This window comes from Oncorhynchus kisutch, linkage group LG17, assembly GCF_002021735.2.
Source record: "Oncorhynchus kisutch isolate 150728-3 linkage group LG17, Okis_V2, whole genome shotgun sequence".
In the NCBI taxonomy this organism is placed as follows: domain Eukaryota; kingdom Metazoa; phylum Chordata; class Actinopteri; order Salmoniformes; family Salmonidae; genus Oncorhynchus; species Oncorhynchus kisutch.
Window position 1 is genome coordinate 74,476,983 of NC_034190.2, and position 144,179 is coordinate 74,621,161.

The following is a 144,179-nucleotide window of genomic DNA, read 5'->3' on the forward strand; positions in this document are numbered from 1 at the left end:
AACCAGGTGCGAGGCTTAGGCTGGAGCGAGAGGTGTTGGGACAGGGTAAGCAGGTCCGGAGGGGAATCCAAGGGAGTAGTAGAATGGGGAATCCAGGACAGAGTAGCAGGACTGACGAGAAGTCGGTCTGGAGACAGGGACCAGAGTCAGAGCGGGCAGAACTGTAGTGGAGAGGAAAACTGCGTCAGGCAAGGGAAAACAGGCCAACAGGATCTAAACAGGAACAAACAGCTAGAAACATGGACTGAGCAGAGATTACGATCTGGCAGAGAGAAGAGGCAGGACTGAGTATATGTAGAGGTCTTGATTATGGAACAGGTTGCAGCTGGTGGGGATCTGCTCTGACTCCAGCACACCTGTCTCTGCCCACAAATCACACACACACACAAACACACACGCACACACACAGAGAGAGAGAGATAGAGAGAGACAGAGAGAGAGAGAGAGAGAGAGAGAGAGAGAGAGAGAAAGAGAGGGAGAGGGGGAGAGCATTGGGGGAGTGGCAGCAGGTCAAGGAGACACAGGATGAGCACTAGTGGGTGTGGCAGGAGCAGATGTAACATGTACATTGAAGTCTATCAATGTACAAATGACCTGTCATCAAGGCAAAGGGTGGCAACTTTGAAGCTACTCAAATATAAAATATATTTTGATTTATTTAACACTTTTGTGGTTACTACATAATTCCATGTGTCATTTCATAGTTTTGAAGTCTTCACTACTTTTCTACAATGTAGAAAATGGTAAAGATAAAGAAAAACCCTGAATGAGTAGGTGTGTCCAAACTTTTGACTGGTACTGTATGTGTACATCAATTCAATTTGTGAGAGAGACTGAAATGTCACAATCATTTGTACATTGGAGTCTATCAATGTACAAATGACCTGTTCCAGTCATGAATTTGGTCACACTTGCGTTGGTCAAACAAAAACACCCTAATGATGGGTTGACAATACAGGCTCCCACAATGCAGCTGCTGTCTGCAACATGAAGTTGATGATGAGCAACTGCAGAAACTTGCAGTCAAAACTTCATGATCTTTGATCGCATTGTTTTTGTAAAGTCATGCAGTTGTCATGTAGGCACAAGTAAGACCATTTTGATCCTCATAATGCAACACACTTTGGAAGGCTTGACATAAGTGATCCTCTTGAACTCACCCAAACACTTCAGAAAAATGAATGTGTGGAGAATTGAGGCTACAAAGATGGGTTTGCTGGCGTTGTAGCGCTCTCTAGTGACAAGATAATGAACTGCAATTGAATGTTACTGAGGGGACGTGAATAATCCTGCCACGGTAAAATACTGTATGCTGCAGAGACAGCCTACATTTCCTCCACAAACACAAACACTCACAGTTAGGACAACATGTGTCACTTGTTTGTGTGTTTGTTCCTAAGACACATGTTCTGAATGTCGGCCATCAACTTCAAGCGGCAGTCCGCTACTAAAAACTTCCGGACCAGTCACGGTGTGCGCCGCCCATTGTGCATGTGCCTCATCCGCCCACTTCTCGTTATCGCACGCTCGGCATTATGGTATGTATAAAATGTACAGTATGTCAGTAGGGCGGCGCACGCCCAGGCACATGCAGAGCGCACATGCACCGTGGATTTACTAAACGCGTAGCACCGTCACATAAGCGCATCAAATCTCCCCTCAGCTCTAGATACCGGCCAATGAGAACGCATTATAGAGTAAAGGGTGAAAGGAGAGTTCAAATGGGACATATAGTGAGATGAGATATACAAACAGACACAACAGAAGTTGAGTGAGGACGCAGAAGCGAGTCACCTGAAAACGTGATTGATGTGGAAGTGAGTGCGTGTATTATTTGATCTAGTTTACAGTTCAGTTCATCCTCGGAGATGCTGATGGAGCTGTGAATTATTGGGATTTTAAAAATTTGAATCACTTGTTCTCTGCTCGCGACACTCCCTTCCGCTGAACCAAGCAACTCACTAGCACAGTGCAGAACGGATCCAGGTAGCATGCAATAATAATATATCCTGCACACCCGAGACAGTTGGACATAACTGTTCTGCATAGAATACAGCTGGACATCACCGTGCTTACAGAATACTACAGAGTGTTCTGTTGACAGATCAATACTATTGTCTTCAACTGTGCGCTCGTTCCATGGGTCAGGTATTTTACGCACAGGTAGTTCTCGACTATCACCTGTCTGTAGTTTAGTATTGATCCTGCATATTGACATTCAGAAGCAGCTGTATATTGACAAGTCGAGCTTCATTCATCACAGCAAACAAGACACATCAAGAAACATGGACAATCCCGGTGGTAAGTGCTATGATTGCGATTATATGTTTCGTTATTTCCATTGATTGCTAATTTTCTAATCATATTTTGTTATTGCATACATGTTATATATCAGTCGCATAGCAATACTATTTTTTGTAGCTCAATATTGAATTTGGTATTGGAGTTATACATTTTGAGTTGAGTATGGTGATGATTTTTTAAAGAATTTAAAGAGTATTTACCACGTTTTATTGTGTTTGTTTCTCTTTGCAGTCGTGCGTATTTGTGTGTAAAATACGTTCCCAAATGTCCTGCATGATGAGGTTTTACATTGAAGGTGTCTCTTCATCGGCATGTTAGAAAGGGGTCGACTTAATACGATGTTAAAGCATTTTATAACATCATAAGACTAGTACTGTATGTTCAATTCTATATGTTTAGAAAGTTGCGACATGGAGATGAGAACAATTCAACTTTATAACAGGACCATCATGCTTATTGTGCATTATCCTCCCATGCTTGAACTTGGAAAATGCAATGAATACTGATTGATATAAGTTCTGAAACAGGTGTAATATCCAACAAGTGGATGTTTTCTTTTTGCATACAAAGGTGCGCATGAAAAACTGCTAAAAGATTGACGATGATATGTGACAGTGCTTGAAGTTCACCAACTTCCCACATAAAAAAATGACTACAGTTTACTATAGAATGCTACAATACTTACTATAGAATTCTGTAGTAAACTGCAGTATATTGTAGAATTGTTCACACTGTAGCATCCCTCGATCATGTGTATTACTTACTATATAATTTTGTAGTATACTGTACTACAGTATACTACAGATCGCAAAAACACTACAGTAAATACTACAGTAATGTCAGCCAAAACACTACAGTAAATACTACAGTAATGTCAGCCAAAACACTACAGTAAATACTACAGTAATGTCATCAAAAACACTACAGTAAATACTACAGTAATGTCATCAAAAACACTACAGTAAAAACTACAGTAATGTCGGCAAAAACACTACAGTAAATACTACAGTAATGTCTGCAAAACCACTACAGTAATTACTATAGTATGTTATACTACAGTATTTATTTGCATATAGCCTGCCCATTTTCCTCCCCATACCCAGTTTGTACTACCCAAAAGTGTGAAACCTACATGCCAAGTATATATACAGTACCAGTCCAAAGTTTGGACACACCTACTCATTGAAGGGGTTTTCTTTCATTTGAACTTTTTTTCCACATTGTAGAATAATAGTGAAGACATCAAAATTATGGAATCATGTAGTAACCAAAAAAGTGCTAAACAAATCTAAAATGTATTTTATATTTGAGATCCTTCAAAGTTGCTGCCCTTTGCCTTGATGATAGTGTAACAGTATAACTTTAGACCGTCCCCTCGCCCATACCCGGGCGCGAACCAGGGACCCTCTGCACACATCAACAACAGTCACCCACGAAGCATCGTTACCCATCGCTCCACAAAAGCCGCGGCCCTTGCAGAGCAAGGGGAACTACTGCTTCAAGGTCTCAGAGCAAGTGACGTCACCGATTGAAACGCTATTTAGCGCGCACCACCGATAACTAAGCTAGCCATTTCACATCTGTTACAATAGCTTTGCACACTCTTGGCCGTCTCTCAACTAGCTTCATGAGGTCGTCACATGGAATGCATTTCAATTAACAGGTGTGCCTTGTTAATTTGTGGAATTTCTTTCTTTCTTAATGCATTTGAGACTATCATTTGGGTTGTGACAAGGTAGGGGTTATATACCCTATTTGGTAAAAGACCAAAGACCATCATTACTTTAAGAAATGAAGGTCAGTCAATCTGGAAAATGTCAAGAACTTTGAACGTTTCTTCAAGTGCAGTTGCAAAAACCACCAAGCGCTATGATGAAACTGGCTCTCATGAGGACTGCCACAAGAAAGGAAGACCCAGAGTTACCTCTGCTGCAGAGGATAAGTTCAATAGAGTTAACTGCACCTCAGAGTTCAAGTAACAGACACATCTCAACATCAACTGTTCAGAGGAGACTGAGTGAATCAGGCCTTCTTGATCGAATTGCTGCAAAGAAACCACTACTAAAGGACACCAATAAGAAGAATAGACTTGCTTGGACCAAGAAACACGAGCAATGGACATTAGACCGGTGGAAATCTGTCTTTTGGTCTGATGAGTCTAAATTTGAGACATTTGGTTCCAACCGCCGTGTCTTTGTGAGATGCAGAGTAGGTGAACGGATGATCTCCGCATTTGTGGTTCCTACCTTGAAGCATGGAGGAGAAGGTGTGGGGGTGCTTTACTGGTGACACTGTCAGTGATTTATTTCAAAGTCAAGGCACACTTAACCAGCATGGCTACCACAGCATTCTGCAGCGATACGCCATCCCATCTGGTTTGCGCTTAGTGGGACTTTCATTTGTTTTTCTACAGGGCAATGACCCAACACACCTCCAGGCTGTGTAAGGGCTATTTGACCAAGACGGAGAGTGATAGTAGTGCTGCATCAGATGACCTGGCCTCCACAATCACCCGACCTCAACCCAATTGAGATGTAAGGGCTATTTGACCAAGAAGGAGAGTGATAGTAGTGCTGCATCAGATGACCTGGCCTCCACAATCACCCGACCTCAACCCAATTGAGATGGTTTGGGATGAGTTAGACCGCAGAGTGAAGGAAAAGCAGCCAACAATCAAGTAATCAGCATTATGTGGGAACTCCTTCAAGACTGTTGGAAAAGCATTCCTCATGAAGCTGGTTGAGAGAATGCCAAGAGTGTGCAAAGCTGTCATCAAGGCAAAGGATGGCTACTTTGAAGAATATAAAATCTACAATATATTTAGATTTATTTGACACTTTTTTGGTTAGTACATGATTCCATATGTGCTATTTAATAGTTTTGATGTCTAAACTATTATTCTATAATGTAGAAAATATCAAAAATAAAGAAAAACCCTTGAATGAGTAGTATACTAAAGTACGCAAAAACACTACGTAATTACTATAGTAATTATTATGATGGTGATGGAAACGGTCTGGGTCAAGGCGCCCTTCTGCATGTTCCATGTGTTCCGCGGGTTCCATGTCAGTTATTATCTGGAGGACAAAACTTGGAGCTTTTCATACCTCTGCATCCAACACTAAACTTACTTTGTCATTTATTTGTTTGAATGTTATATATAAAAAATGTTTTTATTAACTTATTTATTATCTACTTTATTGGCCTTAGATATTTTGTATGGGCTATTCGGGTAGGCTAAATACTGTATACAATTTGTGGATGTTTGCATGATGTCAATACGGAGGTTAAAAGGTCACTACTGGTGCAGTAATGTGGGATATCTGAGCCCCATGCCGCAGCGTTTTTTACTCCTGCCATCTGCCTGCAACTTGGAGGCGGTTTTGAATGGTGGCTCTCTCTCTTTTCTTCATTGAGAATGTCATCCAACTTGACTCTATGATTGGCTCAGTTAACCTACAGCTAGTGCCCCTGTTTGACCTTGATATGTAATGGTCTTAGAGGGAGAGATACAGTACATGCATTCTTGATTTATCTTATCAAACCAAGCAGATGTAATCCATATACATCCTAATCTAAATAACACAAGATAGTTCAACTGACTGCATAATATTGAGAGTGAGGCTACTGCTGGTTTAACCCAGATCCCCATATTCACCTGCTGCCCAATTAGGTAAGCCTCACAGAGCAATGCAATGAGGTGATGGCATTTAACTGAGAAGCCCGGATACACACACACACACACACACACACACACACACACACACACACACACACACACACACACACACACTTTGGAACCATGCCAGTCAGGTCAGGCGTTGGTACAATCTGGGTGCTGTGAACTACATCTAAACGTGTCCACTACCCACAGGATGTCTAATCAGATCATCCAACCTGTTGTCGGAACTGTAATCCAGTGTTTCTATGTGGTCAATTTTGGCCACTGGCTCTATGAATGATCGCGTGCGGTGTGTGTGGGGGGGAGGGGGGGGGGGGGGGGGGGGGATTCTAGCGCCCATTCAGAACATCCCCAACACCATGCTCTATTTGAGTTTCCTCGACAATTATAACAGAGGCTATAAAGCGCGGGTGGTGATTATCATTTCTGACTGCTGGTGATAGCTTCATGCAGCGCGAGTCTTCCCACTGAATGCACTCCTCTCATTCTCGAATCGTCCTCACGTGGATGCATTTGCTAAACCGCGTGCGGCGCGTGATTTTACAGACGGATACAGTTCTCTCTCCTCATTTAATTTTTCTCTTCGCTCTCTCTCTCCCGGCACTTCTGTAGTGATGGTGCCTCCGGTGGTGGAAAGGGGGAGGTTAGGTTGGAAAGTGTGTCAGAGATTTCATGCATTAACTTTATCTCTCGTCACGTTTTCCCGCATTATGCGCGATTTAATGCATTAGTCCTGGATCCTATATCACAAGTCCCTTGCATCACCATCAGTGGCGTCAGTTAATCTAAAACTAGGGTATGGCAAAGTGGGGTGTGGTGGGTTGGGGGATTTGATTGACCCCAAGGCATTAATTATCACCGCAATATTATGTTTAAGGTGTGTGGAACAATGTGTGGACAATGTCAAACACTACTCAACCTCATCATAAATTTACTCATTTACTTGTGGAACGGCGCATACAGAGCAACATGAAATAGATATCAAGTCACAACAAGGCCGGTTTCAAATACCGACACCAATGTGAAAGTAACCGGTGCATAAAACAGCTGACCGCAAATGCAAACTATGCCAAATAAATGAATAGAAATAAAAAGCACAGCCTACATCAAAGACTACAATGTCAACATTGCTTCGTGCACTTCCCGCACAGGTATACATTTGCCTGTCTGCATTTTTCGCCAGGGAAGGTAAACATTTTGCGAGTATTGAAGCAATGTATCAACATGGTTGCTCTGAGAATATTGAAACATTGTATCAACGAACGATGCCGCTTGGAGAATATTGAAAAATGTTGTATCAACAAGGCACGAGAATAGTGCCAACGAGGGGGCGCCTCGCGCATTTCCCCGGGCCAGTTTGTCTGTCTGATATTATTGTGTTGTTTACGCATCTGGGTGATAATTATATATATATATTTTAAACAGCCCTACATCCACACTATAGTTACATAACATTAATGACGTTTTAGCAACAAGATTGATCTGTAAGAATATCGCATTTTAATTGAGGAAGATGGACAAGAAAGACTGATAGTGTGGAAATGCATTATACCAGAGGGAAGTAGGCTACAAGTAGGGATTAGGGATGCAGAATTGGGATGATGAAAAAGTAGGCCTACAACAAGAAGGGAAAAAAAGTTATCCTATCTAAGTAACAATTAATGATTTGCATTATCTCAATTATCATTCTGTCACTGCATGACCATGTACATTTGTTATTGCCTACAATTGTTATTGTCTTTGAAGTCAAAATCATGACATCCATTTGGGGGAAATGCTCCAAATAGCAAGTTCAGTTGTGTTTATTTTCATACTACTACATGAAACCAACATTGCACTAGTCTACTGGTCAAATTCATTTAAATATCAATCAGGCCTACAGCTATCACAGCCTGTATTTTAACAGCAATAAAATAGCTTTTGTTTCGAATGGTCACCTCCCAATTCCGAATTGACATCATTGATAACACATACAGTATATATCTATCAGATAACAACAAGGCTTAGAAGGCCGAGTTCAAATGTCGACGTCAAATTCAAAGCAATTGGCGCACTGCCTAAACGGCTGACTGCCAAAGCAAACTGGCACTGTCTGCGCTCTGCTCTCTAAAAGTGAAAGAAAGGGTTGCAGGCTGGCAGCTGCTCTCTGCATGGTCCTAAAACCAGCTAAACATCACCGTTTAGTTAGAATCGGGATTGGAACGATTTTAGTGTACATTGTTTTAGCCTACTTACCATTTTTGGTCTTGAGCTAGGGTATGGCGATACCCAACTAACGCCGCTGATCAACATCTCTCCCAAATTGAAGGTTCAGCACACACATCCGCTAGGCTAGACTAAGTGTGCTATGTACAGTTGGAACGTGACAGCCCTCTCTGACAGTAGGCTATTTGTAGCCTGCAAAGTCATTTGATCCGCTGTAGTCCTCAGAGTGATGCTAAAACTGCTATAGGGCAATCCGTGACATCCTGCATTCTTGGTAATGCAGTGTGATGGAGATAATCTATTATAATCCTCAAATTATGCATAATGCAATTAGTCTACATGGATATTTGGTGGCTGCCAAATAGTCCCATTGGTGTCATTCTTCTTTATAATGCAACCTAAATACCTGAATAGAGTAGACTTTTGAATATACTTGCAATATAAATATACATAAATGCAATCCATTATATAAATTCACCTCCTTCTATTCAGGCCCCTCCAATTCATCCAATAAATGGTATTTGTCACGTCATGAACAAGATGTGTAGACTAACAGTAAAAAGGTTACTTAATCATTTTCCAACCATGCATAGTCAAAGATTTAAAAAATATACACTGTGACTAACGAATAACAATAACGAGTAAAAAATAAAATAGCTATATACAGGAAGTTCCAGTACCGAGTCGAAGTGCAGAGGTACGAGATAATAACATGGCTATATACAGGAAGTACCAGTACCGAGTCAATGTGCTGGGGTACGAGGTAATAATATGGCTGTATACAGGAAGTACCAGTACCGAGTCAATGTGCTGGGGTACGAGATAATAACATGGCTATATACAGGAAGTACCAGTACCGAGTCGATGTGCTGGGGCACGAGATAATAACATGGCTGTATACAGGAAGTACCAGTACCGAGTCGATGTGCTGGGGTACGAGATAATAACATGGCTGTATACAGGAAGTACCAGTACCGAGTCAATGTGCTGGGGTACGAGATAATAACATGGCTGTATACAGGGAGTACCAGTACCGAGTCGATGTGCTGGGGTATGAGGTAATTGAGGTAACTATTGAGGTAATAACTATGTACATATACATATGTACGTAGAGGTGACTAGGCAACAGGATAGATAATAGACAGTAGCAGCAGTGTATGTGGTGAGTGTTAAAGTGTGTGAGTGTTTTTGTGGCATCAGTATGCGTGTGTGCACGTGTTGTGTGTGTGTGGTTATAGGCCTGCTGCAGTATCTATGTTAGCCACGGAGTGCAAATCCAAATACCATTGCACCTTGTTACTGAGACAGTGGCCTACTCTTCTCCTAGCTGGATTAATGCAGTCTTTTAGAGACATAGTAACATGTTCCTCATTGTTTACTGTAATGTATTTACTTAGGATGCTTTGGCAGCTGTCAGTTTGGATCCTGGCTTCAGCCACATACTGTACATCAATAATTCACAAACTTTTATGATCTAGCTATATATTAGAGTGGAGCCAAATGGGTGAACTTCTCTACCTCCACCCTACCCTCTTCCTCCACCATACCCTCTTCCTCCACCATACCCTCTTCCTCCACCATACCCTCTTTCTCCACCCTACCCTCTACCTCCACCCTACCCTCTTCCTCCACCATGCCCTCTTCCTCCACCATACCCTCTTCCTCCACCATACCCTCTTCCTCCACCATACCCTCTTTCTCCACCATACCCTCTACCTCCACCCTACCCTCTTCCTCCACCATACCCTCTTTCTCCACCCTACCCTCTTCCTCCACCCTACCCTCTACCTCCACCCTACCCTCTTCCTCCACCATGCCCTCTTCCTCCACCATACCCTCTTCCTCCACCATACCCTCTTCCTCCACCATACCCTCTTTCTCCACCATACCCTCTACCTCCACCCTACCCTCTTCCTCCACCATACCCTCTTCCTCCACCCTACCCTCTTCCTCCACCCTACCCTCTACCTCCACCCTACCCTCTTCCTCCACCATGCCCTCTTCCTCCACCCTACCCTCTTCCTCCACCCTACCCTCTACCTCCACCCTACCCTCTACCTCCACCCTGCCCTCTACCTCCACCCTGCCCACTACCTTTACCCTACCCTCTACCTCAACCGTAACCTCTAACTCAACCCTACTTTCTACCCTAACCTCTACCTCCACCCTACCTCAATCCTACCCTCTACCTCAACTGTACTTTCTCCTCTCTTCCTCCACCCTACCCTCTTTCTCCACCCTACCCTTTACCTCACCTCTATCCTCTACCTCCACCCTACCCTCTACCTTCACCCTACCCTCTACCTCCACCCTATCCTACCCTCTACCTCAAACCTAACCTCTACCTCAACCCTACTTTCTACCCTCTACCTCAACCTTACCCTCTACCTCAACCCTACTCTCTTCCTCCACCCTACCCTCTACCTCCACCCTACCCTCTACCTCCACCCTACTCTCTACCGCCACCCTACCCTCTTCCTCCACCCTACCCTCTTTCTCCACCCTACTCTCTACCTCCACCCTACCCTCTTCCTCCACCCTACCCTCTTCCTCCACCCTAAACTCTACCTCCACCCTACCCTCTACCTCAACCCTACTTTCTACCCTCTACCCTAACCTCTACCTCCACCCTACCTCAATCCTACCCTCTACCTCAACTCTACTTTCTACTCTCTTCCTCCACCCTACCCTCTTTCTCCACCCTACCCTCTACCGCAACTCTATCCTCTACCTCCACCCTCCCCTCTACCTCAAACCTAACCTCTACCTCAACCCTACTTTCTGCCCTCTACCTCCACCCTAACCTCTACCTTCACCCTACCCTCTACCTCAAACCTACCCTCTTCCTCCACCCTACCCTCTACCTCCGCCCTATCCTCTTCCTCCACCCTACCTCAACCCTACTCTCTACCTCCACCCTATTCTCTACCTCAACCCTATCCTTCATGACATTGCAAAGGCAAAACAAGCTAGGAAAACACTAGCAGCCTTGCCAGGCTTACAGCTGTAGCATAGCATAGCTCAGAGAACAAACCAGGGGAAGGCTATAATAAGGGAGGGGGAGGAGGGGAGGAGGATGTGGGCAAGGATTGTTGTGCCTGTTAAGTGCTCAGCGCTCACGTTTCCCCGCCTGACAGCCTGCCTGACAGCCTCAGCCTGCATGACAGCCTGCCTGACAGCCTGCCTGACAGCCTGCCTGACAGCCTCAGCCTGCCTGACAGCCTGCCTGACAGCCTGTCTGGCTCTACACCTCGACTCAGGCACATAGATTAGTGGCAGAACGGGTTGGTTAAGGTCACGATGGGAAGCTGCTCTCCTCACTTCCCAACCTGCTGCTGTTTCCACAATTAACAGTAGTGTCTGTCTGCACTGATGTGCATTTTAACTAGCTTGTGCTAGTGAGTGTATGGCTCCTCTTCTGTCTCTTCCCTGGGTTACATTGGGCATCCTCTGGTGCGCGCTATAGGCTATGTGCTATCCTTCTGGCTGAACATCAAAGCCAATTTACATTCCTAAAGTCCTATAGCCCCCTATGGTTTTCTATACTCTTATGAGGGCCATGTTCTCTGAATTTGAGTTCGTTGACTTGACACAAAGGCCATATACTTTACTTAGCTGCTGGTCAAGTAGATTACATATTACTGCAGTACAGTATATAGCAGTATAGTCAAGCGTTGCCTTGGGGAGACTGTAAAACCTGATAATTGACCACATTTATGGCACCAGTTTTGAGGGACCCTCACACACACAAACGAACATAAAAGTAGCTCACGTGAGTATTCAGGTGGACATGCCAAAGTCTTTGTGTGCGGGTGGAGGTGGGACAAGTCCTGGCTGGGTCAGCAGCAGGCTGTCTGTTTCCAGTCTCAGGAAGTGGCAGGCCAGGGCAGGACCAGGAGGTCCCTGTCAAAAGACCAGCACTAGCTCTGCTGTGTTAACAATCAAGGGAAAGACAAGGAAGACAACAAGAGGAAGGAAAAGGACAGATGGTCATGTTTCCCATATAAAATGTAAGGTTACATGACAAGTGCATGCTATTTGGGAATATAGTTCTATGGGAGAATGTGACTCACTCTTTTCATACCTAGGGCAGCGTGCTAGTTTAATGTACAGTAGGCTACACCCTCTGTGCTGAATGACTACCGCCCTGTAGCCTTGATATCCTTAGTAATGAAATGCCTTGAGAAACTTGTGAAAAGTCATATTTTCAGCGTCACCCAGAAGCTTCTCAACCCATTTCAGTTTGTCTATCAGCCTAGCAGAGGAGTTGATGATGCTATTCTTACCCTCCTTAACATGGTCTATAGACATCTAGAGGGTGTACCCTCCTTAACATGGTCTATAGACATCTAGAGGGTGTACCCTCCTTAACATGGTCTATAGACATCTAGAGGGTGTACCCTCCTTAACATGGTCTATAGACATCTAGAGGGTGTACCCTCCTTAACATGGTCTATAGACATCTAGAGGGTGTACCCTCCTTAACATGGTCTATAGACATCTAGAGGGTGTACCCTCCTTAACATGGTCTATAGACATCTAGAGGGTGTACCCTCCTTAACATGGTCTATAGACATCTAGAGGGTGTACCCTCCTTAACATGGTCTATAGACATCTAGAGGGTGTACCCTCCTTAACATGGTCTATAGACATCTAGAGGGTGTACCCTCCTTAACATGGTCTATAGACATCTAGAGGGTGTACCCTCCTTAACATGGTCTATAGACATCTAGAGGGTGTACCCTCCTTAACATGGTCTATAGACATCTAGAGGGTGTACCCTCCTTAACATGGTCTATAGACATCTAGAGGGTGTACCCTCCTTAACATGGTCTATAGACATCTAGAGGGTGTACCCTCCTTAACATGGTCTATAGACATCTAGAGGGTGTACCCTCCTTAACATGGTCTATAGACATCTAGAGGGTGTACCCTCCTTAACATGGTCTATAGACATCTAGAGGGTGTACCCTCCTTAACATGGTCTATAGACATCTAGAGGGTGTACCCTCCTTAACATGGTCTATAGACATCTAGAGGGTGTACCCTCCTTAACATGGTCTATAGACATCTAGAGGGTGTACCCTCCTTAACATGGTCTATAGACATCTAGAGGGTGTACCCTCCTTAACATGGTCTATAGACATCTAGAGGGTGTACCCTCCTTAACATGGTCTATAGACATCTAGAGGGTGTACCCTCCTTAACATGGTCTATAGACATCTAGAGGGTGTACCCTCCTTAACATGGTCTATAGACATCTAGAGGGTGTACCCTCCTTAACATGGTCTATAGACATCTAGAGGGTGTACCCTCCTTAACATGGTCTATAGACATCTAGAGGGTGTACCCTCCTTAACATGGTCTATAGACATCTAGAGGGTGTACCCTCCTTAACATGGTCTATAGACATCTAGAGGGTGTACCCTCCTTAACATGGTCTATAGACATCTAGAGGGTGTACCCTCCTTAACATGGTCTATAGACATCTAGAGGGTGTACCCTCCTTAACATGGTCTATAGACATCTAGAGGGTGTACCCTCCTTAACATGGTCTATAGACATCTAGAGGGTGTACCCTCCTTAACATGGTCTATAGACATCTAGAGGGTGTACCCTCCTTAACATGGTCTATAGACATCTAGAGGGTGTACCCTCCTTAACATGGTCTATAGACATCTAGAGGGTGTACCCTCCTTAACATGGTCTATAGACATCTAGAGGGTGTACCCTCCTTAACATGGTCTATAGACATCTAGAGGGTGTACCCTCCTTAACATGGTCTATAGACATCTAGAGGGTGTACCCTCCTTAACATGGTCTATAGACATCTAGAGGGTGTACCCTCCTTAACATGGTCTATAGACATCTAGAGGGTGTACCCTCCTTAACATGGTCTATAGACATCTAGAGGGTGTACCCTCCTTAACATGGTCTATAGACATCTAGAGGGTGTACCCTCCTTAACATGGTCTATAGACATCTAGAGGGTGTACCCTCCTTAACATGGTCTATAGACATCTAGAGGGTGTACCCTCCTTAACATGGTCTATAGACATCTAGAGGGTGTACCCTCCTTAACATGGTCTATAGACATCTAGAGGGTGTACCCTCCTTAACATGGTCTATAGACATCTAGAGGGTGTACCCTCCTTAACATGGTCTATAGACATCTAGAGGGTGTACCCTCCTTAACATGGTCTATAGACATCTAGAGGGTGTACCCTCCTTAACATGGTCTATAGACATCTAGAGGGTGTACCCTCCTTAACATGGTCTATAGACATCTAGAGGGTGTATTAACATGGTCTATAGACATCTAGAGGGTGTATTAACATGGTCTATAGACATCTAGAGGGGGTATTAACATGGTCTATAGACATCTAGAGGGTGCCAAATCCCATGTTAGGGTTCTATTTGTTGACTTTTCTTCTGCCTTCAACACAATCCAGCCCTACATTCTGGCACAGTGACTCATTCAGGACTTCTCCTTAGATGGGGGGCTGGTTTCGTGGCTGTTGGACTTCCTGAGCCAACGCTCACAGAGAGTCAAAATAGGTCCCCATGTGTCAGACATACGCAATACCAACACAGGCTCTCCTCAGGGATGTGTTTTGTCCCCACTCCTGTATATCTTGTACACTAATAGTTGTACTAGTTCCCATCCTGACAGACACCTCGTTACATTCGCTGATGACACTGCCTTGATTGGCCCTAGATTACTTTGTAGAGTGGTGTGAGGAATCACACTTGGTCCACAATACCAACAAGACCGAAGAGATGTGCATAGACTTCAGGAAGTGTACAATACCTACCTCTGCAACATCTATCAGAGGTCAAAATATAGAGATTGTAGAGGAATACAAATACATGGGTGTCCTCTTAGACAATAAGCTTCAGTGGAGAAAATGTACAGACCAAAAAGAGCCAACAGAGACTGTATTTTCTCAAAAAGCTGGGATCTTTTAATGTAGACTGTACTATACTGACTCTGTTATACAAATCTTTCATTGAGAGTATTTAAAAATGTTGTATTGTTTGTTGGTTTGGCAATGCCACTGTCAGCCAGAGAAATAAATTGAGAAGGATTATCACCACAGTAAGCAAGGTACTTGGAGTCAAACAGACAGGCCTGGATGAGATCTTTAAGGTCAGTGCCCTCCCCAAGGCTCACAAAATAATTTTAGACCCAAGCCACCCCCTGTACCCGGACTTTGAACTACTCCCCTCTGGTTCGCAGGTATAGAGCACCCCTCAGCAGGAAAAACAGAACTAGACAATCATTTGTGCCAGGTATGATATCACTCCTAAATAGTTCAGGCTAATGTTCCCATCGACTCAGTAAGGCCAGCAGGCTAATGTTCCCATCGACTCAGTAAGGCCAGCAGGCTAATGTTCCCATCGACTCAGTAAGGCCAGCAGGCTAATGTTCCCATCGACTCAGTAAGGCCAGCAGGCTAATGTTCCCATCGACTCAGTAAGGCCAGCAGGCTAATGTTCCCATCGACTCAGTAAGGCCAGCAGGCTAATGTTCCCATCGACTCAGTAAGGCCAGCAGGCTAATGTTCCCATCGACTCAGTAAGGCCAGCAGGCTAATGTTCCCATCGACTCAGTAAGGCCAGCAGGCTAATGTTCCCATCGACTCAGTAAGGCCAGCAGGCTAATGTTCCCATCGACTCAGTAAGGCCAGCAGGCTAATGTTCCCATCGACTCAGTAAGGCCAGCAGGCTAATGTTCCCATCGACTCAGTAAGGCCAGCAGGCTAATGTTCCCATCGACTCAGTAAGGCCAGCAGGCTAATGTTCCCATCGACTCAGTAAGGCCAGCAGGCTAATGTTCCCATCGACTCAGTAAGGCCAGCAGGCTAGTGTTCCCATCGACTCAGTAAGGCCAGCAGGCTAGTGTTCCCATCGACTCAGTAAGGCCAGCAGGCTAGTCTTTTTGTTTTGTTTTATTGATATATAACTGTTATGAAAGTTGTATTGTCAATTTAGTTTTGTATTTAAACGCCACTTCAAACGTGTACATGACACTGCAACAACATTTCCCCATGGGGACAATAAAGTTGGTAAGTAAGTACCTCTCTATACCATTCCCGGGGCGCTCCCCCACCAGACCTATATTTCTAAAATCATGGACCCATTTTTACATTTTAGCATACGGTCTCGAACATAGCGATTTACAGTAGTGTGTGCATTTATTTTCATAATTTTCCCCCGTACTGGTCCCCAGTGGATCCAACTGAGCCACACAGAACCGGGTGGTGATTGTTTTAACTATAGTGTAGGCAGTATACCTCGCGCACACATGTCAGCGCGCGCAGTGGTGTCTCAGCTCGTGGACAGCTCATGATAACCAGAGATACGAGGAGAGGATGCGAAGGCAGCTGAGGGGCCTGTTAGCCTATTTATAACGACCGCAAATAAATACTGTGGTTTGCCTGACGCCAAAAATGTTTCAATTACCACGTTTCCATCCACAGTTTTTATGCGAGTAGCCTAACGTCATATTTTATCAAACTAAATAATGACAGCTGTGATGAAAATGCAGACAGATATTTTGTTCGTTCGACATGGTGTGAAGATTTTGTGTGGGTAAAATACATACGTTTTCGCTCTTAAAATAATCTCATCAAGTAGATTAGTCAACACACACAGCCTACCCTTCACTGTATCTGCGAGCTATTGGCTACAGCGCGCAGTAGTCACGTTTTATATTTAATGCAAATTTGTTTGAAAATTTGAAAATGTGACGAAACACATTGAATATTAGATTTTTATTCGGTAGGCCTACATGAAAACGTAAGCGGAAAAAGTACATCATCATACACTGATTTTAATTCTTGATCGAGTCAGTTTGTTGGAAACACACCACTGTTGGGAAAATGTGCATATTTAGAATTTGGTGTTTCCCACATGTTTTACCTTGCTCCACTCCCTGCATGTGCTTGAATGCACAATTATACCTATTAAATTCATATCATATGATGAGGCAGGACGCTTGCAGCACATTCTCAGAGCTGACCTCATTTGCAGGGTCAGAGGGATGTGCAACATGACATCACATAAAACTTGCTGTTCCAAAACATGTTACACACTATTTATCGACACCAAAATGAATTCCCTTTCAAATGAAGGTTTTTGCTTGTTGAAAATGGCATCCTACAGCATATGCACTTTGATACTTTAAACTCCTTTTCAGAGCAAACTTATCAGCTATTTTGTGTCAGCTACCTGACTAACTCCCCGCTCTGTCTCTGTTTTGTGAACAGGTGGTGTTATTCTGTATGCGGGCTCCTCTGGCAGTGCCAGCCCAGGCAGCCCATCCAGTGGGTACCACTTATCAGCTATTTTGTGTCAGCTACCTGACTAACTCCCCGCTCTGTCTCTGTTTTGTGAACAGGTGGTGTTATTCTGTATGCGGGCTCCTCTGGCAGTGCCAGCCCAGGCAGCCCGTCCAGTGGGTACCAGACCGAGTCCCCCCCCTCCTCCCACTCCCAGCCCTCCTCCCCAGAGGAGATCACTTTCACAGAGCTCGGGCACCTGGGGTCCCTGAAGGGCCAGAGGGGAGGAAGATGTACCCCTCCATCTTCCAAACTGGTGTTCCAGTTCCCAGAAGTCTACAATGTGGCTACATCAACATCCACCCACCAGGACACCTACCAGCACCCCAGCGCTGGGACAAGACCATGTGGATTCACAGGAACTTTCACCAGTGAGTTGTTTACCAATGTGTTATTTTCCCTCTTTACTTCCTGAACCTGAATATCCACCTTATCCATGACCCATGTCCCCTGCATCTTTTAGTTGACTGTACACATCTTTTGTTGCTTGTACAATTGGTTGGTATTCACCCTCGTAGGCTCACTGATCTGATCACATTTCTGATTATCTGTGCCTCTCTCTTGCTATGTCTACAGAGGCTGGTGGGATGGTGCTTCTGTGCAAAGTGTGTGGAGACATTGCATCTGGGTTCCACTACGGAGTGCACGCTTGTGAGGGTTGCAAGGTAAAGACCCTGACAAATAAACACAAACGGTATATGATATGATTACATTACACAGTCTATATTACCATAAAAACCAACCAGGATGCAAACTAACTGTACATCTGCTTGTATTTCCTGTCTAGGGTTTCTTCCGTCGCAGCATCCAGCAGAATATCAACTACAAGATGTGTGTGAAAAATGAGAACTGCCTCATCATGAGAATGAACCGCAACCGTTGCCAACACTGTCGCTTCAAGAAATGCCTCTTCGTTGGCATGTCCAGAGATGGTAATAGTTATAGTGAAATCTTAATGGTAGTGCAGGCTCAAAATGGGTCAGAGAGTCTTTTGAGGCCATCCAATGAGTGTTTATCAGTTACAAGTTCCATCAGCACTGCACCTTATCTTTTTATCGGCAGGTAGTCTAGTGATTAGAGTGTTGGGCCAGTAACCGAAAGGTTGCTAGATCGAATCCCAGAGCTGACAAGGTAAAAGTATGTCGTTCTGCGCCTGAACAAGGCAGATAACCCACTGTTCATAGGCCGTCATAGTAAATAGGAATTTGTTCTTAACTGACTTGCCTAGTTAAATAAAGGTAAAATAAAACAATACATCTTTCACCTGAGACATTGCACTGGCCTACTGTTGAAGGGCAGACTTAGGAAAATACCCTATATCCACACAGCCTCTTGGTCATTCAAAGGTTTCAAAGTCAGTCTGTCTTTTTCTTGTTCAGATTCCTCCTCTCTCTCTTGTCCCTGCTCCTCTCCATGTTCCTCTCCTCCATGTTCCATGAGCTCTCCTCCTGTGCTCTTCCTCCATCCCACTCACCTCTCCCTCTCCCCATCCCACTCTCCTCTCCTCCATCCCACTCTCCTCTCCTCCATCCCACTCTCCTCTCCCTCCCTCCATCCCACTCTCCTCTCCCTCCCTCCATCCCACTCTCCTCTCCCATCCCACTCTCCTCTCCTCCAACCCACTCTCCTCTCCCTCCATCCCACTCTCCTCTCCCTCCATCCCACTCTCCTCTCCTCCATCCCACTGTCCTCTCCCTCCATCCCACTCTCGTCTCCCTCCATCCCACTCTCCTCTCCTCCATCCCACTCTCCTCCATCCCACTCTCCTTTCCCTCCATCCCACTCTCCTCTCCCTCCATCTCACTCTCCTCTCCTCCATCCCACTCTCGTCTCCCTCCATCCCACTCTCCTCTCCTCCATCCCACTCTCCTCCATCCCACTCTCCTCTCCCTCCATCCCACTCTCCTCTGCCTCCATCACACTCTCCTCTGCCTCCATCATTCTCTCCTCTGCCTCCATCCCACTCTCCTCTCCCTCCCACTCTCCTCTCCCTCCATCCCACTCTCCTCTCCCTCCATCCCACTCTCCTCTCCCTCCATCTCACTCTCCTCCATCCCACTCTCCTCTCCTCCCTCCCACTCTCCTCCATCCCACTCTCCTCTCCCTCCATCCCACTCTCCTCTGCCTCCATCACACTCTCCTCTGCCTCCATCCCACTCTCCTCCATCCCACTCTCCTCTCCATCCCACTCTCCTCCCCATGCCACTCTCCTCCCCATCCCACTCTCTTCTCCTCCATCCCACTCTCCTCTCCCTCCATCCCACTCTCCTCTCCTCCATCCCACTCTCCTCTCCATCCATCCCACTCTCCTCTCCTCCATCCCACTCTCCTCTCCCTCCATCCCACTCTCCCCTCCCTCTATCCCACTCACCCCTCCTCCATCCCACTCTCCTCTCCCTCCATCCCACTCTCCTCTCCATCCCACTTTCTTCTCCTCGCACTCTCCTCCATCCCACTCTCCTCTCCTCCATCCCACTCTCCTCTCCCTCTATCCCACTCTCGTCTCCCTCCATCCCACTCTCCTCTCCCTCCATCCCACTCTCGTCTCCTCCATCCCACTCTCCCTCATCCCAATCTCCTCTCCCTCCATCCCACTCTCCTCTCCCTCCATCCCACTCTCCCCTCCCTCCATCCCACTCTCCCCTCCCTCTATCCCACTCTCCCGCATCCCACTCTCCTCTTCCCCCATCACACTCTCCCCTCGCTCCATCACACTCTCCTCTGCCTACATCACACTCTCCTCTCCTCCATCCCACTCTCCTCTGCCTACATCACACTCCTCTCTCCTCCATCCCACTTTCATCCTGTGCTCTTCCTCCATCCCACTCTCCTCACCCCCATCCCACTCTCCTCTCCGACAGTGATTTATGAGAACAGGAGCCTTGAAGTCCCAAAAGCTATCTGTCATCCAGAAAACTGCAGCAAACAGGAATTATTTTGGGAAATTGGAACAGGGGCAACTTGATTACCTTGTGTACTGTTTGCCCTTATAACATCTTGTGGAATTAATTAGGGATACAGCAAACAATTAAGCTTGAGAGGCAGGAACAAAACAGCCTGTCCTTGACACGCAATTAATCAATCGTATCCTACGCTTTTAGTCTTAATAAGCAAAATATTGATAAATTGCCCCATCATAGCAGATTACGAGAATACGTTTCCGTTTATCTAAAAAAAGCATAGCAAAAATAGTGGTTCCTCGTGACTTCGTTCGAATAGTTTGGCTGTCTCCTACTCTTCTTCCTGTCAGTATTGTTGTAGTTATCTCTAGTTCTCTATATTGCTTAATCTATGAGAGAACCAAGCGTGATTTATGCATGCGGTCGACAGTTTGGTTGCTCAAAGGTTGAGTACAAGAAACGAGGGTAGTGTAGAGTTTTTTTAAGGGAACAAACACTCATATTGACCCTATTAAAAAATACGTTCTCGCAATTGTCAAGAACCGCAACCTAGAAACCTCTTTCCTTCTGCTGCAACTGTTGCGAAAACAGGAAAACCTCAGTCAACTGCCTGCAGTCCACATGAAAGAATACGCCCTAAATTCTCAGGAGCCTGATGATGTGTGATTCTGTGTCTTATGATACCGTATTGGCAAGGCAAATATTTCAGTCAGTTGGCACAGTAGTGGCATACTTTCCCTCCCTGAAACCAGTCCATACTGTAATGACTAGACGCTACAGACTCATTTCTTGACATATAATAGTAAATCCATATAAACTAACATAGCAGATCTCCTCTAACCTCATGCCACTGTGTATAGCCCTTTAGCTCGATCTAGGTCGATGATCTTTAGGGACAGTGCAGAGACCCAACCATACATGTAATGATGCCAGATATATTAAAGGCCCAGTGCAGTAAAAAACATGAATATCCTGTGTTTATTATATACAGTTGAAGTTGGAAGTTTACATACAACTTAGCCAAATACATTTAAACTCAGTTTTTCACAATTCCTGACATTTAATCCTAGTAAAAATTCCCTGTCTTAGGTCAGTTAGGATCACCACTTTATTTTAAGAATGTGAAATGTCAGAATAATAGTAGAGAGAATGATTTATTTCAGCTTTTATTTCTTTCATCACATTCCCAGTGGGTCAGAAGTTTACATACACTCAATTAGTATTTGGTAGCATTGCCTTTAAATTGATTAACTTGGGTCAAACGTGTCCGGTAGCCTTCCACAAGCTTCCCACAATAAGTTGGGTGAATTTTGGCCTATTCCTCCTGACAGAGCTGATGTAACTGAGTCAGGTTTGTCGGCCTCCTTGCTCGCACACACTTTTTCAGTTCTGCCCACAAATGTTCTATAGTATTGAGGTCAGGGCTTTGTGATGGCCACTCCAATACCTTGACTTTGTTGTCGTTAAGCCATTTTGCCACAACTTTGGAAGTATGCTTGGGGTCATTGTCCATTTGGAAGACCCATTTGCGACCAAGCTTTAACTTCCTGACTGATATCTTGAGGTGTTGTTATAATATATCCGCATAATTTTCCTCCCTCATGATGCCATCTATTTTGTGAAGTGCACCAGTCCCTCCTGCAGCAAAGCACCCCCAGAAGCAATTTTTTTCTTATTTTTGTCAATTTTAATTGAAAACAATCACAGTAAGTAAGGTACTTAATTGTTCCCCAGAAATGATTTGATATTGAGATTTTAAAAAGGCTGCATTGGATCTTTACCACAGATGTTCACATCTGTAACTAAAGCAACACACAAATAACTCCTCCAATGTCATAGCTTAGTGCAGTATCTTATTTTGCCCTCAAACAGTATATATTTTAGATTGTTTCTACAACATACGTTCATGATTGCACTTTTATTAATCATTCTTATAGATTATTTACATTTTGCCTCATGCATTGTGCTGGCTTGGTTGGAGAACTCTCATGAGGCAGGACTGCCGTATGAAGTCTACTTCTTATCTCACACTCCGCCTTGTGGCGTCTCACTCTCCTCACTCACCACTTTCTCTCTGTAATCCTCTACTTCACTCCTCCTCTTCACTGTCACTTACCCCCTCCTTCACTGTAACCTCTCCTTCCTCCATCCCTCATTGTCTGCAACCTCTCCTTCCTGCGTGCGGAGAGCCTATCTCTATTTTTCTCTGTCCACCACAGTAGCAGCGACATCACATTCATGATGACCCACTGCCCTACTTACAGAGCAGAGAGGGAGGGAGGGAAGGAAGGAGAGACGGAGAGAGAGAAGGAGAGGAGGAGAGGGGGGGGGGGGGGTCTGTCAATTACATCTCCAGCAGATGGATATTTTTAGAGAGGGGAATAAGGAGAAGATGGGGTACGGAGAAGGAGAGGGGATAGGGAGGAGGAGAGGGGGTAGGGAGGAGGAGAGGGGATAGGGAGGAGGAGAGGGAGTAGGGAGGAGGAGAGAGGATAGGGAGGAGGAGGGGAATAAGGAGAAGAGGGGGTACGGAGAAGGAGAGGGGATAGGGAGGAGGGTAGGGAGGAGGAGAGGGAGGAAGAGAGGGGATAGGGAGGAGGAGAGGAGGAGGGGAATAGGGAGGAGAGGGGGTATAGGGAATAGAGGGGGTATGAAGGAGGAGAGGGAATAGGGAGGAGGAGAGGAGGAGGGGAATAGGGAGGAGAGGGGGTATGAAGGAGGAGAGAGGATAGGGAAGAGGAGAGGGGATAGGGAGGAGGGTAGGGAGGAAGAGAGGGAGGAGGAGATGGGATAGGGAGGAGGAGAGGGGATCGGGAGGAGGAGATGGAGTTGTGGGGTCCATTACAAGACTAACACAATCTGCTCAGATCCATCCATATTGAAGAGACAGCCAGATACAATTAACACATTTTAGTATTCAAGGATATGTGTGAATATTTTGGTTTCTGTACAGACCATTTAAACACATTACTCCAAGTCCATTTCCTTCTGTTTGTCTTCCTCAGCTGTGCGTTTTGGCCGTATCCCTAAGAGGGAGAAGCAGAGGCTTCTGGAGGAGATGCAAAGCTACATGAACAGCCTGAACGAGTCTAACACCACCATGGACGTAGACTCCTCCCCTATCTCCGAAGCCCCTCCCAGCCCAGCAGAGGTTCCCTCTAAAGAGGCAATCAGAGCCATCTCACGGTCCTATCAGGACATCTTCGCCAGCAGCCAAGGCAGGGCAGCCAAGTTGGGCATCAACATCAATAACAACAATAACAACCTCCCAACATCCTGCCCCTTCAAGAGTTACGCATATCAGGAGACCTCCCATGGCTCCCCCCACTCCGGCTCTACCCAAGGGTATCAGTCCTGTCCTGCAGGCCCCGCCCCGTGCTGCTCAGTAACCAATGACAACCACCATACATTCCCTTCTGTGGACAACTGTTGCTATAGTTACCCTGCGACATCCAATCAGAATCATGGACAGTCCAATATCGACATGCCTCAACGGGGCAGCTCGACCAATCACAACTGTTTCCCCATTAAGGAAGAGACCCAAGAGACCCAAACTCAGACTTCCTGTCCATGGAGGTTAGCAACGGGCACCAAAGTGCTGGTGAGTAAATGGAGAGTTCTTATAAATTGGTCTTAAACTTGACTTTTGTTAAGCTGCAAAACAAATAGTATAGTGTGATTATGATCTATCTGTATCTAACGCTCAATTAAATTCAATTAAATTCAAGGGGCTTTATTGGCATGGGAAACATATGTTAACATTGCCAAAGCAAGTGACGTAGATAACTTTACCAACTTTCCCTCTCTATCTAACCCTCTCTTAACTCTCTCAGGCTTGTCCTCTCAATGCGTGTCCTGTCTCTGCGGCCAGTCGTTCCGGCCAGCAGGTATGGGAGTCTTTCTCCCAGTGTTTTACCCCAGCAGTGAGGGAAGTGGTGGAGTTCGCTAAGGGCATCCCTGGCTTCCAGGAGCTCAGCCAGCACGACCAGGTCATGCTGCTCAAATCAGGCACCTTCCAGGTAATAACTGCTTGGTTAGTCCAGGACTAGGCTTTATCTGGGAAACTGGCCCTAAATCAGATGTTTGTAACTGCAGCTGAAATTAAGTAAAAAATACCTCTTAATTTTCTCTCCCAATACATTTAATCCCACTCCATGTTGGCTAACCTTCCATTGTGTCTTATGTCTCGGTCAGGTGTTGATGGTGAGGTACTGCACCCTGTTCAACCCTGAGGAGAGGACGGTGACTTTCCTGAACGGCCAGACGTACACTCTGTCCTCCCTGCGGGCGCTGGGCATGGGGGCGCTGCTCAACTCCATGTTTGACTTCAGTGAGAAGCTGGGAACTCTAAGGCTGGAGCCTGAAGAGATGGCTCTGTTCATGGCCGTCGTGCTGGTCTCTGCAGGTGAGACAAAGAGCTGTTTAATTCCTTATAGTATTGCATTTGCACCTTGACCAGTATGGAGATAGGCTTACATTTGTAACTTGAATGGTGTCATTTTTTTTAGAATATATTTTTGTATTTAATCATCAGCATAACGATACACTAACCAACCACAAAGCTGTGCCAACATCCATAAATAGATATTGGTGTTTCTCAAACAAACTCTCACCCTGTCTCCTCTCGTCTTCTCAGACCGTTCAGGCATCGCTGACATGGGTGCAGTGGAACAACTCCAGGAAGAGTTGATCGGCGCCATGCGTTCTCTCATCCACCGCCGTCGTCCTGAAGAGAGCGCTGCCATATTCTCCAAGCTGCTCCTGCGCCTGCCCGACCTGCACACCCTCAACAACCTGCACTCAGACAAGCTGCTGGCCTTCCGCATTGACCCCTGAACAGCCCTGAACACACACACACAGCCAATCACAACTTGCCCACCACCACTTTCTAGGGCAGGACTTTCCAGAGACTTTCCATGAGAAGAACAATGAGGACTTGGGCAAATCAAAATATATATATTCAAGAAGCATGTTTGAAAAAATACAATATTGAACAGATTTTGATCGTCATCCTGTTTTCATGCACACTTACACACACACACACACACACACACAAATAACCTCAAGATCTCCACTTGTTGAAAGATGGTGTTAGAACGTAGTGTTTTACGCTCACCGTTACCCTCCTGGACAGATTCATGTGTATTGCTGTTTACCCAGAGACCAAAAGACTGTTTGTTCACTTACTTGTTTAACTCATTCTTAATCTACTGACCATCGCCAAACCACAGTTGAGAGAGAATCAGAGAAGATGTTGTTTGTGGACAATGATGTGTCAGGGACCATTATTGGTGGCTGAATGTGTGCAGGTTTAATGTGTGAATAAGAGAAAGAGATCCTGTATATATAATAATACATAGATCAACTTTACACTTAAGATTATATGACTCCCATTTCACTTACAAACACGTTTGGGGTTTAAATATGCAATTAAGTCTATATATTCAACAGCCTTGGATTTCATATAGAAATGCTATTTTCTGTTTATTGTTACATCTGCATCAGGTTTAATGGAGACAGAGACAGCAGTGTCTCCAAGCTTGTTGGCTTTTCTACTCCATTTTGTTCAGATTATTTTGTTGTTGTAAATAATACATTGTCTTATTCAAATAATAACAATATATGGTGGAACTGCTGGGCAAAATCACAGTACATAAGACAAGTTTATGGATTAGAGCCTATAGAAATGTTATTGACTCTCTAAAGGGTGGGGATTGGCAATGAAGAAGTGGACTATGCACTGGAGAAAGTCATGTTTTGAGAGGGCTCTGTATTGTATTGGTGAGAGGGATGTGCCATTAGCAGACACTTATCCAGAGTAGAGTAGTGAGTGCATGCATTTTCATAACTCACAAAGGTGTCAGATCAGATCGCATATTGAATCAAACCAGCAGAATCCCTGAATTCACCATCTCTCCTTACTCCACAACATGCACATTCTCCCCTATCCCCATCCCCAAGGTTTGTCATACAAACTGAAAAAGAGACTCAGGGTGAATAAGGATCTTACCTGATTGCTCCAGATCTGAGCACATCTATTGTTTGTAAATGTTGTTTCTTCTTGTTCTTCCACAGAAATTATATAAAGATGAAATGATGTACCTATTGAATCCTGCCTTGTGTTTCTTCTTGTTCTTCCACAGAAATGATATAAAGATTAAATGATGTACCTATTGAATCCTGCCTTGTGTTTCTTCTTTGGTGTCCCAGAATAATCTAACATAACAAATCTAAAAGCCTTCCATGATATGCAAGTTTCCACAAAAATGCTGCTTCACTAATGCTGTACAACACACTGACCCAATTTAGTACTTCATCTATGAAAATACCGCAGTAAAAATCAAGTCCTAAATAAGACTGACTAGTGCCTATACCGCTTACTGCCTTTCAAATTGTTAAAGAGAGACAAACTGATTCTCAGTAGTAGGTTACAATTATACATACGTGCATGCATTTCAGATTTTTGGAATAAACAATAATGTTATGCATGAATCATCTCGGCATAATCATTTCTGAATAGATTATTATGCAAAAAAATATATTCTGGATGTTCTGCAAGTGTAGCTCCTGGTCTTGACTCAGTTCCATTATATTACACATAAGAGTCATTGAAGGAAGGCCTCTTCTGTAGGGGGGAGTTTTGTTAAGAGCCGTGACATTCGGTCTGAAAATGAACATGCATCACTTGCAGTACGGTTTTGGAAGCATAAGGACATAGCCACGAGAAGTAGTTTGGGGGTAGGGGTGCTGTGATTTTTTTGCGGACATAAAAAATGCCTCACAAGTCCTCAACTGGAAGCTTCATTAAATAGGACCTGCAAACACCAGTCTCAATGTCAACAGTGAAGAGGCGACTCTGGATGCCGGCCTTCTAGACAGAGTTCCTCTGTCCGGTGTCTGTGTTATTTTGCCCACCTTAATCTTTTCTTTTTATTGGTCAGTCTGAAATATGGCTATTTCCTTGCAACTCTGACTAGAAGGCCAGCATCCCGGAGTCGCCTCTTCACTGTTGATGTTGAGACTGGTGTTTTGAGGGTACTATTTAAAGAAGCTGCCAGTTGAGGACTTGTGAGGCGTCTGTTCCTCAAACTAGACACTCTAATGTACTTGTGCTCTTGCTCAGTTGTGCACCGGGGCCTCCCACTCCTCTTTCTAGTCTGGTTAGTGCCAGTTTGCACTGTTCTGTGAAGGGAGTAGTACACAGCATTGTACGAGATCTTCAGTTACTTGGCAATTTCTCACATGGAAAAGCCTTCATTTCTCAGAACAAGAATAGACTGATGAGTTTCAGCAGAAAGTTCTTTGTTTCTGTCCATTTTGAGCCTGTAATCGAACCCACAACTGCTGATGATCCAGATACTCCAGATACTAGTCTAAAGAAGGCCAGTCTTATTGCTTCTTTAATCCGAACAACCGTTTTCACCTGTGCTAACATAATTGCAAAAGGTTTTTCTAATGACCAATTAGCCTTTTAAAAGTATAAACTTGGATTAGCTAACAGGAGTGATGGTTGCTGATAATGGGCCTCTGTGCGCCTATGTAGATATTCCATTAAAAATGAGCCATTTCCAGCTACAATAGTAATTTACAACATTAACAGCATTAACAATGTCTACACTGTATTTCTCATCAATTTTATGTTTTTTTAATGGACAATAAATTTGCCTTTCTTTCAAAAACAAGGACATTTCTAAGTGACCCCAAACTTTAGAATGGTAGTGTATGTTTACCAGTTTCTTCAAGTACTTTGAAAATGCAAGTTATTTCTATGTGAAAATGTAAATAGTCTATTCATTCCTTTTCCAATTTAGTAGACACTCTTATCTAGAGCAACTTACAGTTGTGAGTCCATACATTTCCATACTTTTTTGTACTGGTCCACCGTGGGAATCAAACCCACAACCTTAGAATTGCAAGCACCATGCTTTACCACAGCACATCATCACATCACATCATCACAAACCACTTGATGTCTCAATGTACTCAATTACTGTAGTGGTCATTGTTTTTCTTCATGGTGATCTACAGGTATAAACCTAGATGACCAGCCTATGTACAGTACAGTAATGTACATTAAGTGGTTTGTAAGGATGGTAAATTAATGCTGCATGAAAAGTGGTTGTTTTCTATGTTATTTGATCAAGAACAATTTTTAATTTGATGTGGTTGTTTTGTGTCTTTGCCCATAACTTTGCACCTTTTGATGTAAATGTTTGAGGACAGGGTTTTGTTCTTTCTGGATTCCATTAGAATGACATCACAGAGAAAGAGACAGGGTTTGGTTCTTTCTGAATTCCATTAGAATGACATCACAGAGAAAGAGACAGGGTTTGGTTCTTTCTGGATTCCATTAGAATGATGATCACAGAGAAAGAGACAGGGTTTGGTTCTTTCTGGATTCCATTAGAATGATGATCACAGAGAAAGAGACAGGGTTTCTTCTTTCTGGATTCCATTAGAATGACATCACAGAGAAAGAGACAGGGTTTGGTTCTTTCTGGATTCCATTAGAATGATGATCACAGAGAAAGTGACAGGGTTTTGTTCTTTCTGGATTCCATTAGAATGACATCACAGAGAAAGAGACAGGGTTTTGTTCTATCTGGATTCCATTAGAATGACATCACAGAGAAAGTGACAGGGTTTGGTTCTTTCTGGATTCCATTAGAATGATGATCACAGAGAAAGTGACAGGGTTTGGTTCTTTCTGGATTCCATTAGAATGATGATCACAGAGAAAGTGACAGGGTTTGGTTCTTTCTGGATTCCATTAGAATGATGATCACAGAGAAAGAGACAGGGTTTTGTTCTATCTGGATTCCATTAGAATGATGATCACAGAGAAAGAGACAGGGTTTGGTTCTTTCTGGATTCCATTAGAATGATGATCACAGAGAAAGAGACAGGGTTTCTTCTTTCTGAATTCCATTAGAATGACATCACAGAGAAAGAGACAGGGTTTGGTTCTTTCTGGATTCCATTAGAATGATGATCACAGAGAAAGTGACAGGGTTTGGTTCTTTCTGGATTCCATTAGAATGACATCACAGAGAAAGAGACAGGGTTTGGTTCTTTCTGGATTCCATTAGAATGATGATCACAGAGAAAGAGACAGGGTTTGGTTCTTTCTGGATTCCATTAGAATGATGATCACAGAGAAAGAGACAGGGTTTGGTTCTTTCTGGATTCCATTAGAATGATGATCACAGAGAAAGTGACAGGGTTTTGTTCTTTCTGGATTCCATTAGAATGATGATCACAGAGAAAGTGACAGGGTTTGGTTCTTTCTGGATTCCGTTAGAATGATGATCACAGAGAAAGGAACAGGGTTTTGTTCTTTCTGGATTCCATTAGAATGACATCACAGAGAAAGAGACAGGGTTTTGTTCTTTCTGAATTCCATTAGAATGATGATCACAGAGAAAGAGACAGGGACAACAACTCTTACAATTCCAACTATTGAATCCTGCAAGATACTGTTCTTAATTATACTACTAACTTTTTTTTAGCAAAAGCAGAGATGCTGCAACAAAATGGTCCCTGCTACAGAAGTCTATATCGGTCTGCTAATACGAATAAAGACCCAGTGTTACACCTATATATTTTTTGTAATCTGATTTTTCAGGGGGTGCTACAGCACCCTCAGCACCCCTACATTCCGCAGTTATGCATAAGGACCTTGTATTTCATATCAGCAAGAAATAATTGATTTGTTTTATTGATACACAACTTTATAGGGTTCCCACACAGCCATATGTCCATGTTACAGAGCTTGTTCACGGAAAACAGACAGAATGCAGAGTAGACTACCTATGCGAATTAGCTATCTGCTTCTCTGAACACTGACAGATGCCACAAACTTTATGTCACTGAAAAATACCATTGGCTGCAACTGTGGTAAAACCAGTTAAAAGTGTCCAGTAAAATTGTATTTTGCATTTGTGAAAAGATTGTGATTTGATATGAAAGTAAAGGGATTTATGTTTTTATAACTGTACTGCAATTGATAATCGAGTCATGTTTAGATGGAGTATTTGGCTGTTTTGGCTTCCAGAGACAATTCACCCTTTAAACAGAACATATAAGAAAGTCCTTGGAAGGTGTAACGTTAGGCTCCTTAAATCCAATATTGGGAAACTGCAAGGTTTCCAGTAGTTACCACAGCCATGAAGTCAAAATTGCTCGTAAAAATTCATGAAAAGAAATGTGCTTTTAACACTTAATTTAAGGATAGGGGGTTAGCCATAAGGTTAGTAGTGTGGTTAAGATTAGGTTTAAATATCACATTTTAAGAAGATAAATTGTATAAAGGTTTATGACTTTGTGACTGTGGTAACTAATGACGACCCAACTGCAAGTGCAGAGATGGAAGTCATGCACAATCGGGCTAGAAAAAGAAAGGCTGCCCCCAAGTGGTGAAACTGAAATCAGAACCCGGAAATAGGTGGGGAAATTAGGACGTTGTAGGACACTGTTTATCGGAGCTATCTCCTCTTCTTACTCGTAGTTAAATAACTTTTAAACCCTACTTTAATTTTAAAGTGGCATGGAGCATGTATCAAACAAGATGGTAAGCATATCAGTGAGGTTGTTTGACAAGTTTCGGTAGCTAGCATAATACAAAAATAATGATGGTGAGCGAGATAGCTAGCTGTGTATCTTGCTCTGGTCCATTGAGTTACGTGCGGCTTGAGCTTCCTTCATCGCCCTACATGCAAATATATTTTTTAGAATTACCCAAATATAGACCACAGCATTTCGTTTCCAATGGGAACTAGTGGTGGAGAGTCGACTCCAAAAGATTCGATTCCTCGACTTCTATTTCTGTGTGTCAAGCTTCTATTCAGACTTCTAAGATTCTGTATTTTTGCAACGGATTCAACTATTTTCCGGAGACTACTTCGAGAACACAAACTCTCGAATCTTTCACAGCAAAGCAAGGGCGAGGGAGAGAGATGGGAGGGACACAGCCTAGCCTGTCTGCCACCTGGCAGAACCGTGCATCGGTTATCAAAAGATGTACGGTAGGCTATCGCAATTTACTGGCTTTGTAATGTCTCGCGCAAATTCACTAAAGTAGGGGTTATCAATGAAAAGGCTGAGATATTCTACACGCAATTAGACTAAAGACACACTAGCGTTTTTCATGGAGAAGAGAAAGGGGAGCAGGCGAGGGAAAGAGGATTGGAGCAGGTAGAAAGTCAGAACCGTGCTCATAGTCTGTATCTTGGTCATCTATCAATCAATGCCTTCTAAATTCACCAAAAGTATATCCAAAAGTACATTCAAGTAGGCTATATATTAGGCTATAAATGAGTATGGCTAAGCTATTCTTAATAGTGCCAGCGAAGGGGAACAGGTGAATTGAAGTTAGCCAAACATAGCCAAATGCATCAGTTGAATTGGGCCTAAATTATCTTATTTAATGAAACCCTGTCCAGCTATTGATGTCCTAGGTCAAGGCTCTCCAACCCTGTTCCTTTCTGTAGGCTTCTCCTCCAACGCCAGTTGTAACTACCCCGATTAAGTTTATAAACCAGCTAATTATTAAATCAGATGCGCTAGATTCGTTTTGAAGTGAAACCCTACATGATGGTAGCTCTCTACGAACAGGGTTGGAGAGCTCTGTCCTACCTAGGCAGTAGATCGCAAAATATCATCCCCGCTAAACATTTTGGAAATGGCAAATTCACTTTCTCATCCGTAAACACAGTCAAGTGGAAATACGGTTCAGTAGCTCAAATCAGCAGGATGTGGTACATTGTTATTGGGAATAACGTCTAACATGGATGGATCGCTAAAATCATGTTTATGATAACACTTTATACATTTAAATATTATGGGGAGACCTATACATTTAGCAGCCAAGCACGAGTTATCAGTGTAGCGTATTATCGTGTGGACATGACGTTGAAATTAACGAAATTTCTGCAGGTCTACAATAAAAGCCTCCAGGCTCCCGTCATAAGAGTCCATTTGAAATAATAATAATAACAATTACAGGGGGCAGTTTGGAAATATTAATCCTGTGTGAATTGGCCTCTGGAATAACGCACATGCTTGGATAATAGTTACAAAACCAATGCCTAGTAGTAATATCCATCCAATAGGGCTGTAACATGGCAAAGAATAGGTTTATCAGAATAGTGTGTGCCGCATCACATGGGATCCGTCAAGGCTGCACACAGCGGAAATATTCCAGTTTCTACACATCACCTTATATATTCAAACAAAATGGGCAGCCTCGTGCTCATATCAGTCCTCTAGAATGCAAATGTAGGCTTCCTAATAGGATTGCAATAATGAGATGGTGTGTATGTTTGTGCGCATCCGTTTGTGTGTTTTGGGAGTCGACTCCAATCACAGGAGTCGGATTTCGAGTCGATTCCAAAAATCCTGGAGTCTTGCACCACAAATGAGTCATAGTGGGCAGGACAAGGGTACTGGTACAGTGTCAATGTGCGGGGGGCACCGGTTAGTTGAGGTAATATGTACATGTGGATAGAGTTATTAAAGTGACTTTGCATAGATGATAACAACAGAGTAGCAGTGGTGTAAAGGGAGGGGGGCATGCAGTTAGTCTGGGTAGCCATTTGATTAGGTGTTCAGTCTTATGGCTTTGGGGTAGAAGCTGTTTAGAAGCCTCTTGGACCTAGACTTTGCACTTCTATACCACTTGCCGTGCGATAGCAGAGAGAACAGTTTATGACTAGGGTGGCTGGAGTCTTTGGCAATTTTTTGGGGCCTTCCTCTGACACTGCCTAGTATAGAGGTCCTGGATGGCAGGAAGCTTGGCCCCAGTGATGTACTGGGCTGTTCGCACTACTCTCTGTAGTGCCTTGCGGTCGGAGGCATAGCAGTTGCCATACCAGCAGTGATGCAACTGTAGAACCGTTTGAACATATTCTGATCCTCAGTCTCCTTTGTATTTCCCTCTTCACGACTGTCTTGGTGTGCTTGGACCATGTTAGTTTGTTGGTGATGTGGACATCAAGGAACTTGAAGCTCTCAACCTGTTCCACTGCAGCCCCATCGATGAGAATGGGGGTGTGCTCGGTCCTCTTTTTCCTGTAGTCCACAATCATCTCCTTTGTCAGTGATCATGTTGGGGGAGAGGTTGTTGTCCTGGCACCACACGGCCAGATCTCTGACCTCCTCCCTATAGGCTGTCTCTTCGTTGTCGGTGATCAGGACTACCACTGTTGTGTCATCGGCAAACTTAATGATGATGTTGGAGTTGTGCCTGGCTGTGCAGTCATGAGTGAACAGGGAGTGCAGGAGGGGACTGAGCACGCACCCCTGAGGGGCCCCTGTGTTGAGGATCAGTGTGATGGATGTGTTGTTTCCTACCATTACCACCTGGGGGAGGCCCATCAGGGAGTCCAGGATCCAGTTGCAGAGGGAGGTGTTTAGTCTCAGGGTCCTAAGCTTAGTGAGGAGCTTTGAGGGCACTATGGTGTTGAACGATGATCTGTGGTCAATGAATAGCATTCTGACATAGGTGTTCCTTTTGTCCAGGTGGGAAAGGACATTGTGGAGTGCAATAGAGATTGCATCATCTGTTGGGGCGGTATGCAAATTGGAGTGGGTCTAGGGTTTCTGGGATAATGGTGTTGATTTGAGCCATGACCAGCCTTTCAAAGCACTTCATGGCTACAGATGTGAGTGCTACGGGGTAGTCATTTAGACAGGTTACCTTAGTGTTCTTGGAGATAGATATCTATCTATCTGACTCATTGTTCGATGACAATGAGTCAGTTACTCCATACTCGTGAAGGTGACAAACTGACATGTTTTCATTTTAGTCAAAAACAACTTTATATTGAAGGAGTGTCTTTGATTTGACCGCCTGCACATGCGCAGTTCAGCGCGAGACGACGTGTTTCTACACATGAGCTTAGCTAGCCAACGTCACCATATTGGAGAAGCAGTTTTAGCTTATCTTCAAACCACAGGAGGTTGGTGGTACCTTAATTGGGGAGGATGGGCTTGTGGTAATGGCTGCAGCAGAATCAGTGGGATGGTATCAAACACATGGTTTGATGCGGTTCCAGACATTATGATGAGCCGTGCTTCATACTGTACTGAAATAATCATATTTCAGATGTGTATCTTACTTAGTTTTTATTTGATGACTTTATTATTTTGAATTCCTTATTAAAGTCATCATCTCTGCTCAGGCAGTCGAAGCCAGACAACGTTCTGTGTTTTCCATACTGTACCGTCTTTAGTCATTCTATTTAGCTAGGCCTGCCTGCCCAAGCATGCTGCAAAGACGTCTGACGAAATAATAATAATAATCTAAGTCTACTTTCACCAACAGTCTCTATCCCTCTCTCTTGTCATTGTAAACATGTCTATCTTATGTGGTCTGTGTGTATCTCACCATCCATCTCAGTCTGAGCCTGGAAAAACGGGTGCAATGGATTATGGTCATTGTAGTTAATTACTACGTTTCTGTGCTGAACTAGGTTGAATATTTGCTTAATGAAACCTACAACTCCCTTCAGCCCAGAGTCCCACATAGTTATTGACTTGATTTCTGTCAATTATTAGATTTCTCTCTAGAGAAATGGCACGTTGGGCTCACAAAAAAAAAACCAAACTAAATGAAGTACTTGAACTGATGTCGGTCAATTAGTTGTTTAATAACAAAAAACAACAACTAAATGTTGGTTAATCACTCAGCACTTCATACTGATGTCTGAACGAACCAGAGGTAACTCATTTGGGGGTTTTAAGACTACAAGCTGGCGAGCTCTATTCACCCTCCATATAGGACTTTTTTTCTCCACCATTTTGTTTAGTTAACAGGCTTCAATATACTTTTGTTACTCGCCAAAGTAAAGATGTTGCTGGAGTGCTGACTAACTTTTCTCTGTATGTCGCTAGAATAGCTGTAGTTCACACATGCGTCAGATGCTAAATGCACGTGGATGCATCCAGAATGGAATAGACATTCATTGCGGCATCTCGTGGTGCAGATCCAACGCTCAACTCTATTCTTTTTTCTTTTGGAGAAACAACAGTTTGCGCAGACAGAGAAATGTTCTAGCCGATTTCATGGTCAATCCAACATCTAGCATTTACAGCGACGCGGTCGCCGCAGATGTGAGAGCGTTCAAACTTCTTGCACTTCAGGGCGCTGTCATAGTGATTCAGGGCCAGTGGTGTCAAGTACTTCAGTAAAAAATACTTTAACGTACTACTTAAGTAGTATTTATGGGTATCTGTACTTTATTATTTCTATTTTTCAGAACTTTTACTTTTACATTCCTAAAGAAAATAATGTACTTTTTACTCAACATTTTCCGTGACACCCAAAAGTACTCGTTACATTGTGAATTCTTAGCAAGACAGGAAAAGTGTCCAATTCACACACTTCTCAAGAGAACATCCCTGGTCACCCCTACTGCCTCTGATTTGGTGGACTCACTAAACACGCATGCTTCATTTGTAAATGATGTTGTGGTGTGCCCCTGGCTATCCGAGTACGCCCCTAGCTCCGCAATTGTGTCACACCCTAGGAGCCTCTGGACCACATTTCGCGGAACAAGCATAAATCGGCTTTTAGTCAGCACTCTAGTAACAAATTCCTCCGTGGGATGAATGGAAAGATGCAGGCTGTTGAAGAAAATCATCCGGACATATTGGCCTGGATCAGAGCTTCTAATGTTATCTGCCAAGCTTATGCTAGCTGTTTAGCTATCTTTTGGAAGCAAACTTACAAAATGTACATTGGTGTCCAAGAAGGTTGCTACCTGGCAGATATTTAGTTTAATTTGAAGCTTTTGAAACTATCAAACAAGGGAAGTATTTTGCTGCCTCGTTCACGTCATGTCGGAAACTCTGACATCTCTGACTTGCTAAGCTTGGTGGGAGAGTGGTATCAGAATCAACCAATGGGAAGCTCTACGCAAATAACTTACAGTAATTTGAACTCAGAGGTCCCGAGTTTCCGACATTACTTAATGGTGGCATAACACCTGTGTACACAACCAATAAACTGATTTGATTTGTAGTCCTCTCATGCAGCAGTATCCAGATGAGATGACAACCCTAAGCAAACATCTTCTTTAGATAGCTAGTATGGACGCCACGTTTACATAACTTGGCTTTAAGTTATTTTTGTTGGTAGATATTCACAATAACTGTTGTTATGGTGCCGTTAGTAATAGAGTCTCTGTCTCCACAGCCTTTGACTGAGCCACAACGGATAAGACAGGAGTGAAGAGACCTACGCGCCCCTAACAGTCACACTTGGACAAACCCATTATGTTGGTGACAGCCTACCTGGCCATGGTGGTCCTACTGGTGCTATGTGTTGGTCTGGAGCTAACGGCACGTCGCCTCACCCCACCTCAACCCACCCCCTCTGCCATGGGCACCAACCCTGCCTTCCGTAGGTTCCAGACCGTGTTCCTCCGAGGCTACCTCTTAGCCTTGTCGGCTGACTGGCTGCAGGGGCCATACCTCTACAAGCTCTACCGCCATTACAGCTTCCTGGAGTCCCAGATAGCCATCCTATATGTCGTTGGCCTGGCCTCCTGTGTGCTGTTTGCCCCCGTGGCTAGCTGGCTTCCTCAGGTAACAATAACCAGGACCACAATGTAAATAAATCAAATTAAAATGATCTAAGTTTATTCATCAAGTACACCGTTTACTGCAGGTATAAATGATGCATGGTAATGCCTACTTGCAAGCTCCCTCAACAGTGCAGTATCAATATAATCCAAATTAAAATTTAAAAAAAATAACAAGTAGTAAAAGAAAGTGGTATGCATTTTAGTAATAAAACTGATACAGTATAAATTATGAATGTGCTATGTCAAGTGTGACTATTTAGAAATATGAAGTCAATGGTGTCTTGGGTGGGCAATTGAGTAAAACAGTATATAAATAAGACAGCAGAGTTGACTGTGTGTGTGCTTGTGTGTCAGGGTTGACTGTGTGTGTGCTTGTGTGTCAGGGTTGACTGTGTGTGTGCTTGTGTGTCAGGGTTGACTGTGTGTGTGCTTGTGTGTCAGGGTTGACTGTGTGTGTGCTTGTGTGTCAGGGTTGACTGTGTGTGTGCTTGTGTGTCAGGGTTGACTGTGTGTGCGCTTGTGCGTCAGGGTTGACTGTGTGTGTGCTTGTGTGTCAGGGTTGACTGTGTGTGTGCTTGTGTGTCAGGGTTGACTGTGTGTGCGCTTGTGCGTCAGGGTTGACTGTGTGTGTGCTTGTGTGTCAGGGTTGACTGTGTGCGCTTGTGTGTCAGGGTTGACTGTGTGTGTGCTTGTGTGTCAGGGTTGACTGTGTGTGCGCTTGTGTGTCAGGGTTGACTTGGTGTGTGCTTGTGTGTCAGGGTTGACTGTGTGTGTGCTTGTGTGTCAGGGTTGACTGTGTGTGTGCTTGTGTGTCAGGGTTGACTGTGTGTGTGCTTGTGTGTCAGGGTTGACTGTGTGTGTGCTTGTGTGTCAGGGTTGACTGTGTGTGCTTGTGTGTCAGGGTTGACTGTGTGTGTGCTTGTGTGTCAGGGTTGACTGTGTGTGTGCTTGTGTGTCAGGGTTGACTGTGTGTGTGCTTGTGTGTCAGGGTTGACTGTGTGTGTGCTTGTGTGTCAGGGTTGACTGTGTGCGCTTGTGTGTCAGGGTTGACTGTGTGTGTGCTTGTGTGTCAGGGTTGACTTTGTGTGTCAGGGTTGACTGTGTGTGCTTGTGTGTCAGGGTTGACTGTGTGTGTGCTTGTGTGTCAGGGTTGACTGTGTGTGTGCTTGTGTGTCAGGGTTGACTGTGTGTGCGCTTGTGTGTCAGGGTTGACTTGGTGTGTGCTTGTGTGTCAGGGTTGACTGTGTGTGTGCTTGTGTGTCAGGGTTGACTGTGTGTGTGCTTGTGTGTCAGGGTTGACTGTGTGTGTGCTTGTGTGTCAGGGTTGACTGTGTGTGTGCTTGTGTGTCAGGGTTGACTGTGTGTGCTTGTGTGTCAGGGTTGACTGTGTGTGTGCTTGTGTGTCAGGGTTGACTGTGTGTGTGCTTGTGTGTCAGGGTTGACTGTGTGTGCTTGTGTGTCAGGGTTGACTGTGTGTGTGCTTGTGTGTCAGGGTTGACTGTGTGCGCTTGTGTGTCAGGGTTGACTGTGTGTGTGCTTGTGTGTCAGGGTTGACTTTGTGTGTCAGGGTTGACTGTGTGTGCTTGTGTGTCAGGGTTGACTGTGTGTGTGCTTGTGTGTCAGGGTTGACTGTGTGTGTGCTTGTGTCAGGGTTGACTGTGTGCGCTTGTGTGTCAGGGTTGACTGTGTGTGTGCTTGTGTGTCAGGGTTGACTGTGTGTGTGCTTGTGTGTCAGGGTTGACTGTGTGTGTGCTTGTGTGTCAGGGTTGACTGTGTGCGCTTGTGTGTCAGGGTTGACTGTGTGTGTGCTTGTGTGTCAGGGTTGACTTTGTGTGTCAGGGTTGACTGTGTGTGCTTGTGTGTCAGGGTTGACTGTGTGTGTGCTTGTGTGTCAGGGTTGACTGTGTGTGCTTGTGTGTCAGGGTTGACTGTGTGCGCTTGTGTGTCAGGGTTGACTGTGTGTGTGCTTGTGTGTCAGGGTTGACTGTGTGTGTGCTTGTGTGTCAGGGTTGACTGTGTGTGTGCTTGTGTGTCAGGGTTGACTTTGTGTGTGCTTGTGTGTCAGGGTTGACTTTGTGTGTCAGGGTTGACTTTGTGTGTCAGGGTTGACTGTGTGTGTGCTTGTGTGTCAGGGTTGACTTGGTGTGTCAGGGTTGACTGTGTGTGCGCTTGTGTGTCAGGGTTGACTGTGTGTGCGCTTGTGTGTCAGGGTTGACTGTGTGTGCGCTTGTGTGTCAGGGTTGACTGTGTGCGCTTGTGTGTCAGGGTTGACTGTGTGTGTGCTTGTGTGTCAGGGTTGACTGTGTGTGTGCTTGTGTGTCAGGGTTGACTTGGTGTGTCAGGGTTGACTGTGTGTGCGCTTGTGTGTCAGGGTTGACTGTGTGTGCGCTTGTGTGTCAGGGTTGACTGTGTGTGCGCTTGTGTGTCAGGGTTGACTGTGCGCTTGTGTGTCAGGGTTGACTGTGTGTGTGCTTGTGTGTCAGGGTTGACTGTGTGCGCTTGTGTGTCAGGGTTGACTGTGTGTGCGCTTGTGTGTCAGGGTTGACTGTGTGTGCGCTTGTGTGTCAGGGTTGACTGTGTGTGCGCTTGTGTGTCAGGGTTGACTGTGTGCGCTTGTGTGTCAGGGTTGACTGTGTGTGCGCTTGTGTGTCAGGGTTGACTGTGTGTGCGCTTGTGTGTCAGGGTTGACTGTGTGTGCGCTTGTGTGTCAGGGTTGACTGTGTGTGTGCTTGTGTGTCAGGGTTGACTGTGTGTGTGCTTGTGCGTCAGGGTTGACTGTGTGTGCGCTTGTGTGTCAGGGTTGACTGTGTGTGTGCTTGTGTGTCAGGGTTGACTGTGTGTGCGCTTGTGTGTCAGGGTTGACTGTGTGTGTGCTTGTGTGTCAGGGTTGACTGTGTGTGTGCTTGTGTGTCAGGGTTGACTTTGTGTGTCAGGGTTGACTGTGTGTGTGCGTCAGGGTTGACTGTGTGCGCTTGTGTGTCAGGTTTGACTGTGTGCGCTTGTGTGTCAGGGTTGACTGTGTGTGCGCTTGTGCGTCAGGGTTGACTGTGTGTGTGCTTGTGTGTCAGGGTTGACTGTGCGTGCTTGTGGGTCAGAGTTGACTGTGCGCTTGTGTGTCAGGGTTGACTGTGTGCGCTTGTGTGTCAGGGTTGACTGTGTGCGCTTGTGTGTCAGGGTTGACTGTGTGCGCTTGTGTGTCAGGGTTGACTGTGTGTGCGCTTGTGTGTCAGGGTTGACTGTGTGTGCGCTTGTGCGTCAGGGTTGACTGTGTGTGCGCTTGTGCGTCAGGGTTGACTGTGTGTGCGCTTGTGCGTCAGGGTTGACTGTGTGTGCGCTTGTGCGTCAGGGTTGACTGTGTGCGCTTGTGCGTCAGGGTTGACTGTGTGCGCTTGTGCGTCAGGGTTGACTGTGTATGCGCTTGTGCGTCAGGGTTGACTGTGTGTGCGCTTGTGCGTCAGGGTTGACTGTGTGCGCTTGTGTGTCAGGGTTGACTGTGTGTGCTTGTGTGTCAGGGTTGACTGTGTGTGCTTGTGTGTCAGGGTTGACTGTGTGTGTGCTTGTGTGTCAGGGTTGACTGTGTGTGCGCATGTGTGTCAGGGTTGACTGTGTGTGCCCTTGTGTGTCAGGGTTGACTGTGTGCGCTTGTGTGTCAGGGTTGACTGTGTGTGCCCTTGTGTGTCAGGGTTGACTGTGTGTGCGCTTGTGTGTCAGGGTTGATTGTGTGTGCGCATGTGTGTCAGGGTTGACTGTGTGGAGAGTCCATGTAAATAGTCTTTAAGGTGCAGGTCTGAGCAGGTAGACAGCTAGCGTTAGCCGTTCAGCAGTTTGATGGCCTGGTGGTAGAAGCTGTCTCAGAGCCTGTTAGTCCGAGAACCGATGATCCGAGAGCCAATAAAAATAAGTCCTTAAACCATTGTTTCCCAATCCTGGTCCTGGGGACCCAAAGGAGTACGCAGTATTGTTTTTGCCCTAGCACTAACACACCTGATTCAAATAATCAAAGACTTGATGATTAGTTTAATCAAGTTTGTAAGTGCTAGGGCAAAAACCACAATGTGAACCCCTTTGGGTCCCCAGGACCAGGATTGGGAAACACTGCGTTAGATTTTTTACAATGTATATGTTGTTGAACTGCTACGACTGAGGTAACTCTATGTATTTAAAATGTGTATTAATTAATTCAGGTCCTGGGGCGGAGACGGACCTGCCTGCTGTTCTGCGTGGCCTACTCAGCCTGTTGCCTCACCAAGCTGTCCCGTGACTACTTTATCCTGATCCTGGGTCGCGTGCTAGGAGGCCTGTCCACCTCTTTGCTCTCCACAGCCTTCCAGGCCTGGTACGTGCACCGACATGTTGACGTCCACGACTTCCCTAAAGAATGGATCCCCAGTACCTTCACCAAGGCTGCTAGCTGGAACCACGGGCTAGCGATGGGGGCTGGGCTGGTGGCTAACATGTTGGCTGAGTGGCTCCACCTGGGGCCTGTGGCGCCCTTCCTCCTGGCCGTGCCCTGCCTTGGGGCCTGTGGCTGGGTGGTGCTGACTGATTGGGGCCTGGAGGAGAAGGATGGAAGCCTGGAAGGGGACAACAAGAAGCCCTTGCTCGGTCCTTCTAGTTCAGCACCTCTGGCCCGGGCTTCTGCACGGGCCCGGTTCTGGCGCAGCTGTCAGGAAAGCCTCCGCTGTCTCTTATCAGACAGACGGGTGATGCTTCTAGGAGGAGTCCAGGCTCTATTTGAGTGTGTCCTCTATATATTCATCTTCCTGTGGACCCCCGTCCTGGACCCCTATGGCCCTCCGCTGGGCATGGTCTTCTCCTGTCTGATGGCAGCCAGTATGGCGGGGTCCCTGCTCTACCGCCTGGCCACCTCCACCCGCTACCGCCTTCAGCCTGGGCACCTCCTCTGCTTCTCCATGCTGCTCGCCTTTTTCTCCTTCTTCATGCTCATCTTCTCCACTGCACCGGGCCAGCCCAGACCCCGCGAGTCCCTGCTGGCCTTCCTGCTGCTGGAGCTGGCCAGTGGTCTCTACTTCCCTGCTGTCAGCTTCCTCCAGGGGAGGGTGATCCCGGAGGAGAAGAGGGCCGGGGTGCTGGCCTGGTTCAGGCTGCCTCTGCACCTTCTGGCCTGCCTGGGGCTGCTGGCGCTCCACAGGGAGGTGTCGGGGACCGGAGGGGGCGAGGGAGGAAGTGGAACCAGGCATATGTTTGGTGGTTGTGCTGTTTTGATGCTAGCTGCACTCTTGGCTGTGGTCAGTCTCTTTACACTGGGAAGGAACGATGTGGATCTCAGACTGGATGGGCCCAAAGGAGAGGGAGATAATTGACATTTAGATTCAGAAAACTGAACTGTCCCAACATTGGGCAATGCCATGGAGGAGGAGGACTATGAATACACTTACTGCTTTGTTTACAGCGATGAAGACTTGTTTGGGAACTGAACAACTTTTGTGCGACTGAAAACTGAAGCTTTAATCAACATAGGAGTTGCTAATATAAGACAATGATTTAAAATAATCTGGTGTTGGTAAGGTATATTTTGTTGCAAGATTTCCTGATATTTATTTGTTTTAATTTTGTTAAGACTAGCAAATATCTTGTTAGATTGTTGAGTATATGAAGAAAATGTGTTTTTATATGGATTTACTATGTGGCGGTCTGCATCTTCTCAAGGGGTTGGGTTAAATGCAGAAGATACACTTTGGTTGAATGCATTCAGTTGTGCAACTGACTTATTTCTTTAAACACACACATACACACACTCTGACGCACTTGCTTGTGTATTAATGTTGCACCAGTTGGTAGCTCCAGGATGTTATTTATATCTCAGCCTGACCACGTTATAGGGTTTATCAACTGCATTGTTCAGGGTGTACCTCTCAGCCAGGGCAGAACAAGGCTTCCATCACTAGCGTTGTTCAGGGTGTACCTCTCAGCCAGGGCAGAACAAGGCTTCCATCACTAGCGTTGTTCAGGGTGTACCTCTCAGCCAGGGCAGAACAAGGCTTCCATCACTAGCGTTGTTCAGGGTGTACCTCTCAGCCAGGGCAGAACAAGGCTTCCATCACTAGCGTTGTTCAGGGTGTACCTCTCAGCCAGGGCAGAACAAGGCTTCCATCACTAGCGTTGTTCAGGGTGTACCTCTCAGCCAGGGCAGAACAAGGCTTCCATCACTAGCGTTGTTCAGGGTGTACCTCTCAGCCAGGGCAGAGCAAGGCTTCCATCACTAGCGTTGTTCAGGGTGTACCTCTCAGCCAGGGCAGAACAAGGCTTCCATCACTAGCGTTGTTCAGGGTGTACCTCTCAGCCAGGGCAGAACAAGGCTTCCATCACTAGCGTTGTTCAGGGTGTACCTCTCAGCCAGGGCAGAACAAGGCTTCCATCACTAGCGTTGTTCAGGGTGTACCTCTCAGCCAGGGCAGAACAAGGCTTCCATCACTAGCGTTGTTCAGGGTGTACCTCTCAGCCAGGGCAGAACAAGGCTTCCATCACTAGCATTGTTCAGGGTGTACCTTTCAGCCAGGGCAGAACAAGGCTTCCATCACTAGCGTTGTTCAGGGTGTACCTCTCAGCCAGGGCAGAACAAGGCTTCCATCACTAGCGTTGTTCAGGGTGTACCTCTCAGCCAGGGCAAAACAAGGCTTCCATCACTAGCGTTGTTCAGGGTGTACCTCTCAGCCAGGGCAGAACAAGGCTTCCATCACTAGCGTTGTTCAGGGTGTACCTCTCAGCCAGGGCAGAACAAGGCTTCCATCACTAGCGTTGTTCAGGGTGTACCTCTCAGCCAGGGCAGAACAAGGCTTCCATCACTAGCGTTGTTCAGGGTGTACCTCTCAGCCAGGGCAGAACAAGGCTTCCATCACTAGCGTTGTTCAGGGTGTACCTCTCAGCCAGGGCAGAACAAGGCTTCCATCACTAGCGTTGTTCAGGGTGTACCTCTCAGCCAGGGCAGAACAAGGCTTCCATCACTAGCGTTGTTCAGGGTGTACCTCTCAGCCAGGGCAGAACAAGGCTTCCATCACTAGCGTTGTTCAGGGTGTACCTCTCAGCCAGGGCAAAACAAGGCTTCCATCACTAGTACAGCTGCTTGCTCCAGCAGAAATATCACCCACTCTAATATCACATAACAAGTACTTCAGTGTATCAATTCAGTTTCAGCTGTAACTTTGCAATCAATTGACATTACACATGTCAGTGTAAGGAAAATACACTGCTCAAAAAAATAAAGGGAACACTAAAATAACACATCCTCGATCTGAATGAATGAAATATTCTTATTAAATACTTTTTTCTTTACATAGTTGAATGTGCTGACAACAAAATCACACAAAAAGGATCAATGGAAATCAAATTTATCAACCCATGGAGGTCTGGATTTGGAGTCGCACTCAAAATTAAAGTGGAAAACCACACTACAGGCTGATCCAACTTTGATGTAATGCCCTTAAAACAAGTCAAAATGAGGCTCAGTAGTGTGTGTGGTCTTCACGTGCCTGTATGACCTCCCTACAACGCCTGGGCATGCTCCTGAGGAGGTGGCGGATGGTCTCCTGAGGGATCTCCTCCCAGACCTGGACTAAAGCATCCGCCAACTCCTGGACAGTCTGTGGTGCAACGTGGCGTTGGTGGATGGAGCGAGACATGATGTCCCAGATGTGCTCAATTGGATTCAGGTCTGGAGAACGGGCGGGCCAGTCCATAGCATCAATGCCTTTCTCTTGCAGGAACTGCTGACACACTCCAGCCACATGAGGTCTAGCATTGTCTTGCATTAGGAGGAACCCAGGGCCAACCGCACCAGCATATGGTCTCACAAGGGGTCTGAGGATCTCATCTCGGTACCTAATGGCAGTCAGGATATCTCTGGCGAGCACATGGAAGGCTGTGCGGCCCCCCAAAGAAATGCCACCCCACACCATGACTGACACACCGCCAAACCGGTCATGCTGGAGGATGTTGCAGGCAGCAGAACGTTCTCCACGGCGTCTCCAGACTGTCACGTCTGTCACGTGCTCAGTGTGAACCTGCTTTCATCTGTGAAGAGCGTGGCGAATTTGCAAATCTTGGTGTTCTCTGGCAAATGCCAAACGTCCTGCACGGTGTTGGGCTGTAAGCGTCGGGCCCTCATACCTGTGGACGTCGGGCCCTCATACCACCTTCATGGAGTCTGTTTCTGACCGTTTGAGCAGACACATGCACATTTGTGGCCTGCTGGAGGTCATTTTGCAGGGCTCTGGCAGTGCTCCTCCTGCTCCTCCTTACACAAAGGCGGAGGTAGCGGTCCTGCTGCTGCGTTGTTGCCCTCCTACGGCCTCCTCCACGTCTCCTGATGTACTGGCCTGTCTCCTGGTAGCGCCTCCATGCTCTGGACACTACGCTGACAGACACAGCAAACCTTCTTGCCACAGCTCGTATTGATGTGCCATCCTGGATGAGCTGCACTACCTGAGCCACTTGTGTGGGTTGTAGACTCTGTCTCATGCTACCACTAGAGTGAAAGCACCGCCAGCATTCAAAAGTGACCAAAACATCAGCCAGGAAGCATAGGAACTGAGAAGTGGTCTGGTCACCACCTGCAGAACCACTCCTTTATTGGGGGGTGTCTTGCTAATTGCCTATAATTTCCACCTGTTGTCTATTCCATTTGCACAACAGCATGTGAAATGTATTGTCAATCAGTGTTGCTTCCTAAGTGGACAGTTTGATTTCACAGAAGTGTGATTGACTTGGAGTTACATTGTGTTGTTTAAGTGTTCCCTTTATTTTTTTGAGCAGTGTATATTATGAATGGTTTGTTGTGGAGCAATATCAGATCATTTCATCATAATTTCCTTCTTTTTTTTTTTCAATAGCTGTTATAGAAACAGAACTTGTATGGGGCTTGTCAGACCTGAATACATCTTGGAGAGGCATTGGTACTTGCCTTATTCTTAAATCCTTGTCCTCCAGGACCTTCAGTAAAACAGGACATGTTGTAAATATCTAATAAATAAGATTTTAATACCCTCTGACATTTTGTGATCCTTTGAATTGCAGTGATGGTGTTGTTAGACTGATTTGTCATACTCCACATAGATAACATCAATACATATTCTACAGTCTTACATGAATGTTTTACAAGTAGGAGATTCTAGTATTTTCATGAATGTAGTAGTCATTCAGGAATGAAATGTAGAGTGCTGAATCATTGCATTACCTAAAAAGATACAATTTTAAACTTAGTTTTTTCTTGCTCTTAATTTACTGCAGAAAAATATGAATGCTGTTTTTATTTATAGCCTAACTGGTTCTGACAGGGGTGTAGAGGGTAAACACAACTTTCAGAACATGTAATACCATCTACGTCATCCTATATATATATATTTTTTACTGCAGACCAAATATTCCAGTTCTCTCTGGCCCTTTCCTCACTTGACTCCCACAATGATACATCTGTATCCCCCCCCCCCCCCCCCCTTTTTGCCAAGCGTATTGGTACAGTCCAATATTCCCACAGCACTGCTGCTTCACCTGGATGTTGCTAGAATGTTCCTTTTTGGGTAAGGGGGGGGGGGGGGGTCTGTGAGAATCCTGACTGCGTGGCTGTTGGATTAAGAAGCTGCAGCATCAGAAAGTGATTAATCTAAGAGAAGCCACAGCAGAGAGCGACCAAGTGTCAGTCCTTTTATTTCGACTGCAAGTACGACTGGGCAACAAGGATACATATAAGAGGATACAATAACAAAAGGAAAGCAGAGCTTCTTTGACTGGAGCAGAGAGATAAATAATCCATTGTAGTATCTGCTGCAGACACCAAACACAGCCATTATGACCCAGGGCAAGGTAAGGGCCTTACAGACACATCCTACATATCTCATTCTATGCTCTATTCATTACATGCTCATTCTGCTGCAAAAATATAGTAAAATACGTTTCTTGGTTCTTTCCTTTTTAATGCGTTTGGTCCAGAGTCTTCCGTTGTCATTGTGGCAGCATGTACACAGGCTGTGTCTCTGCCATCCTCGCATGTGCCTCTATTCAGGAGCTCATCTCATTGTGTTGCTCAGTAATGGTGCAAAGTCTGTTCCTCAGCAGATAATAGTATTGTCATCAGAGAATGAATAGAGGAAAATAAAATAAGAGCTATTAACTTTGATTGTATGGCGATAGAGACAAAGGGAGTCTTTAGCCTGCGTCACTGCCTTCACTCCAGAGACGTACTACTCCTCTTTCTCACGTTGCTATTTCTCTCACAGCCAAGTGCTAAATGTCAAATCTGAAATGTTCCTGTTATGCATTGACTGGAGGCTGATTAAATTTTAGAAATATATTTAGCCTACTTAAACCAATTACTGTAAATTAGCTCATAAGACTGCTAATTGTATTTCTATGCAGGAAATATGGAGGTACAGAGAGACAGAAGATGGATATTCATATTCTTTGGTACATTAGCTCAGGGCCAGATAAGCCATCTGGACAGTTGTGTAATGTCTAATTCGCTGATTCTGGAACAGTCTGGGGTTCTGGAGCTATGCTACAGCAGAGGGCTCATCTAAGAACTGATCACAGTCCACATCTTACAGTCAGCAATCAGAGAATCAGATAAAATGTCAAATTCACCTCAAATTGTGAATGCAAATTATTTGTGTTTTCTGCTTAAAATGTGGATTATTTTTGTTGTTAAAAAATGTACATTTTCAAAGCAAATTCAATGAACTTGGATTCACAAGTTGGGGCTAATTTCAGATCAAGTATCACTTTTTAGTTGGTTAGATTGGCTCATAAGAATTCTCTGTAAATTTTTTAAAAGTATTTACAGACAGCTATTAAGTTCTGATTGGGGATCTTATGTTATTTACCCCCAGCTTTCAGTCGCAAACAAAGCTGCTGAAGCAGGAGAGAAGCAGTATGGCACTTCAAGTGGAGAAGCAGAAGGGCTACCTGCCCCTCCCACCTATGAGGAGGCCACTGGCACAAGTGAGAAAGGTATGTTTGTGTCGCAAAAACAACCGCAGAATCTCCACCCCTCTATCAATGAAAGCGAGAAAAATAACTGCCCATTTACTGTGTGTGTGTGTGTGTGTGTGTGTGTTGTTCTTGTCAGCAGGCCTCAGCGGCAGCCCCTGTTACGGTAGGGCTTGTCCTAGTGATGAGGAGATGCTAACAGAATTCAGCTGGAGTGATAAAAACATCCGGCGGATCTTTATCCGCAAGGTAGGCGATAATTAAAGCTATTCCCACCACATTACTACCAATATTACTACCACATTGCTACCAATATACAGAAGATAGCCCTGTTTGGTAAAATACCCAGCACCTATTAAGGAAAATAACAGCTCAAATATGCAGAGAAAAGACAGTCCATCATTACTTTAAGACATGAAGGTCAGTCAATCCGGAAAATATCAAGAACTTTGAAAGTTCCATCATGTGCAGTCTCAAAAACCATCAAGCGCTATGATGAAACTAGCTCTCATGAGGACCGCCACAGGAAAGGAAGACCCAGAAGTACCTCTGCTTTAGACGATAAATTCATTAGAGTTAACTGCCCCTCAGATTGCAGCCCAAATAAATGTTTCACAGAGTTCAAGTAACAGAAACATCTCAACATCAACTGTTCAGAGGAGACTGTGTGAATCAGGCCTTCATGGTCGAAATGCTGCAGAAAGAAACCACTACTAAAGGACACCAATAAGAAGAGGTGACTTGCTTGGGCCAAGAAACACGAGCAATGGACATTAGACCGGTAAAAATCGGTCCTTTGGTTTGATGAGTCCAAATTTGAGATTTTTGGTTCCAACCGCTGTGTCTTTGTGAGACGCAGAGTAGGTGAACGGATGATCTCCGCATGTGTGGATCCCACCATGAAGCATGGAAGAGGAGGTGTGATGGTCTGGGGGTGCTTTACTGATGACAGTGTCAGTGATTTATTTAGGATTCAACTTACACTTAATCAGCATGGCATCCACACCATTCTGCAGCGATACGCCATCCCATCTGGTTTGCGCTTAGTGGGACAATCATTTGTTTTTCAACTGCACAATGACCCAACACACCTCAAGGCTGTGTAAGGGCTATTTTAACAAGAAGGAGAGTAATGGAGTGCTGCATCAGATGACCTGGCCTCCACAATCACCTGACCTCAACCCAATTGAGATGGTTTGGGATGAGTTGGACCCCAGCGTGAAGGAAAAGCAGCCAACAAGTGCTCAGCATATGTGGGAACTCCTTCTAGACTGTTGAAAAAGCATTCCATGTGAATCTGGTTGAGAGAATGCCAAGATTGTGCAAAGCTGTCATTAAGGCTAAGGGTGGTTACTTTGAAGAATCTAAAATATGAAATATCTTTTGATTTGTTTAACACTTTTTTGGTTACTACATGATTCCATATGTGTTATTTAATGGTTTTGATGTCTTCACTATTATTCTACAATGTAGAAAATAGTAAACATAAAGAAAACCCTTGAATGAGTAGGTGTATCTAAACTTTTGACTGGTACTGTCTACCTATTGACGCTTCAAGAATATAACTTATCAATGCCTCATGAGCTTATTTTAACTGTTTAACACCCCATCAGAGCCCAAAATATAAGCTTGTTTTACTCCAACATTTGTAAGCATTGTAAATGTGAACAACTACTATAAAACCTCAAAAGATGCTTAAAACTATCATTTTTAATTCTTGCATGGTCAGTTCTTGCATCCATAGCTCTGTCTATGACTGTCATAGTGGTTACATTTCTCCAGACCCATCCTTCAGCTTTTACCACAGTTGTGTTTTTTTGGGGCCTCCTTTTAGGTTTACTCCATCTTGATGATCCAACTTCTAGTCACTCTTTCCATAGTGGCTCTCTTCACATTCTGGTAAGTCTTCTAATACCTCTGAATATGGATGATACTTTTCACCCTTCAATAGTTCTATCTGGTCAGAAGTCCTATACTTTGATACAGTAATGCTCCATCACTCTGTGAACCAGACATGAACCATTCAGTAATACTCCATCACTCTGTGAACCAGAAATTAACCATTCAGAACACTCCATTACTCTGTGAACCAGACATGAACCATTCAGTAATACTCCATCACTCTGTGAACCAGAAATGAACCATTCAGAACACTCCATTACTCTGTGAACCAGACATGAACCATTCAGAACACTCCATCACTCTGTGAACCAGAAATGAACCATTCAGAACACTCCATTACTCTGTGAACCAGACATGAACCATTCAGAACACTCCATCACTCTGTGAACCAGACATGAACCATTCAGAACACTCCATCACTCTGTGAACCAGACATGAACCATTCAGAACACTCCATCACTCTGTGAACCAGACATGAACCATTCAGAACACTCCATCACTCTGTGAACCAGACATTAACCATTCAGAACACTCCATCACTCTGTGAACCAGACATGAACCATTCAGAACACTCCATCTCTCTGTGAACCAGACATGAACCATTTAGAACACTCCATCACTCTGTGAACCAGACATGAACCATTCAGAACACTCCATCTCTCTGTGAACCAGACATGAACCATTCAGAACACTCCATCTCTCTGTGAACCAGACATGAACCATTCAGAACACTCCATCACTCTGTGAACCAGACATGAACCATTCAGAACACTCCATCACTCTGTGAACCAGACATGAACCATTTAGAACACTTCATCACTCTGTGAACCAGACATGAACCATTCAGAACACTCCATCACTCTGTGAACCAGACATGAACCATTCAGAACACTCCATCACTCTGTGAACCAGACATGAACCATTCAGAACACTCCATCACTCTGTGAACCAGACATGAACCATTCACAGGAACTAGATAGGAAGTTGCAAGTTTTGAGATGACTCATATGGAACGTTTAATATAAAAGGAAGAAAACACATATTCCAAACACTTTGAGGGAAATGGACAAACATCCCATATTTACAATTCTTTGTGCTTCCTTCATCAGTGAACCAGTGAAGATCTACATTCAGTCCAACCCTGGATGGTACTGGGCTTCTTAGTAAGTCACAGCTTTGACCTTGCGTACATCATTACTATGTTGACTTCATTCTGAAAGTACTAAAATATATGTTTTATTTCTTTACACAGTGCTGTATTCTTTGTCACATACATTACACTCGTCTGCTGTCCTGGACCAAGGTGGGTTTAACACTTTAATGTGTGTGGTTAACGCAACTTCAGTTATTACCATAATAGAGAATGTATCATTTTAGCAGAATGTAACGACAGTACTTAGTATGTTTTATTTTGATTTCCGATAGGAGACAGTTTCCATGGAATCTGATCCTGCTCGCCGTCTTTGTAAGTATCATGTAGTGTTTGAAACAATAACATTTATACACATTTATACACATTGTCTAAAGACAATACCTCACATAATTCAGACTCACGTGCTTTTCCTTTGAGTGTAACCTACAATAGGTTTTCTCAGTAATGTCTCTTTACTTTGTAATCTCTCCTGTTGCAGACCCTCTCTCTCTCCTATATGACAGGGATGCTATCCAGGTACAGTCTTTCATAGCTGTGTCTACAGTTGGTTTGCCTCTGCTGTCTTACTTCTCACTGTGTCTGTCTCGTCCACTATGCTTTGAATGTCTGCATTCTTCAGACTGATATGGCTAGAATGATGTTTTTTGCAGCCAGGTAAACTGCTCATGTAATATTAAATCCAGGTAGTCAAGGTCTTGGTGAGCTAATCAGGTATGCTAAATTAGGGTTGTACTGAAAGGAATGTAGATCTCCAGGAAGAGGGTTAGGCAGCCATGCATGAAACTGTGTCAGTGTCAATCAGTTATGCCAAAGGTATACATGGTCTTACTAACAGGGACTTACCATACGTCAACATATCACTGTGGCACTGTTGTAGATTTGAGCTTTGCTTTGTTACTGTGTATTTACCAAAATAAGTCATTCAAATGTTATTACTGTATGATAACCATTTTAGTATGTCATTTCTTAGTAACTAAATACTTGTCTACTCATTTCTCTAACATATATTTCCCCTTTAATAGTTACTATAACACCAAGTCAGTGGTGATGTGTCTGGGTATTACTGCTATGGTCTGTCTTACGGTCACTCTCGTCAGCTTCCAAACTAAGGTCAGTCTGCCTGAACGTTCCTCCAGCGAAAAAGGAACTTCTACAATTTAAAAGAAAGATACTATGAATGACAAATTGTTCTAAGTTGTTATTTTTAACTTGTGATCAAGTTACCTTCTCTTTTCTCTCCTATCTTCTCTTCTGTCCTATTCAGTTTGACGTGACCTCATGCCAAGGCGTATTGTTTACCTTCTGCATGGTCATGATGGTGTCTGGACTGGTCTTGGCCATCGCCCTGCCCTACGGATATGTAAGATAATAATACACTTTCTTTGTAGAGCACATTGTCATACAGGAAGACTGCTAATCAAAGTGCTATACATAGTAAGAAGTTAAACTACCCGAATCAGAACCTATATAATGAATTAGATGAATAAATGAATGCAGATGGAGACTAACATGAGGAACTAGACAGAGGTCTCTACCAAGCCTAAAGCTGGGTCAGATCTAATTGAATGTGTTGGATATGATATTTCATAGATATAATATCACATCATGTGCTGCAGGTGCCCTGGGTGCATGGTGTCTATGGTGTCTTGGGAGCGTTACTGTTTACCATGGTAAGTGTAAAACCGATATAGTCTGATTTACTACACAGTCTATCAATGACAACTATCAAAGAGAGATGTACAGTCGTGGCCAAACGTTTTGAGAATGACACAAATATAAATTTTCGCAAAGTCTGCTGCCTCAGTTTGTATGATGGCAATTTGCATATACTCCAGAATGTTATGAAGAGTGATCAGCTGAATTGCAATTAATTGCAAAGTCCCTCTTTGCCATGCAAATGAACTGAATCACCCAAAAACATTTCCACTGTATTTCAGCCCTGCCACAAAAGGATCAGCTGACATCATGTCAGTGATTTTCTAGTTAACACAGGTGTGAGTGTTGACGAGGACAAGGCTGGAGATCACTCTGTCATGCTGATTGAGTTTGAATAACAGACTGGAAGCTTCAAAAGGAGGGTGGTGCTTGGAATCATTGTTCTTCCTCTGTCAACCATGGTTACCTGTGAGCCGTCATCATTGCTTTGTACAAAAAGGGCTTCACAGGCAAGGATATTGCTGCCAGTAAGATTGCATCTAAATCAACCATTTATCGGATCATCAAGAACTTCAAGGAGAGCGGTTCAATTGTTGTGAAGAAGGATTCAGGGCGCCCAAGAAAGTCCAGCAAGCGCCAGGACCGTCTCCTAAAGTTGATTCAGCTGCGGGATCGGGGCACCACCAGTACAGAGCTTGCTCAGGAATGGCAGCAGGCAGGTGTGAGTGCATCTGCACGCACACTGAGGCGAAGACTTTTGGAGGATGGCCTGGTGTCAAGAAGGGCAGCAAAGAAGCCACTTTTCTCCAGAAAAAACATCCGGGACAGACTGATATTCTGCAAAAAGGTACAGGGATTGGACTGCTGAGGACTGGGGTAAAGTCATTTTCTCTGATGAATCCCCTTTCCGATTGTTTGGGGCATCCGGAAAAAAGCTTGTCCGGAGAAGACAAGGTGGGCGCTACCATCAGTCCTGTGTCATGCCAACAGTAAAGCATCCTGAGACCATTCATGTGTGGGGTTGCTTCTCAACCAAGGGAGTGGGCTCACTCACAATTTTGCCTAAGAACACATCCATGAATAAAGATGGTACCAATACATCCTCCGAGAGCAACTTCTCCCAACCATCCAGGAACAGTTTGGTGACTAACACTGCCTTTTCCAGCATGATGGAGCACCTTGCCATAAGGCAAAATTGATAACTAATTGGCGTGGGGAACAAAACATTGATATTTTGGGTTCATGGCCAGGAAACTTCCCAGTCCTTAATCCCATTGAGAACTTGAGGTCAGTCCTCAAGAGGTGGGTGGACAAACAAAATCCCACAAATTCTGACAAACTCCAAGCATTGATTATGCAAGAATGGGCTGCCATCAGTCGGGATGTGGTCCAGAAGTTAATTTGACAACATTCCAGGGTGGATTGCAGAGGTCTTGAAATAGACGGTTCAACACTGCAAATATTGACTCTTTGCATCAACTTCATGTAATTGTCAATAAAAGCCTTTGCCACTTATGAAATGCTTGTAATTATACTTCAGTATTCCATAGTAACATCTGACAAAAATATCTAAAGACACTGAAGCAGCAAACTTTGTGGAAATTAATATTTATTTCATTCTCAAAACATTTGGCCACGACTGTACTAACGCTTCAATTGTTTGCTTCTCTGTTTAGTTTTTGGCGTTTGACACACAGCTACTGATGGGGAACAAGCGCTACACAATAAGTCCAGAGGAATACGTCTTTGCCACTCTCAACATCTACCTAGATATTATCTACATCTTCTCCTTCTTCCTGTCCCTGTTCGGAACAGAGAGAACAAACTGAATCCACATCCAGGCCAGCATCGCAGATCACCATCTACACAGGATCTGTATTCATAGTCTCAAACTGCATTTACACATGTAGCCAAATTCAGATCATTTTTTCACTAATTGCTATTTTGACCAATCAGATCAGCTCAAAAAAATGTCTGATGTGAAAAGATCAGAAGTGATTGGTCAAAATACCAATTAGTGGAGAAAGGTCTGAATTGGGCTGCAGCCTCAGAGTAGTAGTGTTGATCAAGGATTTGCCATTTAGATCATCAAATCAAATCAAATGTATTTATATTGCCCTTCTTACATCAGCTGATATCTCAAAGTGCTGTACAGAAACACAGCCTAAAACCCCAAACAGCTAGCAATGCAGGTGTAGAAGCACGGTGGCTAGGAAAAACTCCCTAGAAAGGCCAAAACCTAGGAAGAAACCTAGAAAGGAACCAGGCTATGAGGGGTGGCCAGTCCTCTTCTGGCTGTGCCGGGTGGAGATAACAGAACATGGCCAAGATGTTCTATTGTTCATAAATGACCAGCATGGTCAAATAATAATAATCACAGTAGTTGTCGAGGGTGCAACAAGTCAGCACCTCAGGAGTAAATGTCAGTTGGCTTTTCATAGCCGATCATTAAGAGTATCTCTACCGCTCCTGCTGTCCAGAGAGTTGAAAACAGCAGGTCTGGGACAGGTAGCACGTCCGGGGAACAGGTCAGTGTTCCATAGCCGCAGGCAGAACAGTTGAAACTGGAGCAGCAGCATGGCCAGGTAAACTGGGGACAGCAAGGAGTCATCATGCCAGGTAATCCTGAGGCATGGTCCTAGGGCTCAGGTCCTCCGAGAGAGAGAAAGAGAGAATTAGAGAGAGCATACTCAAATTCACACAGGACACCAGATAAGACAGGAGAAGTACTCCAGATATAACAGACTGACCCTAGCCCCCCGACACATAAACTACTGCAGCATAAATACTGGAGGCTGAGACAGGAGGGGTCAGGAGACACTGTGGCCCCATCCTGAAGATACCCCCGGACAGGGCAAAACAGGCAGGATATAACCCCATCCACTTTGCCAAAGCACAGCCCCCACACCACTAGAGTGATATCTTCAACCACCATCCTGAGACAAGGCAGAGTATAGCCCACAAAGTATCATAGTATTATATACAGGGGGATCTGATCCTAGATCAGCACTATCGCTATAAATGCAGGCTCTGATCTCACCATCATTATGTACTGTACAAAACCCATTGATCCTTGATCCACCACCTCCTCCCACAGTCTCTGCCCCCTCTAGCATGATATGGACCTATACTACTGTACCAGTATTGAGTTTTTAGCTTGTCTATCAAGCTGTTGATCTCAGCACTAATGTACAGCAGTTTTCACCCATAGGGCCACAGATCTATAGATTTACATTGCTCGCAGTAGACAGATGTGAAAGAAAAAATAACATGCAAAAATACTGTCTAAAATCTTTAACTGACCGTAGGTGTTTGTGTCATGCAGATGTGATGTAATTGTTTTCTCCTATCTTTTAACAACAACAGTCATCTATGACACTGCTCTAAAGGAGATCCCCCCTCTTATCACTCCTGAACACATGAATATCAGAATCACCTTTTTTCGCCAACTACATTTAAATATACCCGGGATTTGATTCAGTAAAATGGTGGTGAAAAGTCTCCTTTCCGATTGGCTTGAAGGGCATTCTAGAGTGTGCATTATTTCCCTATGATGCACAGTATATTTGCATGGTAGAATTCAATGGCTATATTTAATTTTACATGTTTTGTTTGAGCTGCTTTTTAAAGCAAAGGTCGAAATGAAAACAGTATTGCTATTGTTGAATTTGATTTTCATAACTAATACTAATGGTTTGAGCGTTCTCTGGCACTCCAGGATGGAATTCCGTTTGAGTCTTTGCATGTCAAAAAAGATACACGTCAAAGGTGTCAAATAATACTATTGCATTGGTGCTAGCTAGGTACCAAGCTAAAGCTAGCTAGCTACCCCAGAAGTTGCTAATAACAGCTGTATCAAAGATATTTGCAAACATTTTTGATTCTAATCTAATTTCAAATGCTCACACAGAGGTTTTCCCTTTCGGTCGAACAAATAATGCCTTATTACCAACACAGTATAGTACAGCTTTGACAGTGATCGTAATGGTGGCGCTTGGCTTGCATGTGCAAATTCAGCACACACAACATTCCATAATGGAATTGTGTTATTTGAAGTGTCAAATTAAAAGCTTATTTGACCATGTATATTTTTTGACACATAAAGACCCAAATGGCGTTCCATACTCCAGAGTGAATTTACAAACACACCCTACATCAGTGTTATTAAATTTACATTTAACCTTTATTTAACTAAGCAAGTTAGTTAAGAACAAATTCTTATCTACAATGACGGCATACCCTGGCCAAACCCAGACAACGCTGAGCCAATTGTGCGCCGCCCTATGGGACTCCCAATCACGGCCAGATGTGATACAGCCTGGATACTGGTACTCAAAGCTCTTTACATAGTAGAGAGGAACCAGAGACTGTCGTGACACCTCTTACACTGAGATGCAGTGCCTTAGACCACTGCGCCACTTGGGAGCACATCGAGTACAGATGTAGGATCTTAATTTGATCACTCTGTTGCAGGAGAACTTTCCGGGAATGCAGAAAATGTCAAACTTGTAGTGTGTTTAAGTTTTAAAATGTATGTTCCCACAATGTTTGTCATTTGAAAATGAATGTCCATTAATTATAATCCACATCATAATTCACATTTCCTGTTGCTGCAGGATTATTTTACTGCTGCAGCAAACTGGCACCTGTGCACAGTATGTCTGTGGTTTGTTGTTTTTCTAATGCCTGTCCTCCGATCTGTCAGCTCTTAGCCTACTGGTTTAAATCTCAAACAAACATAAGATCCAGAGTATGCAGGCAATTGAATCCAATTCTGAATAAATGTGCATGTGGGCTAATTGCTTGGCTTTCCATGACTGCTTTAAATCAAGTTGCACTTCAACTGGAGATGCAATCCTGTCTATATGATGAGCCATAGTCCAATGATGTCCGTAGGGGTTTCACCACTCAACCCTGGTTGGCTGCTATGAAGTTCTCATTTATTTACAGACGGTCTAAACCAATGACTTCATACCCATTCTTTGCTGAGCATGTTTTTGGGTCAATCTGGACAACTTTTAAAATGTAGGGTTGTGGTAAATGTATTTGCTCCAGATGTTATATGTTCATGACTGAACTTGGTGGTTGTTACTGTTTTTATAGAGACCGAAATATTTGTTATATTTTGTAAAAAAGAATTTTTTAAATTATTGTAAAAGTTAATCGTTTTGAATATTGTAACTAAAAATTGTTAATCATGCTTGCAACATGTCTGATATGTACATGACAAAAATAATAGCATATTGTATTCGACCTGAAAAAATAGGAAACATACAGTACCAGTCAAAATTTTGGACACACCTACTCATTCAAGGGTTTTTCTTTATTTTTTACTATTTTCTACACTGTAGAATAATTGTGAAGACATCAAAACTCTGAAATAACACATATGGAATCATGTAGTAACCAAAAAAGTGTTCAACAAATCAAAATATATTTTAGATTCTTCAAAGTAGCCACCCTTTGCCTTGATGACAACTTTGCACACTCTTGGCATTAACTCAACCAGCTTCACCTGGAATGATTTTTCAACATTATAGAAGGAGTTCCCACATGTGCTGAGCACTTGTTGGCTGCTTTTCCTCCACTCTGTGGTCCAACTCATTCCAAACCATCTCAATTGGGTTGAGGTCGGGTGATTGTGGAGGCCAGGTCATCTGATGCAGTACTCCATCACCCTCCTTCTTGTTAAAATATGCCTTACACAGCCTGGAGCTGTGTTGGGTCATTGTCCTGTTGAAAAACAAATTATATACCCCCTAAGGGCAAACCCGATGGGATTGTGTATCGCTGCAGAATGGTTGGTTTTGCAGCAATTTGACCATGAAGGCCTGATTCACGCAGTCTCCTCTGAACAGTTGATGTTGAGATGTGTCTGTTGAACTCTGTGAAGCATTTATTTGGGCTGCAATCTGAGGTGCAGTTAACTTTTACCAAATAGGGCTATCTTCTGTATACAACCCCTACCTTGTGGAAAGAAATTCCACAAATTAACTTTTAACAAGGCACACCTGTCAATTGAAATACATTCCAGGTGACTACCTCATGAAGCTGGTTGAGAGAATGCCAAGTGTGTGCAAAGCTGTCATCAAGGTGAAGGGTGGCTACTTTGAATAATTTCAAATATAACATATATTTTGATTTGTTTAACACTTTTTTGGTTACTACATGATTCCATATGTGTTACTTCATAGTTTTGATGTCTTCACTATTATTCTACAATATAGAATAGTAAAACATTCAGAAAAACCCTGGAATTAGTAGGTGTGTCCAAACTTTTGACAGGTACTATATTTGCTTACATAACACCCTGAATGGTTCATATGTGTATGAAATTTGTGGCCTTGGAATAGTCTTATCTGAACAAATTGTAATGAATTTGCAGGTGTAAATATTCGCCTCTTGGCTAAGTGCATTGCGTGTTATTCCATATGAATGTGTTAGAATTATTATTATTTATTTTTACAATTCTTGCTGTACATAATACATATGTATTTATTAGAACGGGAATGTGAATGTTTATTGCATTTACCTCTAAAATAAAAAAATAAAAAAATTGACTCACCAATCTTCCATTTTTTTTTGTATCTCAGACTCTAAATAGAATACAACAGAAAAATCCGTGTAGAATATAATATGCGTGTCGAAATCTGTGAACATCAAAGTAGCGCCAGAAAAAAAGCACTCCAATCAGCCAATCACGTTTCAGAATACTTTGATCTACTCGAGATGCTCATCCAATGAAAACGTTTCATGGTACAACTTCGAGCTCAGCCATGTTGTGGTTTTGAATGAGGAAGAAGCGGGAGAGGTTATCGTTTAGTGAGTTTATACGCCGTATTTTTGTATTTGAAGTATTACATTGGGTTATTTTTGGCCCCTTGGTTATTTAAGAAACATCAATTGCATTGTAGAATGTGGTACTAGTGATTAAACTCAGTCAAGTGCGGATTAAAGTCCTAGTAGCTAAAGCCACATACAACAAGCTTGTTAGCTAGCTAGTTTAGCTAACCAGCTTTCAAGCTTGTTAGCTGTGCGAGCTAAATAACAAACTCATTTCAAGGGAAGGAAGGGGGAAGGTAACCTGATTAGTAGTGTTGGTCAACTAGGTACGATTTACTTGCCCCGGCCGAATGACGTTGGGTGGCTTTATGTGCTTTTGGCTGCGCTGGCGGGCAGGTTGGAAGCAACCATATGGATACCTTTTTTTCGCGGGCGGGAGGTTTTAAACTTCTCTAGCTAAACATGTTCAATAAATTTTACGAATGGATTGGAACGGGCTTCGCTAATCTCCGCTACGGACTGCCAGCTCCCGACCAACAGGATAACGTTGATACACATGGAATTCAACAACGGCGTCCGATCAGGAGAAAAAGACCTATCGACTGGTAAGTTAAGGTTAATATTAGCTATAATAGCTGACTAACGTTATCTGTTATTATATTTGTTGTTTAGAAAGTTAGTTAAATAATTTAGCTTAGTTTCAGTTGGTGGTGACAAGGGATGACCAGTCAGTTTGTTTTATGACATAACTAGTTGTCTGTCAGTTATGTCTGAGTTGTAAATTTGCTGTCTAGTTCATTAGAAATTGTGGTGAGATGCTAGCAGGTATGGCACACATTGTCTGACATGTGTGAGTGGGTTGTTGAGCAATCAAACTTGCTTACTCAACAACCCCTATGTATGGAGTGGATTGTAACAGGTCGCTGTCTAAAGTGAATGTAGTTAACAAGCTATGAGAGTTCTAATGACAATACCCGCTATCACTGACTGGGTCTCTGGCTTATTCTCATTTTGAATGTTTTCCCCTTTTTCTCAAAGTTTGGAGGACAGAGAGGCTGTTGACCATGATGACCAAGCCCTAGCAGTGAAGAAATTCCGGATGGGTATGCTTTGCTATGGCCATGTATAAGCATATATCTTGTGTTGTCTAACATGTTCTTGGCACTGTGTATACTGTGATCTATAAACAAACCATGGCTCCCTGTCTTAGACTGCATGTATGTCTATTACAGGGGATATTGTTCATACAGTAAAGACTGCGGCTGAAGGGGTGAAGAGCCATAGTGCCGATGTGGCTTCGTGGGTACGGAACAGTGTGACCCCTACCTTGAGGAACATACTGCCTGCATCCCCTGGTCCTCTAGAAGAACACCCAGGGGAAGAGCCTCCAGAAGAGCCCCAACTGGAGCCCTCAACCTTTGCACCCCCTCCCTCAACTGTCTGGGAAGAAACTGAGGTATTGGAGCTCTGTTTCAGGGCCCATAATTTGCAAACCATCTCGGAGTAGGGTGTGCTGATCTTGGATCGGCTTTGACTTTTAAATCATAATAAATACGAGGGGGGGCCTGATCCTAGATCAGCACTCCTTCTCTTAAGATACTTTTTTAATATAGGCCTAGTAGTAGATTTCTACGCATTCATTACTCCAGTTTACTGCAGTCCAGAACTTTGTTATATTCATATTCAACATTAATATCCTATGTTTTAATGGTGGTGTTTTCAGGTCCTCGAGGTGAGGAACTCTACTCCTCTGGATGGGACTGTTGTTGCTCCCTCAACAACTCTGAAATGGAAAAGCTCTAAATCAGGCAAGACTATTGTACATTTTCTAATCTCTATTCTAAGAATGTCTTTGCCGGCTGGAAATGTCAGTAATGTCGCTATGGAAATGGACACTTTTTTTCCTCCTTTCTTCACTGCAGAGTCCTATAGCATTGAGAAGTCGATGGTGGGATCGACGGTCTGCAGACAGAAAGTTTGCATGGCTCTTACACATCGTGAAGCACCCAAAACAAATGGGCACTCTGTCAGTCAGCCTCCTTCCTCCAGCAGCACCTCTAAGCCATGTCCCTCTCCCCACCTGGGAAGGACCCACTTCAGAACACCTACATCAAATAGGTATGCTCATATTGTCAATAGATATAGGCCTTACTTTTTTTCATCAGTGAGAAATTAATTCTGCTATTAATTAATCAAGCATTGTACCGGTGCTTGAAAACCTCAAATTAGATTGATTTTGAACTGTACCATTTCAAGGTTGTGAAAGTGTTTGATTTTCTGTGTGCGATAGTGCTCCATTCACAATAATGTAATTGAATTCTCTGTCTGTCCACAGACGGTTTACCTCAGCAGGGTTAGGTACAGGAAGCGGCTCCATCACCAGCATGCATGAGAAGACCTTCCCTATCCGCGTGGTGCAGAGTCCTTCACACGGCAGCTCCTCCTACCGCCTTCTCAGAGCCAGGGCTCGCTGCACTGCACAAGAGGTCAGATACCACCTACCAGTATTTTTATGGATCCCACTCGCTGCACCGTTTGCTGAACTTTTGCTATTAGGCTGTTTTGGATGAACTTTGTAATATTACTATTATTCTGCTTGTCAGCCAAGATAAACCTGGATAGATACAATATAATAACTTTCCCCAGAGGGAAGTTTGGTTAAGATGTAATGTTGCATCTTTTCCATATCAAAGCCCCATTTATAATATAGTGTTGGGTCCTCTGGGTGTCTCCAGTCTGTCCGTGAGGAGGAGAAGGAGGTGTACAGACAGCTACTGGCCATGGTCTCAGGTGGACAGTCCTCCTCGTGTCACAACGGCAGCTCCCATGGCTTTCCACGCTCACACAGAGACTTGTGAGTACAACAACCACAAAGCCAATACTACAGTCCTCTCACTTCCCCAGTCGACACAGACAATTCAAATCCAATGTTTATTGGTCACATATACACATTTTTAACAGATGATGTTGTGGGTGTAGTGAAATGCTTGTGTTCCTAGCTCCAACAGTGCAGTAATATCTAACAACTCACAACTAGATATACAAATCTAAAAGTAAAATAATAGAATTAAGAAATATATAAATATTAGGACAAGCAATGTCGGAGTGGAATATTTTAAATTACAGTAGAAATAGAATACAGTATATGAGCGATGAGTAAAGCAGTATGTAAACATTATTAAAGTGACTAGTGTTTCCTTAAAGTGACCAGTGATTCCATAGATATGGGGCACCAGCATCTAAGGTGCAGGGTTGAGTAACTGGGAGGTAGCCAGCTAGTGATGGCTATTTAACAATCTGAGGCATTGAGATAGATGCTGTTTTTCAGTCTCTCAGTCCCAGCTTTGATGCACCTGTACTTCGTTCTCATATTTTTTATTGAACACAAGAATGGTGTATAGGTATAAAAGACAAGTATGCAATTCTTATTTAAACATGACAGAGCGGACAGAAACAACAAGAGTTCTAGGTACAAAACAAATAATACAAAACAAGACATACAGAACAAGGACATGTAGAAAGAAAGAGGGTAGATGTCACCCCCCAACTGCTCGGGTGCCGGGGCAAGCATATGCTACCCAAAGGTAGATTAAAATATTACAATTGAGAGTGCGTTAAAATGTACAAATTCACAGCGCCGACTGGTCCAAGTAAGAGAGGAAAGGCTGTCAGATTTGATAAAATGTTGATAATTTATTGTTCAGAATATATCTAATTATTTCTAAGTGTACAGTGTTTGCCAATTCGCTGAGCCATAATTTGGTAGAGGGAGCTTCCCTCCTTTTCCAAAACAGCAAGATAGTCTCATTTTGTAAAAAAAAAAATGTAAGTGATAAGTTGTTTTGGGGGTTTGGTTAATCCGTTTTGGGAATCAGACACTCCCAGGATTATCAGAAGCGGGTCTGGGTCTATTGAAGTCTCTAGAACTTCAGAGAGGATCCTAAAAATTCAAAATTGGAGCATAAGGCAAAGCAGTGGAGTAGTGTACCCTGCGCAGCCTGACATTTATCACACATAGGGGATGTATCAGGAAATATCCTATGCAGTTTAGTTTTGGAATAGTGTAATCTGTGTAATACCTTGAATTGTATGAGACGATGTCTGGAGTTAATGGATCAGGTGTGTATATACTCCAAGCTCTCTTCCCAGTCTGCCACAGAAATGTCCCTAGTTCTTCCTCCCATTTTGCCTTAATGGCATCTAGGTGTGCTAACAGATTGAAGAGTGTCATATTGACCACATCAGTTGGTCTGAGGTGGGGCATATATTTATGCATCCGTCAAACATGGAAGGTTTAGCATTCCCAAATGTCGGGAGGTGTTTTCTAATTTAGTCTGTAATCTGTATGTATCTGAAAAAGTTACTAAAGTTACTATAAATTTCCTTCAGCAAAGGAGGCAAAGGTCCCTTCTATATATAGATCCCCTATGTTATTTATCCCTAGCTCTCCCTGTCGCTCAAAGGTGTTATCAAGGTTAGCGGTGGCAAAGGAGGGATTCCTCGCAACAGGAAGCATGAATGCTATTGGTCTAAGATCAAAATGGACTTTAATTAGCTTCCAGATTTGGACTGCTATGTATAATAAGATTGTTACGATAACATCTCCAAATTGACAGGTGACAAAATCACAGCTCCAATAGAGAAGGGGTGACACTCCTCTGTCAAGAAGTCCAGGACCCAGTTGCACAGGGCGGGATTCAGACCCAGGGCCCCGAGCTTGACGATGAGCTTGGAGGGTACTATGGTGTTGAAGGCTGAGCTGTAGTCAATGAACAGCATTCTTACATGGGTATTCCTCTTGTCCAGGTGGGATAGGCAGTGCAATGGCGATTGCATCGTCTTGTGGCTATATTGGGGCGGTAAGCAAATTTAAGTGGGTCTAGGGTGTAAGGTAGGGTGAAGGTGATATGATCCTTAACTAGCCTCTCAAATCACTTCATGATGACAGGAGTGAGTGCTATGGGGCGATAGTCATTTAGTTCAGTTACCTTGGCGTTCTTGGGTACAGGAACAATGGTGAACATCTTGAAGCAAGTGGAGACAGCAGACTGGTATAGGGAGTAGAGGTTGACCGATTATGATTTAACACCGATACCGGTTATTGGAGGACCAAAAAAGCTGATACCGATTAATCGGACGTTTTTAAATGTTTTATAAATGTATTTGTAATAATGACAATTACAACAATACTGAATGAACACTTATTTAAATTTGGTTTAAATAATGCAAAGACAAAGTGTTGGAGAAGAAAGTAAAAGTGCAATATGTGCCATGTAAGAAAGCTAACTTTTCAGTTCCTTGCTCAGAACATGAGAACATATGAAAGCTGGTGGTTCCTCTTAACATGCGTCTTCAATATTCCCAGGTAAGAAGTTTTAGGTTGTAGTTATTATAGGAATTATAGGACTATTTCCCTCTATACCATTTGTATTTCATTAACCTTTGACTATTAGATGTTCTTATAGGCACTTTAGTATTGCCAGTGTAACAGTATAGCTTCTGTCCCTCTCCTTGCCCCTACCTGGGCTCGAACCAGGAACACCACGACAACAGCCACCATCGAAGCAGCATTACCCATGCAGAGCAAGGGGAACAACTACTAGAAGGCTCAGAGCGAGTGACGTTTGAAACGCTATTAGCGCGCGCTAACTAGCTAGCCATTACACTTCGGTTACACCAGCCTCATCCTGGGAGTTGATAGGCTTCAAGTCATAAACAGCACAATGCTTGACGCACAACGAAGAGCTGCTGGCAAAACGGACGAAAGTGCTGTTTAAATGAATGTTTACGCGCCTGCTTCTGTCTACCACCGCTCAGTCAGATACTTAGATACTTGTATGCTTGTATGCTCAGTCAAATTATATGCAGCGCAGGACACGCTAGATAATATCTAGTAATATCATCAACCATGTGTAGTTAACTAGTGATTATGATTGATTGTTTTTTATAAGATTAGTTTAATGCTAGCTAGCAACTTACCTTGGCTTACTGCATTCGCGTAACAGGCAGTCTCCTTGTGGAGTGCAACGAGAGAGAGGCAGGCCGTTATTGCGTTGGACTAGTTAACTGTAAGGTTGCAAGATTGGATCCCCTGAGCTGACAAAGTGAAAATCTATCGTTCTGCCGCTGAACGAGGCAGTTATCCCACCATTCCTAGGCCGTCATTGAAAATAAGAATGTTCTTTAACTGACTTGCCTAGTTAAATAAAGGTATAAAAAATAATTTTGCAAATCGGTCCCCAAAATACCGATTTCCGATTGTTATGTATACTTGAAATCGGCCCTAATCGGCCATTCCGATTAATCGGTCGACCTCTAATAGGGAGAGATTGAATATGTCCATAAACACACCATCCTGCTGGTCTGCGCATGCTCTGAGGACGCGGCTAGCTAGCAATACCATAGCCTTGCGAGGGTTAAAACTCTTAACTGTCTTACTCACGTCAGCCATGGAGAACAAGCGCCCACAGTTCCTCTGGGGCTCTTGTTCTCCAGGCCGTGTCGATGGTGTTGTGTTATGCTCAAAGTGGGCGAGGAAGGTGGTTACCTTGTCTGGGAGCAAGACATTGGTGTCCGTGACATTGCTAGTTTTCCCTTTGTAGTCTGATTGTCTGTAGACCCTGCCACATGTCTTGTGACTGAACTTTTGAATTGCGACTCCACTTTGTCTCTGTACTGAAGTTTTGCCTCTTTGATTGCCATTGTTTGTATTCAACCATATTCCCAGTCAACTTGCCATGGTTAAATGCTGTGGTTCAAGCTTCCAGTTTTGCGCGAATGCTGCCATCTATCAACTGTTTCTGGTTTGGGCCGTTTTTAATAGTCCCAGTGGGATCAACATCCCCTATACATTTCCTGATGAGCTCAGTCACCGTGTCTGTGTATACATCAATGTTATTATCCGAAGCTACCCGGAAAATATCCCAGTCTGCGTGATCAAAACAAATCTTGACGCATGGATTCCGATTGGTCAGACCAACATTGAATAGACGTTAGCATGGTTATTTCCTGTTTGAGTTTCTTTAGTCATGCTCAATGACATGTACTGGCAAGTTGATGCAAGTGCACATGTTTTCTACTTCTCCTTGGGGTTTATAATCCTACATTTAGTCCATACATTTTTGTGTACTGGTGATCCATTCTAGTGTTCTCCTCCCCTTATTCTTAGTTCTGACCTGTGTCCATCTCTCGCCCTCACTCACTCTCAGCACCAGCTTCCTGAATACCAGCAGATGTCTGCTCCAGTGTTCGTCCCCTGCCTGGTCAGGAGATGCCTCACGGGGCCCCAGTGGACCCCCAAGCCCCCGCCCAGAGTCCAGCCAGGGGTACAGCAACGTCCCCAGCCCAGGGGAGGGCTCCTCCAGTGGGGCAGGGAACCAGCCATGGGCCTCTGACTCAGACCTCAGCCCCAGGGGACAAGAGCCAGTACAGTCTGCCCCTTCCCCAGTTACCATACTGGACACCTTTTCTCAGGACTCACAATCATCAGGTAATTGTCGTGGAAATTTCCTCTATTTACCAAATCATGGGAGCAAACCACACACACACGTCAGAGTTAGTTATCAAAGTCCATCTTTAATTATATGAGCTCTGTCACAATCCTGTGGCTCTCAGATAAATTCAGTGTCTCTCAATGAATTCTCTGAGAGCCCCTTCCACATTTCAAATTAGGTCCTTTATAGCAAAGACACACACAGGATAAGACAGCATCGGCATAATTCATTGTTCAGCTTTGTCTCCTTTCTCAAACCCCAGAACCATAAACCAATCCTCCATATCAACAGGCATATATCAAATTGTCATTTAGATACAACCAATCCTTGACAAACTCACGGAGAGGAGAATGAGGCTATAGGTTAAGATAAAAGGGAGCATGAGAATGATTCCAGACACTGCCATCCTCCTTTTCCCCGATGGGAAAAGTAGGGAGTGACTGATACACACACAGTGGAGCAAAAGATATGTTTACACATGATGACACTTTGACCTCTCCCCTCTCTACGGCCCATGCAACTTAGTCTTGACATAGCACAGATAACTGCAACCCCGCCACAGTATTATACAAAAATACCATTCTGATGAGAAGTAACTTACAAACATATGATGAATATAAAACATCTTACCTATGTTACCAACAAATTCTGATTCTTCCACGACATAATGCACGAGACAATCATTTTTCACTTCCTCAAGGTGATTCAATTCAATTGATATTAACTTAGTTCATCCCTTTCAATTGCTCGTAGGGAATGAATAACATTTATTGAATTGATGGTTGGATGCTGTAGAACTAATTTAGTGTTTTGCGTCATGTTTCCATTAAAGCCTACCTGTTTGTCTCTCCTCCCCATCATGTAGTTGTGGTCACCTCTTGTCTTGTTCTGTACAGCTCATGATGGGGACTCTGTAATCATTGTGAAAGAGCAGAAGGGCAAAAGGCCAGACAGTTCAAGGTAAGCATTTTGGATAGTTTGTTTCTATTGTGGGTGTTTTATGTGCTTTGTTGTCCCCATCTAGCCTGGTTACTTTCTATCTCTGTCTCTGCAGTGTACCATGCTTCCGAGCTGAGCTCTGGATCAAAGAATTGTAAGTTCCCTGATTCCTTACACTCATGATTGGTACTGTTTTTGTTTCTTGGTAGATTCATAGTTAGCTGTATATCACCATGCACCAGTGCATACTAGATGCTACGTATAAATAAAAATGAAACCCTCTTCTAACCCATTACAGAAGTCCTTTCCTCAAGTCAATTTGAGTGTCTGTGTTTCCCAGGTCTAGCATGTACGACTTCCGTGCCCGGGAGAGACGGAGGCAGATAGAGGGACAGGAGGCCCTAACTGCTCAGCTGCTGCAACAGGTACTTTCTCTGTCCTTCTCATTGGTCTGATGTCGCTCGATATTTCAATACATAGTCCTACACATACCTCAGCCGTGGTCCACAGAAATAACTTCTCCCTCTAGGCTTTATTCATCATTGCATAAGAATATGAAATGAGATACTCTTTTACCACTGAAATAAACATTCACCTCTGTGGCGATAGCTCTGAACCTAACCCTCTTCTGCTGTGGTCTGGGGGTCCAGCGTATATCAGATGACAGCCAGCTGGGCCACAGGGCCGTGGAGCTGCATGTTAGAGTCCCTCTGGAGAAGGAGGTTCCTCTGGCTCCCTTCATAGAGGAACCCAAACCCACAGAGGAGAAACCAGAGTTCCCTGAGCTCACTGAGGTACATTCACTGTCTTTTAGTTTTGTCTATTGTGCGTCAGTTAAGAACAAATTCTTATTTACAATGACGGCGAAACCCGGACGACACTGGGCCAATTGTGCGCCGCCCTATGGGACTCTCCATCACAGCAGGATGTGATACAGCCTGGATACTGGTACTCAAAGCTCTTTACATAGCAGGGGAAAACTCACCTCATCCACCACAGTGACCATTTCTGTGCCAGAACGCTCACCACACATCCGCTATCAGGAGGTGAGGAGTGATATATGCCATTTAGCCTTTAGCTCAGCCGTCTTGTTTGTTTGTCCGTGCCATCCAGGATATGGAGGGGGAGGTGGGCCGGGCGCTGACAGTAGGCAGCCAGGACGAGGTGCTGAGTGAAGGCTTCAGACTCACCATCACACGCAAAGACCTCCAGACCCTCAGCCACCTCAACTGGCTCAACGATGAGGTGAGAGCTCATCACACTGCTTCTGTTTGTCATGCTGCTGCCTGCTCATTTTTCTGTGCCTAATGTGAGTTGTTCTTATTTAGTGTGAGTGACAATTGAGTGTACTGGACAGGTGTCTATAGTGTACTGGACAGGTGTCTATAGTGTACTGGACAGGTGTCTATAGTGTACTGGACAGGTGTCTATAGTGTACTGGACAGGTGTCTATAGTGTACTGGACAGGTGTCTATAGTGTACTGGACAGGTGTCTATAGTGTACTGGACAGGTGTCTATAGTGTACTGGACACGTGTCTATAGTGTACTGGACACGTGTCTATAGTGTACTGGACACGTGTCTATAGTGTACTGGACACGTGTCTATAGTGTACTGGACACGTGTCTATAGTGTACTGGACACGTGTCTATAGTGTACTGGACACGTGTCTATAGTGTACTGGACACGTGTCTATAGTGTACTGGACACGTGTCTATAGTGTACTGGACACGTGTCTATAGTGTACTGGACACGTGTCTATAGTGTACTGGACACGTGTCTATAGTAGAGGTCAACCGATTCTGATTTTTCAACTCCGATACCGATTATTGGAGGACCAAAAAAAGCCAATGCTGATTAATCTACCAATTATTTTATTTATTTTTGTGTGTATGTATGCATACAGTTGGAAGTCGGAAGTTTACATACACCTTAGCCAACTACATTTAAACTCAGTTTTTCACAATTCCTGACATTTAATCCTAGTAAAAATTCCCTGTTTTAGGTCAGTTAGGATCACCACTTGATTTTAAGAAAGTGAAATGTCAGAATAATAGATTTATTTCAGCTTTTATTTATTTCATCACATTCCCACTGGGTCGGAAGTTTACATACACTCAATTAGTATTTGGTAGCATTATCTTTTCAATTGTTTAACATGGGTCAAACGTGTCGGGTAGCCTTCCACAAGCTTCCCACAATAATTTGGGTGGATTTTGTCCCATTCCTCCTGACAGAGCTGGTGTAACTGAGTCAGGTTTGTAGGCCTCCTTGCTCGCCCACACTTTTTCAGTTCTGCCCACAAATGTTCTATGGGATTGAGGTCAGGGCCCTTCCCCCCTCATGATGCCATCTATTTTGTGAAGTGCACCAGTCCCTCCTGCAGCAAAGCACCCCCACAACATTCTGCTGCCACGGTTGGGATGGTGTTCTTCTTCAGTTTTGAAATCATCCCCCTTTTTCCTCCAAACATAACGATGGTCATTATGGCCAAACAGTTCTATTTTTGTTTTATCAGACCAGAGGACATTTCTCTAAAAAGTACGATCTTTGTCCCCATGTGCAGTTGCAAACCGTAGTCGGACTTATTTATGGTGGTTTTGGAGCAGTGGCTTCTTCCTTGCTGAGCGGCCTTTCAGGTTATGTTGATATAGGACTTGTTTTACTGTGGATATAGATACTTTTGTACCTGTTTCCTCCAGCTTCTTCACAAGGTCCTTTGCTGTTGCTCTGGGATTGATTTGCACTTTTCGCACCAAAATACGTTCATCTCTAGGAGACAGAACGCGTCTCCTTCCTGAGCGGTATGACAGCTGCGTGGTCCCATGGTGTTTATACTTGCGTACTATTGTTTGTACAGATGAACGTGGTACCTTCAGGTGTTTGGAAATTGCTCCCAGACTTGTGGAGGTCTACAAAATGTTTTCTGAGGTCTTGGCTGATCTCTTTTTGATTTTCCCATGATGTCAAGCAAAGAGGCACTGAGTTTGAAGGTAGGCCTTGAAATACATCCACAGGTACACCTCCAATTGACTCAAATGATGTCAATTATCCATGACATAATTTTCTGGAATTTTCCAAGCTGTTTAAAGGCACAGTCAACTTAGTGTATGTTAACTTCTGACCCACTGAAATTGTGATTAGTGATTTTATAAGTGAAATAATCTTTAAACAATTGTTGAAAATATTACTTGTCATGCACAATGTAAATGTCCTTTCCCACTTGCCAAAACTATAGTTTGTTTAACAAGAAATTTGTGGAGTGGTTAAAAAATGAGTTTTAATGACTCCAACCTAAGTGTATATAAACTTCCAACTTCAACTGTATGTACAGTGGGGCAAAAAAAAGTATTTAGTCAGTCACCAATTGTGCAAGTTCTCCCACTTAAAAAGATGAGGCCTGTAATTTTCATCATAGGTACACTTCAACTATGACAGACAAAATGAGAGAAAAAAATCCAGAAAATCACATGGTAGGATTTTTAATGAATTTATTTGCAAATTATGTTGGCTGTTCTAATAGGCGCTTTAGTATTGCCAGCCTAATCTAGGGAGTTGATAGGCTTGAAGTCATAAACAGCGCAGTGAATCAAGCATTGCTAAGAGCTGCTGGCAAACGCAGTAAAGTTTAATGGATGCTTACGAGCCTGCTGCTGCCTACTACCGCTCAGTCAGACTGCTTTATCAAATGTCAAATCATAATAAACACAGAAATACGAGCCTTTGGTCATTAGTATGGTAAAATCCGGAAACTATCATTTCGAAAACAAGACGTTATTCTTTCAGTGAAATACAGAACCTTTCTGTAGTTTATCTAACGGGTGGCATCCATAAGTCTAAATATTACTGTTACATTGCACAGCCTTCAATGTTATGTCATAATTATGTACAATTCTGGAAAATTAGTTTGCAACGAGCCTGGCGGCCCAAACTGTTGCATATACCCTGACTCTGAGTGCAATGAACGCAAGGGAAGTGACACAATTTCCCTAGTTAATATTGCCTGATAAAATAACTAAATATGCAGGTTTAAAAAAAGGTTTTTAAAAAATAAATAAAAACTTCTGTGTATTGATTTTAAGAAAGGCATTGATGTTTATGGTTAGGTACATTGCGAATGCGCTTTTGTTAAATCATCACCCCTTTGGCGAAGTAGTCTGTGATTCAATGATAAATTAACGGGCACCGCATTGATTATATGCAACGCAGGACAAGCTAGTTAACTACACATGGTTGTTGATATTACTAGGTTAACTAATGATTATGTGAAGATTGATTGTTTTTTATAAGATACGTTTAATGCTAGCTAGCACCTTACCTTGGCTCCTTGCTGCACTCGCATAACAGGTAGTCAGCCTGCCACGCAGTCTCCTCGTGGAATGCAATGTAATCGGCCTCCAAAAATGCTGATTACCGATTTGTTATGAAATCTTGAAATCGGCCCTGATTTAAATCGGTCAACCTCTAGTCTATAGTGTGCTGGACAGGTGTGTAGAGAATCTCAACCAGTGGGTTGCAAGTGTCTGCGTAAAAATAAAAATATTGTTTTAATGAAAACGACTTAAACCAGGTAGAAAGTGTGTAGAAATGATAATGAACTTACATTTAAAATATTTGAACCTCCTGATTTATTTAATATATTCAATATAGAGAGATTAGCAGCATTCTGTATGGTTGTTTTGTGGTCTCAAGCCAGTGAGTTTAACATACTTCATCAAGAATATGGGCAAAATTGTATTATTGACAATGAAAAACTAACCATATAACTTATACATTTACTATCAATATAGCATTAAATTGTTTTCCACATTGTATTTTGGTGATTCTTTTTCGAAATGTGAGTTGGGTCGTGACAGAGAACCTGGTTGGGTCTTGAGGAAAAACCAGTTGAGAACCACTGCAGTAGTGTACTGGACAGGATATTTACAGTAGTGTACGCAGTGGTGTACTGGACAGGATGTGTACGCAGTGGTGTACTGGACAGGATGTGTACGCAGTGTTGTATTTTCTTCATCCGTTGCCTCTCCTTTTTACTCTGCAGGTGATCAACTTCTACATGAACCTGCTGGTGGAGCGCAGTAAGGATCCCAGCCTGCCGACGGTCCACACCTTCAACACCTTCTTTTTCCCCAAGCTACGCAGTGCAGGCTACTCTGCCGTACGCCGCTGGACCAAAAAGATGGACATCTTCTCAATGGACGTCATACTGGTGCCTGTCCACCTGGGGGTGCACTGGTGCCTCTCTGTGAGTACTGAACAGCAGCCCTGTTATAACTAACTATTATACTGCAACTCTCCTCCAGTCAGCAATGCCTGATTCCATCTAAAGAGCCGAGCTCTACTGGGCTGGCCTGGAACCTTTCTGGAAAGGACGGTGTCAAAACAAAATATCAGAGCCAGGACAGTGTGGTTCAGTTCAGCCCTGTAGTGTGAATCGCACTATCTGAAGTGTGATGTGTATTTTAACATCCTTCTCTTCTCAGGTAGTGGATCTCCGTAAGAAGAGTATCACATACTTTGATTCAATGGGAGGGAACAATGACGAAGCCTGCAGGATACTGCTGCAATATCTGCAGCAGGAAAGCAAGGACAAGAAGGGCAAAGACCTGGATACCGCAGAATGGACTGTGCAGAGCAAGAAACGCCATGTGAGTGTTATATATCTAACAGGGATCTCGGTCAACTCAACATTCCTTAACACATCACTGACGGATGTTGCCATCTTTTAACATTTATCTCCAAAATATTTCTCCCATTAGGAGATTCCTCAGCAGATGAACGGAAATGACTGTGGAATGTTCACATGTAAATATGCAGAGTACGTCACCAAAGACAAGCCAATCACATTCACACAAGTAAGTGCTGTAAAACTTAAATAAATATCCCAGGAGTTTATGGTTCAACCGCCAAGCTGCCCCTGTGTCTGTTAGAGACAGGCTTGTATTGGAGGCCAGTGTTTAATACAGTCTGTGTGCAAAGCCCGGGTCACCCTGTTATGATTCAGTTTTCTCACTCATGTAATGTTCTATCACCAATAGCCCTGTTTGATATTCAGAACACTGGTTGCATATGGAATGCACTGCATCTGTTTCAACCGGGATGAATTGATTAGTATTTTTCACTGGTTACATGGACAGACTTGCGTTTTGACAAGCAGGGATCAATAATTTAGCGTCAGGTAGAGATTCTGTGAAATTCTACTGGAGCAGACTGGCCTGAAGTGGGCACGCATCGTTTTACACCCGGCACTTGTAAGAGACTGACGTTTATTTGCTCAAATGTGAAGCGATGGCCGGTCACTATGAGACCGCGTCGTGCTGGAGACTCTGGGGTTTAATGGAAGTGTTACGGTAAGCATGAGCAGTCCTGCCAGTATAGGAATGTCCTACAATCCAATGACTTGACTATGAGTAACTAACTCAATATTTCCCTTCCCTCCAATTGACAGAAACACATGCCCTACTTCAGGAGACGCATGGTCTGGGAGATATTGAATCGGAAACTGTTGTGATGAAATCGTGGAGAGATTTTTGAACTGATAGCTACAGTCTGCTCAAGGGGAGGTGTCTGCAATGATGATGGTGCCTAAGATGCTGTGGCTGTTAAGCTGGAGGAGGATTCAGCTGGTCTGCTCCTGGGTGGGAAAGAGACTTAATCTGGTGGAGCTCTGAGCCCCCCCCCCCCCCCCCCACAAGTCCAATCCAGTGGAGGATTTGACTCTGCCATCTCTAAGGATTTGCTTATTTGGTCTTGAGCTTGAAAGGAGGAATGGAATGGAAAAGCAATACCTCATCTCAGTGTTTTATGTTGTGGTCCACTGTCACAAGTTGGGAAGTCTGGGGTCATTTTGTATCACCCAGCAAAGTTTGAATTGGTGTTGTTTTCTATAAATCATACTCATCAGAACATCTGTCTAGTGAAGTTGGACCAACCAGTATTTTGTCACTGATATTTTTGTAAACTACTTAAGTACAGCTCAAAGAAAGTTTGGTGTTCTGACGCTGACACCTTATTTTTCTATAGTGTATGGTTGATACCCATACCTGGTTCAATAAACTGGTTCAATCAGCGAACACCGATGTGGTGACATTCTTTCATTTATATCTGCACACCCACATTTGATTGTTTTTAGCTAAATTGAAAATATGCAACTGATTACGGTACGTGTACCATTACCTCAGAGTATAATTTGTAAAGGGGTTGCTGTTGTATTGTAGTTTTATTTCACCTTTTATTTAACTAGATAAGTTAGTTAAGAATAATTTCTTATTTACAATGATGGACGATGCTGGGCCAAATTGTGCACTGCCCTATGAGACTCCCAATCACGGCCGGATGTGATACCGCCTGGATTCGAACCAGGGTGTCTAGTGACGACTCGAGCACTGAGATGTGGTGCCTTGTGCCACTCGGGAGCCCCATAGTTGAGGTGACACTAATATCTTCATTGGTAAGTGGACCCCAAAACAGATAAGCTGCAGTGATGCTTCCTTGTTCAAGAGACCTATAGTTCCAAGACTAAATTGTAACTTGAAGTTTAGTCTATTTTGTTTAAATAAGCAAAGCAAAAAAAAACAGTTTAGGGCTTTTATCAGGATATTTTCAACATTGTACGTACAGTTTCTTGGATAATGTATTTAATATACAGTTTGTACCTCGATCAATATTTTTTTAAATAAATCAAGTATTGTGTATATGCCTCTGTTTGGAAAGGTGTACTGTACATGAACATACAAAGTAATAAAAGGCACATGGACAAAAACAATTTTATTTAAAAAAAGCACCAAGTTCAAGAACATCAAACTGAAAAAACCTCTTAAAGCTGTGTTTGTCTAGAACAGGACAATTAAGACCGGCTAGTGTGGCACATAAGTGAATAAAAGTACAATCACTAGAACCCACTTCTCTGCAAACCTTCAAATCCTAAATTGCATCAAGATGTTTCAAGTGGACTCTTCATGTAAATCACGTGTCACTCATTCCACGGAGGGCAGAGAATCTGCGCGTTTTTCGCTCTTCCAACTTGATTGAAGAATTAAGGTCACTGATTAGTAAGTAACCCCTCACCTGGTTGTCATTTGGAAAGTATTCAGACCACTACCCTTTTTTCCACATTTTATGTTTCAGCCTTATTCTGAAATAGATATTTTCCTTGTTAATCTACAGACAATACCCCATAATGACAGGTTTTTAGACAAGTCTTCAGACCCTTTACTCAGTACTTTGTTAAAGCACCTTTGGCAGCAATTACAGCCTCGAGTCTTCTTGGGTTTGACGCTACAAGCTTGGCATACCTGTATTTGGTGAGTTTCTCCCATTGTTCTCTGCAGATCCTCTCAAGCTCTGTCAGGGTGGATGGGGAGCATTGCTGCACAGCTATTTTCAGGTCTCTCCAGATGTTCAAGTCCGGGCTCTGGCTGGGCCACTCAAGGACATTCAGAGACTTGTCCCAAAGCCACTCCTGCGTGGTCTTGGCTGTGTGCCTAGGGTCATTGTCCTGTAGGAAGGTGAACATTCGCTCCAGTCTGAGGTTCTGAGCACTCAGGAGCAGGTTTTCGTCAAGGATCTCTATTTGACCTTTATTTAACAGGCAAGTCAGTTCAGAACAAATTCTTATTTTCAATGACGGCCTAGGAACAGTGGGTTAACTGCCTGTTCAGGGGAAGAACGACAGATTTGTACCATGTCAGCTCGGGGATTTGAACTTGCAACCTTCCGGTTACTAGTCTAACGCTCTAACCACTAGGATGTACTTTGCTACGTTCATCTTTCCCTGACTAGTCTCCCAGTCCCTGCTGCTGAAAAACATCCCCAAAGCATGATGCTGCCACCACCATGCTTCCCCGTAGGGATGGTGCCAGGGTTCCTCCAGATGTGAAGCTTGGCATTCAGGCCAAAGGGTTCAATCTTGGTTTCATCAGACCAGAGAATCTTGTTTCTGATGGACAGAGTCCTTTAGGTGCCTTTTGGCAAACTCCAAGCGGGCTGTCATGTGCCTTTTAATGAGGAGTGGCTTCCGTCTGGCCATTCTACCATAAAGGCCTGATTGATGGAGTGCTGCAGACATGGTTGTCCTTCTGGAAGGTTCTCTCATCTCCACAGAGGAACTCTGGAGCTCTGTCCGAGACACCATCGGTTTCTTGGTCACCTCCCTGACTAAGGCCCTTCTCCCTCAATTGTTCAGTTTGGCCAGGTTTCAAATTTCTTCCATTTTAAGAATGATGGAGGCCACTGTTCTTTGGGACCTTCAATGCTGCAGAAATGTTTTGGTACCCTTCCCCAGGTCTGTGCCTCGACACAATCCTGTCTTGGAGCTCTACAGACAATTCCTTTGACCTCGTGGCTTGGTTTTTGCTCTATCATGCACTGTCAACTGTGGGACCTGATATAGACAGGTGCGTGCCTTTCCAGATCATGTCTAATCAATTGAATTTACCACAGATGGACTCCAATCCGGTTGTAGAAACAAAGGATAATCAATGGAAACAGGATGCACCTGAGTTCAATTTTTAGTCTCATAGCAAAGTGTCTGAATACTTATGTAAATAAATGTTTCTTCAAAAAAATCTGTATTCACTTTGTCATTATGGGGTATTGTGTGTAGATAAGGAAAACATGTTAATGAATCCATTTTAGAATAAGGCTGTAATGTAACACTGAAAAGTGAAGCGGTCTGAATACTTTCCGAATGCACTGTAGGTCTTAATTGAAAGGAAAACCAGCAGACGCTACTCAGCTCTTCATGGAGTGACACTGACACTCCTGAATGAATATCTGAACTATGGAAAAGGGCAAGAGCATTTTGACATTTCAAACTAAGGCTGAACATTTTATTTGAGTGAAACAACAATCTGGAATGATGACGGCCTGAAACTAAATATGCCGGATAGTGTATCAAACATTGAACTGTGGTTTCCTAAAACTGATACTACAAATCTAAGAAAAGTAGTCCTGTTTATCAAACATTTGCAGACAATGGATGAATGTTTCCAGATAATGTAGTGTGTAGCACTCTTTAAATCCCCACTTGATGAAATCTAAGGCATTTCTGTGATTCTTACTTCCTACCACAAATGAATTAATGATTCATAGAGATTATTACTAGTGTCAACAAATCAATGGAAAGGAACAAGATAAAACAAATGACAGATTTATTCTACAGCATTGATCACTTAGAAGAAATGTTCAAATGCCTACCGGAAGTCGTCTTTGGTAACAAACAAAACAAATCTACCAATATTTGTTTAACCAACAACAATAAGGACCCTATCTGGCTGGACAAGGTCGTCTGTATCCCATTGTTAGATGGTGTGAGGCCTTTTGCAAGATAGCTGAGGGATCTGCTCCAATCTCATGAACCATTCCCTTTTATGCAGCCATCTCACTGTCATTAAATGAACAATGAGGCTGATAGTCGTACAACTAGAGGTTTTGGATTAAGTTCAACTCAAATGAAAGCCACTGATAGCAGAATGATACTTTTGTGTTTCAAAAGTCACTATTGACAAACAGTCCATTGTTGTCACCTGAAATATAAGTATTGCATTATTGTAGACAATAAATTAATTGCATAGATCACTGGCCATTTTGAGAAATAACAGTCGGATTAGAGGTTTGACCTTGGATGGTGGCCTAGTTTCTGAACATAGGACAGAAGAGTGAGGATATGGACACAGTACCTGCTGTGACTGAGAGCCGCCTTGAGAACCATGGAAGTTGTGACCTCATAAAACATCTCAGAACCTTGCACATTAACATTGTGCAAGGTTCTACATTGCTCTAGGAGGTAATAACTTTTCAGACACTGCATTCCCTAACCACTGACTGAATGATTACAATTTGAGACACATTTCAGAAATGATTTGTAAGAGGTATAACACATAATTATCTTGGACTGATGAGCAGTAAGCACACCAGTGTGAAATTGCCAAAACCTGTTGACACAGATGGATTGGAAATCTCAAACATTTAAAGCCTTTTCCATGTGATTGAAAATAAAACCAGAGATGGAGAAAAACAAACACACAGTCTCACTAACAGGAGTACTGCTATGACTGGAAGTGCCTTCTTCATATCAGGTTAGGAGAATTTACGAAGCAAGTTAGGATCATTATCGTGGCAGGTTAAGGTTAGGGTTAGGAAAAGGGTTAGGGTTAGATAAAATGTTCTAAGCTGCTATGACAATTCCGGCCGTAGCTGTATTCCTTGTAGTCACAACCCAAAACACAAATGACAGTAATGGTAGACACTATTTCAAAAGAAAAAGACTACAAATATGTATTTTTTACTTGAATCTACTGTCCAAAGAAACAAGTACCTACTCAATGCACACTACCAAAAATAACATTGATCAATCTTAAAAGTACAAAAAAAAAATTTTTAATCAAGAAAACTTTCTTTAAATAAACAAAATTTTCACTCATAATCAAAACAAACAAAAACAGAGGAATCAACAGACCGAGAGAAAGCTGGAATCAAAAAGACACGGCAACGTATCTCAGTACTGGCCATACTTTTTGGATCTCTAATTTACTTCTTTAAACTACTAGCTCAACACTCAATGATATGAACTCCTAAGAACAACGTTGGGTCTGTTTAAACGGTAGCAGCTTAACCCACTAAAACCAAATTGAAAGACTTATTTATGTTGTTGGGTAGCATTGGAGCAATACATTCACAAAATATAACCAACAACTAAATTACTCTGTCAAATTTTATTGTGCGTATATTTTTCATTTTCCCTGTATAATTGTATTATAATTAGCCAGAATCTGGAAATAATAATTTCTATATATTTGATTGTCTTAAGCGTTCTTTCTAAATATCTATTTAAATTGTGACCATTTTAACTAGGGACCCAAGTGCTAAAAACAGTAAGACCACTTCCAATAATGTTTCATTCTCCTGCAATACTTGTCCCTTTAGAGAGAAAACAGGTGATACCACCAGATGACACACATCTAAGTAACTTGAGCAGTTTGTTCAGCCTTCTCTCTTCAAACAATTACATAATTAAAACAAGCAGCGTGAAGTGAACAAAAACAACAATGGTATTGTGAAATTAAGAAACAAATCATTGATCATTTACTTTTTGAATCTGTGCAACAAAAACAAACTGATGAAAAGCTTAAAAATAACATGACCAAAAAAAATCTGCATATAAAAAATGTCAAACTAAAACTAAAGGACGACTCTAAAATGACACATGGTGGTGTAACTTATATTGCTGGTTTTCATTCTCCCCAGAATAGTGTGAAAAATCATTTGTTAATACGTGCACAGAAGATAATGTGTGTGTGGTGTGTTTTTCTCTTTCTTTGACAAAAGAGTCATGTTCTGTTATCAAAATAGATGTTCCACGTGTCCAACAGTTTACCATAACCTCTGATTTGAAAATATCCTTTTGTCTTTAGTGTGACAGTCTGGTCCGTATTCCTCCGTCTGTCTGGTGTGTACTGCCCAGAGTCACTATGAGCTGAGCTGTATGGGCGGCAGGTTGCCCAGGAGACAGACTCTAGTAAACCTACCAGTGTCTCCTCTTCACTTGCTGTGCTGGTAGGAGTAGTCTGGGTGTTCTGTGGGCGTCTCCAGGGCAACCTGTTGTAGGACGGCAAGTTCCTGTTAATATATTGAAGAGGTGAGGAGGATCAATTGATCATTGAACCGTCAGTGAAGTGACTGTGTAGGAGGGCGTTTCTTACCTCGACTGAAACGTTGCTTTGAGGCACTTGGGTGTACTGAGGGATGTAGGTCCCTTGCATTGATGTGTTTGCCGGCATATACTAAAATAGAGAGGAGAAACATCTTAGAAAGTAAATCATTTTAGAATCTATTCATGTGTCTGAATAAAAGGGTCTTTATGGGGGGATGGAAATTGGCATTAGGAATTACACTGCGAACACAATGTCTTTGTCCAATGTATGCATCTATGTGTCTATAGTTGTGTTCTGTGGGGACTGACCGTGCCACTGCTGCCCATAGAGAGGTGGCTGAGCTGCTGTGTGGGAGGCCCCATCATAGAGGTGGGCTGGATGGACATGGTGTGGTCCATGCCCTGTGTCAGGAGTTGGCCCTAAGGACACATACAGAGAGTTGTCATACACACAGTCAAACAGAAATGCATGTATGCACATACACACAGGTGTCTCAGCTCAAACATCACAGAGAGCATTTGTTTATCCTTAACAGGTGTGTCTCTCTCAGAGACGGATCACACTGATTCACTAATAGGCAGTAACAGACCCACAATAACAGTAGCGGTGGGTACAACTTACTGAGGTCTGCATGAGGTACGACTGATGATGCATCCAGGACTGTGGACTGTGGATCTGCAGCAGAGTGAAGACACAACATAAGATTGATTTTTTCAGATTTTCAAAATAAGAAATACATCCTCTTTACACAGTAATACATCCATAGCAATACAACAGACTGTGTACTGACCAAGTAGGTATTTACAGGAGAAATACAACAGACCATGTACTGACCAGGTAGGTATTTACAGGAGAAATACAACAGACTGTGTACTGACCAAGTAGGTATTTACAGGAGAAATACAACAGACCATGTACTGACCAGGTAGGTATTTACAGGAGAAATACAACAGACTGTGTACTGACCAAGTAGGTATTTACAAGAGAAATACAATAGACCAGTTAGGTATTTACATGAGAAATACAACAGACCATGTACTGACCAGGTAGGTATTTACAGGAGAAATACAACAGACTGTGTACTGACCAAGTAGGTATTTACAAGAGAAATACAATAGACCAGTTAGGTATTTACAGGAGAAATACAATAGACCATGTACTGACCAGGTAGGTATTTACAGGAGAAATACAACAGACAGTGTACTGACCAAGTAGGTATTTACAGGAGAAATACAACAGACCATGTACTGACCAGGTAGGTATTTACAGGAGAAATACAACAGACCATGTACTGACCATGTAGGTATTTACAGGAGAAATACAACAGACCATGTACTGACCAGGTAGGTATTTACAGGAGAAATACAATAGACCATGTACTGACCAGGTAGGTATTTACAGGAGAAATACAATAGACCATGTACTGACCAGGTAGGTATTTACAGGAGAAATACAATAGACCATGTACTGACCAGGTAGGTATTTACAGGAGAAATACAACAGACCATGTACTGACCAGGTAGGTATTTACAGGAGAAATACAATAGACTGTGTCAGGGGCATAGCCACACCCACCACTGGGGAGCCAGGCCCACCCAATCAGATTGAGCATTTTTTATGCTTTTTATTTGTCAGTGTTTTACCTAAACATGCAAACACCATCAGACCGATTCCTAGCAAGCAGGGCACTGGGTTGGTCAGATATGATTAAATATAACAGAACAGTTGAACTGGAATGACATTCACTTTCACTGGATTGGTTGCCAAAAATAACTAACTGAAAGCCACACCCATAATAGCCACTAATATGACCACACTGAGACATATGTCACTGTGCTTCTATTGCTATCTGCACCATGCCACTGACTACTTCAGTTGTTCATTTAGCAAACAAGACAGTTCATGATCCAGTGCCTTTATCACAGTCAACACACCTATATTTAAGCTTTAATTAGCTTTACAAATGCTACATTTTCTCTCAGTCTCATGTAAAAATTTGTTGAATAGCAGGAAATTAGGTTAAAACAACATTTTCTCTCAGTCTCGTGTAAAAATGTGTAGAATAGCAGGAAATTAGGTTAAAACAACATTTTCTCTCTACCTCAGGTAAAAAGTGTAGAATAGCATGAGATTTGCTATAAAACAGCACATTTTTCTCTTTGACCCAGACCCATGTAAAAATGTGTAAGATTACATGAAGTTAGCTGCTTCCCTCCCCCAAAACAGACGGTGTACTGAGCTTTTACGTATTTATAGAGGAAATACATACACATTTTATTCATTTAGCAGACGCTCTTATCCAGAGCAACTTACAGTAGTGAGTCCATACATTTACATACTTTGTACTGGTCCCCCGTGGGAATCAAACCCACAACCCTGGCATTGAAAGCACCATGCTCTACCAACTGAGACACATGGGACAACTGACAGTGTACTGACCTGGTAGATACAGTATTTACAGGAGAGATACAACAGACTGTCCTGACCTGGTAGGTATTAACAGGAGAGATACAACAGACTGTCCTGACCTGGTAGGTATTAACAGGAGAGATACAACAGACTGTCCTGACCTGGTAGGTATTAACAGGAGAGATACAACAGACTGTCCTGGTAGGTATTAACAGGAGAGATACAACAGACTGTCCTGACCTGGTAGGTATTAACAGGAGAGATATAACAGACTGTCCTGACCTGGTAGGTATTAACAGGAGAGATACAACAGTCTGTCCTGACCTGGTAGGTATTAACAGGAGAGATATAACAGACTGTCCTGACCTGGTAGGTATTAACAGGAGAGATACAACAGACTGTCCTGACCTGGTAGGTATTAACAGGAGAGATACAACAGACTGTCCTGACCTGGTAGGTATTAACAGGAGAGATACAACAGACTGTCCTGACCTGGTAGGTATTAACAGGAGAGATACAACAGACTGTCCTGACCTGGTAGATACAGTATTTACAGGAGAGATACAACAGACTGTCCTGACCTGGTAGGTATTAACAGGAGAGATATAACAGACTGTCCTGACCTGGTAGGTATTAACAGGAGAGATACAACAGACTGTCCTGACCTGGTAGGTATTAACAGGAGAGATATAACAGACTGTCCTGACCTGGTAGGTATTAACAGGAGAGATACAACAGACTGTCCTGACCTGGTAGGTATTAACAGGAGAGATACAACAGACTGTCCTGACCTGGTAGGTATTAACAGGAGAGATATAACAGACTGTCCTGACCTGGTAGGTATTAACAGGAGAGATACAACAGACTGTCCTGACCTGGTAGGTATTAACAGGAGAGATACAACAGACTGTCCTGACCTGGTAGGTATTAACAGGAGAGATACAACAGACTGTCCTGACCTGGTAGGTATTAACAGGAGAGTGCATGTAGGGGGGGAGGGAGGTCTGAGTGATCATTCTGTTAGGGGCCATACTGTAGGGAGCTGAGTAGAACCTGGAGACACACACAGACAGAGAGAAGAAACCCATCAGTATCCAACACATACTGCTTCCCCTGCAGTACATATGTCTAGGATTATCTCTGTGAGGTTTAGTGGAGTATCTGAACTCACCCATTCTGTAAGGCTGTGGTGGGGTCATAGGTCAGTGTCATTCCTCCCTGTGGTCAAACAGATACATGCAGTAAGCACACATACATTATTACATTATATTTTTTATTTTCTTTAACCTTTATTTAACTAGGCAAGTTAGTTAAGAACAAATTCTTAATTACGATGATGGCCTACCCAGGCCAAACCCTCCCCTAACCCGGACGACGATGGGCCAATTGTGCGCCACCCTATGGGATCAAATCAGGGTGACACCTCTAGCACTGCAATGCAGTGCCTTAGACTGCTGTGCCACTTGGGAGCCCCTGCATTTGACTGAGAAATACCAAACCAGATAGAAGTTGGAACAAGACAGACATTTTAGCTTTAACATTATTGTACTTGATAGAGTAGAAAATGACCTGAACAGCCTTGATAAAATGACCTGAACAGCCTTGATAAAATGACCTGAACAGCCTTGTTAAAATGACCTGAACAGCCTTGATAAAATGACCTGAACAGCCTTGATAAAATGACCTGAATAGCCTTGATAAAATGTCCTGAATAGCCTTGATAAAATGTCCTGAACAGCCTTGTTAAAATGACCTGAACAGCCTTGATAAAATGACCTGAACAGCCTTGATAAAATGACCTGAACAGCCTTGATAAAATGACCTGAACAGCCTTGATAAAACGACCTGAATAGCTTGATAAAATGAGAGGCTACGGGGACGATAGCAGACTGTTTACTGTCTCAATGAGAGGCTACGGGGACGATAGCAGACTGTTTACTGTCTCAATGAGAGGCTACGGGGACCCTAGCAGACTGTTTACTGTCTCAATGAGAGGCTACGGGGACCATAGCAGACTGTTTACTGTTCCAATGAGAGGCTACGGGGACCATAGCAGACTGTTTACTGTCTCAATGAGAGGCTACGGGGACCATAGCAGACTGTTTACTGTCTCAATGAGAGGCTACGGGGACCATAGCAGACTGTTTACTGTCTCAATGAGAGGCTACGGGGACCATAGCAGACTGTTTACTGTCTCAATGAGAGGCTACGGGGACCATAGCAGACTGTTTACTGTCTCAATGAGAGGCTACGGGGACCATAGCAGACTGTTTACTGTCTCAATGAGAGGCTACAGGGACCATAGCAGACTGTTTACTGTCTCAATGAGAGGCTACGGGGACCATAGCAGACTGTTTACTGTCTCAATGAGAGGCTACAGGGACCATAGCAGACTGTTTACTGTCTCAATGAGAGGCTACGGGGACCATAGCAGACTGTTTACTGTCTCAATGAGAACTCACCGTTTCTCCATCTCTTGTCCAGGGACGGCCATGCTGCAGGTACTTTCCCTGGCTCTGTCTCTTCTTCTGTCCTCCGTCTGCAAACTTACATAACAGGGGTTCCGAGGGCACTGTGTTGGGGAGGAGAGGAAGAGGGTTGAGTGACTGTGGAACACTGAAGGGGCTATTCTGTGTGTATATTGTTTATTTAAATAGGACAGTGAATCCAGATACTGTGGAAGAGCCTTTCTGTTACTCCTGACCTGCTCCTTAGCTTCATACAGAAGTGTCTGATAAAAATAACACCTGTTCAGATAGAGATGTCTCACCTGGAACTCCAGGTGGAGTCTTGATATATTTGCCGTTGAAATGTTGAATGATAGTCTCACATTTCTCTGTTGACTCCATCCTGAAAAGAAAGTGTGATTTAAAGGAGGATGTGATGTACTATCGCCAATGACCAGCAGAGGGTCCAGCAGATAGTTGAGTTCACCTGGCAAGCCAGCTATGCCTTAACCTGACGAAGCAGGCGTAAAGAAACATCTGAGTGGGGTCTACAGAAACCGGAAGCATTAGGTTCTCAGGCTTCGCCTCTTCCTCTATGCTTTTGCCCTAAACCGGGTGCTTCCGGTTTCATCGACCCCGCTGAGGGTGGCCACGCGTTGACAAGGCATATGAACCCATAACATTGCATTTGTCACTGTTTAAATATGGAGGTACGCATTACTCAGCATGAGAGAGTCTTTTTATGCTTCTCCTACATAGCTGTGAAATTCTTTACCTGGCAAAGCCCACTCCTCTGCTGGTGCCATTGGCGTCTCTAAGGATGCGTGTAGAGATGACCTGACTGAAGGGCTTCAGCATATTCTCCAGCTCCTGCTCATCCAAAGACACAGGCAGGTTGGAGATGTACAGGTTAGTGGGGTCCTGCTCCTGTTGCTGTGGGGGGACAGAGAGAGAAAGGGAGGGGGGAACAGGGTTAAATCTGCTCATCCAAAGACACAGGCAGGTTGGAGATGTACAGGTTAGTGGGGTCCTGCTCCTGTTGCTGTGGGGGGACGGAGAGAGAAAGGGAGGGGGGAACAGGGTTAAATCTGCTCATCCAAAGACACAGGCAGGTTGGAGATGTACAGGTTAGTGGGGTCCTGTTGCTGTGGGGGGACGGAGAGAGAAAGGGAGGGGGGAACAGGGTTAAATCTGCTCGTCCATAGACACAGGCAGATTGGAGATGTACAGGTTAGTGGGGTCCTGTTGCTGTGGGGGGACGGAGAGAGAAAGGGAGGGGGGAACAGGGTTAAATCTGCTCGTCCATAGACACAGGCAGGTTGGAGATGTACAGGTTAGTGGGGTCCTGTTGCTGTGGGGGGACGGAGAGAGAAAGGGAGGGGGGAACAGGGTTAAATCTGCTCGTCCATAGACACAGGCAGATTGGAGATGTACAGGTTAGTGGGGTCCTGTTGCTGTGGGGGGACGGAGAGAGAAAGGGAGGGGGGGACAGGGTTAAATCTGCTCGTCCATAGACACAGGCAGGTTGGAGATGTACAGGTTAGTGGGGTCCTGTTGCTGTGGGGGGACGGAGAGAGAAAGGGAGGGGGGAACAGGGTTAAATCTGCTCGTCCATAGACACAGGCAGATTGGAGATGTACAGGTTAGTGCATAGGGTCTTGTTTTTGTTGCTGGATTACAGACAGAGAGATGAAAAAGAGTGAGAGGCCTTTAACAGCATACACACCTGAGGCAGGGCTAGGCTACAGCATTCAGTTGCCTTTCTATACTTGAGAAAATTATATCAGATATCTGGCAGAAACAATTGTGAGATATTATCTGTGTGGTTCCTACGTGGGTGATAAATGGGAGCTGAAGGAGGGAAATGGGAAGATAGAAGCAGGGTAGAGGTAAAAGAGGGGGATGAAGTGGAGATCTAGAGAAAGACAGTCTGGCTGGACTTCATCTGACCTCACTGGAGAGGGTTCTTTCTCACTCCCTCTCTCTCTGCCCCCCCTATCCCTATCCTCAACACGTTATTAGACAGCCAGTCACTGAGGAGAGAGAAAACAAGTCCATTGTGTTAGACTAGCTGTGTTAACAGGACAGAGGGTTCATGCGTATGTCAGGTAATATCATATCACAGTATAATTGCTATGCAATGGGCTCTGAGTCTCCACAGCTATTCTCGACAATGATTGTGTGATCTTTGGACAGATATCTTCAGATTTGGACAGAGATCTACAGACTTTTGGAAATCATTCTGATTAATTTATATGGCTCCACACACCATCCTATTCCCAATGGGGATCTGATCAGGGCATGACAAAAAGTGTCAGTCACATGCATAATCCTGACCTTGAATTCATATGCTCTTCTGGCTTGCATATATCAGTAAAATGATGGTTACTGGCCCAAAGCTCTTCAGCTATGACAAATGCCATCTGAATCTCGAAGAGTCAAGAAGTCTTCGGAAAAACAGAGTTTTTCTTGAAATACCTGAATTATGCTTTTGATTAATTCAAGTGATTTCCACTTCTACTCCGTATGCTACCTGCCTGCCCAAACTACCTGAATTGGAATAACAGCAAAGTAAGATAGCCGTATGATAGCGTATCTGAATCTCAACCATAACGGTTTTGCATATTCATTAGTGTGTTGATGTGAATAAAACACTATAAAATGCATTTCAGATTAATCTACATCATGAATTATGTATAGTTTAATCACTGTGACCTGTATTGAAGGTGATTCCTCTCAACGAGGAACACAGGCGGACACACTCACACACACAACCCACGTGGAACACACACACACAGCCCACGAGGAACACACACACACAGCCCACGAGGAACACACACACACAGCCCACGAGGGACACACACACACACACAGCCCACGAGGAACACACACACACACACAGCCCACGAGGAACACACACACACAGCCCACGAGGAACACACACACACACACACACACACACACACACACACACACACACACACACACACACACACACACACACACACACACACACACACACACACACACACACACACACACACACACACACACACACAGCCCACAGGATCAGAACAAAGCAGAGGATAATTTCACCAGAAATGACTCACGAGCGCCTCCCCAGTGGCACAGTGGTCTAAGGCACTGCATCGCAGTGTTAGAGGCGTCACTACAGACCGAGGATTCGATCCCAGCCTGTGTCGCACCCGGCCACGATTGGGAGAATCATGAGGCGGCGCACATTTGGCCCAGCGTCATCCGGGTTAGGGGAGGGTTTGCATGCACGCTGACATGGTCGCCAGGTGTACGTTGTGTTTCCTCCAACAAATTGGTGCGGCTGGCTTCCGGGTTAAGCGAGTAGTGTGTCAAGCAGCAGGGCGGCTTGGCAGGGTCGTGTTTCAGAGGACGCACGGCTCTCGACCTTCGCCTCTCTCAAGTCCATACGGGAGTTGCAGCGATGGGACAAGACTAACTGCCAATTGGATACCACGTAATTGGTGAGAAAAAGGGGTAAAAAGTAAACATAAAAATAAATCACTCACTAGGTTGTAAACCTCCCAATGAACAATGAGGTTGTAAACCTCCCAATGAACAATGAGGTTGTAAACCTCCCAATGAACAATGAGGTTGTAAACCTCCCAATGAACAATGAGGTTGTAAACCTCCCAATGAACAATGAGGTTGTAAACCTCCCAATGAACAATGAGGTTGTAAACCTCCCAATGAACAATGAGGTTGTAAATCTCCCAATGAACATTGAGGTTGTAAACCTCCCAATGAACAATGAGGTTGTAAACCTCCCAATGAACAATGAGGTTGTAAACCTCCCAATGAACAATGAGGTTGTAAACCTCCCAATGAACAATGAGGTTGTAAACCTCCCAATGAACAATGAGGTTGTAAACCTCCCAATGAACAATGAGGTTGCAAACCTCCTAATGAACAATGAGGTTGTAAACCTCCCAATGAACAATGAGGTTGTAAACCTCCCAATGAACAATGAGGTTGTAAACCTCCTAATGAACAATGAGGTTGTAAACCTCCCAATGAACAATGAGGTTGTAAACCTCCCAATGAACAATGAGGTTGTAAACCTCCCAATGAACAGAGGTTGTAAACCTCCCAATGAACAATGAGGTTGCAAACCTCCTAATGAACAATGAGGTTGTAAACCTCCCAATGAACAATGAGGTTGTAAACCTCCCAATGAACAATGAGGTTGTAAACCTCCCAATGAACAATGAGGTTGTAAACCTCCCAATGAACAATGAGGTTGTAAACCTCCCAATGAACAATGAGGTTGTAAACCTCCTAATGAACAATGAGGTTGTAAACCTCCTAATGAATGCCAGGCAAACATACTGAAATAATACATGTGATTTATTCGGTATGCGAGAACTATGGTTGCAAAATAGGAATGCCGGAACAAGGAGAACATCCGGTATCCGCAAATCAGGATTTCTGGAAAATCTGTGAATGTATTGAAGTTCCCGCAATTTTGCAACGCTAGTGAGAACCCTTTTGTGAATGTCAGTGATCCAGCCCAAGCTTCTCTGTGGGGTTTGGCGTATGACGGTGATGGTGATGGTTGGAACAGTATGTGTGTGGTTTTAAAGTGTGTGTTTGGTGTGTGTTGTTGATGATGTGGCACTGAGGCGCAGGTTGGAGCTGTGTGTGAGAGTTTATGGTTGCCAAATGTGTGGTTTGAGATTGTGCCGAGGGGCTGGCCGGTGGGCCGAGGCTCATGGCTGGGCCCTGGTGACTGGGCTGGGAAGGCTGGGGGAGAAAGCTGCTCAGACAGTGACGCAGCCTCCTGCCTCACCACCAAGGAGAACAGGCTAGCCCTTTGTACAGGGTGCTGAGGAAGCAGTAGCTGCCTGCCTGGGACACACTACCCGAGCACCTCTCTAAGACACACACCACTCGGTGCACACACACATACATACATACAAAAGTCCTCACACACAAACACTCATAGGCAGGAGATGAGTTAGGGAGGAGGAGACTTCTTACCTTAGCCATCTGAGCCTGGACTCCACCAGCCTTCAGTGCTGTCACTGCTTTCTGTGCCGCTGACGGACTGTCAAAGTCTACAAAGCCATAGCCTGCAAACAAAGACAGACATACTTTGATTTGTGACACTGAGAAATACACAATGTGGCAACAGTCTAGGGGCAGGAGTTTTGTGAAAACTTCAGGCACTAATTAGACTGTAGTTAGTGCCCAGAGTTGTTCCTGGACAGGTGAAGGGTCACGATAATGAAAATCTCCTGGCCCTTTAAAGTACTATCTTATCTTATGCCGGACATCAACTTCTGGGAGCACTACTGTGATGTACCCAGGTAATGTACAGTACGCTTTGAAAGGAGGTCAAACAGCAGGCAGGTTTGGGATCATGTTGAAGAACAGAAAAACTCTACCGTGGTCAGATGTGGAGTTATGTAACCAATGCTCCCACTGTCCAGAGTGGTGTTCTGGCTACATCATGACACACATGCTGAGAATAAACAGACAGGCGCTCTCTGGGACGTTCGAGCTTTGTGTGACATACAGCGACATGTAGGTGCAGTGTGGGTGTTTGTCACAAAACACCTCTCCTCACCTTTGCATGTGTTAGTGGTCTTGTCCAGGATGGCTTTTGTGGACACAATTTTCCCATACCTGTAAAACACAAAGGTGGATGGATGGTCAGGGTTTCTAGGGACCAAACAAAGCTTCTACTCTACAGACCATTTTTTTCATTACTATCATCATATCATGTTAGCAGCGTTAATAGGATTGAAGTATCATACTGGCTTTGGGTTGTAATCTAGTTCGAAGTCATTACGGTATGTGAATTGAACAAATCGATCTGTGGAGATAAATGTTTTGAGAGGTGGAATGTGGTAGAGAGTAGAACCAGGGGACTAATTCTCTTACGGAATCCCACATTCTACTGGAATGCGGTTTTAACCAATCAGCATTCAGGATTAGACCCACCCGTTGTATAAAATCCAACATCACTCCATCAATGTCTATGAGGTGCATCATAAACCTGTCATGTCAAGATGGAGAACACAGTGAATTGGAGTGTTGTTGTGCTAAAAATGAACAGACATGCAGTCCTGTGATTCAGACAGAATCACAGGACTGCATGTCCTGAATGGAAATTGTAGATGAGCAATGACACACTGTTTAGTTGTGAATATAAATAAACTCATACGATTTCCCTCTGTTGCTGAGCAACCAGACATTGCTGTATAACTAACTCATCTTACTCATTGCAATTCCATGGTAATGGAAGTACGCTGCCACTTAGATTTTTCACTTTAAAAAGTATACCAAACAAAAAACATTGATTTCAAAGTTTAACAAACTGTAGAACTCTATGCACAAAGACTACTTTTAACAATAATCCACAGACATGTTTACTTAACCATCTACATTTCAGGAGGAACATATAGGGTCTGTACATTGCTGTCTAGTAACGTTGCAGACCTACAGTAGCTATACAGAGGAACATAGGGCATATAGCTATTGCTGTCTAGTAATGAATATTGTAGACCTAGCTTGTAAAAAATGCATGATTGATCATTAGTTTGTTGTAGTTGGATTGCTGTCTACTAACTCTTGGTACTGTAGACCTAGCTATACCATCTCCCCTGTTTCTGAGCCAACACTGCATCAGGGTGCTATCAGCTCCCTGCATCTCTCTAGACATGTGCATGTTCTCCTTGCCTTGCCTTGGCTGTGCTGTTCTGGTACATGGTATCTCTCTCCTTGCCTTGGCTGTGCTGTTACCTGGTATCTTTCTCCTTGCCTTGCCTTGGCTGTGCTATTCTGGTACCTCTCTCCTTGCCTTGGCTGTGCTATTCTGGTACCTCTCTCCTTGCCTTGGCTGTGCTGTTCTGAAACACGATCATTCTCTCCTTGCCTTGGCTGTGCTGTTCTGAAACTTGATATCTCTCTCCTTGCCTTGGCTGTGCTGTTCTGAAACTTGATCTCTCTCCCCTTGCCTTGGATGTGCTGTTCTGAAACTTGATATCACTCTCATTGCCTTGGCTGTGCTGTTCTGAAACTTGATCTCTCTCCCCTTGCCTTGGCTGTGCTGTTCTGAAACTTGATATCACTCTCCTTGCCTTGGCTGTGCTGTTCTGAAACTTGATATCACTCTCATTGCCTTGGCTGTGCTGTTCTGAAACTTGATATCTCTCTCATTGCCTTGGCTGTGCTGTTCTGAAACTTGATATCTCTCTCATTGCCTTGGCTGTGCTGTTCTGAAACTTGATATCTCTCCCCTTGCCTTGGCTGTGCTGTTCTGGTACCTGATATCGCTCCTTGCCTTGGCTGTGTTGTTATGTGCTGTAGAAGCAACCCTGGCTGGCTGAGATCCACAACCACACTCTTTCTGGGCAACACAACAGCCAGAGCAGAGCCTCGTCTCTGGGTCCTACTGCTCCTCTATCTACCTAGCATAGCTGTCCGAGTGCCACTGAAGGGTATAGCAACACATTAACTAAAGGAGTAAGGGCTACTCTTGCTCTCTCTCAGCACCGATTTTACTACAGTAAATGAACATCATACCTGTTAAGAAGGAGACAGGTTTTTTGAAAATCCATATAGCTGATGATGTTATTGTAGGATTGATATAGTGAATCTATGAAGAATAGAACAAGTGGTAGTAGTGTGATAGTCCCTGAGAGCATTTGAGAGAGTGTGATAACCCAGGTGTTGATATCCTTGTGAAACAAACCTCTCATTGTTTCTCAACGTGCACTGTGCTAACAGAGCCAGACAGAACAGGAAGTACAGCCCCCCTTGTCTTTTTATGTAGACTTTCCTCCAACTGTATACAGGCATTTGGTATGTGTGTATATATATATATACATATATATATATATATATATATATATACACACACATATATTTTAAATATGTTACTAAAATATCCTATTCTGCATATACTACAATGGTGGTTTGATTGAATGAACCTAGTGTCTACAATTCCAAACAACTCTAGAGAATTGACTAAAGAACATTCTCAACCATACTGTAAATGTGTTTTATAGCACATTTGACCTCCAATGTAACATTACTATTTGACATTACATTTCCTGATCTATGCAGGATGCCATCAGTTACATTATTCTTTGGCATAACATATCCATAACATAACAATACCCCAGAAACCCTAGACCCACTCCAATTTGCATACCGCACCAACAGATCCACAGATGATGCAATCTCTATTGCACTCCACACTACCCTTTCCCACCTGGACAAAAGGAACACCTATGTGTGTCACGTCCTGACCATAGAGAGCCCTTGTTTCTCTATGGTGTAGTAGGTCAGGGCGTGACTAGGGGTATTCTAGTTTATATTTTCTATGTTGGTGTTTTGTATGATTCCCAATTAGAGACAGCTGGTAATCGTTGTGTCTAATTGGGGATCCTATTTAAGTAGCTATTTTTCCCACCTGTGTTTGTGGGATATTATTTTGCGTTTGTGCATGTGCACCACGTAGTCATGTTCCGTTGTTCGTTTATTCGATTTATTGTTTTGGCTTATGTTTCACTTTGGAATGATTATGTGAAACTCAATCTCCGCTGCGCCTTGGTCCCGTTCTTACGACAACCGTGACAACGTGAGACTCCTGTTCCTGTTTATAAGCTAGGACAGAGTACAGTGTGAGCAGAGTACAGTGTCCAGCGCCAATGGTCAGCTGGAGCCCGGCCAGAGCCAGTCAGCCACCAAAAGAAGCGCTCTGCGGGAGGCAGAACCCCCAGAGCTGGGTTCAAACAGTATTTTAAATACTTTTTCTGTGCTTAATTAGGCTGGCCTGGTGCAATGGAACCAATGGAAGTCTCATAAGTGCACATCTGGCACAGAATTGGTATGTGCAATCACGCATTCAAATTATTTGGATGAAAACAAATACTGTTTGAACCCAGCTCTGGGAGTTCTGCCCTAGCCCCCGCAGAGCGCTTCTTTTGGTGGCTGACTGGCTCTGGCCTGGCTCCAGCTGACCATGGGCGCTGTGCTACACTGGACACTGTACTCTGCTCTCTCACACATGGCTGAGTCTCCTGCCCCTCCAACCTCCCTCTCTCCACATTATATAGCTACAGAGTCAGACCTCCCAGCTGAATGCAATAGTAGACAGACATCTCTCCATTGCACAAGTAAGGATTACCCCATCAGAGCTCAGAGCGCTTTACCTCGCATGGAGAAACTGGCAAGTTAGTGAGTTATGTCAGCTACACATTGGGGGAGAGGGCTGTGCTTTCTCCTGATAAGCTGTGAGCCCTGTTTCCTGTGGTTTTCACTTCATCATTCATTTCATGACTTTTATTCAGGGTCTTCCCTGTATCACCAAGCTCTCTATAGTAACATTTACACAGTAGACCTTACTGCTCTCTATATTAACATATATACAGTAGACATTACTGCTCTCTATAAACATATATACAGTAGACCTTACTGCTCTCTATAGAACATACTGTATATACAGTAGACCTTACCGCTCTCTATATTAACATATACACAATAGACCTTACTGGTCTCTATATTAACATATATACAGTAGACCTTACGGCTCTCTATATTAACATATATACAGTAGACCTTACTGCTCTCTATATTAACATACACTGCTCAAAAAAATTAAGGGAACACTTAAACAACACAATGTAACTCCAAGTCAATCACACTTCTGTGAAATCAAACTGTCCACTTAGGAAGCAACACTGATTGACAATAAATTTCACATGCTGTTATGCTAATGGTATAGACAACAGGTGGAAATTATAGACAATTAGCAAGACACCCCCCAATAAAGGAGTGGTTCTGCAGGTGTTGACCACAGACCACTTCTCAGTTCCTATGCTTCCTGGCTGATGTTTTGGTCACTTTTGAATGCTGACGGTGCTTTCACTCTAGTGGTAGCATGAGACGGAGTCTACAACCCACACAAGTGGCTCAGGTAGTGCAGCTCATCCAGGATGGGACATCAATGCGAGCTGTGGCAAGAAGGTTTGCAGTGTCTGTCAGCGTAGTGTCTAGAGCATGGAGGCGCTACCAGGAGACAGGCCAGTACATCAGGAGACGTGGAGTGGGCCGTAGGAGGGCAACAACCCAGCAGCAGGACCGCTACCTCCGCCTTTGTGCAAGGATGAGCAGGAGGAGCACTGCCAGAGCCCTGCAAAATGACCTCCAGCAGGCCACAAATGTGCATGTGTCTGCTCAAACAGTCAGAAACAGACTCCATGAGGGTGGTATGAGGGCCCGACATCCACAGGTGGGGGTTGTGCTTACAGCCCAACACCGTGCAGGACGTTTGGCATTTGCCAGAGAACACCAAGATTGGCAAATTCGCCTCTGGCGCCCTGTGCTCTTCACAGATGAAAGCAGGTTCACACTGAGCACGTGACAGACGTGACAGAGTCTGGAGACGCCGTGGAGAATGTGCTGCTGCCTGCAACATCCTCCAGCATGGCATTTCTTTGGGGGGCCGCCACAGCCCTCCAAGTGCTCGCCAGAGGTAGCCTGACTGCCATTAGGTACCGAGATGAGATCCTCAGACCCCTTGTGAGACCATATGCTGGTGCGGTTGGCCCTGAGTTCCTCCTAATGCAAGACAATGCTAGACCTCATGTGGCTGGAGTGTGTCAGCTGTTCCTGCAAGAGGAAGGCATTGATGCTATGGACTGGCCTGCCCGTTCCCCAGACCTGAATCCAATTGAGCACATCTGGGACATCATGTCTCGCTCCATCCACCAACGCCACGTTGCAACACAGACTGTCCAGGAGTTGGCGGATGCTTTAGTCCAGGTCTGGGAGGAGATCCCTCAGGAGACCATCCGCCACCTCATCAGGAGCATGCCCAGGCATTGTAGGGAGGTCAAACAGGCACGTGGAGGCCACACACACTACTGAGCCTCATTTTGACTTGTTTTAAGGGCATTACATCAAAGTTGGATCAGCCTGTAGTGTGGTTTTCCACTTTAATTTTGAGTGTGACTCCAAATCAGACTTACATGGGTTGATAAATTTGATTTCCATTGATAATTTTTGTGTGATTTTGTTGTCAGCACACTCAACTATGTAAAGAAAAAACGATTTAATAAGAATATTTATTTCATTCAGATCTAGGATGTGTTATTTTAGTGTTCCCTTTATTTTTTTGAGCAGTGTTTATACAGTAGACCTTACTGCTATCTAAAGACCATATACACAGTAGACCTTACTGCTCTCTATAGTAGCATACAGTACCAGTCAAAAGTTTTAGAACACCAACTCATTCAAGGGTTTTTCTTTATTTTTACTATTTTCTACATTGTAGAATAATAGTGAAGAATTCTAAACTATGAAATAACATATCATATACTAACCAAAAAGGTGTTAAACAAATCAAAATATATTTTCTATTTGACATTCTTCAAATAGCCACCATTTGCCTTGATGACAGCTGTGAACACTCTTGGTATTTTCTCAACCAGCTTCATGAGGTAGTCACCTGGAATAAATTTAAATTAACAGGTGAGCCTTGTTATAGGTTAATTTGTGGAATTTCTTTCCTTCTGAATGCAATTGAGTCAATCAGTTGTGTTGTGACAAGGTAGAGGTGGTATACAGAAGATAGCCCTATTTGGTAAAAGACCAAGTCCATATTATGGCAAGAACAACTCAAATAAGCAAAGAGAAACAACAGTCCATCATTACTTTAAGACATGAAGGTCAGTCAATATTATTTGACCAAGAAGGAGAGTGATGGAGCGCTGCATCAGATGACCTGGCCTCCACAATCACCCGACCTCAACCCAATTGAGATGGTTTGGGATGAGTTGGACAGCAGAGTGAAGGAAAAGCAACCAACAAGTGCTCATCATATGTGGGAACTCCTTCGAGACTGTTGGAAAAGCATTTCAGGTTAACTTGTTTGAGAGAATGCCAAGAGTGTTCAAAACTGTAATCAAGGCAAAATGTGGCTACTTTGAAGAATCTCAAATATAAAATATATTTAGATTTGTTGAACACTTTTTTGGTTACTGCATGATTCCATATTTGTTATTTCATAGTTTTTATGTATTGACTATTATTCTACAATGTTACTATAGATTTCCCTCCACTGGAACTATGAAAAACAGCCCCAGACCATTATTCCTCCTCCACCAAACATGACACTTTGGCACTATGCATTTGGGCAGTTAGCGTTCTCCTGATATCCACCAAACCCATATTTGTCCGTCGGACTGCCAGCCGACGCTTGGCTTGGCTGGCTTGGCATTGCATAGTGATCTTAGGCTTGTGTGTGGCTGCTCAGCCATGGAAATTAAAGAAGAAGTTACAGGTCTGTGAGAGCCAGAAATCTTGCTTTTTTGTAGGTGACCAAATACTTATTTTCCACCATAATTTGCAATTAAATTCCTTAAAAATCCTACAATGTGATTTTCTGGATTTTTTTTCTCATTTTGTCTGTCATAGTTGAAGTGTACCTATGATGAAAATTACAGGCCTCTCTCATATTTTTAAGTGGGAGAACTTGCACAATTGGTGGCTGACTAAATACTTTTTTGCCCCACTGTATAGTAGATGTTGCTTATCAACATGCATTCCTGTTTTATTGCCTTTTTTAAACATAGCATATTTTCATCTCAGTAATGGTACACAAAACTGTACACTTGTTAAAGCTCTCCCCTACTCAAAAACAAATTTCATGCAGTGATTTGATCTACTCTGCAAAAACCACAGTATAAACCTAACTACCCAACCGTAGCTCCCTATATTCCTCTGTCTGATTATCCCGCCCTCTCTTCCTCCACCCCCACCTCCCTCCCTCTCTCTCACTCCACCCCCCCCTCCCTCTTCATGCCATTGGTCTTGTTTGTCTTTCCTTTTCCCCTGGGCTCTGGGTTTCCTGTAGGGTTGGGCAGCTTCATGTGAGCCATATCTTCCAGACAGCTGTAAAATAGCAGGCCTCACTCCCTTTCCTTCTCTACTGCCCCAACTCTCTCTCTGAATTATTCCCTCCTTCTCTCTACTTCCCAACCTTTATCGCTCTCTCTCTCGCTCTCTCTCCCCACCCTTTCTTGTTCTCCTTCATTCACTCTCACCTCCCCCTCTCTCTCACCTCCCTGTGCCCTCCCTGCTCTCTCTCCTCCCCTCTGTCACTCTCTCACACCTCCCCCCTCTCTCTCGCCTCCCTCTCTCTTGCTTCCCCCCTCCCTCTCGCTCACCTCCCCCACTCTCACCTCCCCTCTGTCTGTCTCTCGCTCTCTCCTTCCCACCCTTTCTCACTCTTCTTCATTCTCTCTCGCCTCCCCCCTCTCTCCTGCCTCCCCATCTCATATATATATATATATATACAGTGCCTTGCGAAAGTATTCGGCCCCCTTGAACTTTGCTACCTTTTGCCACATTTCAGGCTTCAAACATAAAGATATAAAACTGTATTTTTTTGTGAAGAATCAACAACAAGTGGGACACAATCATGAAGTGGAACGACATTTATTGGATATTTCAAACTTTTTTAACAAATCAAAAACTGAAAAATTGGGCATGCAAAATTATTCAGCCACCTTAAGTTAATACTTTGTAGCGCCACCTTTTGCTGCGATTACAGCTGTAAGTCGCTTGGGGTATGTCTCTATCAGTTTTGCACATCGAGAGACTGAAATTTTTTCCCATTCCTCCTTGCAAAACAGCTCGAGCTCAGTGAGGTTGGATGGAGAGCATTTGTGAACAGCAGTTTTCAGTTCTTTCCACAGATTCTCGATTGGATTCAGGTCTGGACTTTGACTTGGCCATTCTAACACCTGGATATGTTTATTTTTGAACCATTCCATTGTAGATTTTGCTTTATGTTTTGGATCATTGTCTTGTTGGAAGACACATCTCCGTCTCAGTCTCAGGTCTTTTGCAGACTCCATCAGGTTTTCTTCCAGAATGGTCCTGTATTTGGCTCCATCCATCTTCCCATGAATTTTAACCATCTTCCCTGTCCCTGCTGAAGAAAAGCAGGCCCAAACCATGATGCTGCCACCACCATGTTTGACAGTGGGGACGTTGTGTTCAGGGTGATGAGCTGTGTTGCTTTAACGCCAAACATAACGTTTTGCATTGTTGCCAAAAAGTTCAATTTTGTTTTCATCTGACCAGAGCACCTTCTTCCACATGTTCGGTGTGTCTCCCAGGTGGCTTGTGGCAAACTTTAAACGACACTTTTTATGGATATCTTTAAGAAATGGCTTTCTTCTTGCCACTCTTCCATAAAGGCCAGATTTGTGCAATATACAACTGATTGTTGTCCTATGGACAGAGTCTCCCACCTCAGCTGTAGATCTCTGCAGTTCATCCAGAGTGATCATGGGCCTCTTGGCTGCATCTCTGATCAGTCTTCTCCTTGTATGAGCTGAAAGTTTAGAGGGACGGCCAGGTCTTGGTAGATTTGCAGTGGTCTGATACTCCTTCCATTTCAATATTATCGCTTGCACAGTGCTCCTTGGGATGTTTAAAGCTTGGGAAATCCTTTTGTATCCAAATCCGGCTTTAAACTTCTTCACAACAGTATCTCGGACCTGCCTGGTGTGTTCCTTGTTCTTCATGATGCTCTCTGCGCTTTTAACGGACCTCTGAGACTATCACAGTGCAGGTGCATTTATACGGAGACTTGATTACACACAGGTGGATTGTATTTATCATCATTAGTCATTTAGGTCAACATTGGATCATTCAGAGATCCTCACTGAACTTCTGGAGAGACTTTACTGAAAGTAAAGGGGCTGAATAATTTTGCACGCCCAATTTTTCAGTTTTTGATTTGTTAAAAAAGTTTGAAATATCCAATAAATGTCGTTCCACTTCATGATTGTGTCCCACTTGTTGTTGATTCTTCACAAAAAAATACAGTTTTATATCTTTATGTTTGAAGCCTGAAATGTGGCAAAAGGTTGCAAAGTTCAAGGGGGCCGAATACTTTCGCAAGGCACTGTATATATAAAAATCTCACTTTCCATTCATTCTCCCCTCCACCCTCTTTCCTTCCCTCTCTCTCCTTCCTTCCATCTCTCTCCTCTCAATATCTTTCTCTCTCTCTTTCCACCATTTTGTTTCTCACCAGGCTCCAGTTTTCAGAAGCCAGCTCATTCATCTTCACCCAACGGTCTCTTTCCTCTGTTTCCCTGAATATCTAACAAACACAGACCAAGTGACTCTGGCATTCTGTTCTTGTTATCACTGTTGTGTGTATAATGCATATTGATATCAAGGTAAAGCACATGTTTGTGACTGCAATCATGTGGCTTTTTCTTATTCAGAGATACCAACCAGTCCAACCACTGGAAGCTTAGTGAGCCCATTCCCTGGTGATGGCAGGACCATCATACAGAGAGGAAGCATCAGACAGAGAATAGCTCGCAGATGTCTGTGTCCAGTTGCAGGTGGTTCCTTTTCATTTAGAAAATGCTCAGTTATAAAAAATAAAAAAATGTTTTGCTCCATGAAGGAATCCAAAGATGTGTACGTCGCTATCTTGTCTATTTCATCATGGCGTCACACACATCATTGGATTCCTTCATGGAGCAAAACATGTTTTTATTTTAATAACGGAGCATTTTCCAAATTCAAACGAACCTCCTGCAACTGGTCACAGACATTTTAGAAGATACTATCTTCATTCTCGATTCGGCCAAACATGTATCACCAAATTAATTAATTGTCTGGGCTACACCAAACAGTACCTATCCTGTAACAGTTAGACCTGCAGCACATTAGCCCATTACAATCTACTAACTACAGGGAGAGAGACAAAACATGGTTAGTAAGCTCGCTGTTGGAAAGTCTCCCCACAATTCAAGCCATTCACAGATGCTAACTACCTTTAGCGCCTATTGACGATAGTATCTTCTGGCCGGGGGAGTTTTGTTAAGAGCCTCGTCGCACTTTCTGAACTTTAAAACGCATCACTTGCGGTATGGTTTTGGAAACATAAGGAACGTATCTTTCATATCAGTGAGAAATGATTTCCAAAAAACAAAACACCTGTGTGGAAACAGAAGACAGATGCAGGCCACAAACATGTTGTCACTGAAAAATACTGTCGGCTGCAACTGTGTTAAAACCGGTTAAAACAATCTACAGTAAGTGTAGATTTTGCATTTGTGAAATTATTTTGATGTGAAATTAAAGTAGAGGGGTTTATGTTTGTAGAACCGTGCCACAATTGAGAATGGATTCATGTTTAGATGGAGTATTTGTCTGTTTTGGCTTCCAGAGACAATTGGCCTCTAAACAGAACATGTAAGGCCCTTGGACAATACGAAGTGGTGCCACTCTGAAAGGTTTGAGGTTGCAACCCAAGCTCCTGTTGATCTTTCCACAGGCCACAGACTTGTGCACCCACATTATTTCAGGCCCCCATTAACACAATTTCCTCAATCACTATCCTCTTCTAGCTTAGTTAATTTATATCACACAGATCCATCGATTTATTGTGAGGTGTTGTGTGGTGGAAGAGTAGTTTGTTGATGAGCTACTCACGGCTGACACAGTTTGGCCAGGTCCTGATCTGTGGTTCCCGGGTGGAGGCCGCGGATGTAGAGGTTAGTTTTGCTCAGCTGCTCTCCACTGAGGCTGCCGCTACTGCTGCTGCTGGTGGTGGTGTGGTTGGGGCTGGGTGGAGCCATCTGGTGGCTGGAGGACACATACGTCGGCTGGGGCAAGACAGAGACAGGATATGACATCAGCAACATGATATGATGACATTGGGTAGTAGCTGGACAGCATGTTACGGGAGATTTGGTTCTGGGTGAGATTAGATATCTGGTGGTAATGTAATAGGGGAGTTTGGTAAAACAAGTTTGCGTGTAGAGTAGGCTAACCTTGCTTGAGTTGAGATTTTATGCCTATAGGCTTTAGCTCAGAAGGCTAAGATGTGCAGGAGACACAGATTTAAATGCCAAACTGTTTCAGTGCAATCCTACAATCTTCTACAGTCCACCATCCTGAAAAGGCACAGCCATTAGATAAAATAAGTGCTGTTATCAGTCAACTCTCCAGGGGCCTCATTTATCAATATTGCATAGAAACTATTTAAAAATACTACTTATGAATGGAATTTAGAATGGTCGTACACATAGAAAGTGTAATTTATCAAACAATCCTACGTGCGTCATACACACACCGCTAGGAGATAATCATTGGTAAATACCAATTGTTCTCAGCCTCAATTCTTGTGCACAACCTTTGCTGTTTGCATTTCGAAACACCCCTAACTATCCATATACTGTATGGTCAAAATCATCTCTTTAAAACCTGTGGGGAATATGACTACCGGCTCTCACAGTCTACATCAGAATTAGATGTTCATCCATTTATCTCAAATGTCAAATTTCGAAGTTATTCTACACGTTAAATTTGGAAGAGTTTAAGTTTAGGCAATAACTCAGAATTGTTAAGGTTAAGTTCAGGCTTTAACTCCAAATTCTTAAGGTTAGGCATTAACTCTAAATGGTTAAGATAAGTGTTAAGGTTTGGAATAGGCTTATAAGAAAAATATCAAAAACAACTTTGTATTGCAGGAATTGAACTTGCAACCTTTGGAATCAGGGGCAGATGCTTACGCCCATCCCGGTCCACAAAACTGAAACCAACATGAAGGTAACAACGCTCACTATTGCTTCTAGTGGCCGGTTTCCACGTCATGGCCTGACATCCGTAGACATGGATGGACGTCGAATACTGACTTGTATCACAGGTGACGTGGCTGGGATATACAATGCTGTGTCATGAAATACAATGGCGCTAAGAGAGGAAAAACAGTTTCAGAGACTGAAGTAGACGTGCTAGTGTCAGAGATTGAGTACAACCAAAAGGTTATATTTGTCTCACTCAGTTGTGGCCTGACCGGTAAAAAAACATAGCTACAAAGAGATGACCATTAGGACAACTAAAGATGCTTTAGCAATGGCAAAGTATACTTAAAACGGGTAGGTAACACTCATCCACTCTCAACAGCTCCCTCCTGTAGGAGTATAGGCCAACATTGCTGTTCTGCAGAATGATTGAGTTGCGCATTCCACCTGGCCACCACATTCAGCAGTGTCTTTTGCACATCACATAACCTATCACCTACACATTAAGTGTAGAGGCCTATTCTGTTCACATAGTTGAAATCGTTTTGGAATGGTGATTTTATGGCAACGTGGGGGCCATTTGTATTTGGGAACCCATTGATGGCATCATGGTAAAGAAACCCCTCTTGAAACCCCTGTTGTTCAATGGTGTATGGAAATTCTATGTGCTACTGTTCGTTTTGCTGATTTTTAAATGTATGTTAACTAGGCAAGTCAGTTAAGGACAAATTCTTATTTACAATGACGGCCTACTCCGGCCAAACCTGGACGGCACTGGGCCAATTGGGCGCTGCCCTATGGGACTCCCCATCACGCCCGGTGTGATCCAGCCTGAATTAGAACTAGGTACTATAGTGAAGCCTCTTGCACTGAGATGTAGTGCCTTAAAACGCTGCACCACTCTGGAGCTGATGATTGCATCCAAAACTTTGTCTCATTGAGGCTGTGAGATGCCGATGGACGAGCTCCCACTGAAACGTGCCAGTTGCCAAAAACCAGAGGGTGGATAGGACTTGGATGTGCACCGGAATGGCATGTGTTCACCTTTTTAAAGTAGGTCTTAAAGCTGCAATATGCAACTTTTTTCGGGCGACGTGATAAAATCTTATAAGATTGGTTTTGGGATATCAATATCTGATGAGCCAATCTGTACTTTCTGCAAAAAAAGTCTCACCTGTCTCGAAAAAAGCGTTCTCTGTGAAATGCAGCATGTGCCAAATCTAACAACAGAGCAAGATCAGACATCTCATTCGATTTCTCATTATCTCAGACTTTTGTGGTCAGATTATATAGCATGTCAATATGTTGCATCAATTCACAATGGAAATACAATGAACTGATTTGGTCAGATTATATAGCATGTCAATATGTTGCATCAATTCACAATGGTAATACAATGAACTGAAACATTCTGATATATTATTGCTCTCACAATTTCACACATTTTCAATATATACCGTATTTTCCCCATTCTACTCTTGCAGTTCCCTTATTTCACCACTTGACACTGTGTGTACGCATAGTCATGTCTGTGTGTAAATGTACCACACTCTCAAGCAAACGTTCATCTTGATAAACCTCACACTGGAAATGATCCCATGCATGGTTTACACATAGATTTGTGTCTACGCATGATTGATGAATGAGGCCCCAGGCTTCTCATGGCCCCACTGAGTGTAGCCTAATTTACACAAATCAATGAAGAAAACAATTAGCAAAAAGGCAACATTTCAAAATGGTACCCTACAGATCTGGGGTCAGGGCTGACAAATCAATAGCAATTTGCTTAGGGTGGTAGGTAGCCTAGCAGTTAAGAGTGTTGGGCCACTAATCAAATGATCATTAGTTCGAATACCTGAGCTGAGAAGGTGAAACATATGTCAACATGCTCTTGAACAAGGCACTTAACCCTAATTTGCTCCAGGGGCGCCGTACTACTATGGCTGACCCTGTAAAACAACACCTATCATACTACTATGGCTGACCTTGTAAAACAACAAATTTCACTGCACCTATCTGGTGTATGTGACAATAAAACAGTTTTTGTAATCTAACTACACTGCCTGCTAGATAGGCTTTCAGTGTAATTAAATGTCTGCTAGATAGGCTTTCAGTTTACTTAAATGTCTGCTAGATAGGCTTTCAGTGTACTTAAATGTCTGCTAGATAGGCTTTCAGTGTAGTTAACTGTTTGCTAGATAGGCTTTCAGTGTACTTAAATGTCTGCTAGATAGGCTTTCAGTGTACTTAAATGTCTGCTAGATAGGCTTTCAGTGTACTTAAATGTCTGCTAGATAGGCTTTCAGTGTACTTAAATGTCTGCTAGATAGGCTTTCAGTATAGGAATACCATGATCTGCTAATAGGGCAATATTAACATAAACATTACCATCTTGACCTATAAATCACCAGACCATAGATACACTTCTAGACAGAGAACTCTTCACATTAATCACATTTCACATTAATTATATTTCAGTTGAGTCAGCACTTTTACGGCTGCTATAGCATCAAGTAAATTTATATCAATACTGAGCTAACCGCGCTTTGGAGTGGAAATCAGTTACTGTTCCAACCAATGACAGGCCCCTGTGAATCAATGCTGTCAATTTGGTGGAAAAGAGATTGCACATACAGCGGGGCAAAAAGGCATTTAGTCAGCCACCAATTGTGCAAGTTCTCCTACTTAAAAAGATGAGAGAGGCCTGTAATTTAAAAAAATCCAGAAAATCACATTGTAGGATCTTTAATGAATTTATTTGCAAATTATGGTGTAAAATAAGTATTTGGTCAATAACAAAAGTTTCTCAATACTTTGTAATATACCCTTTGTTGGCAATGACAGAGGTCAAACGTTTTCTGTAAGTCTTCACAAGGCTTTCACACACTGTTGCTGGTATTTTGGCCCATTCCTCCATGCAGATCTCCTCTAGATCAGTGATGTTTTGGGGCTGTTGCTGGGCAACACAGACTTTCAACTCCCTCCAAAGACTTTCTATGGGGTTGAGATCTGGAGACTGGCTAGGCCACTCCAGGACCTTGAACTGCTTCTTACGAAGCCACTCCTTCGTTGCCCTTGCGGTGTGTTTGGGATCATTGTCATGCTGAAAGACCCAGCCACGTTTCATCTTCAATGCCCTTGCTGATGGAAATCTCACGATACATGGCCCCATTCATTCTTTCCTTTACACGGAAAGCATGATGTTTCCACCCCCATGCTTCACAGTAGGTATGGTGTTCTTTGGAAGCAACTCAGTTGAGTTTTTACCAAAAAGTTATATTTTGGTTTCATCTGACCATATGACATTCTCCCAATCTTCTTCTGGATCATCCAAATGCTCTCTAGCAAACTTCAGACAGGCCTGGTCATGTACTGACTTAAGCAGGGGGACACGTCTGGCACTGCAGGATTTGAGTCCCTGGCGGCGTAGTGTGTTACTGATGGTAGGCTTTGTTGCTTTGGTCCCAGCTCTCTGCAGGTCATTCACTAGGTCCCCCCGTGTGGTTCTGGGATTTATGCTCACCGTTCTTGTGATCATTTTGACCCCACGGGGAGAGATCTTGTGTGGAGCCCCAGATCGAGGGAGATTGTCAGTGGTCTTGTATGTCTTCCATTTCCTAATAATTGCTCCCACAGTTGATTTCTTCAAACCAAGCTGCTTACCTATTGCAGATTCAGTCTTCCCAGCCTGGTGCAGGTCTACAATTTTGTTTCTGGTGTCCTTTGACAGCTCTTTGGTCTTGGCCATAGTGGAGTTTGGAATGTGACTGTTTGAAGTTGTGGACAGGTGTCTTTTATACTGATAACAAGTTCAAACAGGTGCCATTAATACAGGTAACGAGTGGAGGACAGAGGAGCCTCTTAAAGAAGAAGTTACATGTCTGTGAGAGCCAGAAATCTTGCAAGCTTTACACGACTCCAGCCGACGCTTGGCATTGCATAGTGATCTTAGGCTTGTGTGTGGCTGCTCAGCCATGGAAATGAAAGAAGAAGTTACAGGTCTGTGAGAGCCAGAAATCTTGCTTGTTTGTAGGTGACCAAATACTTATTTTCCATCATAATTTGCAAATAAATTCATTAAAAATCCTACAATGTGGTTTTCTGGATTTCTTTTCTCATTTTGTCTGTCATAGTTGAAGTGTACCTATGATGAAAATTACAGGCCTCCCTCATCTTTTTAAGTGGGAAGACTTGCACAATTGGTAGCTGACTAAATACTTTTTTGCCCCACTGTATATACACTACATGGCCAAAAGTATTGTATTAGATACAGTAGAAAGTGAAAGCAAGCAGTGTGTCTCAAAATGGATGAAGCTCAGTTAGCCTAATGAGCTTCATTCCAGCCCTCTGTAGTCACCTCCCACTCTGTTAATAACCCCCAGCTCCACTCTGCTCCAGTACTGACCTTGTGGTGTCCAACTAGCTGGGACCGTTGTTTCCTTTGCTCGTGATTGGTGACCTTCTCTAATGAAACAATTCCTCCTCTTTCCCCTCCTCCTCCTCCTCCTCTCTCTCTAACAACTTACATCCTTCCCCAAACCACTGTTCTTGTCACACCCTGATCTGTTTCACCTGTCCTTGTGATTGTCTCCACCCCCTCCAGGTGTCGCTTGTTTTCCCCAGTGTATTTATCTCTGTGTTTCCTGTCTCTCTGTGCCAGTGTATTTATCCCTGTGTTTCCTGTCTCTCTGGGCCAGTGTATTTATCCCTGTGTTTCCTGTCTCTCTGGGCCAGTGTATTTATCCTGTCTTTCTACTCCTCTACCTTTCTGTCTTCGCTCAGTTTTGTATTCAACATGGGCTTCAAAACATCCAGCAGCACCGAGCCTTGAACCCCTCCATAAATCAGAGGAGTTTTACCACCCCTTCATTTATCACTGTTACTCTCACAGAGCCCCTTCTTTCACCATGCCCATTCTACACCTCTAATCTGCCTCTCTTCAGCATCAATAGTAAGCAGTGCATTGTTTGTTTCCTACAATCACAACCTCTTCCTGTCTGGAGACCCTATCAGGAGGGATGCAGCTGCCTGGGTACTGGGTAGATAGGATCTGTACATGGCTGGTGAATGGGAGCTGGGACTGGGGATGGCTATAGAATCTGTATGATACTGGATGGAGATGTATGGAGCCTGGTGGTGGACAGGAATTGTATGTTTAATAGTTATATAATCTGTATGCTGGAAGGAGCCTAAGCCTAGATGAGGCCTGTCTGGATCTGTCTGTTGGTTGGATGATGGGGCTGGATAGATGGGCCTGGGCCTGCCTATAGGATTTGTGTGATGCTTGACAGAGGATGGAGCCTGGGCTTGGTGCTGAATAGAGCTGTGTGCTGCTGGATGAGGCCTGTCTGGATGGGGCTGGATGGATGGGCGTGGGCCATTGAGACCTGTCTGCATCTATGTGTTGCTGGAGGAAGCCTGTCTGGATGGATGGGGCTGGACGGATGGGTGTGGGCCATTGAGGCCTGTCTGGATCTATGTGTTGCTGGAGGAAGCCTGTCTGGATGGATGGGCGTGGGCCATTGAGGCCTGTCTAATTGGAGATGTGAGCTGGTTAACGGAAGGCGCTAATCCCTCTCATGTGCTCTCCGGTCAGAAGGTACTGACTCATTAAGGCTGCTCTGCTATGCTCTGTTCATTCTGAGAAAAGGAAGATGGCAGAGAATCAGATGGATCCATACCCACTAGGCTCCCACCTGCCCCAACCCTGCCTGTTGCCTGCCTGCTTGCTACCTGCTGCCTGCCTGCCTGCCTGCCTGCCTGCCTGCCTGCCTGCCTGCCTGCCTGCCTGCCTGCCTGCCTGCCAGTTAGAGGTGTTATCTTCTGACACACAGTACAGCAGGGCTCCCATGTAAAAGAGATAAACAATCCTGCCCTGGCATGTGTCTGTGTCCACAATGTACAGTATGTAACTGTACGGCTGCACATGATGGAGTTTTGCTCACACAACTCGCACATGAGGTGAAGCTCAAAAGTAGTCTTCTCGATTCCTCGAATCCACTCTCATTGCCTCCTTCTCAAAGCTTCATAGGGAAGCAAGGAAAGCCTTTGAGAAGAAGATCCAAGGAGTGAAACGATCCTAGTGTCATTTATACTCAGTTCTCAATAAAACACACTTTCTAAATCTGTCAACATTCGGCACAAATAAATCAAACATTGCACATCTATTCAATTTCTGCAAAAAGTATTCAATTGTTTTATCTTAGACTTCTATCTGAAAAAGCAAAGGGTTACCTGCTTGGCACAAGTGATTTTCAGAGGCACTGTACAAAATATAATGTTTATGAAAATACACAAGCTCTCTATTTGCTGCCTGGTACTGTATTCTGCTACAGTGTGCAGAAAAGGTTTTGGGAAAAACAAAAGATGGTGGAAAAATAGCAATGGCAGCCTTCTGATACTTCTACTGCAACCTGCAACCTCACCAACAGTTTAGAGACAACTGGTGAGGCTTCATTCTTCTCTCCCTCTCTGAGTCAATCTAGTTCTACAATCAAAAGTGCAAAAAACCTAAACCAGCAAACTGTTGTTTTAGATATGCAAAAAATACATTGAAGAAAGACATTGAAAGACACTGAAGAAAGAGGAACACCCAGGGTTTGAGAAAAGGGGTTAACTTCAGTCTGTACAGAGAAAGGAAATATTTGCTGGCTCCCTTGTCCATGGGAACAGAACCACTGACAGCCAAAGAAGTCAAGGTATGTAAAACAGAGTGTGGAAAAAAGAAGAAAATGGGAGAAGAGAGAAGGGGAAGGGATTGGTGTGTAATCAAAAGCAGGAGAAAGAAAGAGAAAAAATCTGTGAATTCTTCTCTTTGCTGGACCCTTTTTTCTCGTAGTAAAAAGACACAGAGCAGAGTTTACCACTTGACGTTGGTTTTACAAGTTTTCCCTCAGTAACTTTTGAGCTCTCACAATGAGACTAAACGTTTTCCTGGCAAAAAAAAGGCTTGAGTTTGCAAAAGCAGAGTAACAGACACCCCTTCTATCCTGAAATGAGCACATTGTTTGAAACCAGAGTGAGCGTCCCAAATGGCACCCTACTTCCTATGTAGTGCACTGCTTTTGACCAAGGCCCATAGCACTCTGGTCAAAAGTAGTGCACTATAGGGAATAGGGTGCCATTTGGGACATAAACAGAATTCCATGAATTCCAGGTCATTAATCTGAGCAATCTGAATTCCTGCCAACCATGAGGCAGGGAAAGGAATAACACAGCCCGGGAGGAGGGAGCTAGTGTTATGTTTCACGAAAGTTAAACACTACCTAGGCCTGTTTCAGCAATGTTCAGAAACACGTGACAGGTGAAAACATCAGGATGAAAACTAGGATCACAAAAAAGTTCATTCGAATTCTGAATAGTACAATTACCCGTGGAAAAATATAGCTTTATAGTTTCTTCATTAAAATTCCCTTAATACCTCACCGTCTAACACCCCATATTCAACATCAGCATTATATTCTGTTCTTTGGATGTTCCATAGCAAAATCATCAGAGTACATCTTTAAAGTGGCAATCAGCAGATGAAACAATAATAAAGCGTCTTCCCCGCCACTATTTCTGTAAAAAGATGGCCGATGAGGCTGGAGAAATGTAACCACCGTCAAATTCATAGACAGACAGAGCTATGGATGCAAGGACGGACCATCCACGATATCAAAAGGATAGTTTAAACCATGTTTTGAGGCTATACAGTGGTTGTTTACATTTACTTTGTTTGCAAACATTGGAGTAAAACAAGCTTCCATTTTGTGTTCTGATGGGGTAGGACAGTTGAATTAAGCTCATGAGGCATTTATACTTCAAGAATCAATGGGTATATATAATTAATTTATAAGTCAAGAATTGGATGTAGCACCTGCAGATTGCACTTTTAAATGGTTAATTTTAAAATAAAATACATCTTATCAACTACCAATCAACATCATTATCATTACAAACTGCTTCAGCTGTTGCAAATATGTTACATAATAACCCATCAGCATATTCAATTGAACTAGTTTAGTAGGCTACAGTATTTACAGCTGTGCACTAGCATTTTACATTCAGACAACTCTAATGTGGATGCAACATTAGATAATTATTGGTTATTAATGCCAATAGTAGATCTATATACACTACAGGTCAAACGTTTTAGAACACCTACTCATTCAAGGGTTTTCCTTTATTTTTTACTATTTTCTATATTGTAGAAAATTAGTGAAGACATCAAAACTATGAAATAACACATATGGAATCATGTAGTAACCAAAAAAGGGTAAACAAATCAAAATATATTTTATATTTGAAATTCTTCAAATAGCCACCCTTTGCCTTGATGACAACTTTGTACACTCTTGGCATTCTCTCAACCAGCTTCATGAAGTAGTCACCTGGAATGCATTACAATTAACAGGTGTGCCTTGTTAAAGGTTCATTTGTGGAATTTCTTTCCTTCTGAATGCATTTGAGCCAATCAGTTGTGTTGTGACAAGGTAGGGCTATTTGGTAAAAGACCAAGTCCATATTATGGCAAGAACAGCTCAGATAAGCAAAGAGAAACGACAGTCCATCATCACTTTAAGACATGAAGGTCAATCAATACGGAAAATGTAAAGAACTTTGAAAGTTTCTTCAAGTGCAGTTGCAAAAACCATCAAGTGCCATGATGAAACTGCCTCTCATGAGGACCGCCACAGGAATGGAAGACCCAGAGGTACCTCTGCTCCAGAGGATAAGTTCATTAGAGTTACCAGCCTCAGAAATAGAAAGCCTCAGAAATAAGCCCAAATAAATGCTTCAGAGTTCAAGTAACAGACACATCTCAACATCAACTGTTCAGAGGAGACTGTGTGAATCAGGCCTTCATGGTCAAATTGCTGCAAAGAAACGACTACTGAAGGACACCAATAAGAAGAAGAGACTTGCTTGGGCCAAGAAACACGAGCAATGGACATTAGACCGGTGGAAATGTGTCCTTTGGTCTGGAGTCCAAATTAGAGATTTTTCGTTCCAACCGCCAATCTAAAATATATTTGGATTTGTTTAACACTCTTTTGCTTACTACATGATTCCAAATGTGTTATTTCATAGTTTTGATGTCTTCACTCTTATTCTACAATGTAGAAAATAGTAAAAATAAAGAAAAACCCTTGAATGAGTAGGTGTTCTAAAACTTTTGACCAGTAGTGTATATACGGATTCAAAAATATAAATGCAACACGTAAAGTGTTGTTTCCATGTTTCATTAACTGAAATAAAAGACCCCAGAAATGTTCCATACACACAAAAAGCTTATTTCTCTCAAATTCTGTGCACAAATTTGTTTACTTCTCTGTTAGTGAGCATTTTTCCTTTGCCAAGATAATCCATCCACCTGACAGGTGTTGCATATCAAGAAGCTGATTAAACAGCATGATCATTACACAGTTGCACCTTGTGCTGGGGACAATAAAAGGCAGTTTTGCAGTTTTGTCACACAGCACAATGCCACAGATGTCTCAAATTTTGAGGGAGCGTGCAATCGGCATGCTGATTGCAGGAATGTCCACCATTGATTGCAGGAATGTCCACCAGAGCTGTTGCCAGAGAATAGTATGTTAATTTCTCTACCATAAGCCACCTCCAATGTAGTTTAAGAGAATTTGTCATTACATACAACCGGTCTCACAACCGCAGACCACTTGTAACCACGCCAGCCCAGGACCTCCACATCCGGCTTCTTCATCTGCGGGATCATCGGAGATCAGCCACCCAGACAGCTGATGAAACTGTGCCCCTACCCAGTCATGTGAAATCCATAGATTATGGCCTAATGAATGTATTTCAATTGGCTGATTTCCTCATATGAACTGTAACTCAGTAAAATCATCGAAATTGTTGAATGTTGCGTTTATATTTTTGTTCGGTATATATTCAGCATTTGTATATCTGTAAGAGTAACTGTTTTATATTAGGAAAACAAAGCCAACGTTCCCAGCCATTTCAAGGGGTGGGGCAAATATTTACGCGTAAAGAAAGCTATTATATTTGGTTAACTTACGTTGCGATCTTTTCAAAGAGAGACCTTATTCTCATCAATATGTAAAACTGATTTGACACATCCAACAATTGGTCGTTGGGTTTACAATTAGCCTTTTGTATTAAACCCGAGAATGAGCGCAAAATGATCTCTGGGATATTCGCAGCGCAAATTTAATCCGTGCATTGACTTTCTCTGTGCCTATGGATAAAGAGAGGAAGAACACTAACGTTCGGATCGCCCCCGACGCATAGACTATAATTAATTAATTATACCGGTATTCTATTCTATTATCTTTTCCCAATCTTATTTGGAGGATAGAAAACAGTTCAAAACAATGTTAAATCTACAAAATAGCCTACAGTTAATTTCTATATGGTCCACTTTCAAGGACACTGCAGTTTATAGCCGAGCAACCTAACTGCCAAAGCCGATCCAGGAATGATAGCGGCATATACTATACACTACCATTGGCATAACATTCAGATGGAGTAAATAGAATACAGTATCGCTTTACCTTTTTACTAAGTCTGCTGGTATAGCCGTTGTATGGGTTGAATCCTGTCCTTGGCGGCACAGAGAGCAGCATTTTTACAGCACTATGTCCGGAGCGGAGAGCACAGCCAAGCAAGCAGTCATCAGCTGACGTCAGCCAAGGAAATTCAGATTGGAAACTGACTGGGGTTGTGATTTGAGTGGCGCTCTCCCAGCTCTCAGCCATTGGTGTAGCGGCAGCCTATGTATATGTGCGTTGAAGAGCGCGCTTTTCTGGGTTCCTTTTTCCATGTATGGCTATTTAGTAAACCTGGACACCACCAGACAGATAACATGTAGGCTTTAGACGTAATGACTTTTTAATGTTCCTATTAAGTATAAATGTCTGTACACACATTTCACTTTCATTGGTATTGTATAAAGGCTTTTATAGTCCTCAAAAAGATTATACACTATAAATACATATCATTAAATGATATCTAACATTTGGACTAAAAGTCTAATATGCCTATAGGTTACTAATATTGACCATGGCCCAACTGATATTTTACCGAAGGTGCAAGGCATTACACCATCACAATCACTATAAAGTATGGCAGTGGGTCATGAATGATCTCTAAACCTTATGTCATGTTCAGGACACTGATGTATTTGGATGGCTCTTATAATTATGTAATGACAGTGTTTTTATAATCAACTGCAAGTCGCTTGGCAACACAGTCAGTCCCTCAACCCTCTCTCTGCCTTGGCTCCTTGTGTATCTACCCTGATTAGCCCTCAAGGGTGCACAACATGTGTATGCAAGTGTTCACTCTCATCTACATAGTAGTATGAGTGTGAATAGAACAGAACAGAATCCAATCAAATAGAATAAATCGTTTTTTTCCAGAGAGAACTTCGGTTGCGGCATTCGGATTAGATAGTAAACACATAACAGCACAATGAATTCATTCACATGACAGATTCAACTACAAATGTTCTTTCAGATACTGAAATACACCGCAACAAATGACAGTTAAAAACTCCTTTAAAGGCCAGTTTAGGCCAGTTTGGACTAGGCAGAACACAGAAATAGGCTCCCATTTATCTCATTGACATATTAGGAAAACTGGGATTTCACCCAGATTTCATCATAGTGTCTAGTCAGACAGAGTAGAAGCAGAGCGGAATGTATAATGAATGTGTTCCGCCTGTAACGTTCCAGGACAGTGGGAGTAAAGTCACTTATACCAAATCAAGGAAATGCTGTTACCGGATGGGTGCAGGAGCATTGCAGTTTGATCTGAGTTATAGTTTGGACATGAATGAACATAGAAACATTGAGCATATTTTAGAGGATATTGTTTTATTTTCATGGGGGGACATGTAGGCAATAACAATTGTAAGCAGACTAATGTATGTACCTACATTGTTATTACCACAGACAATATAACAATGTTCGATATCTATGGTTGTTCAATTGTAACTACCGGCAACCATGTAAATACACATGTTTTTGACACCTGTTGTGAGCTGAAGAGGGGCCAGAACTGTAGGTTTGGACACTTATTGTAAAGTGGGACCAGAACTGTAGGTTTGGACACTTGTTGTAAAGTGAGGCCAGAACTGTAGGTTTGGACACTTGTTGTAAAGTGAGGCCAGAACTGTAGGTTTGGACACTTGTTGTAAAGTGAGGCCAGAACTGTAGGTTTGGACACTTGTTGTAAAGTGAGGCCAGAACTGTAGGTTTGGACACTTGTTGTAAAGTGGGACCAGAACTGTAGGTTTGGACACTTGTTGTAAAGTGGGACCAGAACTGTAGGTTTGGACACTTGTTGTAAAGTGGGACCAGAACTGTAGGTTTGGACACTTGTTTTAAAGTGAGGCCAGAACTGTAGGTTTGGACACTTGTTGTAAAGTGGGACCAGAACTGTAGGTTTGGACACTTGTTGTAAAGTGGGACCAGAACTGTAGGTTTGGACACTTGTTGTAAAGTGGGACCAGAACTGTAGGTTTGGACACTTGTTGTAAAGTGGGACCAGAACTGTAGGTTTGGACACTTGTTGTAAAGTGGGACCAGAACTGTAGGTTTGGACACTTGTTGTAAAGTGGGACCAGAACTGTAGGTTTGGACACTTGTTGTAAAGTGGGACCAGAACTGTAGGTTTGGACACTTGTTGTAAAGTGGGACCAGAACTGTAGGTTTGGACACGTTGTAAAGTGGGACCAGAACTGTAGGTTTGGACACTTGTTGTAAAGTGGGACCAGAAATGTAGGTTTGGACACGTTGTAAAGTGGGACCAGAACTGTAGGTTTGGACACGTTGTAAAGTGGGACCAGAACTGTAGGTTTGGACACTTGTTGTAAAGTGGGACCAGAACTGTAGGTTTGGACACGTTGTAAAGTGGGACCAGAACTGTAGGTTTGGACATGTTGTAAAGTGGGACCAGAACTGTAGGTTTGGACATGTTGTAAAGTGGACCTGCAGTGTTGATGTTCAGTCCTGACCAGACAGGGTGTGTTTCCTTCTGCCCAAGATCAATTTGTAGAGTGACTCAGTCAGTTTGTGTCAGGGCCAGCATACAGCCCACACTGGGTATGCTTCCAAAAGGCACCCTATTCTCTATATAGTGCACTACTTTTGACCAGAGCCTACAGGTACTACAGAGCTCTGGGTACCATTTGGGACGCAACCTGTGACTTCAGCAGAAGTGTCCTCATCACCAGTAACTGGAACATATTCAAGAAAGGGGCCTAGCTACAGTGACTGAGGTCAGGATGGAGGGTAAAGGTTAGGACACAAATTCCAGACGCAGACTTATTCATAAAAAATGTTTTTCAGTCTTTGGGCAAAACTCTGTTGTGTTGTGTAATGATGTACTTTTTACATTCACCCCTCGATATACAATTTTGGCTTTGCCCCAAACACATTCCATTCAGACTTGTACCAAAGTAATGTCATTACATGTACCAACAAGTTTTGTGTATTTTACAGGTAATCTATGAATTCTGTGAAAGTGAACAGAGTACGATGTCGAGGAGGGGTTGAGAGAGGTAGGGAAAGGGGAGAGAGTGTAGCGGGGAGGAAGTGAGGGGGTGAGTGTAGGGAGGGAAAAAAGGTTGAGTGTAGTGAAAGGAGGTGGAGGGATACCAGTGTAGTGAAAAGGAGGTGGAGGGATACCAGTGTAGTGAAAAGGAGGTGGAGGGATACCAGTGTAGTGAAAAGGAAGTGGAGGGATACCAGTGTAGTGAAAAGGAGGTGGAGGGATACCAGTGTAGTGAAAAGGAGGTGGAGGGATACCAGTGTAGTGAAAAGGAGATGGAGGGATACCAGTGTAGTGAAAAGGAGGTGGAGGGATACCAGTGTAGTGAAAAGGAGGTGGAGGGATACCAGTGTAGTGAAAAGGAGGTGGAGGGATACCAGTGTAGTGAAAAGGAGACGGAGGGATACCAGTGTAGCAGGAGAGGAGGTGGAGGGATATCAGTGTATTGAAATGGAGGTGGAGGGATACCAGTGTAGGATGAGAGGAGGTGGAGGGATAACAGTATAGTAAAAAGGGATACCAGTGTAAGGGGAGAGGAGGTGGAGGGGTACTGGTGGAGGGATACCAGTGTAGTGAAAATGAGCTGGAGGGATACCAGTGTAGGGGAAGAGGAGCTGGAGGGATACCAGTGTAGGATGAGAGGAGGTGGAGGGATACCAGTGTAGATGGATAGGAAGTGGATGGATACTAGTGTAGTGAAAGTAGGTGGAGGGATACCAGTGTAAGGGGAGAGGAGGTGGAGGAGTACCAGTGTAGGGGGAGAGGAAGTGGAGGGGTACCAGTGTAGGGGGAGAGGAGGTGGAGGGGTACCAGTGTAGGATGAGAGAAGGTGGAGGGATACCAGTGTAGAGGAGAGGAGGTAGAGGGATACCAGTGTAGGGGAGAGGAGGTGGAGGGATACCAGTGTAGGATGAGAGGAGGTGGAGGGATACAAGTGTAGGGGAGAGGAGGTGGAGGGATGCCAGTGTAGAGAAAAGGAGGTGGAGGGATACCAGTGTATGGGAGAGGAGGTGGAGGGATACCAGTTTAGAGAAAAGGAAGTGGAGGGATACCAGTGTAGGGGAGAGAAGGTGGAGGGATACCAGTGTAGGGGAGAGGAGGTGGAGGGATGCCAGTGTAGAGAAAAGGAGGTGGAGGGATACCAGTGTATGGGAGAGGAGGTGGAGGGATACCAGTTTAGAGAAAAGGAAGTGGAGGGATACCAGTGTAGGGGAGAGAAGGTGGAGGGATACCAGTGTAGGGGGAGAGGAGGAGGAGGGATACCAGTGTAGTGAAAAGGAGATGGAGGGATACAGGTGTAGTGAAAGGGAGGTGGAGGGATACCAGTGTAGTGAAAAGGAGGTGGAGGGATACCAGTGTAGTGAAAAGGAAGTGGAGGGATACCAGTGTAGTGAAAAGGAGGTGGAGGGATACCAGTGTAGTGAAAAGGAGGTGGAGGGATACCAGTGTAGTGAAAAGGAGATGGAGGGATACCAGTGTAGTGAAAAGGAGGTGGAGGGATACCAGTGTAGTGAAAAGGAGGTGGAGGGATACCAGTGTAGTGAAAAGGAGGTGGAGGGATACCAGTGTAGTGAAAAGGAGACGGAGGGATACCAGTGTAGCAGGAGAGGAGGTGGAGGGATATCAGTGTATTGAAATGGAGGTGGAGGGATACCAGTGTAGGATGAGAGGAGGTGGAGGGATAACAGTATAGTAAAAAGGGATACCAGTGTAAGGGGAGAGGAGGTGGAGGGGTACTGGTGGAGGGATACCAGTGTAGTGAAAATGAGCTGGAGGGATACCAGTGTAGGGGAAGAGGAGCTGGAGGGATACCAGTGTAGGATGAGAGGAGGTGGAGGGATACCAGTGTAGATGGATAGGAAGTGGATGGATACTAGTGTAGTGAAAGTAGGTGGAGGGATACCAGTGTAAGGGGAGAGGAGGTGGAGGAGTACCAGTGTAGGGGGAGAGGAAGTGGAGGGGTACCAGTGTAGGGGGAGAGGAGGTGGAGGGGTACCAGTGTAGGATGAGAGAAGGTGGAGGGATACCAGTGTAGAGGAGAGGAGGTAGAGGGATACCAGTGTAGGGGAGAGGAGGTGGAGGGATACCAGTGTAGGATGAGAGGAGGTGGAGGGATGCAAGTGTAGGGGAGAGGAGGTGGAGGGATGCCAGTGTAGAGAAAAGGAGGTGGAGGGATACCAGTGTATGGGAGAGGAGGTGGAGGGATACCAGTTTAGAGAAAAGGAAGTGGAGGGATACCAGTGTAGGGGAGAGAAGGTGGAGGGATACCAGTGTAGGGGGAGAGGAGGAGGAGGGATACCAGTGTAGTGAAAAGGAGATGGAGGGATACAGGTGTAGTGAAAGGGAGGTGGAGGGATACCAGTGCAGTGAAAAGGAAGTGGAGGGATACCAGTGTAGTGAAAAGGAGGTGGAGGGATACCAGTGTAGTGAAAAGGAGATGGAGGGATACCAGTGTAGTGAAAGGGAGGTGGAGGGATACCAGTGTAGTGAAAGGGAGGTGGAGGGATACCAGTGCAGTGAAAAGGAAGTGGAGGGATACCAGTGTAGTGAAAAGGAGGTGGAGGGATATCAGTGTATTGAAAAGGAGGTGGAGGGATAACAGTATAGTAAAAAGGAAGTGGAGAGATACCAGTGTAGTGAAAAGGAGGTGGAGGGATACCAGTGTAGGGGGAGAGGAGGTGGAGGGATACCAGTGTAGTGAAAAGGAGGTGGAGGGATGCCAGTGTAGGGGAAGAGGAGCTGGAGGGATACCAGTGTAGGATGAGGGTTGGTGGAGGGATACCAGTGTAGAGGGATAGGAGGTGGATGGATACTAGTGTAGTGAAAAGTAGGTGGAGGGATACCAGTGTAGGGGAGAGGAGGTAGAGGGATACCAGTGTAAGGGGAGAGGGGGTGGAGGGATACCAGTGTAAGGGGAGAGGGGGTGGAGGGATACCAGTGTAGGGGAGAGGAGGTAGAGGGATACCAGTGTAGGGGAGATGAGGTGGAGGGATACCAGTGTCGGGGAGAGGAGGTGGAGGGATACCAATGTAGGGGGAGAGGAGGTGGACGGATTCCAGTGTAGGGGGAGAGGAGGTGGAGGGATACCAGTGTAGAGAAAAGGAGGTGGAGGGATACCATTTTAAGGGGAGAGGAGGTGGAGGGATACCAGTGTAGGGGAGAGGAGGGAGAGGGATACCAGTGTAGGGGAGAGGAGGTGGAGGGATAGCGGTGGAGGGATACCAGTGTAGGGGAGATGAGGTGGAGGGATGCCTGTGTAGGGGAGAGGAGGTGGAGGGATACCAGTGTAGGGGAGAGGAGGTAGAGGGATAGCAGTGTAGAGAAAAGGAGGTGGAGGGATACCAGTGTAGGGGAGAGGAGGTGGAGGGATACCAGTGTAGGGGAGAGGAGGTAGAGGGATACCAGTGTAGGGGAGAGGAGGTAGAGGGATACCAGTGTAGGGGAGAGGAGGTGGAGGGATACCAGTGTAGGGGAGAGGAGGAGGAGGGATACCAGTGTAGTGAAAAGGAGATGGAGGGATACCAGTGCAGTGAAAAGGAAGTGGGGGGATACCAGTGTAGTGAAAAGGAGGTGGAGGGATACCAGTGTAGTGAAAAGGAGATGGAGGGATACCAGTGTAGTGAAAGGGAGGTGGAGGGATACCAGTGTAGTGAAAGGGAGGTGGAGGGATACCAGTGCAGTGAAAAGGAAGTGGAGGGATACCAGTGTAGTGAAAAGGAGGTGGAGGGATATCAGTGTATTGAAAAGGAGGTGGAGGGATAACAGTATAGTAAAAAGGAAGTGGAGAGATACCAGTGTAGTGAAAAGGAGGTGGAGGGATACCAGTGTAGTGAAAAGGAGGTGGAGGGATACCAGTGTAGGGGAGAGGAGGTAGAGGGATACCAATGTAGGGGAGAGGAGGTAGAGGGATAGCAGTGTAGAGAAAAGGAGGTGGAGGGATACCAGTGTAGGGGAGAGGAGGTGGAGGGATACCAGTGTATGGGAGAGGAGGTAGAGGGATACCTGTGTAGGGGAGAGGAGGTAGAGGGATACCAGTGTAGGGGAGAGGAGGTGGAGGGATAGCGGTGGAGGGATACCAGTGTAGGGGAGAGGAGGTAGAGGGATACCAGTGTAGGGGAGAGGAGGTGGAGGGATAGCGGTGGAGGGATACCAGTATAGGGGAGAGGAGGTGGAGGGATGCCTGTGTAGGGGGAGAGAAGGTGATGTATTACAAAGGGGATGTATTACAGACTTAAATACTCCTCAGGTTCATCACCCCTCCGGATGGTCTCAGATGATCCCACAGGTGAAGAAGCCAGATGTGGAGGTCCTGGGCTGGCGTGGTTACACTTGGTCTGTGGTTGTGAGGGTACTGTCAAATTCTCTAAAACAATGTTGGAGGCGGCTTAGGGTAGAAAAATGTACATTCAATTCTCTGGCAACAGTTCTGGTGGAGTTTCCTGCAGTCAACATGCCAATTGCACGCTCCCTCAAAACTTGAGACATCTGTAGCATTTACTGTCCCCAGCACAAGGTGCACCTGTATCATGCTGTTTGATCAGCTACTTGATATGCCAGACCTGTCAGGTGGATGGATTATCTTGGTAAAGGAGAAATGTTCAATAACAGGGATGTAAACAAATTTATGCACAAAATTGGAGAGAAATATGTTTTTTTGTGCATATGGAACATCTTTTATTTCAGCTCATGAAACATGGGACCAACACTTTACATGTTGCGTTTATATTTTATATCTCCTGAGCTGCTTCTGCTAGGCTGCCTTCCAGGTAGCTATAGCTAGTGAAAGGAGTCTCTCTGTGTGTGTGTGTGTGTGTGTGTGTGTGTGTGTGTGTGTGTGTGTGTGTGTGTGTGTGTGTGTGTGTGTGTGTGTGTGAATGCGTGTTTGTCTTGCAGGTATCTAGCCTGGTAAAGGGAGTCTGCTGTTATCACTGAGGTAATTATTTAGCAGGCTGACAACACCTGAGGAATGTAGAGCATGCACCCACCAGCAGAAAGACTTCTCCCTATCACCTTATAACCCTCCCTCTCCCCCCTCCACACCTCTCTCCACTGTCTCCCCCCCTATATTCCCCCCCCCCCCCCCCCCCCCCCCCCCCCCCCCCCCCCCGTCCACCTGCATCCCTGCACCTCCTCTACACTGGCATCCCCCCACCTCCAAATAAATGTTTCACAGAGTTCAAGTAACAGACCCATCTCAACTGTTCAGAGGAATCAGGCCTTCATGGTTGAATTGATGCAAAGAACCACTACTAAAGGTCATCAGTGAGAAGAAGAGACTTGCTTGGGCCAAGAAACACGAGCATTGGACATTACATCAGAGGAAATTTGTTGTTTTGTCTGATGAGTCCAGATTTGAGATATTTGGTTCCACTCGCCGTGTCTTTGTGAGACGTAGAGAAGGTGAATGGATGATCTTCACATTTGTGGTTCCCACCGTGAAGCACGGAGGAGGTGGTGTGATGGTTTGGGGGTGCTTGCTGGTGACACTGTGATTTATTTAGAATAAAGGCATACTTAACCAGCATGGCTGCCAATGAGTAGGTGTGTCCAAATATCTGACTGGTATTGTACATTAACTGCTGTCGTGACTCTTGTCGTCGGTGGAAGAAGTGGACCAAAGTGTTCATGATTTATTGTCAAAACACTTGAACAAAATAACACAGACCAAACCGACAATGAACAGTTCTGTCAAGTGCAGAAACACAAAACAGAAAATAATCACCCACAAACACAGGTGGGAAAGGCTGCCTAAGTATGATTCTCAATCAGAGACAACGATAGACAGCTGTCCCTGATTGAGAACCATACCCAGCCAAAACCTAGAAATATAGAACATAGAATGCCCACCCAAATCACACCCTGACCAAACCAAATAGAGACATAGAGAGGCTCTCTAAGGTCAGGGCGTGACAGAACCCCCCCCCCCCCCCCCCCAAAGGTGTGGATTTCCCACTTCCGAGCTTCCAGTTGTTTTGAAAGCTGGATTGACAGCATGGTCAATGTATTCAACATTTGATGGCCCATCGTGTTGTACTTATAAGAATATTTTGAGGATAAATACACAACGCAGAGACAGAAGACAAAAAGTCAATGGAGTACTAACCATCAATGGAAAGGGAGTTTTTTTCTTTAATAGGGGATTAATGCAGAGACATGGGAGGAATGTGTCTATATATTGAGTCTGAAATAGGATGCGTGTTATTTGGCCATTGGCACAGTTTTATTGCATGGAATTCTAATTGGTCAACCACAGGCTAGGGCTGGGTTATAAACTACATCCTGTTCATTTGTTCTATGGGGAGAATCACTGAGAGAGAATCACTGAGGACAGGGGAGCATGAACATCTGCCATCTACCGCTCAGCATAATATCTTTGATTTATCCTATTTGAATAAACCTATTTTCCTCCTCCTGATTTGCTTTGGGGTCAGTGTAATAAAATAATAACATCAGCTGCTAACATTTGGTGCCGTGACCGTGTGAATTGGTCTGAACAACAAGAAAAACCCAACGGTGTGTTGATCCAGAAGAAAGAGTGAAGGCTGAGCACAACCCACCTTGGGAGAGTCACCTCTTCATTTCCTGATTGATGGCAGAAGTGCTGGGTGAGTCTAGACCAATATAAGTTTAAAATATCCAAATTAGGTTAAAATAAATGCATGGAATAAGTGATAGATATCTGTGATGAATAGGGGTTTGAGTCCTCTATATAAGGGTTGAGTCCTTTTGTTAAATCCAGTGATGTATAGGGGTTTGAGTCCTCTATATAAGGGTTGAGTCCTTTTGTTAAATCCAGTGATGTATAGGGGTTTGAGTCCTCTATATAAGGTTTGAGTCCTTTTGTTAAATCCAGTGATGTATAGGGGTTTGAGTCCTCTATATAAGGGTTGAGTCCTTTTGTTAAATCCAGTGATGTATAAGGTTTGAGTCCTCTATATAAGGGTTGAGTCATTTTGTTAAATCCAGTGATGTATAGGGGTTTGAGTCCTCTATATAAGGGTTGAGTCATTTTGTTAAATCCAGTGATGTATAGGGGTTTGAGTCCTCTATATAAGGGTTGAGTCCTTTTGTTAAATCCAGTGATGTATAGGGGTTTGAGTCCTCTATATAAGGGTTGAGTCATTTTGTTAAATCCAGTGATGTATAGGGGTTTGAGTCCTCTATATAAGGGTTGAGTCATTTTGTTAAATCCAGTGATGTATAAGGTTAGAGTCCTCTATATAAGGGTTGAGTCCTTTTGTTAAATCCAGTGATGTATAGGGGTTTGAGTCCTCTATATAAGGGTTGAGTCCTTTTGTTAAATCCAGTGATGTATAAGGTTAGAGTCCTCTATATAAGGGTTGAGTCCTTTTGTTAAATCCAGTGATGTATAGGGGTTTGAGTCCACTGTTTTATTTGTTCTCTATTATAGGGGTTCAAGTTCTCTACTAAAAGGTTTATATATACTCGTTTTTCAACCACTCCACTAATTTGGACTGGTTGAAAAAGGTTTATATATACTCGTTTTTCAACCACTCCACAAATTTCTTGTGAACAAAACTATAGGTTTGGCAAGTCGGTTAGGACTTAATTTTTAAAGTAATTTTTCCAACAATTGTTTACAGACAGATTATTTCACATATAATTCACTGTATCACAATTCAAGTGGGTCAGAAGTTTACATACACTAAGTTAACTGTGCCTTTAAACAGCTTGGAAAATTCCAGAAAACGATGTCATGGCTTTAGTATCCTCTAATAGGCGACTTGACATAATTTGAGTCAATTGGAGGTGTCCCTGTGGATGTATTTCAAGGTCTACCTTCAAACTCAGTGCCTCTTTGCTTGACATCATGGGAAAATCAAAAGAAATCAGCCAAGACCTCAGAAAACATTTTGTAGACCTCCATAAGTCTGGTTCATCCTTGGGAGCAATTTCCAAACGCCTGAAGGTACCACGTTCATCTGTACAAACAATAGTATGCAAATATAAACACCATGGGACCATGCAGCCATCATACCGCTCAGGAATGAGACGCGTTCTGTCTCCTAGAGATGAACGTACTTTGGTGCGAAAAGTGCAAATCAATCGCAGAACAACAGCAAAGGACCTTGTGAAGATGCTGGAGGACACCGGTACAAAGTATCTATATCCACAGTAAAACGAGTCCTAAATCAACATAACTTGAAAGGCCGCTCAGCAAGGAAGAAGCCACTGCTCCAAAACTGCCATAAAAAAGCCAGACTACAGTTTGCAACTGCACATGGGGACAAAGATCGTACTTTATGGAGAAATGGCCTCTGGTCTGATGAAACAAAAATAGAACTGTTTGGTCATAATGACCATCGTTATGTTGGAGGAAAAAGCGGGAGGCTTGCAAGCCGAAGAACACCATCCCAACCGTAAAGCATGTGGGTGGCAGCATCATTTTGTGGGGTTGCCTAGCCGCAGGAGGTACAGGTGCACTTCACAAAATAGATGGCACACCTTTCACTGGCAACATAGGACGTACCCCCACTCTGAATATTCCACTGATTAACTCAGAGTGTACTTTCACAAAGTGCAATGGCACTGGGACAAAACCCATTTCAATACCCTGCACTAACACACTGGAACCACAGTATGTATCGTCAGATAAGGGCAACACATCAGACAATATAAACGACTGCGCCGCACCAGTATCTCTAAGGATTTTAACCGGTCGCTGAGACGCTTCGTCATTCGTTAGGGACACAAACCCCTCGAAAATGAATGGTTCATAACTGCGGTCGGGGACTGAGACTTTCAAACTACAGTTACCCTGAGGCACCTGTTTTGTTGCAGACCTCACAACCGTACGAATTAGAGCAACACCTGTTGGTGGCTTGGCACGAAGAGGCATCCCTTGTTTGCGTTTAAGCAGGAAGCAATCATTAATCATATGTCCCACTTTATGACAATAGAAACAGGGACGCTCATTCTTCTGGCGTGCTTGATATACTACTGCTGGTCGACTAGAGCTAAAGCTAGGAAACTCAGTGGCTCTACTCTCAGTTTGAGCCGAAAACACACTCTTGTGCGTCAACACAAACTCGTCTGCCAACACAGACGCTTCTGCCAGGGAGGATACTTTCTGTTCGTTTAGGTAAACTACAATGCGTTCGGATAAGCAATTTTTAAACTCTTCCAACAAGATCAACTCCCGGAGAGAGTTGAAATCAGTTACCTTACTAGCAGCATGCCATTTATCAAACAGATTTCCCTTGTCTCTAGCAAATTCCACATAAGTCTTACTAGAAGACTTTCTATGAGACCTAAATCTCTGTCGGTATGCCTCAGGCACAAGCTCATAGGCACGAAGAACAGTAGCTTTGACCACTTCATAATTCAAACTGTCCTCCAGAGGTAGCGCTGACAGAACCTCTTGGGCTTTACCAGTTAATTTACACTGAAGTAATAGGCACCATACCTCTTCAGGCCATTTCAATGCTACGGCTATACGCTCAAATACACAAAAATAGGAGTCAACCTCCGACTCTCTGAACAAAGGCAATCTGCCTACTAATGTCAAACGTGTTTGAGGACACAGCAGGTGAGGACGGCTCACAAACAGGCACAGTAGGAACGAAGGCTAGCCTTGCGGTCTCTGCCTCCAGTTCCATCTGGCGCATTTTGAACTCCAAATGCCGTTGTTCTTGTTCTTTTTCTGCCTCAATTTTATACATCTCCAACTGACGTTGTTCTCGTTCTGCCTCAATTTTACACATCTCCAACTGGAGAGTCTCTCGCCTAATTTGGGCTCTCTTCCACCTCCAGTTGGAACTGTGCTAAACGGACATCCCTCCTGGCATCACCATTTGACAGTGGGGAGAGTGGATCAAAACGGGACAATGTGGCTGGTGTTTTAGCCTCTCCCTCATTATCAGACACCAATGGGCTTACAGGAGCAGCAACATCCCCTACAGGGGTAGTACACTCAGGCAGCGGTAACACAAGCACCTGCTCTTCCAACAATACATTTAATACTAGCTGTTTAACCTCCGCCTTAACTAAACTCTGCGGAATCGATACTGAATAATGGTCAGCCAAGGTCATTAAATCAACTCTACGACATTTGTCAAAAACCTCCCACGAAGGGTTATCCAAAAAGGATTTAAAATCAAAAGTAGTCATTTTACACTACTTCACAAGTGCCAAAGAAAATAGCAAACACTAATGCTACTTCAGCTATGACGCTCAACACTGAACTATACCACTACAACAATCTACATGAGCGGCATGGGTGTCAGTTATGACAGATCCCAGACGAACCCCCACTTATGTTACGAATCCCTTTTGGCCCGACAGTCTAGGGGGGGATGGTAATTAGACCCGTAACATAACTCATGCAAATTATAATTGTGACAAAGTAAAAGTGTGAACGAAATAACCAGGACAACTGAAATCTACCGTCAAACTCAAAGTTTATTTATAAACACATGGTAATGGGGGGGAGCAGGAAAAGGGGCTGAGCTGGACCCAAGGAAAGAAACAATAAATATACAAAAACACCCCTAAGCTAGACTAGCCTACTTTAACAACAGCTAACTAACTAACCAAAAATACAGTGGGTGGTCCGCCCAGTTCTAACTAGTGTATTTAACAAAGTTCACCTACGGGTAGTGTATGCCCATGGGCGACTTGTCTTGGTTTCCCCCTTTTCCCACCAGCAACAAACAAACACCATAACCAAAACAATACTCACAGGTGATGACAAAGTGCTATGGAGGTGCTCAAACAAAAGAGAGGTTTAAGACAAAGAGAGAGTGAAACACAGAGATCTACATACATGGCATTTACAGAGAGATATTGAGCTAGCTTTTACAGAGAGATATTGAGCTAGCTTTTACAGAGAGATATTGAGCTAGCTTTTACAGAGAGATATTGAGCTAGCCCTAGAGCAAACAAATGATGGGGTTTTTAAACCATGGGGAAGGAACTGTGATAGGGTAGGAGGTGTGTCTTCTGATTGATGATTGATTGTTGACTGATTGGGGAGTGATGATTTTCACCTGTGAGGGGAGAAGGAGAGAAAAGAAACACACACACAGGATACACACACACAGGATAACTGGATAACTGTATCCGTAACATCATGTAAGATTTAACATCTTACAACAGAATTTGTATGATTCTAAATTTGGGTAAAACAAAATGCATGGTATTTTCCAATGCCAGGCATGTTACAAATCATGTCATTGTTACATTGGCTGGACATACTATAGAGCAAGTTAAAGTGTACAAATATTTGGGTGTGTGGGTTGATGATAAGCTGAGCTTCACTGTGCATGTAGAGAACTTTATAAGGACGCTCAAGCTGAAAATATGATTTTATTACCGGCATAAGGCTTGTTTATCTTTTGAGGCCAGGAAGGAGCTGGTACGATGTACATTACTGTCGGTTTTAGATTTTAGTGATGTTATACATATGCAGGCCTCAGCCACTATCCCGAGAGCACTTGATTCAGTGTATCATGCAGCCCTCAGGTTCATTACAAATCAGAAACGTCTAACACATCATTGTGATCTCTACAGCGCTATTGGCTGGTCATCATTGACCTTGTGTAGGCTTAAACACTGGTATACACTGATTTATAAGGCCATTTTGGTTAAAAATGCCATTTTATCTTTGTTCTTTTTTAGTCAGGTCAGTAAATAAATATAAATTATGGTTCCATTCTGATTTGCTTCTAAAAGTACCAGAAATTAGAACAGGTAATGGTAGAAATATAAAACTGTTTTAGCACTGTGGTCCTGGAATTCTCACCCGAACATTTTAAAATTATCACGTCCTGACCTTAGTTCCTTTTGTTATGTCTCAATTTTGGTTTGGTCAGGTCGTGAGTTGGGGTGGGCATTCTATGTTTTTCATTTCTATGTTTTGTTCTGTGTGTTGTATTTCTATGTGTTTGGCCTGGTATGGTTCCCAATCAGAGGCAGTTGTCAATCGTTGTCTCTGATTGAGAACCATACTTAGGTAGCCTGTTCCCACCTGTGTTTGTGTGTAGTTGTTTTCTGTTTTGTACCTTGCAGGACTGTTCATTTGTTGTTTTTGTTCAAGTGTTCATATTTATTAAACGCATGATGAATAATTACCACGCTGCACCTTGGTCCTCTTCTCCTTCTCCCGATGACATTCGTTACAAAAATGTGATGATCTAGTTTCATTGGTGGAGTTTGAACACTTGATCGATGTATATATCATAGAATAGTGTAATTGTTTTTAAGCCAGCTATTTTTAGTTAAGATGTTTGTGTTTTTAATGTAATATGTAATTGTTGTACTGTATGTGTGTTTATAGTTTTGTTTAATGTTGTGTTAGTGTATGTAGGTTACTTTTTCTGAAACGTTGTTCCCCCTGCTGCTATTGGACCAGGTCTCTCTTATAAAAATGATATTATCTCAATGAGAAAAAACCTGAATAAATAAAGGTAACTTTTTATTTTATTTTTATTCTGATATATAAAAAGCTTGGGGAAAAGTACAGAGAATGTCTAATTCCTTGACAAAGACACAATGGTCTTTAACTGTATTAGCCGAAGTAAGAAACCGGGATGAGAAATGATTTCTGGAGAATCATGACAGGACATTGCAGAGAGATAAAGAAAGTTTGGAAACTCTTGGTGGACAGATCAAAACCTTGAAAGAAGAAATTCAACAATTACAGGCAAGGGTCATAAAACCAGACTTGGCTCCAACATGTGGAGGACCCTTTGTTCCTTCAATCCACCCTCAGGCTGAGTTGCTCAAGGATGATCGGGTTTCAAGCATCTGGTCAGCACTGCCTGGCTTTGAGTCAACAGATACTGACAGCGATGACGAACGATGTCTTAGGCCAACCAGAAAACTGGCTGTAAAAGGTGGTAAAGACAAACCCACCGGTGACAATCACACATAAATCAGCATCTCCAAAACACTTGGATGGTCGAAAACTTTGAAACATCCCTGAAAAGTCAGTATGAAAACATGGGACCATTTGAAGTGTTATAAGAAACTCTACAATCTACATCCTTATGATGGGTTACAGTTCTTAGCCATTGTTTTGAACAACCGTGAACATGGTGTACTTGAAGAAAAGGTTTATAGAGCCGTGGGTGGTGAAGAGCAAGATGTGGCTGATGGATGGAGAGCCATACATGTTTTCATTAAGGGTCCGACCAATGCAAAGACCAATTGGGGAGAGAAAAACCAAACAAACCATTTGTTGAATTTGAAGAAAGGTAGAAAGCAGAGGTGGTTAGACACAGTGGGTTACCTGACATGGAAGATGAAGATACACTCAATTCCTCCAAAAAGGGGGCAATCACTCATCAGCTGATGCAATCCATACATGATGATTTGCCAAAAACTTTTGTTTCCACAACTAATGACTGGGAGAGACAAAACTACGGCAACATCATCGACAGGTTGTCACTACTGGACAGAGACATCAATCAACATAATAAACCGGCTGTTGTCAGAGTTGTGCAGGTTCCGAGTGAAACCAACAACATTATTCATTCAGCAGAAGAGAAACCTGGTGTTTGTCATTGCGGGATTTCTGGTCACTGGCAACGAGAATGTCGGAAAAGAAAACGTGTTCTTATGAGGAATGGCCAGGAGAAGCAAGGTCTGTCTAAGGGAAAATAGAATCAAGACAACAGCCCTAATTGTGCCCTAATGACACAATGTTTTTTATTTTTTATTTTAAATCAAATCAAATCTAATTTTATTTGTCACATACACATGGTTAGCAGATGTTAATGCGAGTGTAGCGAAATGCTTGTGCTTCTAGTTCCGACAATGCAGTAATAACCAACAAGTAATCTAACTAACAATTCCAAAACTACTGTCTTATACACAGTGTAAGGGGATAAAGAATATGTACATAAGGATATATGAATGAGTGATGGTACAGAGCAGCATAGGCAAGATACAGTAGATGATATCGAGTACAGTATATACATATGAGATGAGTATGTAAACAAAGTGGCATAGTTAAAGTGGCTAGTGATACATGTATTACATAAGGATGCAGTCGATGATATAGAGTACAGTATATACGTATGCATATGAGATGAATAATGTAGGGTAAGTAACATTATATAAGGTAGCATTGTTTAAAGTGGCTAGTGATATATTTACATCATTTCCTATCAATTCCCATTATTAAAGTGGCTGGAGTTGAGTCAGTGTCATTGTCAGTGTGTTGGCAGCAGCCACTCAATGTTAGTGGTGGCTGTTTAACAGTCTGATGGCGTTGAGATAGAAGCTGTTTTTCAGTCTCTCGGTCCCAGCTTTGATGCACCGGTACTGACCTCGCCTTCTGGATGATAGCGGGGTGAACAGGCAGTGGCTCGGGTGTTTGATGTCCTTGATGATCTTTATGGCCTTCCTGTAACATCGGGTGGTGTAGGTGTCCTGGAGGGCAGGTAGTTTGCCCCCGGTGATGCGTTGTGCAGACCTCACTACCCTCTGGAGAGCCTTACGGTTGAGGGCGGAGCAGTTGCCGTACCAGGCGGTGATACAGCCCGACAGGATGCTCTCGATTGTGCATCTGTAGAAGTTTGTGAGTGCTTTTGGTGACAAGCCGAATTTCTTCAGCCTCCTGAGGTTGAAGAGGCGCTGCTGCGCCTTCTTCACGATGCTGTCTGTGTGAGTGGACCAATTCAGTTTGTCTGTGATGTGTATGCCGAGGAACTTAAAACTTGCTACCCTCTCCACTACTGTTCCATCGATGTGGATAGGGGGGTGTTCCCTCTGCTGTTTCCTGAAGTCCACAATCATCTCCTTAGTTTTGTTGACGTTGAGTGTGAGGTTATTTTCCTGACACCACACTCCGAGGGCCCTCACCTCCTCCCTGTAGGCCGTCTCGTCGTTGTTGGTAATCAAGCCTACCACTGTTGTGTCGTCCGCAAACTTGATGATTGAGTTGGAGGCGTGCGTGGCCACGCAGTCGTGGGTGAACAGGGAGTACAGGAGAGGGCTCAGAACGCACCCTTGTGGGGCCCCAGTGTTGAGGATCAGCGGGGAGGAGATGTTGTTGCCTACCCTCACCACCTGGGGGCGGCCCGTCAGGAAGTCCAGTACCCAGTTGCACAGGGCGGGGTCGAGACCCAGGGTCTCGAGCTTGATGACGAGCTTGGAGGGTACTATGGTGTTGAATGCCGAGCTGTAGTCGATGAACAGCATTCTCACATAGGTATTCCTCTTGTCCAGATGGGTTAGGGCAGTGTGCAGTGTGGTTGAGATTGCATTGTCTGTGGACCTATTTGGGCGGTAAGCAAATTGGAGTGGGTCTAGGGTGTCAGGTAGGGTGGAGGTGATATGGTCCTTGACTAGTCTCTCAAAGCACTTCATGATGACGGATGTGAGTGCTACGGGGCGGTAGTCGTTTAGCTCAGTTACCTTAGCTTTCTTGGGAACAGGAACAATGGTGGCCCTCTTGAAGCATGTGGGAACAGCAGACTGGTATAGGGATTGATTGAATATGTCCGTAAACACACCGGCCAGCTGGTCTGCGCATGCTCTGAGGGCGCACCTGGGGATGCCGTCTGGGCCTGCAGCCTTGCGAGGGTTAACACGTTTAAATGTTTTACTCACCTCGGCTGCAGTGAAGGAGAGACCGCATGTTTTCGTTGCAGTCCGTGTCAGTGGCACTGTATTGTCCTCAAAGCGGGCAAAAAAGTTATTTAGTCTGCCTGGGAGCAAGACATCCTGGTCCGTGACTGGGCTGGATTTCTTCCTGTAGTCCGTGATTGACTGTAGACCCTGCCACATGCCTCTTGTGTCTGAGCCGTTGAATTGAGATTCTACTTTGTCTCTGTACTGACGCTTAGCTTGTTTGATAGCCTTGCGGAGGGAATAGCTGCACTGTTTGTATTCGGTCATGTTACCAGACACCTTGCCCTGATTAAAAGCAGTGGTTTGCGCTTTCAGTTCCACACGAATGCTGCCATCAATCCACGGTTTCTGGTTAGGGAATGTTTTAATCGTTGCTATGGGAACGACATCTTCAACGCACGTTCTAATGAACTCGCACACCGAATCAGCGTATTCGTCAATGTTGTTATCTGACGCAATACGAAACATCTCCCAGTCCACGTGATGGAAGCAGTCTTGGAGTGTGGAGTCAGCTTGGTCGGACCAGCGTTGGACAGACCTCAGCGTGGGAGCCTCTTGTTTTAGTTTCTGTCTGTAGGCAGGGATCAACAAAATGGAGTCGTGGTCAGCTTTTCCGAAAGGAGGGCGGGGCAGGGCCTTATATGCGTCGCGGAAGTTAGAGTGACAATGATCCAAGGTCTTTCCACCCCTGGTTGCGCAATCGATATGCTGATAAAATTTAGGGAGTCTTGTTTTCAGATTAGCCTTGTTAAAATCCCCAGCTACAATGAATGCAGCCTCCGGATAAATCGTTTCCAGTTTGCAGAGAGTTAAATAAAGTTCGTTCAGAGCCATCGATGTGTCTGCTTGGGGGGGGATATATACGGCTGTGATTATAATCGAAGAGAATTCTCTTGGTAGATAATGCGGTCTACATTTGATTGTGAGGAATTCTAAATCAGGTGAACAGAAGGATTTGAGTTCCTGTATGTTTCTTTCATCACACCAAGTTGGTTTTGGATCTGCTCTCTGATGGGTTTACTAAGAGTCATCCATTGGAAAACCCTGAGTTTATATTTTACACGGACGGTTCAAGCATTTTAGAGAGGGGTGTGAGGATGGCAGGCTGGGCAGTTGCTACAATGGACAATGTGATAGTGACAGGCACGTTATCTGCAGGAACATCAGCACAGGTTTGCAGAATTGGTGGCTTTGACAGAAGCATGTAAACAAGCTGAAGGAAAAACAGCTAATATCTACACAGACTCAAGGTATGCTTTTGGTGTTACCCATGATTTTGGAAAAATATGGAAAAACAGAGGATTCATGACATCACTGGGAGCTCCTGTGAAGAATGGACCAGAGGTGATGGTTCTACTGAATGCTCTCCAGTTACCTGGACAAGTTGCAATTTTGAAATTGGAAGCACATGGAAGAATCTTTACAAACGAGACTAAAGGTAATGATTTGGCTGACAGAGCTGCCAAGACGGCTGCCAAGAGAACACTGTCACCTAAACTGATTAGGAGATACCACTTGGACAGATTGCAACACATTAGAGATATGCAAAGCAGTGCACCAAAAGTGCTCCATCCCCCAAAAGCACCAAATGCACTCTTACCCTACATGGTGACACAGATCCACTCTTTGGGACACATTGGTGTGGACAAGATAGTTTATCATTTTGTGGGCAAATGGTGGAATCCAGGTGTGCGGAAAGAGGCTAAGGCTGTTGAGGTGAATTGCAACATTTGTATGGAAAACAACACCAAGGGACTAGTGAAAGTACGGACACGACGAGCGCCTGCCCCACCAGGACCCTTCAGACATCTACTGCTTGATTACATCATGCTGCCCAAATGTAAAGGAAATGAAGATGTCCTTTACATGAATAGTTTATTTTAATAGTTTCTCATGATGGGTTGAAGCCTACCCTACTAAGAAAGAAACTGCACAACACACAGCTAAAATTCAGATTTGAGAAATCATTCCCCGATGGGGATTTCTGGAACAAGTAGATTCCGACCAAGGCACTCATTTCACAATCAGTATGTAGCTCATCTTCTGAACATAGACTGGCAACTACACTGCCCTTATCATCCTCAATCTAGTGGACAGGTAGAACACACCAATTTAGTTTTGAAAGAGAGACTTTCAAAGATGCATCAAGAAGGGATGGCATGGCCAGATGCATTGCCTACCATATTATGTATTATACGGACAACACATAATACAACCACAGGATTGAGTCCGTTTGAGATTGTCACAGGTCGAGCAATGCCACTACCAAATACGTTACACTTGAGAAAAGCAGACGTTCACTTTACGAGTGACACAATGTTTAACTAATGCATTCAACTCACTAATGCAGTAGGGGAAGCAGACAGACAAGTAAAAGAGGCCAGGGAAATAAGTCCCGAGAGGGGACATGACGTAGTACCAGGAAAGTCGGTAATGGTAAAAAATATGTAACAGACACATTAGGGACAAAATGGGAAGGTCCTTATCAAGTTTTGCTCATAACGAGGTCAGCAGTAGAAGTCAGGGGATAATCACTATGGATACATGTTTGCAAGGTTGCCCATTTTGATGACAAAGCAGAGCCTGGAGAATAAAGAACTGATTGATTAGCAATCGGGGGCCAATCTCGGGTGAAGAAGCATAGTAAGATGATCAGAACCTGATAAGCTTCTATGTTGTACATTTTAGTCACCATATTATGGATATCTAGGTGAAATGTCCAACTTTTTCCTGAAAATTAGGACATGCTTACTTAGGGAAATCTATGTGAAATGAAGATTAGGACATGCTTACTTAGGGAAATCTATGTGAAATGAAGATTAGGACATGCTTACTTAGGAAAATCTATGTGAAATGAAGATTAGGACATGCTTACTTAGGGAAATCTATGTTAAATGAAGATTAGGACATGCTTACTTAGGAAAATCTATGTTAAATGAAGATTAGGACATGCTTACTTAGGGAAATCTATGTGAAATGAAGATTAGGACATGCTTACTTAGGAAAATCTATGTGAAATGAAGATTAGGACATGCTTACTTAGGGAAATCTATGTTAAATGAAGATTAGGACATGCTTACTTAGGAAAATCTATGTGAAATGAAGATTAGGACATGCTTACTTAGGGAAATCTATGTGAAATGAAGATTAGGACATGCTTACTTAGGAAAATCTATGTGAAATGAAGATTAGGACATGCTTACTTAGGGAAATCTATGTTAAATGAAGATTAGGACATGCTTACTTAGGGAAATCTATGTTAAATGAAGATTAGGACATGCTTACTTAGGGAAATCTATGTTAAATGAAGATTAGGATATGCTTACTTAGGGAAATCTATGTTAAATGAAGATTAGGACATGCTTACTTAGGGAAATCTATGTTAAATGAAGATTAGGACATGCTTACTTAGGGAAATCTATGTGAAATGAAGATTAGGACATGCTTACTTAGGGAAATCTATGTTAAATGAAGATTAGGACATGCTTACTTAGGGAAATCTATGTGAAATGAAGATTAGGACATGCTTACTTAGGGAAATCTATGTGAAATTAAGATTAGGACATGCTTACTTAGGGAAATCTATGTTAAATGAAGATTAGGACATGCTTACTTAGGGAAATCTATGTGAAATGAAGATTAGGACATGCTTACTTAGGGAAATCTATGTGAAATGAAGATTAGGACATGCTTACTTAGGGAAATCTATGTGAAATGAAGATTAGGACATGCTTACTTAGGGAAATCTATGTGAAATGTCAATTTCTCTTGAAACCAGGACATGTTGCGTTCACTTTTTTGTTTCCTTCGTTACAGGTTAGAAGAATCTACAGTCTGAAGCTGAAGCAATATCCTTCCATTCAAGGACTGTACCTGAAACGATACAAGATCACCGGTGAAGTGCAACCAGTGGAACGGAAGAATTCCTCACTACTGGCAGACTGTCAGAACATCATTTCTAATAGTTATCTATATGAGACTGATACTGATGTGGAGGAGCTGGTCACTTTAATTTTTTTTGTGAGCTTCCTCCTAATACAGGATGTGGTAGGAACTGTAAGGGACATCATTATTACACCTTTCTATAACTTTGTTTGACAAATATTTCTAGAATATGCCCTTTGTGTTTTATAGAATTATTTTATGCTTACTGCTAACGTTTTTTAGACTGTCTATTTTTTTTATTTTCAATTGTTTTCTAAAAATATGTTTTAAGTATATATATTTTGAAAATGGTCTCGGGGGAGTATAAGAATATTTCGAAGATAAATACACAACGCAGAGACAGAAGACCACAAGTCAATGGAGTACTAACCATCAATGGAAATAGTGTTTTTTCTGTAATAGGGGATTAATGCAGAGACATGTGAGGAATGTGTCTATATATTGAGTCTGAAATATTTGGCCATTGGCACAGTTTTATTGCATGGAATTCTAATTGGTCAACCACAGGCTAGGGCTGGGTTATAAATGACATCCTGTTCATTTGTTCTGTGGGGAGAATCACTGAGAGAGAATCACTGAGGACAGGGGAGCATGAACATCTGCCATCTACCTCTCAGCATAACATCTATGATTTATCCTATTTGAATAAACCTACTTTCCTCCCCCTGATTTGCTTTGGGGTCTGTGTTATTTAAGAATAACATCAACTGCTACCACATGTGAATGTTTATCCTTTTAAGCTTGGAAAAGAGACCCTTAAACCCAGATTTGGACCACACACCCTCTCCACTGAATAGCAGGCTAGTGATTGCTTTGAAACACTTGCAGTTAGCCACTGATTCCTTCCAAACCACTCATATTTGAATTTGTGATTTCCAACTTGTTGTGTAATGTTTATGTCCAATGGCTGATGAGCACCGATACGTTTTATGTATAATTTCTCCTCATATGACAAGGATTGAAAAGGATTTGCCAGTAGATTGTCGACTTGATTCATGATGATGACTGCTTGTCTAACTTGCTAGCTAAGAGTTTGAAAGTATGATGTTGACATCAGTCCAATCAAAGCAACGGTAGATATAATGTGATTTTAAGTCATTTTATCTGTGGCCAATGACCTTGAGTCTTCTTGGATAGGCACTTCTAATATAAATCTATGGCAGCACCCAAGGGACTTGAATTTTCTTATACACCCGGTAGATTTTTCAGCGATGTTGTGTCCCCATGAGTGACAGAACACTGAGCCAATCACCGCACAACTTGAGAACATTACCAACCCCTACACGTTGTATTTTGCACTGGCTGCCCCACCACCACAGATAGCACTGAGCTAGGCTGAAACACCTGCATTTTGGAGCTGCCTTGCCAAAGAAAGCAAAAAGCATAATGTTTGTATGCGGTTTTATTAACTCAGTGATTTGTTTTAACGTTGTTTGCGAACTTATATGTGACACGTATTAATGCCAAAATAACATGCAAAACAGACCCAAAAACCCTGACTGATGGGTTGCCTCTGCCACTACCTCTTACTCAGTTGCTGTGGAGGAAGGAAACCACTCAGGGATTTCACCATGACACCAAAGTTGACTTTAAAACAGAGTTTAATGGCAGTGATAGGAGAAAACTGAAGATGGATCAACAAGATTGTAGTTACTCCACCATACAAACCTAAATGACCATGAAAAGAAGGTTGCCTGTACAGAATAAAAAATATTCAAAAACATGCATCCTGTTTGCAATAAGGCACTAAAGTAAAACTGCTAAAAATATGGCAATAAAATGTCCTGAATACAAACCATTGTTTGGGGCAAATCCAACACAACACATTATTGAGTACCACTCATATTTTCAAGCATGGTGGCTGCATCATGTTATGGGTATGCTTGTCATCGGCAAGGACTAGGGAGTTTTTTTAGGATAAAAAAAACGGAATTGAGCTAAGCACAGGCAAAATCCTAGAGAAAAACCTGCTTTCCAACAGACACTGGGAGAGACAAATTAATATTTCAGCAGGACAATAACCTAAAACACAAGGCCAAATATACAGTGGAGTTGCTTACCAAGAGACAACACTGAATGTTCCTGAGTGGCCTAGTTACAGTTTTACTTAAATCGGCTTGAAAATCTATGGCAAGACTTGAACATGGCTGTCTAGCAATGATCAACAACCAACTTGACAGAGCATAAAGAATTTAAAACATAATAATGTGGATAGAAGTAGAAATCAAATAAAATCAAACTTTATTGGTCACATACAGCAGATGTTATTGCAGGTGTAGCGAAATGCTTGTGTTTCTAGCTCCTACAGTATCTAACAAGTAATATCTAACAATTTCACAACATATACACAATACACACAAGTCTAAGAAAATGAATGGAATTAAGAATATATAAATATATGAACGAGCAATGTCAGAGACTAAGATACAGTAGAATAGAATAGGATACAGTATATACATATGAGATGAGTAATGCAAAATATGTCAACATTATTAAAGTGACTGACTAGTGTTCCATTTATTAAAGTGGCCAGCCAACAGGTGTTTTTGTATTTATTTTTCCAAACATTTGCAAAAAAATCTAAAAACATGTTTTCACTTTGTCATTATGGGGTGTGTTGTGTAGATGGGTGAGATTTAAAAATTTGTAAATTCATTTTGAATTCAGGCTGTAACACAACATAACATGGAATGAGTCAAGGGGTATGAATAATTTCTGAAGGCACAGACGCTTTTATCCAAGGCGATTTACAGTCATGCGTGCATACATTTTTTTCATATGGTTGGTCCAGGGAGTCAAACACACTCTCCTGGTGTTGCAAGCACCATGCCAACTCCCTCCATGCCTAGACCATCCCCCCTAGACTCCCTCCATGCCTAGACCATCCCCCCTAGACTCCCTCCATGTCTAGACCATCCACCCTAGACTCCCTCCATGCCTAGACCATCCCCCCTAGACTCCATCCATGCCTAGACCATCCCCCTAGACTCTCTCCATGCCTAGGCCATACCCCCTAGACTCCCTCCATGCCTATACCATCCCCCCTAGACTCCCTCCATGCCTAGACCATCCCCCCTAGACTCCCTCCATGCCTAGACCATCCCCCCTAGACTCCCTCCATGTCTAGACCATCCCCCCTAGACTCCCTCCATGCCTAGACCATCCCCCCTAGACTCCCTCCATGCCTAGACCATCCCCCCTAGACTCCCTCCATGCCTAGACCATCCCCCCTAGACTCCCTCCATGCCTAGACCATCCCCCCTAGACTCCCTCCCTCTCTACTCTCATGTCCTCCCCTGTCCACTCCCCTTTGCTGGGTCAGTAAAGCAGGGGGATTGACTGTGTGCTGCTGCAGATGTACAGTCTGGAGAGAGGCCAGGTTGCCTTGCCTGGGATAACATGTGGTCATGGACTATTTACCCTGGCACCCTTTCAGACTTTCAGCAACAGTCTCCCACACACCATGCTGTGTCCAGATTCACAGTACTAGCAATGGCTGAACACCCTGTCTACTTCCTCTAGGGGGATTATCAGGATGAGAATTTCAGGTTGAGATTATCAGGTTGAGTTGTTACCAAGTATAATTGATGATTAATTGTATTGACAGAACAAATTCATATTTAATAAGATTCTATGTCTCTAAAAGTAATTCAAGTATATACAAAACTGGACATAAAAGCCAGTCAGATATATTGCTTTGTAATGAGGTTCCTCCACTTCAATTTACCCAACCTTGTTCATTCTCAGCTAAGGGCTGAGGAGTGATTGTCTAGACATTCTGCTGGTGTCTAGGGATACCCAGACGCTGTTTTTCACAGATTCTCCACAACATTATATTCTACCATTCTGTGCTTCTGTCTCTTAACAAACATCTACACTCTCAGAAAAAAGTGTTCCAAAGGGGTTCTTTGGCTGTACCCATAGGATAACCCTTTTTGTTTCCAGGTAGAACCAGCAGCATACCACCCTGCATACCACTGCTGGCTTGCTTCTGAAGCTAAGCAGGGTTGCTCCTGGTCAGTCTGTGGATGAGGGACCACATGCTGCTGGAAGTGGTGTTGGAGGGCCAGTAGGAGGCACTCTTTCCTATGGTCTAAGAAATATCCCAATTCCCCAGGGCAGTGATTGGGGACACTGCCCTGTGTAGGGTGCTGTCTTTCAGATGGGATGGTAAACAGGTGTCCTGACTCTGTGAAGTCATTAAAGATCCCATGGCACTTATTGTAAGAGTAGGGGTGTTAGCCCTGGTGTCCTGGCTAAATTCCCAATCTGGCCCTCAAACCATCATGGTCACCTAATAATCCCCAGTTAACAATTGGCACATTCACCCCCTCCTCTCCCCTGTAACTATTCCCCAGGTCATTGCTGTAAATGAGAATGTGTTCTCAGTCAATTTAACTGGTTAAATAATGGATCAATAAAAACATGTAAAAAAAACCTCTGTGGAAGGGATCAAGATGAAACCCAAAAGGGTTCTACCTGGAACCATAAAGGGTTATCCTATGGGGACAGCGAAATAACCCTTTTTATGTTCTAGATAGCGTGGTTTTTCTGAGTGTATGTTGGAAGACTTCTGCAGGCTGGGGTGTTTTCTGAACCAAAACTGAAAACTAACATCCGTACCCTGCAGCTTTTGGTTGTGAGAGTAACTGTAACACTGTAACATACAGTGTTGAGATTGTCTGCAATGACAACAAGCTCAGTCCGATGATGCTGTGACACACCTCCCCAGACCATGACGGACCCTCCACCTCCAAATCGATCCCGCTCCAGAGTACAGGCCTCGGTGTAACACTCATTCCTTCAACGATAAACGGAAATCCAACAATCACCCCTGGTGAGACAAAACCGCGACTCGTCAGTGATGAGGACCTGCCTTACAACAGGCTTACAAGCCCTCAGTCCAGCCTCTCTCAGCCTATTGCAGACAGTCTGAGCACTGATGGAGGGATTGTGCGTTCCTTGTGTAACTCGGGCAGTTGTTGTTGCCATCCTGTAACTGTCCCGCAGGTGTGATGTTTGGATGTAATGATCCTGTGAAGGTGTTGTTACACGTGGTCTGCCACTGTGAGGACGATCAGCTGTCCGTCCTGTCTCCCTGTAGCGCTGTCTTAGGCGTCTCACAGTACGGACATTGCAATTTATTGCCCTGGCCACATCTACAGTCCACATTCCTCCTTGCAGCATGCCTAAGGCACATTCATGCAGATGTGCAGGGACCCTGGGCATCTTTCTTTGGTGTTCTTCAGAGTCTGTAGAAAGGCCTCTTTAGTGTCCTAAGTTTTCATAACTGACCTTAATTGCCTACCGTCTGTAAGCTGTTAGAGTCTTAACGACCGTTCCACAGGTGCATGTTGATTAATTGTTTATGGTTCATTGAACAAGCATGGGAAACAGTGTTTATACCCTTTACAATGAAGATTTGTGAAGTCATTTGGATTTTTACTAATTATCTTTGAAAGACAGTGTCCTGAAAAAGGGACGTTTCTTTTTTTGCTGAGTTTCTCTTGATGGTTGATACTTGATATTCAGTACATTGAAAGTCTAACTCTATACTACAACAAGCATTCCATTTACACCATGTTCAGTGTTCAGTGCCCTCTACAGGTCTGGAAGGGTTAGATCATTTTAGTTTCTGGTTTTCATTCTAAAATCAACTACTATAAGCTGTCTATCTAAAATCCAACAGAAGGCATGATATCATGTAAGGTCGCGATAGAAGTACCTTTTTGAGTCATGTACTTTTGAAGTTTCATATTGTAGTTTGACTATAGCAACAAGCCAGGTCAATCCCTGTGCACAGAAGTCATCACTGAAGGCATATAAAAGATGTGTGTTGTGGATGATCTGTCCTCTGTATGCCTCTCTGGGTTGAATGTACTGTGCTATCCAAATCCTGCCACTCCATATTTGTAATAGTTGTTTATTACTTACAACAGTAGGAATCAGCCTTATATTGTCTGCTTCCCAAATGGCTTCTTATTCCCTACATAGTTCACTACTTTTGACCAGAGCACTATATAGGGAATAGGGTGCCCTTTGGGATATAAATTCTCTCCGAGGGAGATCTAGATAGGATCTTTGCTTGTACTCGGACTTCCCCTCTCCTCAGGCCTTTGAAACCACACCAAATCCCTCTCTATGTTTTCTAAGTCTGTGATAATGGATTATGGGCCAAAGTTTGTTAGATTGATATAGGTTTTGACAAACCGTCTATGTGTTTTAGACTCATAGAGAGAATCTTAATTGCATACTCCTCGCATCCTCGCTCCTCGTCTCCTTCTCAAACCCCATTGGATGAGAAAGCTAGAGGACGAGAGAGAGGGAGGAAAGAGAGAGAGATTTAAGAGAGAGGAGAGATTTAGGAGCGATTTAAGCCAGCCTCAAATCTCTGTCCCTCTCTGAGGGGTCACAGATAGTTTCATTGTCTTACTGCTCCAGATGAAAAACATCTTACTACTCCAAGCCTCTCTGTGCTACTACTGTTGAGTTATATGCCATGTCCTTCATTTACCACAAGAGGAGGTTCTCTCCTGAGAAATGCAGTGGACTGGGTTCAATTATGTATATAAACCCTCGATTACTGATGCTATATATTGGCATTTGAGAGTATGCAGAGTCCTCCATAGGAATGAATGGAATTCTATTTTATTTCAATTAAAGGACAAAATTATTTAAGTATTTTTTGTTGTAGTAGTGGGTTGTACTACATTTAATTGAAATACTATAGAATTCCATTCATTCCTATGGAGTACTGCTCCTACAGGGGAGTGCCACTACCAATATGGCCGACCGGTGGCTTCTAAACTTCTCAATGGCACAAACATTTCATCAGCAATCAAGGGTTTACATACATCATTGGTCTGAGTCAGAGAATGTTCTCTGAGCGGGATGTCATAGAAAGTCCAAAAACCTGTTTTGAATATAGCTCATCCTTCCTCTCTAGAACCCTGGCTGGGACACATCTCATGATCTCATCTGTCATCATAGTAACATAGAAGCATACTGGTATGATTCTTGGGAGCTCTACCGTGCATAACTATCAATGCTGAAGTTAAAAGTAGCTGTGTGTGCACAAAGCCAGGGAAAAGCTTCCAGTGTTGGAAGACCCAGTGTGGCATTCTTTAAAACGTTTTAAAATAAGGGCGTTAAATAAGTTCTGTGTTATGTACAGTAGGCCAATGTGTTATAATATTTCGGACCTGTTCAACTCTAACGACAGACAGATTTGAGGGTGCACAGTTGTCAATCAAATTGAAACTGCAGAAAACAACTGTCCTTGTGCCAATATGGTTGGTGTATGGGCGCCAGTTTAATGCGCAGAAAAGCGTCTCCGCGCTTGCGCAAATGGAGCTTGCCGCGTAGTTTTTCGGTTTTCTGTAAGAATTTAATTGGTGACGTCATCCACTGGTTCCAGAGTGCTGTGTGTTTCGGCGCTTCACACTCACCGCCATCCACTCAACGTGTTGTAACCACCAGTAACAGAGGCGGTGGATCTCCCAAAGAAAAAGGCGCTTTTATTTTTTATTTTATGGCATGAGTTATTTTCAACACTGCTGCAGTGACGGAAATCGGAGGAGATTGTGAACTAGTGGGACATTTCTAGATGAATCTGTTCACAATATATTTTCCTTTGAAAAATAGTGTGTGGGCTTATATGGATCACGCATGCTGATACTGTATAAAACATATACATGACTGCATGAGAACAACTCGTAGGCTCACTAGGTTGTAGCAAGCCTTTCAATGTTTCTACATTTGTATCCATTGCCTACTTCTGCCAGTGAAGCTACTTTAGCTATTCTCAGTGCGTGGTTGCAGGGCGCAAAGAGAACGGACAATCGCACCGGACCATTCGGGGTGTTCGGATGAGGTGTTTGAATATATTTTTTTGATCTTAGAATTTTAGCCAACGTTATATCCAGTATTTTATATATATTTAAAAAAGCAATGACATCTGGAATTGCAAAGGTGTTGGCAATGAGGTTGTTCTTCGTGGGATTCTTGCTCAGTTTGGAGATCCTATCTCCTACAGCATCTATTGATGGTAAGTGACAGTCTAGTGTGTTGTAGCCTATTGCTTTGTGAAACTGCATGCCCACTCTTTAGCA

At 43.5% G+C, this 144,179-nt stretch overlaps 6 protein-coding genes across 11 annotated transcripts in view; 5 read left to right on the plus strand and 1 right to left on the minus strand.

Moving 5' to 3' along the window:
• Positions 1 to 1,592: 1,592 nt before the first annotated feature.
• Positions 1,593 to 26,545, plus strand: LOC109878432 (nuclear receptor subfamily 1 group D member 1). The gene is made up of 8 exons (XM_020470663.2): positions 1,593 to 2,301; positions 17,595 to 17,906; positions 18,112 to 18,200; positions 18,323 to 18,467; positions 23,441 to 24,036; positions 24,269 to 24,454; positions 24,630 to 24,840; positions 25,072 to 26,545. Exons 1-8 carry the CDS (start codon positions 2,286 to 2,288, stop codon positions 25,269 to 25,271), a joined length of 1,755 nt encoding a protein of 584 aa, XP_020326252.1. The 5' UTR covers positions 1,593 to 2,285; the 3' UTR covers positions 25,272 to 26,545.
• Positions 26,546 to 30,845: 4,300 nt separating this feature from the next.
• On the plus strand, positions 30,846 to 44,020 carry LOC109878413 (molybdate-anion transporter-like). Its single transcript, XM_031794586.1, has 3 exons — positions 30,846 to 31,005; positions 36,631 to 37,022; positions 41,206 to 44,020. Exons 2-3 carry the CDS (start codon positions 36,711 to 36,713, stop codon positions 42,343 to 42,345), a joined length of 1,452 nt encoding a protein of 483 aa, XP_031650446.1. The 5' UTR covers positions 30,846 to 31,005; positions 36,631 to 36,710; the 3' UTR covers positions 42,346 to 44,020.
• Positions 44,021 to 46,608: 2,588 nt separating this feature from the next.
• On the plus strand, positions 46,609 to 55,257 carry LOC109878433 (protein lifeguard 2-like). 2 transcript variants are annotated; one of them, XM_031794587.1, is made up of 12 exons: positions 46,609 to 46,840; positions 47,863 to 47,983; positions 48,102 to 48,211; positions 49,797 to 49,861; positions 50,974 to 51,027; positions 51,117 to 51,167; positions 51,290 to 51,329; positions 51,496 to 51,533; positions 52,040 to 52,127; positions 52,282 to 52,377; positions 52,634 to 52,687; positions 54,350 to 55,257. In XM_031794587.1, the coding sequence occupies exons 1-12, from the start codon at positions 46,826 to 46,828 to the stop codon at positions 54,500 to 54,502; spliced, it is 885 nt and encodes a 294-aa protein (XP_031650447.1). In that variant the 5' UTR covers positions 46,609 to 46,825; the 3' UTR covers positions 54,503 to 55,257. The 2 variants fall into 2 exon arrangements, with proteins under 2 accessions (XP_031650447.1, XP_031650448.1); XM_031794588.1 differs by having other exon boundaries at positions 48,105 to 48,211; positions 54,350 to 54,852.
• Positions 55,258 to 59,430: 4,173 nt separating this feature from the next.
• On the plus strand, positions 59,431 to 74,962 carry LOC109878430 (sentrin-specific protease 1). 2 transcript variants are annotated; one of them, XM_020470659.2, is made up of 17 exons: positions 59,432 to 60,061; positions 60,495 to 60,559; positions 60,689 to 60,912; positions 61,180 to 61,264; positions 61,379 to 61,574; positions 61,792 to 61,942; positions 62,192 to 62,310; positions 66,665 to 66,945; positions 67,846 to 67,909; positions 68,004 to 68,042; positions 68,229 to 68,313; positions 68,539 to 68,682; positions 69,002 to 69,133; positions 72,929 to 73,132; positions 73,371 to 73,535; positions 73,647 to 73,742; positions 74,336 to 74,962. In XM_020470659.2, the coding sequence occupies exons 1-17, from the start codon at positions 59,919 to 59,921 to the stop codon at positions 74,396 to 74,398; spliced, it is 2,256 nt and encodes a 751-aa protein (XP_020326248.1). In that variant the 5' UTR covers positions 59,432 to 59,918; the 3' UTR covers positions 74,399 to 74,962. The 2 variants fall into 2 exon arrangements, with proteins under 2 accessions (XP_031650449.1, XP_020326248.1); XM_031794589.1 differs by having other exon boundaries at positions 59,431 to 60,061; positions 61,180 to 61,574.
• A 2,741-nt stretch (positions 74,963 to 77,703) lies between these two features.
• Positions 77,704 to 113,663, minus strand: LOC109878431 (RNA-binding motif, single-stranded-interacting protein 2). 2 transcript variants are annotated; one of them, XM_020470661.2, is made up of 13 exons: positions 113,523 to 113,663; positions 101,912 to 102,084; positions 90,999 to 91,057; positions 90,410 to 90,501; positions 86,172 to 86,329; positions 85,720 to 85,799; positions 85,412 to 85,521; positions 84,121 to 84,167; positions 83,909 to 84,002; positions 81,162 to 81,215; positions 80,849 to 80,959; positions 80,589 to 80,669; positions 77,704 to 80,484 (listed from the first exon to the last, which is right to left on the minus strand). In XM_020470661.2, exons 1-13 carry the CDS (start codon positions 113,592 to 113,594, stop codon positions 80,428 to 80,430), a joined length of 1,188 nt encoding a protein of 395 aa, XP_020326250.1. In that variant the 5' UTR covers positions 113,595 to 113,663; the 3' UTR covers positions 77,704 to 80,427. The 2 variants fall into 2 exon arrangements, with proteins under 2 accessions (XP_020326250.1, XP_020326249.1); XM_020470660.2 differs by having other exon boundaries at positions 77,704 to 80,505.
• A 29,876-nt stretch (positions 113,664 to 143,539) lies between these two features.
• LOC116354436 (low-density lipoprotein receptor-related protein 1-like) overlaps positions 143,540 to 144,179 on the plus strand; it is a 224,550-nt gene continuing 223,910 nt past the window's right edge. For all 3 annotated transcript variants that reach the window (XM_031794590.1, XM_031794591.1, XM_031794592.1), the window contains exon 1: positions 143,540 to 144,115. In XM_031794590.1, coding sequence (XP_031650450.1) covers positions 144,019 to 144,115 — 97 coding nt within the window. In that variant the 5' untranslated portion in view covers positions 143,540 to 144,018. The remainder of the gene's footprint in view (positions 144,116 to 144,179) is intronic.

Coding starts and splice junctions, on each gene's coding strand:
- LOC109878432 (XM_020470663.2), top strand. Junction 18,468..23,440: donor CGTTGGCATGTCCAGAGATG/GTAATAGTTATA, acceptor TGTCTTCCTCAG/CTGTGCGTTTTGGCCGTATC. Junction 24,037..24,268: donor CAACGGGCACCAAAGTGCTG/GTGAGTAAATGG, acceptor TAACTCTCTCAG/GCTTGTCCTCTCAATGCGTG.
- LOC109878413 (XM_031794586.1), top strand. CDS start 36,711: ATGTTGGTGACAGCCTACCTGGCCATGGTGGTCCTACTGGTGCTATGT. Junction 37,023..41,205: donor TGGCTAGCTGGCTTCCTCAG/GTAACAATAACC, acceptor TAATTAATTCAG/GTCCTGGGGCGGAGACGGAC.
- LOC109878433 (XM_031794587.1), top strand. Junction 47,984..48,101: donor CACTGGCACAAGTGAGAAAG/GTATGTTTGTGT, acceptor TGTTCTTGTCAG/CAGGCCTCAGCGGCAGCCCC. Junction 52,378..52,633: donor TCGCCCTGCCCTACGGATAT/GTAAGATAATAA, acceptor CATGTGCTGCAG/GTGCCCTGGGTGCATGGTGT.
- LOC109878430 (XM_031794589.1), top strand. CDS start 59,919: ATGTTCAATAAATTTTACGAATGGATTGGAACGGGCTTCGCTAATCTC. Junction 60,560..60,688: donor AGTGAAGAAATTCCGGATGG/GTATGCTTTGCT, acceptor TGTCTATTACAG/GGGATATTGTTCATACAGTA. Junction 61,943..62,191: donor CTCGCTGCACTGCACAAGAG/GTCAGATACCAC, acceptor GGGTGTCTCCAG/TCTGTCCGTGAGGAGGAGAA.
- LOC109878431 (XM_020470660.2), bottom strand. CDS start 113,594: ATGCTGCTCTCTGTGCCGCCAAGGACAGGATTCAACCCATACAACGGC. Junction 90,502..90,998: donor GACCACTAACACATGCAAAG/GTGAGGAGAGGT, acceptor CTTTGTTTGCAG/GCTATGGCTTTGTAGACTTT. Junction 84,168..85,411: donor GGACAAGAGATGGAGAAACG/GTGAGTTCTCAT, acceptor GTTTGACCACAG/GGAGGAATGACACTGACCTA.